Here is a 144,179-nt window from a genome sequence, read left to right as displayed (position 1 = left end):
CACACACGCACACACACACACACACACACACACACACACACACACACACACACACACACACGCAGACACACAATGCCCAAGGCAAAAAAGTTGGGGGCTGCCTAATATTTAACTTTCATGTCAAATATAGGGCCGTAAAATATCACTCATTGGCTCACAAATGGCCCACTGGCCTTGAGTTTAAGATCTTTGGTCTATACGGATGGATAATTATTTAAACTTTATAAAGTGCGAAACATATAACACTGGCACACTCGTTTAGAATATCTTTTGTGTGTTAACAGAATCAAAATTTAAATGTCATATGTAACACAACCATGAATATGGGCTGTTGCAAATGTGATTGTCCAAGGAGCACGCGCACACACACACACACACACACACACACACACACAAAATCAAACACATTCAATGTTGTGGTGATGCAAAATTGAGCATGCACGAGGGACAAGCAAAGCTAACATTTATATTCAAATCAATGAATAGAACTCCCAAGAATTCATCACACTCAAGAGCAAAGGTACTACGTACCAGGGGCGATTCTAAGATCATAGGTTTATGGCCTTGTCAAACGACACAACTTTTTGTTGTTGTTGTGCATGACGGTAACATTGTCAGACGAAAAATCATCGCTCTTTGTCTTGGACCGGGCAAAATGTCATTTTACAAGTCTATTGCCGACCAGACGTTGCCCATTTTGTTGCGTGCTTCCATCAAGATTCAGTCCATCGGCGCAGGTCCGTCGAGGAGGCGGGACAAGCAGCTGTCAAAGTCACGTCAGCAGAGCCATTGTGTGCATGTGCGTTGTTTGTATGTTCAGAAAAGGCAAAAAATAAATTTTAAAAAAGAAAAAAAAAGAGTCTGGACCCGTTCTTGGATGGTGGGGAGAGAGAGCAGTATGGACAGTTTGTTCTCCAAAAGAAACTTGAGGTAACAAATTGGTTTAATGACACAACGTTTGCTAATCAGCTCCGAGCTTTGCAATTAGCAAACGTAGTTGAAATGCTACGTATACTTTCCAGCATTTCCCCTTTTAGCTCAAGTCACATTTTAAAGACTGTACACCACATTGCGATTGTGTGCACCACGTCCAGTCTTTCGTCCTAAGAGGGCACTGTCTCCCTATTAGTCAAGGCCGAAGAACCAATCGAAGGACAACAAAGGACAAGTCACACTTGATGGCAAAACAAACAAAAAACATGACGTGAAGCATCCCAGACACCTGACAGCCAATTTCTTTTTATTTATTTATGTATGTACGTATGTATTTATTTCATTGGGACAGTGCACATTAATCAATGCAAGAATAAACAGTGTAAAAGCGCCAGGCTTAGCATAAATGCTAGTTTTCAGCCATAGTCCCAATAGTTGAGTATACTGTATGTCACACTACACGAGCTACGACGTGTCAAGACAACTCAAACTCGGCTACAAGACACTTCTGTCGGCTCAAAATTGGGCTACACTTCATGTCGTCTGACCTCGGCATTAGACGTGCTACAGAGAGGTCAGTGGGTGCTACAAAGACCTGGTGGGTGGAGGACTGTATGAGGGGGGTTTGGGTCTTTGGAGGAGTGTTGTGCATTAACCAGTGGGAGGTTGGGATGAGGTGCTTGCCACTCCCAAAAAGTGCGCAGGAAGTCTGCTAGTGAATATCTTAAGAGGGCTGCAAGGAAGCTGTGAATAAGGGGTTATTATCATCACCTGCCACCAGGAGGATCTTGGTTCAAGTCCTCCCAGCCAAACAACTGCGGCCTCCTTACGCACATCACCAATACCCCCAAACTTTGTGGGTGCCACGAGGGTGTGTTCAATGCAAAAGTAAAATTTTGTATGCATACATGACAAACACAAAATCATCATTATCATCATCATCATCATCATCATCATCAAAAGTTATTTAACCCTTTCAAGCACCCTGTAACATGCTAACATGATAAGATGTGCACTGTAGTAACCGCTGTTCATGAAAGGGTAAAATGAACCACAGCACTGGAGGAAAAAAATGTAATCATAAAATATTAACATATGGTAACATATGTGAGGCACATTGTCTTGTGGATGAAAAATGAGATGTAAATAAAGCTGCCTCGCCTTGCCCACTATCTGGGGAGGACAACTTTTGAACATACACGTTGATGGTATGCATGTTGCTGAGGTAAAGGTGAGCGCAACATTTTGTACATCTTTTTCTCGAAATGCAATTTCCTCCGTACTTCATCTCCTTCTCATCGAGTGAAATGAGTAAATCACGTTGTCCTATCATTACCTGCCTATGGAATGAATTCCATTGGTATATGATAAGCTTAGCCTATGTGGTTTTGAATGAGAGGTTAGCATACCTGTCAACTTTTCGGAGCGCCAACCTGTATAAACTACCAAAAAAATCCTTATAACATACCAAAGCATTTTATGTCAAAATAATGGCACAGAAAAAAAACCCATGAAATTTTCAATGATATTTATTGTAGATCTCCATAATACAATTTCTGGTTAATGTCTAATCATCATTCTACTTAGTGGCATTACTGTGTTCAGAGTTGCATTCCGGAAATGAAAGCATTCGAGTAGACGAGCAGCGTTCTGGGCAAAAGCAAACGGAACTACCTGTTGGGGGGTTGGGGAACACGGAAATTTTCAGAATCCATATGATTTGTGCGATACGGCCATATACGTAAGATTCACCACAGAATCCGTATGAACTATGGCTAAACCGTATGAGTTGACAGGTATGGGTTAGAGGTGACATCAAAAAAAAGAAACCGAATGCAAATGCAGTACGTAAAACCCAATCACGACTTTGTCTCTCTGTACCAACAGCCAAGGTGCAGATACTGTATGTAAGCAATGCATTTTACAGTTAACTATGATATAAACTGATAAATGACTCCAATTTACATCATTCGAGAAGGACAGACCACAGATCGAACACTCTTATCTGAACTCGGCTTTTGTTTGCTGTGGCTACTAGTCTGTAAGTACGCACACACACATTCACGTTTCACTTACCGGTAGCTAGACAGTAGCAGCTACGTAGGCTTTAATATGAACACATATACTTTGCATATGTTAGATTCTCTAATTCCAATCAAAAAAGGAGAAAGGCAGGTGTACTGTTTGACTACATATAAGGTTTCGTTGCTTGGAAAAAAAAAACCTTCTGCTCACTCCTACCAAGCAAAATGACTGAACGATAAAATGAAGCAAAGAGAAAAAAAACAACAACAGCCTGGTAATGATAATCATGTGAAGGTCACGATTGGTAGAAGATGAGGAATTGGCCACATATCCAGGTTACACTTACAAATTCACACGATGGTGGTCTCGTTCTGCACACAGTGCATATCAACTCGGCTTGCAAATGCGGGTGGGGTTTGTTTTTTGTTTGCAACGGCCTTCACCCTGGGCGGGTTGAACCGGCTTCTTCCTTGGCGCGCACGACATCCCTGATCATGGCGGCCCAAGCGCGGCGATCCTGTGCCAGGTCAACCGACAGCTTCAGCCAGTCCTGGTTCCACCGTCTCAGACCCACCAGCAAGGGGCCGGAAAGATACGCGAGGTCTTCTTTCATCGTGGTGGCCCAGGTCTTGACTTGTCCAACACGCCGCTTGCGCCAGGCTGGCAAAGGAGCAGGAAGGAGAACATCCCTGATCAACTCGCCCTCCTGGTGGCGTGCCGCATGCCCGAAACAACGGAGTCTGCGTTGCAGGATACACGCTGGTAAGGGGCTACGGTGCAGGCAGCGACGAAGGTCAGCAGTGGGGATTCGGCCCGATCGGCGGCGGCAGAGAATACGGCGGACGCAATCTTTATCAAAGACTTCCAGCTTGCGCTGGTCAGCCACTCTCATAGGCCAGGTCTCACAGCCATAAAGCAGGATGGTCCGCACGATCGCCTGGTAGACACGCCCCTTTGTCACTGCCGAGATCTCGCGCCGACCCCACAGATGGCGTTGTAGGCGCACGAAGGCGGATCTGGCGGCCCCGATGCGATGCACGACTTCTGCTTCTCCTTGCCCCGACGGAACCACAGAGCAGCCGAGAGATGTGAAGGAATCAACGTTTTCCAGGGTCACGCCCTCCAGTGACAGCGACCGTTGGTCAGCTGGGTTGGTGAGGGAGGACATGATCTTGGTCTTTGAGGCGTTGATGCGCATTCCAACGGTCAGGGCCGTTCGATGGATTTTCATCAGCGCGTTTTTAACTTCCTCGAACGTGTTTCCAAGTAGATCAATGTCATCTGCGTATGCCAGGTCCGACACTGCGACATCTCGGCCGACCCTCACACCCTCAAAGCCATGGAGAGCAGTGTTGAGGATGTTGTCGATGGCATAGTTGAATAAGGTTGGCGAGAGCGCGTAGCCTTGTCGGACACCCGACCGCACCTCAAAGGTTTCTGATTCGCTGCCGTAGGCCCGCACTCGGACTCGGGTTGACCGGTAGTACCCCTGGATGAGCCGAAGCAGTTTCACAGGGATCCTGTCAGCCTTCATGATCATCCACAACACACCCCAGTCAACTGAATCAAATGCTGCGGCAAAGTCGATGAAGCACACGACTGTTGGTTGTTGGTAGGCCCATGCGGGTGGGGTGAAGTGGATCGAGTCATTTTTTGGGGGGAGCAAAAGTATGTGGGAGGAGGGGGTCATAGATTTTTCTTTTTCATTCATTCATTCACTCATTCATTCATTCATTCATTCATTCATTTTCCAAACCGCTTGATCCTCACAAGGTTTAGAGTGTTCAATCAGCTTGCCACGCATGTTTTTGGAATGTGGGAGGAAACCGGTGCTAGATTTTTCTTCTTAAAGTATACTTTTTCAATTAACCAAAGGTATATATAGCACCAAACAAGAACCAAATGGTTCTTATAAACGAATTCTATTTTATCTAAAGAACGGTGCGATATTGTTTTTCAATTATCGTATTTTTCGCACTGGCAGGTGCACTGGATTATGAGGCTCACCTTCAATTAATGGCCTATTTGGTAATTGTTTTCATATATTGCACGCACTGGACTATAAGGTGCAATCTACAATCTATCCACTAGATGAAGCTACAAAAATTGAAAATACAGTAATGCAGAAAAACAGAAAACCACCAAATTAATTCTATAGCCCCATGACAGAATTGATTTTGGCATTTCCTTGAGCGTAGCTGCAACAGAACGATCAGTAAATTGGAGGAGACTGGACTGTCTCAGAAGTGTTTGTTATTTATTCCTTTGTTGTGTACTGTATTCACAAACGAGGAAATCACTAAATAAATTCGGGAGTGGGGCTATGGAATTTATTTTGTGATGTCCTCGCTTGATCTTGTGTTTTGATGCATTATTTTCAATTTTCGTAGTTTCATTGAAGGAATCTTCAATGCATGGAGACGGACAAAGACGTGTCGTCATACCTCGGTTTTCAAACGTCTTGGTTCTCGACCAATTCGGTTTTCGACCCAAAAAAATTATATATATTTTTTTATTCCTCGGTTGACAACCAAATTTTGGTTATCAAACAAACTGAGCGCACTTGAATGCGTCACTTGACTCCTCTCGCCTTCCTTACATGAGGAAGTGACGCTTCCGCTTGTCGCGTTCCATGATGAACAGACGTGTTCAATAAAGATTTTTTTTTAAAAGAGCGTGGTTTCGGTTTTCGAACAAATCGGTTTTCGAACAGCCATCTGGAACGGATTATGGTCGAAAACTGAGGTATGACTGGACCTGTATTTGTTGAGACTGTAAAAAACATTAGTAAAGTGTGCGTTTGAAAAAAACAACAACACCACAGCTCTTCTTTTTTGGAGCTACAACAAAAACTTATTTAATAAAGCAGCAACACAGTTCACTGAGCCATCAACAAGTTCACATTGTAAGCAAGGTTCCAGCAACCATCTTGGGGTCGACGTATTACCGTAATGACCATACACAAGGCGCACCGGATTTTAAGGTGCACCGTGAGCTTTTAATTAAATGGAAGACTTTTCGGTCCGCCTTACAGTACGGAAAATACGGGACCACTTTCAAGAACCCGTCATGACTGGTTTAGTATTGGGTTCATGAACCCTTTAAGAAAAAAAAGCACCTTAACTTTTTTAGAGTGAACCACAAGTGAGTCGAATCATCATTGAATCGTTCATTGAGAAATAGGTAAATGTGTATACTACTCAAACAAGCATACTCATTTATATGGCACGTATGTGTGCATGTGTGTGTGTGTGTGTGTGTGTGTGTGCGTGTGTGTGTGTGTGTGTGTGTGTGTGTGTGCGATTGTGCGTCCAACAATGTTGCTGAACAACACAGACTCTGTGTAACCCCACAATGTAAGGCTTGCCCAATGAAGCTGCAGCCTTTGAGCGGATTTGCTCCGGTCCCAACAAAGCTATCCCATAAACCATCTGTGCACAGGACAGCAGATGATTGTGATACTTCACTGAGGTCTATAGCAGGGTCGGGGTTTCATTAAATCCAGACAGCCTTTACTCCGCAGCTGCAGGCCTCCCTCCAGCCTGAGAACGATGACTGCAAGCTGCTTTGCCCCACACTGTGTGTGTGAGAGGGGTGGTTTGCTTTGACACATGGCACAGTAAATCTAAGAGAATGCAGCCTCTCACAACAATACACATTCATTTTGAATTAATAGGTAAGTTGATGTTATAAAGGCAAAGCGAGAAGCATAAGAGGTGCTTTGTGGGTATCCGAAGGGAGGTGAGGTCCCGGTGATATCATTTGAAGCAAGTGTGATCAGTCAAGAAAAGCATAGCATGCACACAATTATTCAAATATCATGTTGATTCTATAATCAAGACCATGCCATTGAAACAATCGAGAGAATAGTTCTATTGTGATTAAAAAAAAATTGTGCATACAATAGGAAGAAATGTGGGCGACTGAGGTCTTCTTATCAACACAATCACTCAAACTGTCTTAATCTCAAACTAGCACACTCAGCATGTCCTATAAATGAGCAGTAAAAGCCATAATGTGTACCACGTTTAGGATCAGCTGCGTGCTTCATCATCACTGGGAAAATCCAAAACGTTTCCAAATTACAATCTGAGTTCCACCACCGGTAAAAATGATATTTTAACCAAGGCCAACATGGCTAATATGTCTTTAGTTTATTCTCCCTTTCAAATCAATCTCTCACTGTGTGCCTACAGATAACCAGTGTGTGTGTGTGTCTCTGCTCCCCGAACCCCTCTACGCTTCAGCATCAATAATTCAACAAGCATATAGAGTATCCCTCTTCTTCAGACCTTTATAAAAGAGAATTATTCCCTGCATGAAGCAATTTGCTCTAAGGTCCCATCCGCCGGTCCGGACTCGGTAAAGCAAATGCTGCTGGCTGCTCTGTACACGTTACAGCTGTGATGATGGACAGAGGAAGTGGTTGTAACATCATCAAACAGAAACACTGAGCGCGTGTTCGAGCTCCCCCATGTAGCAGGACGTTAACAAATTTGTATTCATGTGGAATATGACAATTAGAATGAGCGGACAGCAGGAGATTTGTGCTTTGGTTCTGGTTTGGTTGTGACAATGACAATGATGGTATTTCACACAAGACATATTGATGCCATTTGTTTTATGTACATGAGTGCTGTTGCGAATAATAATAATGTTGAAAACAATTTGAAGAAAGACAATGCTGTTTTGAGAATGAGCTTATTCTGTGGCTTTCTCTGTCACACACATTAAAGTCATGAAAATGTTACAATGTCAACAGACAATTGCAGCGGTTATTCCCAACCAGTGTGCCGTGAGCGCTCCAAAGGTATGCTGCGGTAATTTATCAAATTTTACTTAATTGGTGAGAAAATTATGTATTAAAAACAAATAATGTATCTAAGTCCCTTATCTATGCCGGCAACCTATAGTGACAGAAAGAACAAATGAATTATCTTCTGTTCGATGGCAAAAAGTATGGGATTGACATTTCTATGCTCGTTTTATGACAATTCTGTTTGGTTCTTTGCCGTGTGATTTTTTGAACTTGAAATTTGTGCCATAGCCTAATAAATGTCAGACATCATCAAATTACAGGAAAAAAAAGAATGTTGAGTTTTTCTGACAATAATGACCCCAACATATATTATGATGTAGAATGAGTGCATGATTATAGTTCCTTGGACATGATGATTCATTCAGGCGTTAAACTCGTATTTGGGTGACCATAGTCCATTTTGAATACCACTAAAAGTTGGAAAAAAGACAGTTGATCTAAAGAAAGTGTATCGTCATTAACCCTTATGTACTATCGTGGCTAACCTATGCGGGCTCAGTTTCCACTCAGTGAGATATGAATGGTCGCTTTCGAGATGTTGCCAGACGTTGACGGGCGTCATCTGCCTTTCAACCAAACTGAAGTCTGTTGTTATTAAGCAGTACAGAAAATATCACATCATCTTTCATGTTTGAAAACTCGTTAGAAAAGCTTGAGTATTCATTCGAGAGTGTGTAAAAGATTATAAATGTAATCAATCACGCAGTGGACCCCCCCCCCCCCCTGTTGAAAACAGTGGCCCGGAGCTCCACATTGGGCTTATTTATTTATTTGTGGTCAAATGGATCATGCGCATGCATCCGAGGCGGATGGAATTCACCTCACCCAAAGTTGCTCACCTAACGAGAAGACAGTGATATTGAGAATTGATTGTTTAATAGTTGCACATTGGTATGTGGAAAACATTTACAATAATATTAGTGGTTATATTTACAATATAAAAAAAATATCTCGGTTGACTTCTAAAGCTCTGCCATGTACACCCCCCGCCCCCCTCGCCCCCCCCCCTCCTCTCGCCGTCATTGTTTTGCACACGTCCTATTTTCAAACACGGAAACTACAAGAGGAGAAGGAAGTGCAGCACGCACCAGGGGTCTGACAGGGAGGGAAAAAGCGGCGTTGGGTATGGAGGTGATGAGGGATGCAGCACTGGATGGTTGGAAGAAGCCGCCGCCGACTGTCGTAAAAAAACAGTAAGACGGCAAAGAAGAGCAAGAGAGCAGAGAGAAAGGGAATTCAATGCGGTGTGCCGCAATAAAATGATATGACGGCAATAAAAGTTTATAGCGTATAAATTTCTGAAGGTTAAGAACTAAACGGCTGTAAAGCAAACACGCCGAGAGAAAGGGGAAGGCGGCAGTATGGAGACAGACACACACTGAAAGTATTAGAGGGAACGCAGAGCCCCCTTCTTGATCAATTTTTCGATGATGAGATTGATGGCAGGAGACAACAAATTCCCGGATCATGTCACGTAACTTGCATATTCTACCTTCTATATAAACCGTCGGGATCAGTGTGTTGATTTTTTAAAATTTAAATATGAAGCGGTACGGAAGATGAATGAATGAATGAATGAATAAATATGACCTTTCCAACAATATGGCCTAATTCTGTTTTGTGCTGAACTTTGGGTTGCAGCAACGTGCGGGGGGTGGGGGGTGGGGGGTCTCCTTCCTCCTCTCGCCGTCCTTTCAAAGGGGAGTTTTATGGTTCTGCTGCCGTTTGCCTCTACGGGGATATCTTTGCAGGCCGCTTGTGTCGACGTGTTGTTGTGTTGTGTCTTCCGTCCGACCTCCCTTTGTCTTCCTCAGTTGCATCCTTACAGCGCGGGTCATAAAATACCCCCCCCCCCACACCCCCACACACACACACCAAAGAAAAGCACCCAAGACAGGACAGACTGAAACACTGGGGTCTCACCTTCCGGTCTAGAGGTTCAGGACGTGGCCCGGACTGGAGCCTGAAACGTTGGCAGGGCAGAACAAATTGTGGGTTTGCACACCGGAAGCGAACGTGCCGCATCAGAGGCCATGACGGCTTTCCAATACATGTTGGTAGTTTTGTTATTTGACATGGCGCTCTTGTGTTCTCTGATTTCACTGTGCTCGTCTGATAACGACTCAGATTTCCAAAGGCTGGAAACTCAGGAAATGTGCTGCAGGCTCTTCAGATAATGGTAACAATTGCTTTTTACAGTCTGTTAGTAGCCTATAATTTAACAGGCTGGCACACACACACGCACACAGTCAAACACACACACACACACATGTATATACACGCACACACAAACACGCACACACAAACACGCACACACACACACGCATATATACACGCACACTCAAACGCACGCACACACACACGCACACACACAAAGACACACTCACACATGCGCGCCCGTTGATGGTTTTGATTGACAAAGTAATGCGATTGTCATCCGATTTGTATTATTACTAAATATGTGCTTGAATTAATTTTTAACAATCTAGTTATGTTAATAATTGATGAAAGTGGAATCGCCGTTATGATTACTAATCCACTGAGTTTTAGCATGAGATATTTGTTATTTTAAAGGAAGATATTTTATTTGATTTTTTTTTTTATTTTATAAAGTGGTATATCAATGGATTTGTCCCTAAATGACTGATAACACGTATGAATCCGTGCGTGGAAAAAAATCTATTCCATACAATTTTGATTCAAATTGTTTTAAATAAATCTCAAATAGCCGCGTTATTGCGTTTTCAGCCTTTCAATTTAGACAGCCAATTTACGTTGTATTCGGGATCCGTTTTTCTTTTTTCTTTTGAGTGATCATTTTCACATTTCACAAAATAAATAAGTAAATAAATAAAAGAAATGAAAACGAATGATCTAGATTAGTCTGCCTTTTGTCCAAATTCAGACAGGATAGGCTTCAGCTTCTCGAGACTATGCGAACGCGATGAAGGAAAATTGATGACTACTATTATTATACTACTATTACTACTACTACTACTACCACTAAGATTAATAATATTAATCTTCTTCAAAATAAAATGAATAATAATGCCAAACATTTGACGTTGTAGTGCATATCCTTCACAGGACACTTTTAATTGAATTGATGCCATCAGCAACCATTCCTGTGAGTGGCTGATTCGTCTTTTTTTTTTCTCATAAGTCCCCAATCACAACTGCTAATCACCTCTAACTGGTGCACGCAATTCTATTTTAGAGCCGTGCGTGTGATGCGTGGAATTGAACTCTGAAGCAAGTCATGGCACGGATAGGCTCTAATTTTAAAAGGCCACTTGATGGCGCTCTTGCTCCATTATTAGGAAAAGACCAAAACGGCTCCCATTTTTACGCAGGCTCTGGTGGACGTTCAAACGCACCATACGCCATGTTACGTTCACAATGAGGGCATTGTTTTTATTATTTTTTTGGGGGGGTTGGTCTTTCTTTCTTTCTTTCTTTCTTTCTTTCTTTCTTTCTTTCTTTCTTTCTTTCTTTCTTTCTTTCTTTCTTTCTTTCTTTCTTTCTTTCTTTCTTTCTTTCTTTCTTTCTTTCTTTCTTTCTTTCTTTCTTTCTTTCTTTCTTTCTTTCACGCGTGTATAACTGACTGAATGGGATTGAACAGAAAATGATATTAAAAGGTGAAATCGTTTTTCCGTGGTGGATTGGACGTTTGTGGTGTAAGTGTGTTAATCGTATAGGAGAAACAAACGGACAAACATATTTCACGTTTTCACCGAATGCGAGCTTTCAGGTGACGGCGGATACCTCTCGTGGTCGAACCTTCCGATTTGTTTTATAGGCAAGTAAAAACAGCAATCTTTAAAAACAACTGCAGTGAACTTAACCGCGATGTTAAAAGTGGTGCGATGAACTCTGGCCAGTTCAAATAATTGATCTGACAATACCGATGTACTCCTTGAGAAATCGAGCGTATATGTAATTTACGCAGCAGCCATTTCAAATTGGCCCTTGCAACATTTTGGCATCACGTAAGCTTTGTGTGATGCTCACTATGTAGATACAACTTCCATTTGACTTAAACAATGACGAATTAAAAAAACCACACGCACGCATACCATTTACGGTCATACGGATGCCACAGAGGCCCAGATTCAGCTATTGAAAAATGATTGACGGGCTTTGTTGATGCATCTATACCACACATTAAAAATTCGGGTTCAAACAATGCACTTTGGTCAACAAGTCAGAAGATCTAGAAGGGAAGCCATCCTACAACTTAACCCTCGTTAGGACTCATCCCGTCATCCACCTCTCACACCTCGACAGGAGGGACGACATCTGCATGACGAAACGACAATTAAAACCCGCGGTATTCTTGCTCGGTTAAGGGCATTTACGGCCTCTGCTCTCGCAAAGGGCGCTCATAACCCCCCCCCCCCCCCCCCCTTTGTGCTTCTCTGCTGTGAGGACGTAAACAAGCAAACACTATACCGCGTCAGCTTTATGGGACTTTATAGTTGCTTAAACTGTTTACAGCCGTTTCTTGGGCTTATTAACCACCTAGCCCCCCTTCTCGCGTGTATATGAAGATCATATTTATAAAATGATCAGAACGCACCTTCCAGACTCTGCAGCTCGTTTATTTCCAAAGCCAAAGCCACGCTTGCATTGACACACGGGAGAGGAAAGAGGTGCTTGGCAATTAATGGGGACGTGGTGTTCTTAATGATGCAACGCATAGAAGACAAGCTCTTATCTCCCTTCAATTATAATTTTCAGTGCTGTGGCTGTGATGTGTGTACGATTGGTTAAAACTTTTATTAACACACAAGCGCGCGAGCGCAAACACGCACACACACACGCACACACTCAGGCACAAAATTCTCCGCCTCATTTTCTCTTCTTCGATCTCTCCATCCTCCCGCTCTCTTTTGCGTTCGACACTCGCCAGCCGACGCCAGCGGAAAGTGCAGCGAGCGTGCGCACGCTCGCGCGTGTTTGTTCGTGCACGGAGAAGCCAATGGGACGAAGAGCTGATAATAGATGCAAATTATCCCGAAACACACATACTACGGAGGAGAACAGGGAGAGGGGGGATGGAGAGAGAGTGAGCGCGCGTGTGTGAGAGGGGGGGGGGGGGGGGGGGAGGAGAGAGAATATGAAACAAGTCATTTGCAGAAGAGTAAATCACAGAAAAGCCGTTTGAGAGCAAGACAGGGCTCCAGCTTTCAACGCTAACACCGGAATTGTGATGCGCGCCAGTTTTTCCTCGTCCGCTTCCCATTCTCTGGTTTCTTCGTCGCTGGAGGTTTCATGGAATCGGCGTGAAAGTTGTTGTTTTTGTGGCAGCGGCATTGTCTGGTCCCGCTGCGGCTGCTTGTCGTCTTCGAGATCAGCTCGTCAGTTGTGGCCGTGAGGGGGGAACACCACAACAGACTCTCCGTTCAACTCTCTCTCCCTTCCCCTCCGTCTCTCTTCGCGTGGCGGTGCTCCTGCTCTCTTGCCTGAAAACAAAAAAACCGAAGCAGACAAACACAACAGAGCGCCGCCGCTCACTTTATACTCCGACTCTACAGACGAGGGGGAAGAAAAAAAAAACAATCAGCAAAAGATGAGTTCATATTTCGTCAACTCACTCTTCTCCAAATATAAAAGCGGCGACTCGTTACGCCCAAATTATTATGAGTGTGGCTTCGCGCAGGACCTCGCCGGAAGCCGGCCCACTGTGGTGTACGGTCCGGGCTCCGGTGCCACTTTCCAGCACGCTCCTCAGATCCAGGACTTCTATCACCATAGCGCCTCAACACTGCCCAGCAATCCGTACCAGCAGAGTCCTTGTGCGGTGACGTGCCACGGCGAGTCCGGCAACTTCTATGGATATGACGCCCTGCAAAGGCAGACGCTCTTCGGGGCTCAAGACGCAGATTTGGTCCAATACAGCGACTGTAAGCTGGGAGGCGCACCCGGACTCGGCAGCGAGGACGCGGAGGGAACCGACCAGAGCCCTTCACCGACGCAGCTCTTTCCCTGGATGAGGCCGCAAGGTAAGAACTTTTTCTCTCTGTTTGCGAAGCATCCTCATAAAAGTAGAAATAGGAGCAAATCTGCGACCCGCTACTCTTGGTGGGGAGGGCAGAATATTTGAGAGTTTGCGGAAAGCAGAGGACAAAAGTTTGGAAATGTACTATTTAATAAAGGTAAATGGGAGGGGTGGTGGTGGTGGGAGGGGGGGCTTCCGTGGTCAAAACGGAAGACAAAGACATGTTTATGGTTTTATTGCCGGGCACCAAAACTTGTGAATGACTTCGGGGTTTTAAATTGCAGCAATCGTACCGTGGTGGATGGGCGAACACAGAGAAGGGAAGCAGACTATGGAAAGAATGGTTGTGTGTGAAGGGGATGGGACGTGGGATGGGGAGGAGGGGTACGCGGGGGGGGGGGGGGCGCAGACCAGAGAAGGAAGAAGTGAACCTCATCAGAAAGCCCCCCCCCCCCCCCCCCCCGTCTGCACCAGATGGGAAATAGTTGTTGGCGGTACAACAGTATTTGCAGCTCTCAAAGACTTGCTTTAGACGTGCAGCTCCGACCTGGGTTAAACTTTTACTGCATTTTCCCTTTTACGACTTTTTTTTTGTGGTCTTCTGAATTATTTAGCTACACGGGGGCCATGCTGCCTGCATGAGGGAGATGCGGGTGGCGGGGAGCGGGGGGGGGGGGTGTAGGACGACATGGAGACAAAATAGAATTGAGTTTCCTTTTTATGTTAGTTTTGAGCAGGGATACAGTGTGTGCATTGTGTGTGTGTGTTTGAGAGAGAGAGAAACAGAAGGAGAATTTGGCGCTAACTGAAACCGAATCGTTCTTCATTTCAAATCGAAACAGTAGCACAGCACCTTTATTGCGCAGCGTGTCTTTCTTCCAACACTCTGTTTTGATTTATTTTATCGGTTTAGCTGAAGATCGCAAATAACCGCGTCATCATTTTACAGCTAGCTTGCCGGACGATCGTCAAGCAAAAAATACCAATAAAAGCTAAACACGGCATCTCTCCCTTGTTGCCCTTCGGCAATGGTGAATCGATGCTGGTAAAATACAAGTGTACAAGTTCACTTATGTTTCCGCGTGCCCGTTTCGCAAGCCTGTGTCAACCTGCGGTGCCTTCTGGCAACGTGTCAGTCCTTTGTGTATAATGCCAGAGACCTTGGTCGAGTGTTTGGTGCTTTCTAATTTGCATATGAAGCTATAGCAAAGACGAGATTTATCCAAGGGAGCCCAGTTTACACTATTAGTCCGGTAATGAATCGTTTTGGGATAAATTCTGCGTTCAGTGATGAGACTCGAAACAGGAAAAGGCGCGCCATGTTCGAAGCTCGATGTAATGCAGCTAAGGCGCGCTAAAGGAAAATGTATCTCTTGCGCGCGCGCACACACACACACACACACACACATTCACAAGTAATCTAAGAACAGGCAGGATTTCTGCGCGGTCATTTGTGTGTTCAGTCATTCAATAAACGTGTCAGCACTAAACGCAAAATTGTTCTTGTGCTGTCGTTTGGGAAATCCCCTTTTAGACCCCTTGAGAACGTTCTTTTATTTTTTTGCAACCACAAGTTGTATACTTGACTTTAGTCCGAATACCAGATCGCTCAAACCGGGAAGGAGGAGGTTTCTTTTGCATGTCTGAGGAGCGTGGGCCCTCTTTAAACACTTTGGTGACATATTCTACAACAATAGGTCCCCCAAATGAATTGTAATCATTTCTTGGAAACATGTTTTGCAAACTCATTGCTGCAACGTGAAAACAATTGGACTGACAATTCCATTCAGAGGGAAGATTTGGTCTTGATTTGAACTTAAAAAGCCGTTGTTACTGAAGTTTTGTCCACCCGTCACGATTTACCCGTTCTAATGCGTGATCGTTATGACGAGTGGCATATTTTGTCCGTGTGCCGCATATATCCCCTTTTATGGTAGGCTATCAAAACGTAGGACAAACAGTTTTATGGAAATATAATCACTCACATAAATGCCCCATGTGTGTAATCTGTCGGGAGGCATTCACTGTAAAATGTGTTAATATTCCTTTTATTTTTAAAGTCTTTCCTTTGATGTTGATGAAAATTCAGATTGCGCCGTATCAGAAATCATGTTGAGGTTTTAAATTAAAAATATACATTCCGGCTTGTTTTGTTTCACTGCACCCCGTTGAACTAATGCACATTGGATTTAAGATTAAAATGAAAGTATTTGGAGGGAAAACCTGACCTTATGTGTGAATTGTGGCATATGTGGATGAGTAATTGGAAACAATTTAGAATGGCTTCGGTTTATTAATCATTTATTAACTTAATATTGGAGTTGTGAACTGCTTTTCCACCAGTGCAACAAATCTGCAAAACCGTTCCGCTGGTGCAGAGCGAACAAGCCAAATTCCCTTACGCTTCATTTAAAGTTTTTCCATTTATTGGATCGTTTATTAGTGTTGCAGAATCATATAAACACACAGGAAATGTTTTTCTCTATAGCTCTGCTGTGCACGGGCGTACTCTTAGTTGAAAACTACTTTCTTCGATAGATTTTATTTATATGTATTTATTTATGTATTTATTTATTTTTATTTTATTTTCATTTTGGGGGGGGGGGCACTATTTGATTGGAACATCCAGTCTCGAATAATATGTCCCAATCTGCCTCATTGTTCTCACCACCTCCCCCAGTAGCTGCCGGAAGGAGGCGAGGCCGACAGACGTACAGCCGGTACCAGACTCTGGAACTGGAGAAGGAGTTCCTGTTCAACCCGTACCTGACCCGAAAGCGCCGCATCGAGGTGTCGCACGCGCTGGCGTTGACGGAGCGGCAAGTCAAGATCTGGTTCCAGAACCGCAGAATGAAATGGAAAAAGGAGAATAACAAGGACAAGTTCCCCAGCAGCAAAAGCGAACAGGAGGCGGTGGAGAGAGAGAGGAGGGAGAAGGAGCTACGGGATGGCGGAGCAGTCGCTGCGGGAGGTGGAGGAGGCGCCGAGGGCGGAGGAGGAGGCGGCGGCGGTGCTTCGGTGCCGGTAGCGGGAACAGCTGGATTACAGCCCGCTTTGGGCGATGATTGCTGTGAGAAAAATCATAAGCAAATGTAGGGGGGTAGGGGGATAGTTTGATTTGGCATAATGGGGCGAGTTGGTGGTGGTCTGAATTGCGGATTTGGCTGTCCTGCTCTCTATCCATGTTTCAATCGATGGGACCGAACTTTAGTTTCCAAAACGGCGACTGGCTATCTGATAGGACTGGAAGGGGCCCCCACGGTGCCCAGTTCTGCTGACCGTAAGGAATGAAAAAAAAGAAAAGGAAAAAAAATATGTGCAAAAGTACTTAATAAGGGCGGGATTAATCAATCCAACATAGTCTACTTTAGTGAAGAAGAAGAAGAAAAAAAGAATGATACAACAATGATAGCGTCCTTTCTTTGTTGAACACTTGTCGTGGAAACATTTCTATATTGTTCCAAGTTTGTCATTAACAATTTTATCTTTGGCAGCTGTATAGTTTTTAAGTTAAGATGATGATGATGATGGTGCACTTTTTACTGTACTTCTCACTCCTATGTTGTTGTTGTTATGGCAATTGTTATTAATGATGAAGTTGATGGCGTAGCAATTAATGAAATGTCCAACAACATGAAACTGCCTATTTATGCCGTTTTAGTAGGTCGGGTCTCTTTTTTAAAACACTTTAATTGCCGTTTATCGTTTTAGTTGTTTGTTTTTTTTTGATTGATGGTGTTTGTTTATGCTGTCTTCCTTTTTCTCTTTTGGGATTAAAAGCATGCGCACAGTGCGGTTAATAAAAAGAAAACACTGATAAATAAAAAGGATTTTAAAATGTACAGAGTTAATGATGGGTTCCACGTTTGTTTTAAAGTTTCGTTGTTATCGGTGATTTACCTACTGACGTGTTTATGGTCAACTTTGGAGGCATTAGTTAGTGAACATAAGGCTGACAAATAGTTCCTTGTCCTTTTATTTAATATAAACTCTCATTTCGAAATTGTATTTTCTGTCATAACACAGACTGTTAAACGGCAGTTCAAGTCTCTTTTTAAAGAAAAAAAACGCGCGCACACACACACCCACACACACACCCACACACACACACACACACCCACACACACACACACACACACACACACACACACACACACTTATACACACTGAACACCCTCTGCCTATTCAAACACACTTTTATTTATGGCACACTCCTCCAATTATATCGTTGCAAGTCTGCAGCCGAGTCACAGATTTACACTGCCCTCAGTCATCATCAAGCCAAACACTTTCAGGAGGGTTGTTTCCATATGGAACGATCAAACACAAGAACCAAGTATTGGTTGAAGCATAAACGCCCCCACCCGATATGGTTGAACACATGCGGTAATAAAAGCAAGAATATGTAGTCATTTCTAATTTTTCAGTGCTGCACTTATTTTACAAGTATATTCAATAGCGTGGAACATTTGTAGAAATTTGGAAAAATACGCGGCCATGAAAAGTGCTTACACCTGATTCCGGTTTTGTACGAGGCGATCGTCATTCCAATTTAGATATGTGGTGAGAAAAGCCCACTTAATTGTTTGATAGTCACAAGAGCCGCGTGTAAAGTGATGAAAACGCACGTTTGCCTCACGTGTGCCCAGCTTGCTAACTAAAATTAGATGGCACTGTCACTTTGATCCTTACTTCTGTCAAACAGCAAAAGCAATCAAGAGAATATTATGCCACTAAGTCTGATTTATAGTGTACTAAAAAAAAGGAATCAATTCAAGCATGTAACCCTTTCATGCTCAAATAATGACAACCTACTGTACATCAGGATTTTTATATGAAAACTTTAACCCTTGTTTTATTTGGACATTTGTTTTATTCAAATATACCGGTACTTGATTACCCTTGCAACTGGCTTCTTGGCAGCCAGGTTGTCCTGACCCCATGTTCTTTCCTGGGATTGTGGTTAGCACGCTCTTCCCTAAACTAGAATAAGATGAAACAAAACTAGAATGAGAAGACACAAAACAGCATAGAGAAGAGTACATGTTTTAGAAGACTATAAATAGATAAAGTATAAGTGTGTAACTTTTATTGTAAATATATGATTGAATATATGATCCGAACAGATCATTGCATTTGATAACTTTGGTTATACATCATTTTCTTCTCATTTTATTAGTCTTTAGACATGGAAAAAATAATAAGGGCAGTGGCAACACACAAAAAGGTCCATTTTAGTGGTCGATGCACAACTGTGACGGAAAATGAATTAATGTCAGAGAAAACAACATTTGAATAGCTGTCCACTCTAGTAACCACTGTCCTTGAAAGGGTTAAACCTCTAAAAGCGGTACTGTATCTGTCCACTATCAACCTCCAGCTTGTAAGGACTGCAGATGTGTTAACAGAGAACAAATGGAAATGAAAATAACGCAAGGAATATGTTTCCACGGCCATACTATCATTACTCCAAAACCTGAAAAAGGAAAAGGACATTTTTTTAATCAACGGCTTCACTTGATTAAATATCAGCAAATGCAAATATGATGACTAATGAATTGAAGTTTTTTTTAAAGATGTACCTCACACGTGTCAAAAGAAGTTAACCACTGTAAATATGAAAAACAACAAAATACTGTACGAGCTACACGCCTGTCCACTGGTGAGCACATCTGCCTCTCATTGCAGAGCTTTGGGTTTGGATTCCGGGCTCCATTCTGGGGAATTTACAGTACATGGTTTCCTTTTTTCTCTGTGTACAGTAATCCCTTGTTTATCACGTTGGTTACATTCCACAAAGAACCTGTTATCAGTGAAATCCAAGAAGTAGTCATCTTTAATTTTTGCAATCATTACACATCCAATATAATACTGTAATGAATGAAACCGACAGTTTGTCAAAACTGTACAGAACGTTTCATCGACATTGTGGGTTTGTCATGGAGAAAAATTGGCAAAATGTGCAGCAATGAGGCGCAGAGACTGTTAACATTGGGCTATAGTCCCTTCACAAATCAGGTTGCAGAACACAATGGACAGTAAAAAAAAAAATGAACCGTGTCATAGCGAGGGATTCCTGTACTCAGTTTTTTTCACACCTTCTAAAATACATGCATGGTAGGTTATATGAGCACTCTATATTGTTCCGAGATGTGATTAGGAGTGTCAATGGTTGTTCATCGATGTGTGACCTGCGATTTGCTGGCAACCAATTCAAGGTGTGCCCCCCTTCCTGCCCAAAGATGTCTGGAATGGGCTGCAGCAGGCCCGTGACACTCATGAAGATAAGCGGCCTGGATAAAGGATGGATGGAAAATAACATGCATTAACTTCTGCTTCTATAAGCCATTTCAAAATTCAAAGTCATTTGTTTGACAACGTTTTGGTGTGTTTTCAACAAAAATATAAGATAATAAACCATTACATAATTTGATTTGCCAAGTTCAAATCCGAGCTTGATACTTTTGATGCGACTTTTTATTTGTCATATCATATGTTTTGCCATGTTTGGTGCAGATACTCAGACACGTGAAATTCATATTTTTACAGAATATTGGTTAAAAAGTATTTCGACTCATAATTAGCAAATGTTTCATTTAATCTAAATAGGCCTTCTGATTAGATTTTTAAAACAATATCATGATAATGACAGAGTTGAAAATCAATTCAAATTTTTGAATTTTTGCTGAAGATAACATGCACATGTTAGCTGCTCTGCTAATTGTTCAGAGAAAAAAAATCATAGCTCTTGAATAAACAAAGGACAATTTTGGGTGCCTTGCGATTGGCCGGCACCAGTTCAAGGTGTCCCCCACACTTCCGGCCAAAAACAGCTACGATAGGATCCAGAACGCCCGTAACCCTAATGAGGAGATGCAGTTCGCAAAGTGTATTGAGGGATGTTACGAACAGTGTTGCATCGGTTTGACACTTTATTACCAATGAAAACCTTGAAAAACAATAGAATAATGTAAAAAACAAAATAGTGTACTTACCTAGCGGTGTGCATATGGTGAGAAAAGTTAGCTTGATGCTGTTTATCTGCTGAGTCATGGATGTCATTTTATTTCCTCAAGATGATTAAAATATTCTGATTTTAGAGTTGAACACAATATAAATTAAGTAAAGTTCAGCAACAATGGGTTTGATTTTATTTTTTGTGAGGAGGGAATGCATTAAATTGCAGAATGGGCTCACCATACAGAGAGTTCTATATACTGTATGAATATATAAAATTTGACTAACTTCACAAAGAAGGATTTCCACAAATTTAAATCTGTTGCATCACACAAAAACAAACCTTTGTGGGTTTTCTCCGGGTACTCCTGTTTTCTCCAACATTACAAAAATATGCACCAGAGGTTAAGGGAACATTCTAAATCTGTGGTTCTTCACCTTCTTAGAAGTACCAGTACCAGATAAGAAACCCCTTTATTAGTCTCACAATGGGGAAATTCCCAATTCACAGCAGCAAAGTTATGAAAGGAAGAAATTGAACAACAAAATATAGGAGCTGCTGGAAAGGCAGCCACTCTCGCGGCGCCATTTTGAAGTCAAAATAACAAAATAACACAAGACAACACATAGGACACAGACAGTCGTTCAATCTTCACCAATTTTCTGCATACACTTTGTTGTCTGAAGCAGTTATAGATGAAAGAGGAGAGGATCAAAGTGTCCTTTCTCCAGTGGATCAGAGACGTTGTGCTGAAAATGTGCACACGTCTGCTACAAGCTAAGTTTTGAAAGCAAACACAAAGCTGAAGTACCTAACCAGTTAATATCCATACTCACCAAACCTTTCATTATTCATTTATACATTTTCCGATCCGCTTATCCTCACATGGGTCGCGGGGGATGCTGGAGCCTATCCCAGTCGTCTTCGGGCAGTAGGCGGGGGACACCCTGAACCGCTTGCCAGCCAATCGCGGGGCACACAGAGACGAACCATCCGTGCTCATACTCACACTTAAGAACAATTTAGAGTATTCAATAAGCCTGCCATGCATGTTTTTGGAATGTGGGAGGAAACTAGGCCGTAGAAAACCCACGCAGGCACGGGGAAAACACGCAAACTCCACACAGGGACGCCGGAGCTGGAATTGAACCTCTGCACTTCAAGGTTGACACGTGATCCACTGGACCACTGGGCCGCCCAACACTTCATTCGTGAAAAGTAAATATATGTACATGTATATATATATTTTTTTTACAAATTCTAGATATTTTAAAAAACACATTTATTAAAAACAGAACAAAGCAAATACAGTTTCAAGAGATAAATATACTTTTTTTTATTGCACGGCATACTATCACGACAGTCACACTCTGACTGCTAAGCGAACTAATTTCCCACAGCACTGGTTAGCACGTCGACTTCACCATGCTGAGGGTTCAATTCCAGCTCCGGCCTCCCTGTGTGGAGTTTGCATGTTCTCCCCGGGGTTTTCTGCGTGGGTTTTCTCCGGGTCCTCCGGTTTCCTCCCACATTCCAAAAACATCCATGACAGGCTGATTGAATCCTCTAAATTGTCCCTAAGTGTGAGTGTGAGCGCGGATGGTTGTTCGTCTCTGTGTGCCCTGCGATTGGCTGGCAACCACTTCCAGGTGTACCCACTTCTCGGTTAGGCTCCAGCCCCGCCACCCTTGTGAGGATAAGCAGATCAGAAAATGGATGGATGGATCAATAGACACATTTTCAAACAGTAGACTGCCAGTATGTACGGTTTGACTCATCACATTTTTATTCAGTGTATGAGTAATGTTTCAAGTGACAATATTTTATTCTGTCACTGATTATGTCATAGTTTATCCACCAGGCATCCGAGCACGTGGGTTGGGTTAAGTTCCGATTCAGGGATGGTGTGAATGTAAATGTGAGCTGTCTGTGCACCGAAGGTCATCAGTTCAAGATTTAGTCTTTTGACTGAAGTCAACTGAGATAAGTCCAGTTGTCAGTGAAAAGAAGATATGTGGATGGATTTTCCCATTCCTAATCTGGTACAGATGAGCCGTTGACCAAGGTATGAAAAATAAAGTATTAACACTTGTCCTTTGAAGATTAAAGACAGTTAATCCTCCACCTGGCACCATTTTTGCAGGTCTTGCTAGAATTAAAAAGTTCTCTGTCTGACAAGTCGACAGAATGTAGACAGCGAAGCTTCATCTCAAAGTTGTCATTGACTCCATTACCTTGAAAAATATTTGAAGGGATGAGTCACAACTTTCATTTTACTGCAGATCGAATGGACCAGAGGTACTCAAATAGAAACCTGAAAGGTCCAAAAAGAATTTTTTCAATGAGTCAAAGACCCTTTTTTCGGTCAGTCACGGCATATGTACAGTAGTAATACGGAAACCCTTAAAAAAAATGTTATTTTCACCCCCCCACACCCCCTCAAATTACAAAAGTGGACAAAAATGGACCAATCATCACCATAATTAAATGAGTCCACATACAAAGGGCATCTATCAAGAATCTTGTTTATTTTGCAACTTTGACATCACACATCGTATTGCTTGTATCTAACTATTATTCTGAAAGCCAAAATTCACCACTTCTGGTAGCAGATTGCTGCTGACTAAGCCATCGATGCGCAGAATTTTCATCCCCAAAAAAAAACATTCTAAAAACGCATTATGGTGCAACAGGTGCAAATGCTAAAAAGGCCCTTAGAAGTGCTATAAATACATGTGAAAATGATGTATGTCGAGCATGTATAAAGGTCCGCAATGAGTTATAAATTTGTCATCATTACGGGAGTTCAGGTGTACTCAGTCAGGCCTGAACGTGACTTCAACCCTAAAAAAGGCAAAAGTAAAGTGGATCCAGGCACTCAGGCATAAGACAGGAGGATACATTCAACAGCCTTTAATACATAATTGTTTTTTGACAGGTTGCTATCAACTACTCTTCATCTGGACAAAGATGAAACGTAACAGACAAACACACTTTCAGTCAAGTCATCAATTACGAGAATTTATGTCAGGTAGGTCGCCTGGCAGAGAGAGAAAGAAAAAAAGAATGAAAAAGGAAGAAACAAAGCAAGAAATAAAATCCATTGTTATGGTTTCAACTTGGCGCCATAATTTCAGTGCATCAAGCTTGTGGATCCAAAACGTTTCCCCCTGGCGGAATTTCAAGATGCGATCTCCTGCCCCGATCAAGAGATGTTCCCCACCTAGGACACGTAAAAGACAGTTATTATTGATCAAAAAATACAAATACATTAAAATTTCTCCTGTCAATACAGGGAAATCTTGATTGTTCTGATTGCATATTTATGCACAGTCAGAAAAGTCAAAATAATAGACATCAGGACATATACAAGTGAGGTGATTGGACAATGTATGAAGTGTGTTCAAGCAAGATATTCATGAACCCTTTCATGGACCCTGTACCTGATAACATGATAAGTTGTCCACTGGAGTGGCTGCTGTCCCTGAAAAGGTTCCTCTTGTTTTGAAGTCACCAAGAGAATTTGCATTTCATTTAATTGCATGATCACAGTGTGGACAATTCATACATTTGAAAATTCCAATAAGCTTCGTTTTGTTTTCCTAGAAAGAAAAAAAAAGACAGAAACAAAAAAATATCCTTCCCCGAATACTCAATTTTTCTCTAGAATTTTTAGTAGGACACTCAAATACTGAAATATTCTCTAGCTGAAGCCCGGCATTCAACCGCCCCCATTATATTGTCATATTTCTATTGTTTAATAAAACCCTTGCCTCAAATTGCTGGGATGATTAAACGGGACAAAATAAAGAAAAACACTCCTCAAATGTAGTAATCTGCTCCTCAAATGAAGTCAATGATTAGAAAAATTGGTCATCAAAAAGAAAATAACAACCCTGTTTCAGTTTCCTGTTCATTTTAAATGCCTAGTACACAAAAAAAGTGGTTGCACAAAATTGAATCATCTGGATGCAGACACATTTTTTATATTCTAAGTACAACTTTAATTGTACAACCACTTGACAAAATAAAATTGGGTGAATTCAACAAAAACATTTCTCAGTGTCCAACTAAAGGCACATTCCTTTGGACCAATGTATGAATGACAAAAAAAACTGCTTCTAAGAGTTGAATTTCAGAGTTGCTCAAAATATTTGCAAATACTTTTCTTGATAATAACCAAAATTATTACACAAATTCTATGGCATTGTACTGCCAAAAAACAAAACAAAACTGTGCTTTAATCCTTTCAGCAACAGCAGTTACTACAGTAGACAGCTTATTATGTTATCCGGTTACAGGGTGAATGAAAGGGTTATTCCGGGCTCTATTTTCATTTCCAGGGCAAGTCGAGCGGTAAGTGCATTCTAACTGTGAGCATAGGTGGAGTTTTCTTACTTTGAATATTTGGCGAGACTTTGCGCAGGTAGAATTGGGCACAACGGGGAGTTTGTGCCCTTATGTGTGTCATTGTGGGATGAAACATACCGGTAACCTTTTCCTGGCCACTCGTGGTGGCATCCCTCCTTGTTTTCTTTTGTGGAAAAAATTCACATGAAAGAAGAACACTAAAGAGAGCCGAAAGAAGAGCACGAAAGAGAGACGGAAACCACCCAATGTCACGCATTTTGACAGCCTGTATTATGATGTTATTGTGGAAATCTAGTCTTTTTTAGGGGTGAGGGGGCAGCCCCACTGCGCGAAACAATATTTAATATTGTGTTTGTGAAATACATCATAAGCAGCAAAATCCACCCTCTTGATCCATCTCAGGCGGCGGCCATTTTCCTGTTTCCTGTTGACTGAAGATGACATCACAGTCTCTAAAGGCTCGGGAATGATCAGTCACGGCTCACCTGTGTTCTGGGTTTGGTCATGTGACCATTTGCAATCTGAGCCTTTAAAGGCACTGCAGTGAAACCCCTCTACAACGAAATCATGTTTGCAACAAGAAATTTTTCACAACAGGGGGCTTTTCACTGTAGCAAATGTTATCTCAGATGTAAACACACACACACACACACACAATGTATGTGTGTATTCTTTATTTTTATTCAATACGTAGTGCATAAATATGAGCATAAAATTATTTGACACTTCATATAGCCAGTGTAGAAAGAAAAAAACAGGAAAGAAATTGTGAAATTTACGATCAGAATTCACTTTGTTACATCAATTTCTTGCGTAATGTCTTTTACTTTGCTTCCTCCATCTTTCATTTTTATTACTTTTATCCTGTCTTCAAGTGTGAATGTTTTTCTTTTCTATACTCCTTGGTCTGCAAAGGTCCATTTTGCAGCCATTTTAGCAATGCAACTTCATGCTGCGTTTCAAACTAACAATAACAAATACTTCCTGGACTCCTGCGCATGTGTTGACCAAGGGTGGTGGTTGCTGTTTTTGTGTCCGAACGGAGCAGTAGAGGTCGCTGTGGCATGCTGAGGTTGGATTTGCGGAAGGCTTGTTTTCCTTGTAGTGAATCTCGTTGCGAGGCAAGAGCAGAGAAAGAGATTTCATATAACGGAACAGGGTTACTTTTTGTCATAGGGGCACCAGAAAAGTGGGAATGGCTTTCATGCATGAACATTTTTTCACAATAGGGGGTAATTTCGCCCATATAGGTTTCACTGCAGAGGAATTTCATTGTATGATGTCATATTCATTCTACAGCAAGTGACAAAATGGCCGCTCCCTAAGTTGGATAAAACCAGATGGATTTTGCAGCATAATGAATATTCCACAAACAAAATATTAATCAGATTGTATATGATCAGATATTTCATGTACTATTAATCCATCCTGGCATCACTTCACTGGCTCAGTACATTTTTAGAGTTCAGTTTAACATACTTCTATTTATTTTCGAATCTTTAATTGGCCCCATATTACCTCTCTTAACTCCTCCCCCTCTATGCACCTGCCTCAGGGCTGCGGAGCAGACGCTATTGGAGATGCTAAGCACTAAGCGGAACCCCTTTTCTGTTGTTGGTCCTCCCCTCTGGAATAACCTTCTGCTAAATACAAGGCAAGCCCATTCTCTGTCCATTTTTAAAACTCTTATGAAGATGCATCTTTATTCATTGGCTTTCGACCCAACATGAGACTTACACTGTTCTATTGTTTTGTGGTGTCTGCTTAATATGTGTTAGTATTATTAATTTTAATTTAATGTTGTGACAGTCTTTGTAGTTGCATTATTGTTATTTTAGGTTAAATGTGAAGTGCTTGGTTACAGCTGGAGCTTTTGTGAAATGTGCTATATAAATAAAGTTGAATTGCACGGTATTAATTATGAGTTTCTTGCTCAGTAGTTTTGTGCCATCCTTGAATGGAAATCTTTATGCAAGAGAGCTCGCTGCACTGGACAAAAAAAATACAGTTTGTGGTTACTTTGATGGTTGCTTTAACCAGTTGTTGTTGGGTTAGGATACTGGTTCTTTTCTACATACAGTAAAAAAATGAAATATATTAGGACCACATATTCTGTCCATATTTAAAGGAGCATTCTCATCATACATCTGGTGGGAGGATGCAAGGGAGGAAGGCTAGAAAGAAAGAAAGAAAGAAAGAAAGAAAGAAAGAAAGAAAGAAAGAAAGAAAGAAAGAAAGAAAGAAAGAAAGAAAGAAAGAAAGAAAGAAAGAAAGAAAGAAAGAAAGAAAGAAAGAAAGAAAGAAAGAGAGAAAGAAAGAAAGAAAGAAAGAAAGAAAGAAAGAAAGAAAGAAAGAAAGAAAGAAAGAAAGAAAGAAAGAAAGAAAGAAAGAAAGAAAGAAAGAAAGAAAGAAAGAAAGAAAGAAAGAAAGAAAGAAAGAAAGAAAGACGAATGGAAGGTACAAAGGAAAGGTTCCCAGGAGGCAAGAAAGAAAGAAAGACAAAGAAAAAAGAAACTCACTATTAATAGACGCTTTCATAATGGAAATAGTATTTTAATCATTAGTGAGTCTAACTGCCGTGTAGTTTAAAACCTTTATTAATGGTACAGACAATCTTGAACGCAACACTTTGACACGATACCTTGACGTTATATCGAAACATAAATGTTATGAAAAATATCTTAAAATGAAAAAATACTGCCTCTTATGACAAGGAAGATAGAATAACATTTGTGATTCAGATGCAGCAAACACAACTCTATTTCTACAAGAATAAAACTATTATATAAGTTAAAAAAGATGTTAAATTCTGGAGAAAAAAAATTAAAAACAAAACAGAAACAAACCACCTCGGAATTAATGTTTGCAGTGGGAGAGCAGATGGCTGTGTCAATAAGCGCAAAGGGGTGTAGAATGTTGCTATAGTTCAAGCAAATCATTTCATTAAACATTTTCCGCGAGTGTCGCCTTGGTTGCGCGGCGGTTACTGTCAGGAGCTCAAGTATGCCTGACTGTCTTTTTCTTTTTCGCACAACCTCTCCTCTCTCGTGCACCCTATGGAAAGGCTTTATAGCTTTGTGACCTCCATAAAACAACAATTTAGGACTCGGTGAATATTCATTAGTTTGTATTGTGTTGAAAATTCCGACTGGGGAGAAGCGCTTTTACTGCAACTCGAACAACTGTCTGAAAACAGAGCCATCCCCGCATCTCCCGAGTTATGTCCTCATATTCGGGGGCTTTCGTTAACTCAACTCAAAACATGTGTCAGCAAAAGTCTGGCGCCCGTCGCGACGCGTGAACGAACTCGCTGTGGACTCAATATTTTTGTACGAGTTGACTTTGTGCGGCCCCAAGTTTGACTGCTGGAAACAAAACGAATGGCGCAGCGTCTTGTCATGCAAGAAGTATCTCAAAAATGTGTGTTCCTGCATATTCAGCATGTTTTGGCTTTTAAACCCATCTCCAATGCCAAGACTGAGTGAAGTTTTGTATTATACGCACACACACTCAAGCACAAATAACATGCATGCCAACATAAACTTAATCGTGTGTGTGTGTGTGTGTGTGTGTGTGTGTGTGTGTGTGTGTGTGTGTGTGTGTGTGTGTGTGTGTGTGTGTGTGTGTGTGTGTGTGTGTGCGTGCGTGCGTGTAGGAATCACATTCGCCACAACCATTTTTGTTTTGGGCACCAGAGAGGCTTTGGCACATGAGCAACAGGACAATAAACATTTAGCAGAGACAAAGTTACTATAGGCAACCGATGTTTTTATTTGGAATTTCACATTTCTGTACTTTACAGATGACTTCGGAGCGGGGAAACTGTGCCAGATTCAGCAGCGAGACAGGGAGAGCCAACGGACGTCCGAATTAATGGCTGTCTGTCTTTTGCATGCGTTTTTCAAGGTTTGAATGTAAAGCTTCGATTCGTATTCACCTTCAACCGTCACAACGACGCCGACGATAAAACGACAAGTTGAATTATAAAGTTACAATCTCGATCTTTGACAGTGTGTTAAGCTTCGTGCCACGGTCAGATTAATTGGCTGGCAATAGGGAGAAGGCTTTTTATTTAAGCCGCGGTGATTTAGACTGTGTGGAACAAGCAGGTCTCCCTACAGTTAGATATAATGAATTTGTTCAAAGATAATGGGAGTTCCGTGATGGTGACGAATATTGACAAGTATTGATAAATATTGAAAACGATTTCAAGGAAACTGGTGCATATATATATATATATATATATATATATATAGAGAGAGAGAGAGAGAGAGAGAGAGAGAGAGAGAGAGAGAGAGAGAGAGAGAGAGAGAGAGAGAGAGAGAGAGAGAGAGACTATTTATTACGTTGTTTTTTTCTATTGTAAGAATATCAAACTATATGCATGATATAATTTTATTTGGCTGGCTGAACCATCAATGTTACGCGTTTTATGAGTTCGGTTATTTGTCGTGCGCTGCGTTTGGCACAAGTTCAACCCTATTTCTCAGTCACCGGAAAAACGTATACAGTAGTTGAAAAAATATTGGTGAATAAATCCTTTACAATGTCATCAAGAGAGTTAGATTTTAATTGGATAAGAATTTAATTTAGGTAGACTACTACGATAACAGGGTTGCAAATCAATGCGTTTTGCTCAAGCGATTGTGCTAGCTGTGGTAGCTGCTGTGCGAAACGTTCAGGACCAACCTAAGAAATATTTAGATGTTATATAATTTTCTAATAATGTGTGAAACAAAAAAAGTTGAATCGGTTGAAATGACGCATTCGATTCCGTGGAACCACTGACAAAAAGACAAGCGAAGAATCACGCAATTAGCTTGACATCATTACTAAAGAGTCAAAACTATATTTTTTTCTTCCTCTCGAAAGCCAAACTGCGTAAACGGTCTGAACGGGGGTTTGTGCATGTGTGCTGCACTCGATTTCAAAGCTTGTGATGGTTGATTCTGATGATTTCATGAATCGAGTAAAATTCATGATGGTAGCTGATACCGATCCCATAGCAATACTTTGGGAAAATAAACCCAATGTCTCTGGTAAAAATAATAATAATAATAATACATACACAAACAAACACACACGCACACACACACACACACACACATATATATATATATATATATATATATATATATATATATATATATATATATATATATATATATATATATATATATATATATATATATAAAATTTCATAAATAACATAATTTCATAAATAATAAACCAACTTTATGTTTATTTATTTATCTGGCACTCAGAAGTGAGGTCCACTATTTTTTTTATGATACTGAGTTATACTTAAATTCAAATTGGCAGTAATTAAATTGAACATTTAAAACAGCTCGGTTAATGAATGGATGGATTGATAATTTTACGAATTTGTCAGGTTTTAAATATGTAAAGCAAATTAGAATGATCGTAATTGCAGCATACGGTAGATACTGTTTAAAATCCGCGGCACGGCAGACGACTGGTTCCCACGTCCGCCACACAGTGCAAAGGTACAGGGTTTGATTGCGGGGCCCGGCAGTCCTGTGTGGAGTATGCAGGTTCTGCCCGTGCCTACGTGGGCTTTCTCCGGGTACTCCTCCCAGATTTAAAAAAAAACATGCGCGGTAGGTTGATTGAACAATAAAATCAGGGGTGCCCAAACTTGGTCCTGAATGTTTTGCCTGATTTAGGCGTCACGGTAGGCGATTGGTTAGGACGTCCGCCTCACAGTGCAGAGGCGCAGGGTTAGATTGCATGGTAGGTTGATTCAACGCTCTAAATTGTCTCTGCGTGTGTTTGTGAGCGCGAATGGTCGTTCGTCTCTGTGTGCCCTGCGATTGGCTGGCAACCATCTCTCAGTATACCCCGCCTACTGCCCGAAGACTGCTGCAAGATCCAGTACACCCGCGACCCTCGTGAGGAAAAGCAGATTGGAAAATGCACGGATGTTTAAAATCCATCTTTTTTTTTTTCTAAAAAGTTCAATCGCAATTGCTCCGTAGAATGTAAACACACCTTAAGTCTTATCATCCACTTTCATTGGTCAATTCTTTAACCATGCACCACCGACCCCCTCCACCCATTGCCTTTTGGCCGATAGAATAATATACATGCTACCCGAAACACAACCATGGAGAATTGCGATTGTATTAATGCACGAGGAACAAAGTACTGTAAATATTCTCAACTCTAATGTACACTACAAATATGACTTGTTTATGCTTGGTGCGCTCCGGAGCTCCAAGGAGGCACAGAGAAAGCTTGTAGCGCCTCAGGTAAAATCTGAACCTATAACTGTCAAGTGGGAGACAGACGAGCGAAGCACTGACCACACCCGGAAGTCTCCATGCAACAGTCATATATCCAGACAGTGCGTCGTATTTCAAATCCCAGGTTACCTGATAATTTTTTTTCAATTTTCCTAATTCCTATTTTTTTTAATTTCCTAATTCATTTTTATTTTAGAATATTTCACACAACGAAATTCTTCTTCCTCTTCAGATTATGATGATGATGATAAATATTATTAATAGTGGTAGTAGTAGTAGCATAAACTTTTTCTCGACACACTGGTACAAATGTGTATTTTGCTCAGGATGTCTAATTATATGTGAAAGGAAAAAGACATTATTCAGTCATTTACCGTTCATTCAAGTGGAATGCTGTTTCCATATTGCCCCTTACCCAATCCCGCACAAAATAGCCTCTACACCCACGTAAAATAATAGGCATTCGGTGTTTACAAAATACAAACCAAAATTGTTCAATTATTCTTTTTGTTTATGTTTAATTTTATTCATACAACACATTATTTCGGCTGCTGTTGTTTTCTTTGAAATGCAACGTCACGAGGTTGAGTCTCGCAATTACTCTGCCGTACGTGAAAAATAAACATACGAGTAAAATAAAAACGGATCCAGAATCAGATTCGTCTTCGTGAAATTTTAGTTCTTCGATGTTTTCAAAGAAATTTACCACGGTGCAGAGCCAGTTTCCTTGCCCGAAACAGACGCGTTTCCTTTTTGGTCAATAAAATCCTTATCTGGCTCCGTAAACCCTCTTCGCGTGGAGTTCCAATTTGCAAACATGGGGGCTGGTTCTTCGACAAGCGGAGAGGCTGTGGTGCGTGGGGGTTTACAACGAGTCCTGGTGACTTTATTGCACCCACCAAAGGGCCGGAAAGCCAAATAAAATCCGGAATCGCACAAAGAAACCAAACGAACAAGGTATCGAGTGGCCTGTTTGCGCCTTCTGTGTCGCGCATCGACTGGTTTAAATTTTAACCCGAGACATTTGCAAAAGGAAGTGTGGTGTCCGTTTTTATACAAAGTAGCTCGAAAGGAAAGGTCAAGCAGCGGCCTTTTTAGGAGCCACATATACGCCAAGAAATGTGTTGAACTATACAGTAGGATTATTTATTTTACGATTGGCTTTTATTATTGACTGTGTACACAAAGACGGAACTCGTCATTGGCGCACGGAACGATAAAATTTTGGACATGATTAGTTCTAATTATAGCTCTTCATTTTACCTGACTAAATTGCTTACGTGTCATTTGGTTTGTCGATTTTATTTGATCAAATATCGATTGGTTCTTCCTCCACGGGGAAGACATTTCACGACCAGGCGCAGTTTGTTAAAAAAAAATCAAACAGCAGTCGTCACATCTATAATTTGAACCGGTATATATTCTTTTTTTTTCAATAATTCTTACAGTACTTGAGAAAATATGAAAACGCCTTGAACCGCTGTATAGCTCATGTGGCGGTAGCCCAGTGGCTCGTTAAAATGGTGACGCAGTGCCGCAATGCGAAACTACGTTTATGTGTTTGCAGCTTATTCACCGGCTTAGAACTGCAAGTCGACACCATGCACGCTCAAACTCAATGCAAAACTTCAATCTTCCCTCTATGCAAGAAATACAAACAAACCAAAGGGAATCCATAAGAAGATACATACGCGATTACGTCTTCTTCAGATTGTTTTTTTATATCAAGATCATAGGAAGATAAATACGCGATTACGTCTTCTTTAGACTATTCTTTTTAAAATCAAGATCAAGTTTGAATGTATTGGTCATGTTTTCAAATGGAGCAATTGTCACACGCGTCTCCCAACCAATGCTTCCAATCCATCGGTGTGTTACGGACTAGGCGCGTGTATAGCTGAGGGCGTCGTTTAGTTGTCTGGTCGTGTTAGCATTAGCTGCAACAAGCTATATGATAACACTGCAGCATCAACATGCCTGCATGAATACCGCTGATCTGACAGGACAAAGCATATCTATTTTTAGCATGAGACGCGTTGTGCAATTTTTAAATAAATACAAGCCTCCAAAATATTTGGCGCGGAGAGAAGGGTATAAGCGTCTATTTCAAGAGCAGAAGCTGAATAAAATGGCAGAGAGATGACTGGACGAGGGGGGGGGGGAGCAAGATCCTCTCTCTCAACATTAACACCGAATTGCTATCAATTCTTTGTTGTTTTATGAAAATTTACAACTTTGTGATACAAGTTTATGAGTGCCTGCGCGCGGGGATTGGCCGGTGGACTGGTCATGTGGACGCCCTTAACGTGAACATGAACTTTTTATGATTTCCCAAGTGGCTATATTGCTGCGGCACTGCTCTCCGGCCCGAATCAGCCACCTCCGCTGAGCCGAGCTCCTTCAGGCTGCGAATTGCGCGGTACCGAACATTGAACCGAGCTGGCTTTGACTTGCACGCTAACAATAAGAACGCTCGTCGCGGTTTGTGCTTGGTTCGCCGCGAAGAGATGTTGACACCAACCCGTGCTAACCCACACACCCCTCCTCCTCCTCCCCAGCTTGCTCTTCCGGATCTTGCTCCTGCGTGCTATGGCTCCGCTTTCCGCGTGGTCCCGTGCTGCTGCCTGCTCCCGAAAACGGCGCACGGAATTTGCGGGCCAATTCGGCTGCGATGACAGCGGAGAGACTTGAAAACGCCCCCCCACGAACCTCCTTAGTTCCCGTCATTTTGAGAGTGATGCTGGTGAAGATAGTGGGGGCAGCGATGAAGCAGGCTGATTCCTTTTTTTTTTTGACAACGCAGACCCCGATATTTTCCTCCTCCTGCTCCTCACCCTCACCTCCAAATTGCATGCTTCCGGTATGCATGCACCACGACCGTCCGGTTCCCCATGGTACCGGGCGAGAACGTGCATGCCCGAGTGAGCTGCAGGTGTTTCGGACCCGTGACCGACAATCAACAAAGGTAAGAACGCTTGATGTGACCCACAGCCGTGGGTGCTGCATGCACGCTGGTGACTAAACAACCGCTGATTTGCCCTATTTTGCCTCTTCGATTATTTCCCGCTGTTTCTTCTTAGTGTTGTGATCAATTTTCAATATGAAATTATTAATAGTAGGGTTCCTGACGCACGAATCACCAAGCGAAACTGCAGTGTTTGATTTAAAAAAAGATCAAGGATCAATTTTGCCATGTGTTTTGCGTGCCATTTGTTGACTGACCGCTAGAAAGAGACTAGCTACATATGAAGTGAGTAAGGGATTATTTAATAACATTGTGCATTCAAACGTGAGACTAGTGCCCTTTTTTGGGGGTCCACGTTGTCTTTTTCGAACTGCAGTCGTCTCTTTGTCTGTCCATCGCACGCGCGCGTGCGTGAGCGCGCCCTGCCCACTTTTATGACTTTGCTTCCCTTCTCATTTCCTCCCAGCAGGTGGCTGGTATTTTTTTTCCTCACTTGATTACCCCTCCACCCATTCCCTTGCCCCCAACAAATGTACATCCAGGGGTAGGATGGCCATCGGGAATTTCGGGTAAAGATATTCATTTTCCCCGAACGCTTCATCATCATCACGAATTTTGTTCACAGCACGCCCCGGTGCACGTCGCGCTCAAACGTACACACAGAACGTCAGGCCCTTTCTTATAGTCGTTGTTATTGTGTCAAATGTCAAGCACAGGAGCGTCCAAATCCGCTCTTCATGCATGTTTTAGATGCATGTTTACAACACCTGATTCAAATGTTCAGGATCGTTACCAAGCTGCCGCAGAGCTTGCTGATGAACCGATTATTTGAATAAAGTGTTTTGAAGGAGGGACATATCTAATATTTACACGGTAGCAGCCCTCGAGGACCGGATTTGGACACCCCTGGTCAAGTATGTCATTTTGCGTGATGAATCTGGTCAAAGTTGCACATCTTACACAATTTAATATGTAAAACCAACAACCACATGTCTCTCTCTAACACACACACACACACAGACACACGAGTGTAGCTTCAGATTCGTCCCTTATTTGCACAAATTTACTTTACATGTAATCGCGTTACGACAAGCGCTCAACTCGCGTTTGCCATGACCGCAAACCATATTCTCCGATCCTCAACATCAACAACGGAGCCATTTCCGTGTTTGCTCAGCACGCCTGCCCGCTGGTTGCAATGTGATTGGCTGAGTATGCGGGACCGGAAACTCGCCTATTTTAGGCTCAGCGATATAAATGATTTTGAATCCAAGAGAGGTTCAAATTAATTAAATAACTCATATATTATACACTGAAAACAAGTACTTGAATTTTGGTTTCACATAAGTAAGATCTTTGGCATTTTAATGTTCGACCGATGTACATGTTTATCTTAAATCCATCCAGAGATGCTTTTTTTTCCATTGTAGCTAATACTGTTTTGACGTAAGTAAAAAGGTTTTTGGACCTTTTACCAGAATTAGTAGATAAATAAATACACGAACTCTCCTAGTTCGTGGTTGTATATTTCAGGGCGCGGAGGCTCCGCCTCCCAGCGCAAAGGCTTTGGACAAGGCTGAAAAATAATTAGCTTTCAGGCTTATGCACATTTACACGATGGCATTACAGAATGACCTTGGAGTGAACGAAGTTGTGTTTGCTGCAACGTCTTTTTTCGTGAATGGATCAAATGAGGAAATTACAGTCGCTCTCCAGTTATGCATCAAATGCTAAATTTGATTAGATTTTGATCCTGCAGATGACATTGGTATAACTTAGTTTATATATATATATAGGAAGAGATATAGATATAGATCACTTTGTAATTTACTAAGAATGTCAATGGCATTTAACGCATTTTTATGTTTGCATGCGGAGTATACTAAACGAGAAACGAGAGTACTCAATGGCGAGTTAGGAGATATGAAATAAAAGATCACATTTAATAGATTGGTGTATTTTCTGGAACGTCAACGTAATAAATATCTTTATAATGAAAAAAACAAAATAGTCCAAAATGGCATTGAGAGGGCTTGGGTGGATTCACATAACATGTAGCCTAAATTTTAAGGCACAAAATTAATTATTATTATTATTATTATTATTATTATTATTATTATTATAGTTGTTCATCCACATTCTGGAAATTGTCCTCATTTTTCAGCTGGAAGGGTGGAGGCTTACTTTTCACAGGAGCTGCACTCATTTATGATGCAGAGCAGTGTATAATTTTAAACTATCGAACCAAAGCCTCCAAATCTATTTTACGGTAAAGTGAATATGATCCATATCCGTTTGTTGAGATGAAAATCCTAAATGCAATGACACACGCTCATTCAATGACTTGATTTTGGAATTGTAATTTACTTTATTAGTAGGAATACATATTAATATGGCTCAAGGTTAATTGATACATTTCAAGGCCAACATGAAAATAATGGTAGGACGTGCCTATAGTTCAGAACATATAGTTATAAATGTGCCGATGCTTACCTCGTCATTGTTTTGAAGCACACAAGGGAAATCGTCTTGTATGATTTTTTTTTGCTTACTTGAGTCTCAACCATTCACACGTTGACGGTAGTAAATAATCCGCACAGTATGCTGAAACTGTCATAAACGATTGATAAATGCTTAAATATCCTGCTCATATTTGACATGTTGCTCCAAAACACAGCGACTTTAGTCAAGACCACACGTTCATTCATCTACAAATTCATTCATACACCATCAGTATATTTACATACAAAATAAATTGAGTCAGCTGTCTTCGGGCAGTAGGCGGGGGACACCCTGAATCAAGCGGCTCGGAAGATGAATGAATGAATAAATTGAGTCATTTAAAATGGTCAACTACGCCGACGTAAACGGATGCAGAAGAATACAACATCCAGTTTTTCGGACTGTGTTTATCAACACCTATATTTATATGACTATGGAGCCCACATCGCAATTTTGCACCTCCACGAGCGGTCGGTTTCACCTACAACCAAACAGCAAAAGCTTCCCAGCTGGGTAGCTCCTGAGTATCCTGCAAAACGCTTTGGTGCCATCTAGCGACCAACTGGTGTCGATGTGTAAAGCCTTGTATACATCATCCACGCGATGGTGGTGATTCAAAGGAACGCTTGCTATGCGGTAGTGCCACTGTGTTATGTTAGCGCGCGCGCACGCGCGCGTGCGTGTGTGAGTGTGTGAGTGTGTGCGTGCGTGTGTGTGTGCGTGTGTGTAAGTGTGGGGTAAGGGCCTGCATTGTCTCATCTGTTGACAACCCTATGCCTCTGTTTTTGCCCACACGGTGAAATGAAACAATCTGAAACGGGCGAGTGCGCATGCGCGCGTGCACCATAGGATCATGGCGGTAAGGTGTACCCTTCTAACCTTTTGTCTTGCTGCTAGCGGCTTTCTTTCGTTATTTGTTTGATGTGATCGCAGTTGGAGACAGATTGGTGCCTCGCCAAGGTTAGCCAGAGTCGCTGTTACACTGTGTTGAATGAGGCGTGAAGTATGCATACAACTGTGCCCCAGTGGACTGTGGGATTGGGCGCAGTGAAAAAAAAACAAGCTTTGGGTGGAAAACTTTCTGCTGGCTGGTCAGGGTCGCTGTTTTGATGAACAGACCATAGAGCCAATGCTCCCTTGCGCGTGAATTTTCGCACACGCTCACGCGTTTTTGTGAAGGGCAGCGTGGGGTGGGGCCCTTGATATGTGTATTTGAGTGCACGTGAGTATAATTCATGACTCAGAAAGAGGGGAAAAATCATCTCCTTTCTCATCAGTATCCAAGACAAATCAATATAAATCATCGCTTTCCTTTATTTATGCTTTGGTCAACAGCCAGCCCTGCCAGTGGATTTGCTCTGTAATTAGATTACAAGTAGGCCATACATCACGCTTCGCCTTTTGCGGTTTTCGTCTGAATGCTTATATTGAGACCGTGATTCTAGTAGCATAACTTCTAAAACTATTAACATCAATATCGTCAAAAACATTCGTGGAATGCAAAACTAAGAGCACAAACATTGCTTTACACCGATCTGGCAATTTTATAACAGCCTCCTTGGTTCTTCACCTTCTCCCCCCCTTCTTCACTTTCACGTCTCCTTGGCCATCGTCAAATTCACACACTCCTCACCGACATCTTACCCGTGCATTATTTATAGCGCTCTGCAAAGTGATTGCAAAGTGAAGTAATTATCTCAAACTCTTTTCTCCTGTGACAGTGTGCAATTGGCAGAATAGTGTAAATAACAGCCATAAATGTGAATGGTTTTGCAAGGAGTACGTGGATCGTTTGGAAATCGAGAGCGAAACAGCGAGTTGTGTTTACGGTTCTGCAAAAAAAAGAGTGCTCAAGGGCGCTCAAAGCGCGTGTCACGAATTTACAAACTCAGTACAAAGCGGTGTTTTGTGTTTTCAGTTTTGGAAACCCTATGAGTGGTTTTGTGATAGCTATCAAGTGTTTTGTGACAAAAATATAATTTTTACCAAAAGTTAAGCAAGAGTAATTTGCTTTTACAAGAGAACGATTATATTCATTCATTCATTCATTTTCCAAACCGCTTGATCCTCACTAGGGTCGCGGGGGTTCTGGAGCCTATCCCAGCTGTCTCCGGGCAGTAGGCGGGGGACACCCTGAATCGGTTGCCAGCCAATCACAGGGCACACAGAGACGAACAACCATCCACGCTCAAACTCACACCTAGGGAAACGATTATATTAGTTTGGTGAAAGATTTTGTCTTAAGAGATTTGCAAAAATAGGCAAAAAAAGTGCTGAATGCAATGTATTTAAAAAAATAAATAAATAAGTGAATCACACAAGCAAGTTTCGGAGAGGAATAAATATAATGTAACACTACCAGGTTGCATGCCGTGGTAATTAAATATTCATATTCATGTTGTTACTGATAATTGTGATTGTAATATAACTATTCATAATATGTGTTATGCTGTTGTTCTTTTTTTATCCCAATAACCTTCGAGTGACTGGTTGATCATCTTTAAGCCGCAAACATCGGGACGGATTCGCTCTACGAACAATCTAAAGTCCCCCCCATTTACACGCGTCTGTTCCATGTCGTCGTAATAAGAGAAAGAGTAAAAATAGCCCGCAGCCACCTTTGTGGTGACTTGAATTTCCCTTTAATCGTTAACGTGCCCCGGGGTCGGTTTGGCGAGCTGACACAACCACGCGCTCACGGCTGCGTGAAGGGCGAGCTTTCGCTCCGTAGAAACGATCCGTAAATTACAGCACCAAAATTCAAGTCGGTCGGTTTGTTATTAACTGCATGCTGCGGGTTCGGTCAAGAAAGACGCGCGCAAAATGCGCAGGCTACACGGAAGGACCGTTCGGCTACGTAGGTAAAAAGAAAAAAGTAACAATTAAAATACAGATCGATCACATTTAGTCAACGTGGCGCAGCGTATTCGTCAATTTTAGCGTAATTACATTTTTCTAAAGAGATGGCTTCCGAATTCAAATAGGAACAAGCGAGGTTCTAATTGACCGAGCTGAATGAACCAAAAATGGAATCAATACGCTACATTGAGACACATCGGTTTTCTGTTGGTCGCCTTGAAACGCACATGGGAATCCGTTTTTCGCTCGCAAAATAAAAAAATCACTAATAAATACGATGTACGAGTAAAGTAAACCATTTGGCAATAATTGTGCGTAAATAGTCTGTCGAAAAGGCGGTGTGAAAATTGCTCGGGGCCACTGTGCGCCGAAAGGAGAGGCTATGTGTGTGTGTGTGTGTGCGCTGCGATTTTTTATTGCTTTATGACTGTTATTGACTCCTTGTAAAATCCAAGGAATGGGGGACAAGTTAAAAAAACAGGCCTGTAGCAAACAGCAGATGAACAAATGTGCTGTGCAGCACAAAGGACAGCACACACACACGTGCGCGCACACACAGACACACACTCACCACTCGCGCGCGCGCACACACACGCACGCACGTAGGGACGTGGTGAAAAGAGCAATAAAGCCATAAAGAAGCCTCAAAAGTTTGGCTCCATTGGAATTTAGTTGCCATGAAAATTCTTTTAGTGTGTGTTCAGATTCCTTTAAGTTTCTCTCAGTCGGTGTTCCGCGCATCTGTTTCCAAAGTGCATCCTGCCAAAATGCGTCGAGGCTATACGTTGCAGGAAATGGCTTATTTTTTTGTGTTTTATTTTATTACTTGTACTCAGGTGATTTTGTTGGGGGATTGGGGGGGTTGTTTATAATTGTTAGAATTCCTAAATATATTTTCTTTCAGATTGTCTACTTCCTTTTATAAACAAGAAAACTCTTAACTGACAGTGAGGACTCACAACTTATTAGTAAGTAATATATATCGATATAAATGAATCAGGAAACCGAAAACACCGTGTGTATCAACTTTAACCCTTTCATGCACCCTGCAACCTGATAATATGAGAAACTGTTCAATGTGGTAACCGCTGTCCCTGAAAGGGTTCAACATTCAGATCTGATTTTATTGTTTTATTTTTCAATGCGTGTATTTATTTTTCTTCAGCATAGGAGCAGCGCGAATAGGCCGAATGCATGACCGTAGGCCTTTTCCAGGCAGGGATATCACAAAATATGTCCGTCAACTTGCCGTCGATGTCCACAGGCATATAGCCTACTATTTCATTTTTTTCCAATTAAATTAATACAATTGTATCTGTCTTTTCAAAACGGTTTAATTATTATCATTAGTTCCAAATGTTTACGCGTGGGCGTCAATTATCCTCGTTTGAGAAGATTCTATCCAAAAATTATTTCCAAAAAACAAAATTACTTAACCCCCCCCCCCCCAAAAAAAAAGACCACCAGTCTTTATGTTCTTATTTCCAAAGGAATCCCGCTTCACATAATATCTTATCTTTTTTTTTTAAGTGTCCCGATGCAGATGTGCCTGCAGATGTTTATCAGCAACGTGCCCACACATGCTGCCGGAGAAGTTACCGTTACGTTCACACTGCACCGTCAAAGCCAAAATGACTTTATGGCTGTACAGTATTGTACGCAATAGTAGCATTACTGTGGCGCGTTCCGAGCCTGTGCTGCCCCCCCCCCCCTCTCCAGCCCGCTCGTGCAGCGTTGGTAGTCATTAATGATTAAACCGCAGTCAGCTCCAACACAATACTGCGGCTTCCAGTTCCCACAAAGCAGAGAGGAAACGGAGCATCCTGCCATTGCAGGGAGATGCAGGAGAGGGAAAGATCGCGAACGGGTGTGTGTGTGTGGGGGGGGGGGCGGTGGAAAGGAAAGTTAAAGAGAGCTCCTCCATCTGTCTATACATGATCTATCGCATCAGACAGGTTTAAACTTATTATCTGACCCGTGTTACTTCGCAGAGCCGCGAGAAGGCATGAAGCATACTCAGGAATGGCGGGGGTGGGACACAGTGAAGTAAAAGTAAAAATAGAGTCTTTGTCTCTATTTGTCAGCCATACTGTCTGCAGTATGCCCATTTAGACAAACCGGGGCCTGTAAGGGAACAAAGAGAAGGAGACAAGACTGAGACTGAGACTAGCCTATTTCTTTCAGAACATGCAGCGCACATTCATTTTGCAAAACGCCGATGAAATGGAGACTGGCTCGTCTGGCTTTCTTGTGTAGGAACAATGAATCCATACCAGAGATCCGCAATGGCTGTATTGTAATCCCCTGTAAAGACTCTGTGTATTTATTTCAGAGCATAATATTACTTGATGCTCACAAGAGGGATTAGGACTGTTCCTTTAATTCTCGCCTGTGGTCTTCTTTGCATTCCATCGGTGTCACAAATCAACACAATAATTCACAGGCGACATCCATCAAATCGGGCATGCTTCTTCAGCAACACTGTCGTGATACGTTTCGCACGCGAGCCACACGCAACGACGTTTCTCCTCGTGGCAGTAAGAAACCCAAGAAGCACTTCACCCGATTCATAGAGTTCTGTTCATTCCTTGTTCACTTACGATGCAAAGTTAAAGGCACCCGTGAACATTTTTCACGTGCATGCATACTGCAAAACCTCTCACGGATTAAATCGGGAATCGCCGCATTATCATTTTGTATACCATCACCGACACGCGAGCACATCGGGTCACGCGCGAGCGGCGGCGTGACATATTTTCGCTGGAATCATTTGAATGTGCTATGTATTATTTGCAAAGCGCAAGGAATATGTTTTATTACTCCCATTTAGTACACGCCACACACGCACACACACACACCCCTCGGGGCTTCAGTTCGCTAGCGCTGCGCATAAGTGCGTTTGTTAAGGGGCCCAACAGACGGGAGACACAAGGAGAAAGAGAATCAATTTAATGCGCGAAAGACTCCGAGTCTGATTGCGCAATGTCACCGGGAACCAGATGACGACTGTAAAAGTAGATTGGAAGAGAATTAGCAAGAGAGGAAGGCAGATTGGAAAGTGGAAATGGGAAAAGAGGCGACGCACGCACGCGCGGGCGAACGAACGCGCTCATGCACTCACACGCACGCGCACACGCCGTTCTCTCCTCCGCCTGGTCGGGGCGACGCAGGCACCGAACCTTCCTATTGGTCAGGGTGTGGTCAGCTGGTGCCCGCTTGCCTCCACCTCCCGTATACCCCTCCGCTTGACGCGCCCGCGCGCACGCACGCCGATGCCCCCCTCGCCCTCTCTCCCCTTCTGCGTGTTCTCCGCACCACCCAGACTCCCCGCGTCCCCTCTAACCCTCATCAACCTCAACCCCTCCTCCCAATCTGCGATAAACTAAGTGATAGCGGCAGCCCGTCGAACTGTCGGCTATAAAACACAACAAATCATAAAGTGCAGGCTGGGGAAGCAGATGAAGGAGGACTGGAGGGAGAAGCGTTAGCCGCTAGCCGCTAGCCCCGTTTCTACTCCTCCTTCTTTTCATACCGCGTGCGCGTTGTTGTTGTTTCGCGCCCTCCCGTCCTGCCCCTGCGCTCATCGCCTCCGTTCTTATCCACTTTCCTCGCCGACTGTCCTCATGAGTTCCTATTTTGTCAACTCTTCTTTCCCCGTTGCGTTATCGGGAACGGGAGGAGGCGGGCAGACGGCCGAGTCCTTCTTAGGTCAAATCCCTCTCTATTCCTCCGGATACGCCGCTGACCACCCGCTCAGACATTACTCTGGAGCCGCGGCCGTCACGGCCGCCGCGGCGGCGGCGTACAACGCGAGCGGAGGTGGCGTGCAGGACAAGCCCTACCCGGCTTCTACCTATTACCAACAGGCGACCAACGGAGGGTACGGGGGGCATCGGACGGCGGCGGGGGTCGGTGTCGGCGCCTCGACCGGCACAAGCGCGTGTGACTATGCCTCAGCCGCGGCGGCGGCGGCCGCGGCGGCAGCGGCCGCCACAAGTTTCTACCGGGACAAGGAATTCGCTTGCAGTCTGGACGAGCATCCCCTCGCGCTTGGCCACGACGTCGTGCATCGCAAGGCGGACTGCGCGAGCTTGAGTGGCAAGGGGGTCTTCGGTGACACCGTGAATGACAAGCAAACGGGGTCAGCCCACATTTATCCGTGGATGCAGCGAATGAACGCCTGCAATGGTGAGTGTCCCCCGTCTTACTCCAACGCATCTTCCTTGCATATTTTATGATCCCCGTCATAAAACTGACGTTTGTTTCCTCTTTGAGTTTCTCCCTTTCCTCTTCCTCCTCCTCCTCCTCTTCCTTCTCCCCCCTCCTCCTCCTCCTCCTCTCCCACGAGTTGTTTTACGATCACCGTTTGTTGGCCCCGTCAGTCACTGCTCGCTATTTTACTGTCCGTCGTAAAACGGGTATGTTTGGGTTGGAACTGGAACTGCCGCTCAAAGCTGCTACCGAGCAGACGAGAAGAAAGAAATCACATGGTGAAAAGGGCCACGTCCTGCATTCATGCATGATATCTTCCCCTCTTTTTGTTTTCTTTGAGACATAATAATAATAATAATAATATGAATAGAATTATAATTAGATCCTAAAACATTATTTTTATTATAGTAATAATACTATTATTATTATCACTATTATTATTATTATTATTATTATTATCGTCAGAAAAAAATGTCTAGAATCTACTGGACCTTCGTATAGCTAGGAGTCATACTGACACTGGAGTGAGTGTGAAATGAGTGAAACCGAAGTCATCTAAATGTCACAACACAAAAGCAAGGATATATAACTTCATGTTTCCCTCTTATAAGAGGACATGTTCTACACGTGTTGACAAACATGTTTATTTAGCTTCTTGAGGTTGGGTATAATTCGGAAGATGATGCAGAGCTTATAATGCGGTCAGAGCTTTTCCAATTTATTCCATTATATGGGGACTACTAAGTACGAAAACAAAGCCTACAACGAAACCATAAAAGTCAATGCGGTGACAAACAAACCAAATTCAGAGATTCAGAAAGAACACACACTTAAAAAGTAAATGTATTTCCAAAGTTGCAGAAGCAGCCCCCCCACACACACACAAACCCTGACCCCCTCGGCAACTCGACTTCTATTCACATCTGAAATAAAACTGCTAAACTCATAACCTAGTGGATATTTTATTGTTCATTGAGCTTTCCCTTTTGTCGAAATACTATTGAGGCCAGTGGTTATTTTGGCCATGTTGTTTATTTCCTCATACTTGCCGTATTGGGCATAATTGATAATAAATGTAATATTTGTTTCTAATGAAATATATTTGACATTCAAACCCGAACATCCCAGCCCGAATTCATGATGTGTTGAATAGAGTTACTGCCGTCAACGTCCCTAACACTTTTTTTTTCAACCCTCCTTCTCTCTCAGGGGCGTTTGGCAGTCCCGGCAGGCGCGGGAGACAGACGTACACCCGCTACCAGACACTCGAATTGGAAAAGGAGTTCCACTTCAACCGCTACCTCACGCGCAGGCGGCGGATCGAGATCGCGCACGCGCTTTGCCTGACAGAGCGCCAAATTAAAATCTGGTTCCAGAACCGGAGGATGAAGTGGAAGAAGGAGAACAAACTGATCAACTCTTCATCTTCCTCTTCATCCACAGTGAACGGGGTCGATGAAGAGGAGAAACGGACGGAGTAACACAATGAAAGAACGAAGTAGACTATCGTGAATGGGGAAGAAGAAAAGACATTCTGATGAATCCATTCTCATCCTTTTTCATTCCTTCCAACGCCATCGGTCTGAATTTAAAACTCTGGGAAAGTCAACCCGCGTTTGATCGCGTTGTATTGTTTTCCTCGAGAAGAAACAAAGAGGAGCCATTCAACTCCCTTAATAGACCCCGTTTGTATCTGTGTGGTCTAAAAAGAGAAAAGGGGGGACGGGGCCTGAGATGGTAATACTTCGGATGCCGATGGGCGAAATGGTGCATTTTGCTTGGTGCGCTTAATGGTTTCAAACCAATTCGTAAATAAGAAAGCCGTTTGGGCGGAAATGTGCTGTTTAACAACACATTTCACGTTACATTCCCAATAGTGACGAGTTATCTCTTTTCCGTCTGCTAGGCACTTGAATGTAAATCATTGAATTTTGTTGACTTTTTTCCGTCTAATTTAAAAGAACGTGTGTTAAACTTTGAGTCAGACCCGTACACACAAAAAAGGAGACGCGACACCAAATCTAAATCCGTGTGTTTGTTTGACACTCATTTAATATCTACTGTAGGGTGTAAAATAAAAGCAGGGTCAAACCCCAATATAAAATGAGCATGAGCATCATTTTGTAAGAGGGGGTTACGGTAACACTTGACCGTTTTACATTCTCAAGATGCTGTGGTGGTGCGGGGTTAGGGTGGGGGTGGGGATTAACATATTGCTGTCATTCCTTAAACTACCTAAAATATTCAGGAATGTGTACATTTAGAAGTTGTATATTTTATGGGATTTTTGCATTGTTTGGTTATTATGTCCGTGTTTGTCAAGTACTTAACAATACTACCTATATGTCCAATAAAGTGAAAGGGAATGTAATTTCAGTGTGCGGAAAGGCTTTTTTTAATAATAATAAAATGACAACAACGCTGACTATATATATATATATATATATATATATATATGATTTGCAGATGACACCGGGCACAATGTTGCTGGTGGTCTGAGCTAATTGATGAGCTGGCCTGATGGGGCGAAAGTTGACCTGGCCTCGAGCCGTGCAGCCAGACACGTCAGCCATAAACACACACTTCACCCAGACAAAGTGGACAATGTCCTTCTGACCCTTTGAACCATACTTGTCCCCTGCGTGACCGGCGTATGTTCCATCCCGCAGGAGAGAAGGCTTAAGTTTAATTGGAAGTAAGGCAGCATATATATACTGTGTGTATATATATATATATATATGCATGCACCTTACTTCAGTGTGTGTGTGTGTTTATTCAATACAAGTCTCGTTCACTTCAAAGATATTTTGAATGCTTGTGAACAAAAAACATTTTGCCAGGGGAACGAAACGCCTCACGTGATTCACATCAACTTCATATCCGTGGTGGGGGGGGGGGGGGGTGATTTTCTTGCAAGAAATGCGACTCAAATCATGCAGCGCGTATTGTTGATTTCTTGGAAATTATATTCCCGGAATGGTTTGTCAGTCTGTCCGATTAAATTGTAACCACAAATCCTGCTTCAATTGATTACGAGTAAAAACCTTTTAATCAAGGCTGATGTTCCCTACAAATTAAGATTACAGGATTCTGATAAAATGTTCAGCGTTCACTAAAATTAAAATCAAAATTGAACTCGCAGCAGCCAATGCACCTCAATAATTTTGTAGCTGCAAGATATTTAAGTTTATACTTTCATTCATATTACATGCATTTTAGTTTTCCTTTTTTTTTGCTTCGTCTCGCCTGTGCAAACGTTAAAATAATAATAATAATAATGTTATAGCTGAGAGGTACATTCCACGTGATGGGTTTTCCCCCAATTTCATTCCACGAAGCCACCAGATCGGCCTTTTAACATATACAGTTCAATAACTTTTAAAACTTTTGTACGTATTTAATTTGCAGTACTTATTTTCCCCTTCAGCATTTCTCTTCTATCATATATTGTGTGGCGTTTTATTAGACATCAAATGATGTGGAAATCTTCACACGCCCTCGCGTTTGAGAATGCGCGATGCGTGAAGAGCAGAGTGGATATTGCAGATGCAACACCAGACAGTTGAAGTCTCTGTGATTGAATTTCACCATATACCTTGCAAACCAAGTAATCATAAATCAACACATTTTCATCCAATGCGGTTTCACTGATCAAGTTAAACACTTTTCCCTCTCTTGCAGATGGGAGGAAGCAGTAAGCAGTGATCCTATTTTTATTTGACTAAAACTAGACTCCATGAGAGAGTAATAATGATCTCAGAGTCAAACAAAAACAGTAAAATATGTAAACCATAAACAAATGCAGCATTCATTAAGTTACGTTTTTTTAAAAACTTGATGGTCGAATTGTATTGATAAAATGGCTCCCACGTGCATGGCCGAAGATCAGTTCTCCTGTAGTTAAAAATCTCAGTCCTTTCATTTTAATCGCTGCAATAAAATCTAACGGCAGTAGGTGACGCTCTGAGCTCAGCTGCGGGTAGTATGCGCTCGCGTGCGGGATTGACAGAGAAGGAGGGAGAGAGCGCTTGCCCCCGCCCATGCCTTTATCATTAGAAACCTCAGAACATGAATTACCTATCCAAGTCATCGGCGAGAATTTACGACGGGTCAACAAAACCACGTGACCGCTCCCTTCAGCTCTCGGCGCCCCATCCCGCCCTACCCAACCCACTCCCGTCAAACACACACTCGCCACCCCACCCCCATATTTGGACGGCGCATACAAAGCTAAAAACCAAGTACAGTGCATCGCCATAATTCACTAATACTGTACATCATAAATCGATGAAAGTGCTAGCGTTCTATCGGGACCACCGGGAATCCTGCAAATTAAGATCCCCTGACATTGATCTATAAGCGAAGTAAAACAACCTAAATGAGCTCTTACTTTGTAAACTCGTTCTCAGGGCGCTACCCAAATGGCCCCGACTATCAACTGCTAAATTATGGTCCGGGCAGCGGTACATTGGGGGTGTACAGGGATCCTTCCACGGCCGCGCATCACGCGACTGGTTCTTACGGCTATGGCTACAATGGAATGGACTTGACGGTCGCCAGCCGGGGAGGTGGCAACACCAATGCCTCAAATACCGAAGGACACTTGGGAAGAGGTTCGGTCGTCGGGGACGCTCGGAGCTTTAGCCCCCTGGACAGCGAGAAGAGTTTCAGGCAGTCGTCCAGCTGTTCCATCGCCTCACCCCCTCTCGTCAACGAATTGCGAAGACAGTAAGCAGAGTAGTCGGAGCTCGTCTCCCCTCTCGGAACAAACGGGAAGCGGGCTTCTTCGCTCCTTCAACCTGCCCTCACCAGCGTCCGGCGGCAGAGCGACGCAGCGGTTCACGGAGCTGAACGAGAGTGCGGCGGAAGCGGATGAAATGCAGCACGTCCACTCGGCCGAGGGCGATCACCAAACACAAGCGGCGGAGAAACAAGAGGGCGGCAGGGCGGCCGGCTCAAACCCGGGCAGCGCGACGGGCAGCGAGTCTCCACAGATATTCCCCTGGATGAGAAAGCTGCACATTAGCCATGGTACAAGCGTGTCTATATTTTCCCGGCATAAGTGTTGATAAGCACACATTGCGTTCGTGTCTTTATCTGGACACTTGGAAATGATTAGCCATACTGAACAGTTAATGGAGGCACATATTCAGTCGACTCGTGACCCACTTTTATTTAGAAGAAACCCGATCCTTCATTTCCAAAATATTTAATTAGCCACAGCGGAAATCTGGTTTGTTTCTTTTAGAATGTCAATTCAAAATGTGGCGTTTGTTTGTTTGTTTTTCAAATCGGTGACTCAACAGTAAATCAGCAAAGCATGCCTTTTATTAATCCCGAAGCATTCTTTTTGCGTGTTCCTTTATTCATTGTCTGTATTTAGAAGCCATCAATGCGAATCGTTGCCCCCGTCTTTCTGGTTTAGAAAATCCCACAAAAAATGTCATAAATCTGCCAAGATAGCGACAAACCCGGCAGTAAAAGCTACAGGAGAAGTGCAGACGAGACGCAGCCGCGGGTGAGAAACATGGACAAAAAAAAAAGAAAAAGATCAAGGCCAGAAAAGACTTTTGAGGTTGTTGCTTTGAAAATGTTATTTTACGTGTGGGCACTTCATTAGGGAAGTGAGGCAGAAGAAGGGGCACCCACCTACCCCCACCCCCACCATGAAACGGGAAGAGAAGAAATGGGGTGACGGTGAACCAGAATGACATTGTAAAGCGAGACCTTTTTTCCCCAGTTGTGTGAGAATGCAATGCGATTGGGAAAATGGTACCGTTTGAAATTTGTTCCCAATCTACCGAGGGTGAATGCAAATAGTTGACTGAAATTTACGCGCGTGAGCCCGTATACAGTTTGAAGTTAATTGATTGTGTCCAGTGTGTTCTATTTATTCCAAATAACTGAACGTGTTGCTGCTGCTAACAGTCCTCAACTGTTTGTCCGCTTCAAAACCCTCAGATATGACGGGCCCCGACGGGAAACGTGCACGGACGGCGTACACCCGCTACCAGACACTCGAGCTGGAGAAGGAGTTTCACTTCAACCGCTATCTGACGCGCAGGCGACGGATTGAGATCGCGCACACGCTTTGCCTCACCGAGCGGCAAATTAAAATCTGGTTCCAAAATCGAAGGATGAAATGGAAGAAGGACAACAAACTGAAAAGCATGAGTCTTGGCACTAGCGGCCCAGCCTTCCAACCTTAGGGATTAACATTATTAGGTTCTTCATTTAAATTTTAACCGCTCCGCCCATTAAGCCATTTTTTGCATCCAACCAGAGAGAAACTGAAGACAAAAACGTCAACAATATCAGATACCAAGAGTGTAAAAAAAAAGAAGAAAAAAGCAAAGTAACTAGGAACCCCAAACGAGACTCCAAATCAATACTGCACAAATATATGACACCTCATTTGTGACCCGGTATTAATACAGCACTTTCATCTTTCATTACTTCTGATGATGGAGCTACTGCATTTTAGGTTAATGTCGAACTATTCATGTGGTACTTGGTAGAGCCATCTTGTGTTGTGATTTTTGGAGAACGAATATCCGCCTTTGAGGAAAGGCACACACACACATACATAAAAAAAAGCGCAACGATATCTCGTTTCCCGTACTTATTCATGAGTCTCATAATACCTGTTGCTTGGTGGAAATTGGTTTTGCCGATAGTACATATTAAAAAAATGTTTATTGTAAGTTATTTGAGCCTCCGGAGGCTACTTCCCAATAAACATCCCCAATGTTTTAATGCCAGAAACTGCTCTGGATTTTTTAGGGCTTGCTTATCGTGTAAACTGGATTTTTTTCTAACTTCCCGTTCTGTACCATTTCAAGTGTAAGTGCATATTATTGTCATCGTGGGGTTTATGTGTGTAAAGTGTATTTTAAATGTATGGCTGTCGTGTATTAATAGCACCTGATAAACCTGATCCTTTTGAGTTCTTTTGTGGACAAAATTATTGCCATTTATTTTGGCAAAATATTATTATTGTGCTACAGTTTGCAGTAGAACTGCGCAGCATATATTGATTTGTTTCCAATATCACCCTCAACATGGAAATTATAGCACACGCATTAAACAAGGGCATCTGTTCAACAAATACTTTTCTTGCAGTATAAATCAAAACAAGGAACCTTGTAAAGGCATATTTGATACACGATTACCACCATCAATGGTGTCGGTCTTTCGACCCAGTAGAACCAAACACTTATAAACAAGAACTTGCAAACCGAACGTCCACCACGGCACCAGTAAGACAAAAAATTCTTGAAATAATTAATACCCAAAGTTGCATCGCGGTTTTGGATGAACTTTTCTCTCAAGCAGAACAGACCCCGTATTTTCTTCTTGCTGCATTTCTGCTTTTCGTCTACATGGATTGAAATGCTTCATATCGTCACATCACGCTCTCCTTTCTCTCCTCCTTCTGCAAACAACTTCGTCAGTAACGTTAGTTTGTTCAAATTGTGAACAGCTTGACTCAGAGACTGCACCTATATTTCCTCATCAGCTTCACAGCCCAAAGCACGTCCATCACCAAACAAGGTGTTCCAAGAACACACACAAACCAGGGGCAAATGTCATATCACCTCATCAGATCGGATAAAACAAGTTGTTCCGAAAGTCGCCAAAGGCTCTCGGCAACACTCGCTAGTAAATTCACCTTAGCCACTACATTCAGGCAGTAAAATGCAAAAGCTTTAAAACTCACCGACTGATGTACATAAAGTATATTCTGTCTCCTTTTGTTCCTTTTTTTCTCTATTTTTTTTCTAGGAGACTCACCCGTACACGACCGCCATTCGCTGCCTCCGTTCATGCGCTCGTGAATTGAGATATTTCCAAGCTAACTATCGTCTGCTTTTAGGTTGCCCCACGAAAAAGAACGCAGCTTTGACATTTCCATGTCAAACAGATGAGTGCTTTTTATCTTCAAGTTGCATCGTTAAGCTCAGGCCTGCATGGCCTCAGACTGATACCGCTCACTGGCTGTCCCCTGGTCACGTGAGGTCCATAAAGCTAGTTTTATGGTTTTGGGGAGTTGACATTGTACAATATATTCCAGATTCTAGAAAACAAGTGACGGTTTAACGGCTTCACGGGGATCCTAAAAAGGGTCAGTGAAGTCAAGGCAGAGCAGCAGAGGGAAGGGCGAGCGGATAGCGAGCACAGGCCACGCATGCAGGGTGGTCACTGCTCCCGCTCGGGTCCGAACACTGGCTGGGAGGATCGGTCACGGTCGCTGTGGATGCTGAGAAAAATATGAAGGAGGAAGGAAAAATTGGCACATAGTAAGTACTCTTTATGTCTGGGCCGCTTAGATAAAGCAAGAGAGCTGATGTGTTTGGTTACAGTGCCACTATTTGTTCCACGGCGCAAATTTTCCGAATGAATGCGCTGACGTTTATTGACTGCAGCATTCGTACCGTGCGCATGATGATTGGTTTTCACTGTGCAAAATAGTGAAACACACTTAAGTACAGCAAGAACGTTCAAGATTAAATATATCCAAAGTTAACTTGGGGTTCATGCGCCTGTCCGTTGAAACTTGCAGATCATGTCGTGGATAGTAAGTACATCATCGGGTTTTAAATGTCGCAAAGTTCATGTTACAACCGAAGCTGTTATTTTCTTCCGTAGTCATTTTAAGTGCCGACACGTGCGGATGTCCCGAGTATTTTACACTGCTGATAATGTAAACTAGAAACACCATTTTTGTAATATCCGATTAAATTTAACTTTAAAGCACAAATGAAACAATGTCCTTATTTATTTATTTTATGAGTCACATAAAAGTCAATGTCAAAATAATTTAAATTTCTAAATGACCCAAAAAAATGACATGAATTATCCACAAAAAAAAGCCCAAAACATAACAGAACGTTTAGCATTTAAAATAATGGTCGTAATGTGATTTCGGTTAATTTTGGTGGGGAATTACTCTATAATATTTGGGTGTGTAAAAGAGAAGATTCCATTATACAGTCTGAGCGCTGTTTGCATATATTAATTCCAGTGTTTGAACCGAAGTCTGAGTCAACCGGTCACGTGGCACTCTCATGTCGCTAGCGTCCACCTTGTCAATTATTCACCGTTGTCACGGTGACCGCTTTTATTCCTGGTCGGCACATAGCACTCAATGTCCAATTATGATTCCCTTTGTGCTTCGCGTATTCCAATTGATTTTGATTGAAAATTTAAAAATCCCAGCAAAGCAAACAAACTCAGTTGCATCACTTCATTTTCAATTCGTACAAGAGATAAAAGTCATGGAAGTGAAGTAACAGAGTCATCTTATGCAAACATTTGGATTGCTTAGGGTCAATCCGGTGCCTTTTAGTCAGGGAGTTGTTTTCTTGTTTTTCTCTCTAAAACCTATATTCCATTTGGGCTGTGTAATTTCAGTTTGGGGACAGATTTACTACCAGTCAACCACCGACAACCCTAACAACAGTTTTAAAGATATCTATCTATCTATCTATCTATCTATCTATCTATCTATCTATCTATCTATCTATCTATCTATCTATCTATCTATCTATCTATCTATCTATCTATCTATCTATCTATCTATCTATCTATCTATCTATCTATCTATCTATCTATCTATCTATCTATCTATCTATCTATCTATCTATCTATCTATCTATCTATCTATCTATCTATCTATCTATCTATCTATCTATCTATCTATCTATCTATCTATCTATCTATCTATCTATCTATCTATCTATCTATCTATCTATCTATCTATCTATCTATCTATCTATCTATCTATCTATCTGTCTGTCTGTCTGTCTATCTGTCTGTCTGTCTGTCTGTCTGTCTGTCTGTCTGTCTGTCTGTCTGTCTGTCTGTCTGTCTGTCTATCTGGCTAGCTAGGTAGCTATATAGCTAGGTAGCTATCTAGCCAGGTAGCTAGCTATCTATCCGTTCTTTCTTTTGCAAATATGTATTTGTTTGGTTTAAAATTATCAATGACAAATACACCACGAAGTTGAATTGCTGCTTGTTCAATTTTTAATTTTTACGTCACATGACGCATATGTGACTGCTAAGTTGGTTTTTACAGCATGAACTCCCCGCTTCACTCAATCAATAGAAAAGTAAATATGAAATAGAGCAATGGTTGTGTCAGGAATTGCCAGGAAGTTTCTCTTCGGTAAACAGGAAGGCAAAAACTTCCCTTTTGCTTTTTTCCCCTACTTCCTCTTTTCAGTGATGATACCGCCCCCCCCCCCCCGCCCCCCACCCGACCACAACAGGTATCCCGCCCCCCCCCCCCCCCCCCCCACACGCACACGCACAAGCTCGTATGAACCTGTGACACAAACAGGCTATTTTTGAAGGGCCATGACGAGAGAAGGCGTTGGAGCAGCGCTTGTCGGCTCTCTTTTGTCTTTAGCGCGTGTGCGTGTGTGCGTGCTCGTGTGTGTACACAAGCAGCTCCACCCTGAAGAGCTGCTTTTCCACCATTATTCACATTATGTGCATAGGCTAGCTGTCTTGCTCCTTTGAGATTGCACACTCCCACTAACCTGGCCCGCAGGTTGATGACGAGTAGGGGTGAGTCACAAATATTCCTTGGCCCCCTTTTTTTTCTTTGTATTGCGGAGGTGTGTGTTTGTATGGGAGTTGAACACTCCAGAATCTTTTGTGGAGGAGTGATCAAGGAGTGTATTGTTGCTTTTGACAGCCTCGCAACACGGATATAGGCATGACTGGGGGTCGTGTTGCAGTGTTTTTTTCCTCCTGCCTTTGTGTGAGCAAAGTTCGTGCATCTTTTACGTTAATGTTGTTGTATGCACAGTCACACACACACAAAAAGACGGTTTGTCAGAGTCCCACAGTTCACTTCAACTACTTAAAATCCAACACAGTTTCACACTCCCCACGCTGAATAATCCACTTCAGTATCATCGAATTGCTTTGCTTGTGAACCGCGACTTCTGCATACTGATGGCAGCTCATGAATAATCTGCCAACCAGGAGTCATTGCGAGGTCACCAGACAGACTGCAGCCACACAGCTCATGCGCGGGTGTGAGAGGAAAGGCCCATCAACCCCCTCCCATGTGTGTTTGTTTATGTCACTTAGACGGAGGAAAGAAAATGCCCTAACAACTCAGTGTTTTTGTTTGTGCATCGGTGTCCCAATTTCCAGGTCACAGGGAAAGGAAGTTTACCGCAAGCAAACAAATTACAGCCTCGGCCAGTTGGATAAATACATACACATCACATAGTTTTGTAAACACAGGAGCTCGGACATTGGACAACAACATTGAATGGGTCTTTTTTGCTGATGGTGGTGAAATAAGTGTGTGTGAGTGTGTGTGTGTGTGTTGTGTGTGCATGTGTTCTTTCTCTCTGTATATATATATATATATATATAATCAACTATTGCTAAAGGTAATGTTTCACATACTTTTTAATCCAGTGCTCCTCCTTAAAATTTGAAAATTTTCACGGTACACCATTGAAAAAAATAAATAAAAACAAATACAGTCGTAACTCTACTTCCGAATGTCTCTTCATACGAAATTTTCAAGTTACCAAACGCATCAACAGGAAAATATTTCCTCTCGTTACAAAAGAAATTTCAAGTTACGAAAGGTAAAAATAAAGTATGGGCTGCTAGTCACAGCTCTAAATTTCCTGAATGCAACATAATTTTAGCTGCTCTGCCATTGGCTACTAGCGAGCATCATCCTGTCATCCCATTGGCTAAAAGGGACCTCTAAGTATGTGTCTATGCTTATCAATAGATAGATAGATAGATATGTGTTTATGCAGCCTCCTCCTCATTCGCCCCTTGGGCCATGAGGCGTTTTACGTAAATGTGAATAACCCAGAAAAAGTGTTCACCAGTCGGACGATCGCTCATTGTGCTGATGTTTGCCTTGGACATTTTCGAATGGTTGTTAAAAGCTAACATCAGCTTGGATCAGTTTTTTACAAAACGCCAGCCAAAAACCACTTCTGAGAGAGAACATGAACTAAAGAGGACAAAAAATGGTGAGGACCCAGTTAAAAGTGATATGACCATAATTTTTATTCTTTGTTTTTTACATTGTGCACAACTCTCATTGATTGCACAATAATCAAATTGTATGTATTTGTATTTGTATTTGTTACATATTTTGAGGAATCATATCTGTTGGGTCAGGAAAAGATCAAAACATGTAGTACAGTGGCCATAAGGACCAGAATGGTACACCTAGGGCCTATTTTCGCTCCATTCTAGCCTAAAGTCTCACTGCAATGAGCATGGGTGGGGATTTTCTTTCTTTTTGTATTCTTGCAAGACTTCACGCTGGTAGAATTGGGTGTAACAAAGTGTTTGTGCCATTGTGCGCAATACCGGAATGGAACGTATAGGGTTTTCCCGGACAGTCCTCTCAGCATCCTTCATTTGCATCAAAATTAGAGTACGCCATGCTTATTTTGTGGAAACAACAACAAAAAAAATTAGACTCGCTGGAGTTTGTGCGTGGCATTGGCAGGAAAATTCCACTCCCTACCCCAATAGTGACGATATCCTATTAAAATATTTTAAAAGTGATAATGACTAAAATTTGTGAGTTGAATTGATTCCTACAGTGATTCAGAGGAATTGTCCACTATAGATGAAACACACCAAAATCGCGTTACACCGCCTCCACTGCAAAATAGGCCACCTTTCAGCTGTGTCCTCTCCGCTGCTTTCTGTAAACATATTTCCGGATCCGCCGGTAGCTGTGGCAGGAAGTTCCAGTGAGGCGTGGCACATCTCTCACATTTACAAACACGCTGAAATAGGTACCAGTTTTTAAACTAAACCAAGACTACTTTCTGTCACCAAATTATCAGGTGCGTCGGGGGTGAGGCTGGTTCGCCGGCACACCCAGACAGGCGCAACAGGGCCCCAAACAAGACAAGACAATTCAGGGTAACAGGTGAATACTCGAATATCCTGTATTATGTATCTTCTGTGCTGACAGAGGGGCATTTCTTTGCCCTGCCTATCAATAAATAATTATTGCCATTGATAGATGAGGAAAGATACATTTGCAATTCATAAATAATAAGAATGTATTTTTTGGACAAGTGACGTGACATTGGATAATTTCTCGCCGCCATCCCCGATGAAGTCTCACGGAACACGATCATTGCCACGACAGTTGGGGATCCAATCACAGCTTTATGCCTACAAGGAATTTATGGAATTTGTCTGTCTTTTCCTTGAGTGTGTGCTGAGGAGAATCCAAAGAATGCAGCTCTACCTCGCTGCCACCAGAGACCGCTTGAGACCGGGAGGACAAGATGATGCAGTCCATAAACCCCTTAACTTTAGAATACCTCCCATATCCGCTTTAACGTTACAACCCACTCACGTCAGAATTGCATGTGTAATTCACCGGGAGTGTGAAGACAGGTGCAATTATGGACTGCATTTATATCTTGCTTTATCGACACTATTTACACCATATGGTGCCCGAAGCGCTTCACAAAGCTTCACATTCACCTATTCACACACACATTAAGACACAAATGGAAGGGCGTTTCCACGCATGGCGCTGCCCGGCTCAGATAGAACGAATTAGGGTTCAGTCAGTGTCTTGCTCAAAGGCACATTAACATGCTTACAAGTGTTGAGAATCGAATCCAGAAGGTCCGGGCTAGGATACGACTAAACCATTCTTTCACCACATTTCCTGCCCGAGGGGAAAGAACTAGCACCAAGTATTATCAGAGCAGAATTCTCGGGTGTCAACTACCCAGCCCGCAGCAGAAGGTTCAAGAAGTTGAAGGGTCAAAAGTTTACCGTCGTGCATGGGTTCCGCCCTCGCCTTGTCTCTTCGGCTCCTCGTGCTCTCCAAACCAATTGCTGTAAGTCAAACGCAAAAATGGGAGGGCAGCACAGAGGTATGGAGGAGGTACAGATGAGAGAAATGATGGCAGGAGGCAAAGGAGAGGTGAATACATGACCTTCCTTTTCCAGAGACAAGAGCAGAGGCGCTGTGCATAGCGAGTGAGTGAGTGTGGGGTGAATGGAAAGTAAAAGAGGTAAAACTGAGGTGTTGGATGTGGACATATTGGGTGACATGGAGGTGGTTTAGTGTGAGTTGCAGGTTTGCTAACACCTGTTCACATCTGTAATGTTTTTATAGGTCATAGGCATATGCATATATTTTTCACCACTGAAAAAAAAATGGTGCGTTGAATTTGAACCCTTTCAGGCACGATGGTTACTACAGTGGACATTTTACCATGTTATCAGATTACAGGGTGCATGAAAAGGGTTAATTTTGTCAAATTGTCTGAAAATAAAATTCTCTGGACCAAAATACATTCTTAAAGTAGACCATATACGTCTACTTAAAAAGTGTCTGCATCTAGATGATTCTGTTGTCTGCAGACACTTGACAAAATTAAATTGAGCAAACAAAAAACGTTTTTTTCAGTGTCAGTATAGTTAGTACTCCCGATGTGGAGTTTGCATATTCTCCCTGTGTTTCGGGGATTTTCTTTTTTTTTTTTAACATGCAGATTAGGTGAGGGGTACGCCTATACCCTCAAAGATCGCTCGGATAGTTTGCAGCTCTCCAGCGACCCTATAAGCAGCATAAAAAATTGAATAGATGTTTTTAGAACGGTTTTGTGGATATACACCACACTACAGAGACGTGTCTTAAAGTTTGAGTCCAAGGGTATTGTCTTATTATATAGTGTAATTAGAAACTGTTGTTTAAATTGGTGGTCTTTCATATTACACGTTATTAAATTAAGAAACCGCATTCCATAATAAATGATTATCACTAAAATAAATTGGACGATATTTATATCAGTCAAGAATTTTAGCCACTTGAAGTTGTTGACCACCAGTATTTGCTAACACGCACTTTTATGAGTATTCTTCTGATTCATATTGAGAGAGTAAAAGCCCCTTTCACACTGTTTAAATATAGCCACATGCCAGCTGCATCCTGCCATTATCCAATGTTCCAATACGTCAAGGAGAGCAAAATTCGGAACTGTATTGTATTCACTTTTTGTCCTTTACCCTCCATTCAAGTCAGCTTCTTCATTAATAAAATGTCGGATGCATTGCTAAAAACTACATTAGAGGAAGCTATCTTTCCTCTTGGTTCATCCTGAGTTCACCATTGATTGGGTTTAGGTCATATCGCTCTCCTGTCTGTCTGTAAACGGAGTGATAATCAATCAATATGGCATTTTTTAATTGCTACAGCATACGTATGTCCTTTCTTCGAGCAACGTGAAGTTTTTTTCCCCCAAGACTGTATGAGGTCAAAACGAGCGCAATGCATGCGCGTGTGCGTGTGTGTAGGGAAATAATAACAAGAATAACTTTATAAAATGTGTTAAGGCCAAGATATGCACATCTAGCTACAGATTAAAATCTATTTGAATAAAGGCAAAAAAATGCCCCAAACCTCCTGAGATTTTAGATTTGCACTTGCAACTTGAATGTAACATTTTTTCAAATAATTATTTGCTCATAGTTTGACACGATAGCAGAGCCATCGTGTGTCTGGAATTGTTTCACGACAAAAGATAATGAGAAATGACATTCGAAGAGAAGAAAAATCGGTTTCAGAGAGCGATATAAAGACCTGCCCACCCCCACCGCACCCGTCGGCCATTTTTCTTCAAATTAATGACTCTCAACTCAATTTGCGATGACGGAGGGAGCGAAAATCACAATGCTGAGCGAAGGAGTAGGCGAGAGAGATGGACTAAGTGGCAGAAAGAAAGGGTGCGGAAGAGGGAATGGTGAGGTCGGGGGATGGCTGGGGAGAGGCGGGGGGGGGCGGGAGGGAGAATTGAGGGGCTTTTGCTCGGGGTGAACGGGAGGTCACTAGTCACACCATGACGTTGAAAACAGGGACGCGCCTCGCACGTTCAACAAAGCATTCCCGGCAGATTAATTGGAAAACTTGAGTCCACACACACACACACACTAACACACATACACACACACACACACACACGCTCAATGTGAATCAATGCCTTGGAGAGCACGCAGTCCTCGGCAGCCCCGAGCCCTAAACAGTTTGCGTTAATAGCGGGGAAATCCTCCAAGGGACACGCCATATACGTGTGTCGAGTCTTTAATTGCGATCGCATCACGGTTGCGCACTGCAAAGTGGTGTCGCGGTGCTCCTGGATTTCATCATCACCAGGACGACTTTCAAGGTTATTTTTAACATGGCTGCTACCGAAGAGTCTTTTCTTGTGCCGTTTGAGGGGCCGAGTGTGCGGAAAATTACAGCGAGTTCTCTTCTCTCCTTCTAGTTCGTAGACACGTTGTGGAGACGTCGCAATGAACGGAGAAGAACGCCTGCTGAGAATAGCGGGGATGCCTTTGCGGATCAACAAAACGAAAAGGATGCGTTCACAAAAAATCGGAAATGACAAGACGATGGAAATTGGCCAAAAGTGGAACTGGAGCTGGATTCGAGAACGACGCAAAAGTGAGTAGAAAGAATCGTGGTGGGAGGGTGGGGATCTCCTCTCTTGTGGTTAGCTTGCGTGCGTGCCTGCGCGTGCGTGGGTATCAGGTGGTGCAGGTGGTGAGGGGATTGGGGATACCACGTGGTGCAGAACCGGCCAGATGAACTGTCTGCTTGGTTTATGTCGTCTTTTGATTTAATTGCAATGTAACGTCAGCGAGTGAAGTTCAGCTGCGCAAACGGCATTGTGTTGTTTGAATTCAATTTCATCGTTTACTTTATTTGCAATCTCAGTCGTTTTACAGACCACGACGCTTTATTTATGACTCTTTTCTATTTTATTTTATTTTTTCCAAGATATGTTTGCAGCTATGACTTTGCGTTTAGTATGAGTATTTCCCCAACTGACCCAATTCACGTCCAGGCCTGGGAATAACGGGAACATTTGTCTTTTTCTGCCTGTCACTCTGCATAACAAAAGAACTGCGACGATCTGGCATTTATTTTTCAAATTGTCCACAAAGGAGCCATTGTCACTTCTTTGTCGTCTGACTAACAAGATATGGGCTATTCGTGCTATCTGTCGAACGTATTAATTTATATTTTCTCCTTGCACTGATCATAATGGCATTTTAGATAATAGTTCTATGTAACTTTCTAAACACACACACACACACACACACACACACACATATATATATATATATATAAAATTCGTGTGTGTGTGTGTATAATAAGATCGAATCATGATATCCTTCGAGAGAAGGCCTATTTGCAAAAAATGGGGCAGGCGCTACGATATGTATATAAAGCATTGTTTCATCATCCAGTTGAAACTGGTCAACAACACGGTGAATTTATAAACACTCGCCTAAAACCAGACAAACGAAGTTTCTCGCCAGTCAGACTCATCATCTGAATAGCAATTCTGGCCGATGTAAACCGAGTTCCAGGGGTGCATTTTTCATTGGCCCATTTGTGACATTTTTCATTAGCCCATTTGTGACAGCAAACTCCAAAACGACTGAGACATGTTTTCCCCAAACGATGTTTGTAAATGCTAGCTCCAGTTTCAATTGACCTTAAAGCAGAACAACGACTGACAACAAATCATTTTTTTTAATCTGCAGGAACAATGTTTTAAAATACATACCTTGAATTAAAGTTGTACAAAATGGTTAAGTGACAATCATCTCAGCTCAAAAAGTGCTATTCTCGTCTGGAACAGTTTTTGATAATAAAAAGGAAGGAAATTAGTATTCATTTCTTAATTGCGCTCTCTGGTGGAGAGGATGGTTGCAATGTGAAAACTTATACATATCCATGCCGGCTATTGCTCTTTGTAGGAATAAATAACAACTGACAAATATCGGCATGTAGCATGAGTATTTTGCCGATTTTTTTTTACATTATTGACTTTCTCACATCGACTACTGATTACTGATTAAAAGTAAGATAATACTATGGTATAGTAATACCACACAACATAATAGCCCCCAACACAACTGCTTCCCCACAAATAGTGGACGGGATTTAATACGGTTATTTCTTTCCATTTTTCGTTTGTCTCCGTGTCATGTTTGGATAAGAATATATATTGCTTAAAAAAACGAACAAGATGTATATTCGGTTGTGTTCACCGGCTTGTTGAGTGACTCTGGCAGCAAACTGACCTTCATGTGAACTACACTTTGTGCAGCCTAAACAAAGACTGCTGCTGACAAACTTGACATAAGGCAGGGGAAGTGTCACAGTCACACCCAACACACCTTGATCGATACCTGGGATGATGGCAGAGGGGAGGTCAAGTTGAATGCGCCCACAACCGTGAATACAATAGAATAGAATAAAATAGAACGGCAGATTTGGTTGAGTGTAAATTATGCAACGAGGTTCGTTGCAAACATTTCTTTCCTTTAAATTGGAGTGCTCGCTTCTTATTTTTCACTTCCGTTCAGATGTATGATGGACTATAAGGGGGAAAAAACACCCCCGGAGAGCAGGAATATTACCGAAAGGGACCAATAATATCCCGGGTCACAAAATCGATGTGTGAGCAGAACAGGAACGGCATTGCACCCATCCCACACAATTGTGTTGGATTAAAAAAAACGAAAAAGACACTTTCATTACTGAGGACATTTATTCATTGGCTCTAAGCTATTTTTTGATGGATCATTGTTTAAATGAAACGTTCTATTTCGAATGAATTCCTATTTCAATTTTGCATGCATTCAAAAAAATATTATGACTGTAATGCAATAAAAATGCAAGTATAATGTCTTTTTTAGGGTAATTATTTTAGAACTCTTCCACAATTACAATTATAATGGCAGAGCCTAGTTTATGTACAATATTTGCAACGCATAATTGTGACGTATTATTGCTGCGTCTCTCAGCCTGGCAAAATGCCTCATTATGCAAGTAAGCAGCCAAATTACAGATGCATATATATACTACATTTTCCACAACCCCACCCCAAGCCACCTGATGATTTATTTTGCACTGGTGACAAGGAAACGATGCATCAAGAAAGCAATCTTTCAGAGTCAACGCATGGTGAAGGTTCAAGACGGCGCACGGACACAAAAAAAGTGTACACACACACTTACTTGGAGTGTTTTAAGTTGAGAGGGATCGCGTCAGCAATCATTATCGTTTGCCGCAACGTAAACCCGAGAGACCATGTCTTCTATATCTACCCTGTAGATCCGGATTTGTGTCAAGATCTTGAAAGCAATCACAAATTCGCTTCTAGGGGAGTATATAGTAGATTTATACACGACGGCGCCGATGGACACTGTCAGCGTGTAGCTCAGCATACTTTTGGAGATAATTTACCACCAAAGGAGGCCTTGAGGTTTAGATATACTGTAGGCCTCAATTGAAATTTCGTCATGATATTTGTCCAGCGTTATCAAAAAATACAAAATTCTTCCAACGAAGGGTCGTGTTTTGTCAATTAATGGTCAGGTTTTGTTCTTGTTCCTTATTAGTCTTCAAAAAGAAAAGAAAAATCGATTGGACCCTACTTTAGCCTTCTACGGTCCGCCCCCTGTAGTAGAATTGGACTCTCTTTATTAATGATTTCTCTTCAGTTGAAAAATGGTGCGGTTGACTGTACTACTCGTCAAGGTGATTAGTTTTTGTGCTAGTGTTGGGCGTGTGTGTGTGGGGGGGGGGTCGTCGCTCTGAACTGTCAATTTTCTTGAAACAAAAGATTTCGATGTCTCCATCATGTGAAATGAAATAGCCTTTGGAGACACATTTAAATAGGATCGCCTATTATTCTACAATCATTGACATTCCATGTTGTTATAGGCCTATGCATTTATAATATGAAGTCCATAAATGTGGCAGCAGGAGCATATGATTTTTATAATCAAATCTACGTGAACATGATCATTCAGCATTAGGTCATTTATGACTATATTAATTGGTGAAAGTTTAATACTCCCATGGCACATCTTGCGGTTGAAGTTGGAGGGCTATGGGGGGGGGGGGGGGGCATGACGGCAACTCTGTAGAAAATGAACTGATGTGTGGTCAGTGATATTATCATTACTATATGGATGTGTGTGTGTGTGTGTGTGTGTGTGTGCGTGTGCGTACACGTGAGCAGCAGTAAAATTAAACAATGGCTTTATTTAAGCGTTGCAGGTTAATATGGAACGAATGTCTCCTTGTTGCGAATGAAAATTTCTGCGATTGGGGTTTTGGAATTCAGGAGTGTAACCTTTTTTCGGACGATGCATTTTTCCTTCGATCTCACACTGCAGACAGATTTGGCTTGCACAGCAACAGTCCACTGACATTGTCGCTCACCGACATCGTTGACTTAAAAAGCATGAATTGATGCAAGGCAACAATTTATAATCGATATAGAATAGTCACGTGGAGGATACATACTGAAGGAACGATTGTCACATTTCATTTGATCGTATTTTGATTTCCAAGAATTTGATGGAAAGTGGTGATTTCGCGAAATCAGAACAGTGATCGGTTATTGTTATGCTTCTCTGACTATAGTTTCGAGGCATGTCGTGTTGGTGGGAGGTCGCGGGGCAGCATGCGTCAGGCGGCGAGCTGGCGGGGGTGGGGGGCGGCGAAAGTGTTCGGAAGACTTGTTTGTGACTGAGCACAAAACGAGAGCATACAAGGGCGCGCGTGCGGGACCGTGTGTACACTCATGCCTGCATTTCCTTGTCCGCGGCGCGTCCTGCTCACGTTCTATTGGCTCGCTCCAGTCACGTGGCCGTTTAACTTTGTTCACTTGACAGAAAAAGTAGGAGGGTTCATCGGAACAGGAATGACCGCCGAGTAAAGGGATGCGATATAAATTTTAGTTATATATTAGGTTGGATTCCACATAAAGAGTGGCATTAATGGCCATGAGCTCCTATTTGATCAACTCTAACTATGTGGACCCCAAATTCCCACCGTGCGAAGAGTACTCACATAGCGACTATCTACCCAGCAACTCTCCGGACTATTACGGTTCCCAAAGACACGAGGCTACCGCCTTTCAACCGGACTCGACTCTCTACCATCACCGGCATCACCAACAGCTAGCGGAATCGCAGTACACGCAGTGTCGGCGCGAAGGGCAGCCCGCCTCGGTGGTGATGCCCCCTCGCGGCCTCGTCATCCCACAGATTGGAGTCGAACTCGACCGGGTGTCAGTGACACCCAGCCCGCCTCCGCCTCAGTCGCGCCGGCAGCCGCCTCACAGTCACAACACATCTTCCCCCGCAAACACTAAAAAGGACCCCGTGGTGTATCCGTGGATGAGGAAAGTCCACGTTAACATCGGTAAGTGTTGCACACAAACTTTCTTCTCCCTTCGCTGGCTCGACAGCGAATTCACGCCGTTGTCTTGGTGTCCGCCGTCACAATCTACGGCTTCCTCTCGGTTAGACTTCGACTAGTCCTCCGGAGATTTACGATCGTCTGTTTGCACGGCCAACATAATTACACCCTCCATAAATTTTTATTACACCTCTACGCCGAGGTGCCTTTTTGAAGTCCGATCTCAGGCTCGAGTCCTTTGCTTTATGACAACCCAGACTGAACTCATAAGTTAGGTTTTATGCTTTGGTAATTTGATTTTAAGTGGTAGGTTTGTATAAACCGTGCGCTCCACACTGTCGAACCTTCCTTCTGCTCTCCGTGTTTCGGGGAAGTTGGGGGGCGAGTGGGGGGGGGGGGGGATTTTATGGCAGCTGAAATATTCCTGTTTATGGAGACCGCCGTAAAACACTAATGCAAAGGCAAATACCACCATTTATTATAGCTTTTGAGTGTTGTCGTCGCCTGGCTGGCTGTACACGGCTCGTTCGGTCGACGATGTAAAGACAATTTGAATCAGTAACGTACACGGGGATGTTGGACACAGTGCAGATACAAGTAATAATGGGATTATAAACCATTTTGTTGATGCTATTTTAGAGGTTTATTCAATCGTGATCGCAACCCACCCCTATGCTCTGTTGATACAAGGCAGTCACTCAACACCCAAAGCTTACAGTGGGGGTGCGGCTGCGTAGACGTAGGAAAGAAGCGTTCCCTCATTTGATCGCTACCATTGTTGGTCCCATTAAAGTTTAACCTGATATATCGTGGCCAAATGGTGCAACTATCAACCACAAAATGTAGCCGACATTTGGCCTTCTTTTTCTATCAAATTACATCTTTTGTTACCGTGTCGGGGGAGGGGGCGGTCTGCTTGCAGAGCACGTGACCACATAGGCGTAATAGCGTGTTGACAAAAGACAATTTTTTTTCACAACAGAAATGAAATCGTGACCATTAACGCTACTATTATTAACATTCAGAATAATAATATTTTTATTGCCACGAATTCTGTGGCAATCTGTCTTTTGCAATTGAAATGCAGCTTACACATGCGGTTAGAATAACACCTAGAATAGTGGCAATTGCGTATAAGGCGGCTATATATATATATATATATATATATATATATATATATATATATATATATATATATATATATATATATATATATATATATATATATATATATATATATATATACACACACACACACATACATACAGAATAATAGACAAACTGTAGCACAGCAATCTAATATCTGCATCATAGAAAAAGCTAATGTGCAGCGCTCGTCCCTGAGTAGTCTTATCATTATCATTATTATTGTTGTTATGGTGGCGGTGGCAGTTGTAAATATAGTAACACGTTACTTTGTTCTCTCACAGTGAGTTCAAACTACACAGGAGGCGAGCCGAAGCGCTCTCGGACAGCTTACACCCGCCAGCAAGTCCTGGAGCTTGAGAAGGAGTTCCACTACAACAGATACTTGACGCGCAGGCGCAGGGTGGAGATAGCGCACACATTGTGTCTGTCAGAACGCCAGATCAAAATCTGGTTCCAGAACAGACGAATGAAATGGAAGAAGGATCATAAATTGCCCAACACCAAGGTCCGCTCTGGGAATAACACGAACGCCCAAGCTTTAACTGGCTCCACCTGACCACGCATAGAAATTGAGCCCATCTGTTCTTTGCTGCATTTCTGCCGTCCAAAACAACGAAGCTGTAGATAAAAACTGTGGACCTGATTAACCTTTAATTACTTGTTATCCTGTTTAGCCTGTGCATTGTCAGTGATGTTATGGCCCTGTGACACAAATGGGAGTTCACCGAACGCAAAAACACTCGACCAAGATATCTCACGTTAAACATCCGATACCCCATTAAAAAAATAATTTGTGTCAAAAGCACGTTCACCCAAGTGTGGGTTTTATTTTGTCGACAGAAACACATCATTTCCTATTTTTCCTCTTTAATACCGTCATTTTCATAACAGTTGGTCATGTTCATGGTGTGGTTATAAAACTAAATGAATGCACCCATTCAATGGAATGGATTCAAAGCGATTCTATCGTTTTGCCAGTCGTTCACCTAAACCACAACGTAAAGATCTTTACATCTCTCTCTCTCTCTCTCTCTCTCTCTCTCTCTCTCTCTCTCTCTCTCTCTCTCTCTCTCTCTCTCTCTCTCTCTCTCTATATATATATATATATATATATATATATATATATATATGTGTGTATACATACATACATACAATAAAACATGCGAATGTCTGGCTGACATTACTCCCTAAATGCTTCCACAATGAAATACTTTTATGAGCAAAGTGATCAATATGTATATGGTATTTATTGACCAAACGGACATTTTTGAATGTTTCATTTCATTTTAATACTTAGCATGAATAGCCATGGCGACTATAGGGCTACAACAGTGTTAGATGCCAGAAACTTAAAGACCGGAAAAATACTGTATATATAATCGGTTGCACATGAATGCGATGAGGTGAATTGACGTTATTCCCCCGCTCCTTTTCCTGAAAATAATAAACGGATCTATGTGAGTTTAACACATATAACCCTGAAGCACGTTTGAATTAAGTCCAAAGGATTTTTTCGTTTGTTTTTTGTGTGTATTCGTAATATATCCTAAGTATAACGTGATACAATTTTACCTCAGCTGCACTTTTAAAACGTTTTCTTAGATCAAGCATTCTTATTACAGTATTATGACGTGTTGTATCAAATAATAATTGCAATAAAATGCTCGGATCAGCTCCTTCAAAATGTTCAAAACGTATGGCCTAATAATAGCACATTGGGTCTATTCAGACACATCAACAACACCCCCCCCCCAAAAAATAAATCCTGATTTGTTGGATAAATAGCGCACACATTCTCTCCCATGCCTTTTTCCCGAAGTGTTATTTTTAATATACGTTATTCTATATTTACGTTATTTGCATTCCAAAGATCTTTTTTTAATCTTTAATAATAATAATAATAATAATAATAATAATAATAATAATAATAATAAAAAAAGAATAAGAATAATAACAGTGTTGAACGTGTTATACCTCACCAATATGTATGCTGCACATGTGTTCGTATGCTGTTTTACGAATTTGTAAATTCAAAATAAATACATGTCTGAAAATACGTTGTTTTCCAATATCAATTTTTTTTTCTCAAACGTTATGTTGTCTGCTGATATTTTTTTCCCTAATCATTTTCATATTGTTTTTTGTTTTTTTAATGGAATAAACTTCGCTTTCATCTTGACAGCTATTATTAAATGCAATGCTTGAACAATGTGTCTAAAATGCATCCTGTACAATGCATTGTTCAAATATGATTTTGGTGTTCCCCACAAACAAAAAAAGCGAGTGGTCTTGAGAAATCAGGGGCTGGCGATGATTAATTTTGCCTTGCTGCTCGTGATCTTGGTACATTACGTCCTGTAATCTCGTTTTAAATCATAACCCGTCCCACTGCCACCCGCCCCCGTTTCCCCGGTTTATTTAACGGCAGCATGCCGCACGTTGAGCGGTGAATGTGGGGCCGAGCGACTGTACTTCCATTTCGCTTTGGATAATAATTAAAATAATAATAATTTGGCTGTGATATTGGATGCGTTAATGAAGGGAATTTAGGTACTGCTGTTTATTCTTGTTCCCTGCCTCAGTGTTGTGTGAGCGCGTGTGTCGTATTTTTTTTCTCCTTTTATAATGTAAAAAAGGGAGAGGGTCGGCGCCATAGCTCAAACCCTGACAAGCAAATAGATAATCAACAAGACGAATGACTTCTTTTGTATGGCTCGGCTCCCGTATTAATTTTCATTTTCTTCAAGAGCAGGTATCGAAAAATAAAGAGCAAGAGAGGGTGCGGGGCGAGAAAATAGCACTCCTCGCGATGAACTTTAAACTAAAAAAATGTGCCCCGCAAATTGGCCCTCTCGTATTCCTCGGCCCAGAGACGATTCCCCATTACACGTTGGCTGATTTCTCCCTGGGCCCCTTGCCAAAGTGACTCCCCTTGCCCATTTATCTATTTTATTCCATTTATGAAAGCCCATTGCACCGTGAAAAAAATCCCGCCCCGTATCAAACAGCACACATGTGTTCAAAATGTCCAAGAAAACAAATTAGAATAGTGTCCCTTGTGCTTGGGTCCCACTTGCATTGTGACGCACCTGCCTGTCCCTTTACCAGTTTTTTACGCACGTGGGTCAACGGTTGAACGTGCAAACTAACGACAGCGCTTCGCTTCAAATGCTTTTCCTGCATTTTACGTGGCTGGTGTAAAACACCCTTTTACTTCTACGCGCTGAAAAAAATTGTGTTTTGAATTTTTCGGCAAGCGGCTGCGTGAAATAAAATGACTTGGATCCACATGCATGTACATTTCTAAGTTGACTATACAGTACATCGAAATCGTATTAGAATCCAGATGATTGTATTGTCACTCCCGTGACGATTTGTTTTTTCAACCAATGCATGTAAAATACACGCTACCTTATTGTCAAAATATATTTTCACACTCTCGCAACTCGATATATTCAATCTTAAAATAAATGACCATCTGTGTGGTTACCCATATAGTGCATTAAGATGCGACCAAGCCTCAGCTTTCGTTTTCAACCGTATAACATCCACGGACCTTCTGTTGCTTTCTTTTAATGGGGGGAGTATTTAGTGAGGATGCCCTTGCCCTGTGAAAAGTTTCCCACCATGAGAGAGGAAGGCTCCGACAAGAAAAATGTGAGAATTATACAAGAAATAATCATTAATCACTTGTTCTTCTTAAACCCTCTTTTTCCCCCCATTGTCATCTTGCAGCCTCCTCCAAGGCCCCTTCTGTCGGGAGGTGCGAGGGGCCAAGGAACAGAGGAGCTGAAGAAAAAAAGAAAGAAAACATCGTGGAAGACCCCCCCCCCCAGCTCCAACACACACTTAACACTCAAGAAAGAACACTTTTTTTTCCCTACCCACTCATTCACGGGCTACTTTTACGCCCTTCGAGAGTAGAAGAAAGAACAACCGTTTTCCTACTCATTGGAAAGAAGGCGCGGAGAGGCAAACTGGAAGATGGAGAAGAAGTTCATAAACGAGATGCCTTTCAAGGTAAGGCCTGGAAAAGCAATTTCACATCTCCGCTTTGTATGGTGGCTCCCTTGCTTGTACAGTGACGGCAGCGTGGCGTTTTAATGGTTTTATTGCCCTGTGCGCATTTGGTGGAATGAGAAGAATGGCCGTGGGGGCTTTGTGTTCGCGTGCACGCGTCCGCAGTAGTTTGCGTGTGAACGCGCGTCTCTGGAACAGATCACGGCCTGTGTTGTCGTTGTTGTTGTTTTCTTTTTCCTTCTGTGCTTATGTTCCATGTGTCTGCCCACCTTTGTGTCAAAACGTCACTTCTATTTGTCACACACTGGGTCTATAGGTGATTGAATATCTTTTTGAGTCCGTGTATCCCATTTATTGTTGCATGTTCATTTGAATTAAATGTATCGGTTTGGCTGTGTGTGTGTGCGTGTGTGTGTGTATATATATATATATATATATATATATATATATATATATATATATATATATATATATATATATATATATATTATGGTTTAAATAATTTGGCAGGGGCAGGGTGAAAATTATGCAGGTTAATGGTTACTTTCTGTGCTGCTGGCCAACAACAACAACAACAACAACAACAACAACAATAACAACAAAACCCCCACTTATTGCATCTTTTATTATTTTTTCAATGGCTGCAAATGATCGCGGGCCGGGCATGTTTATCTATTGAGCAGAGCTGCTGCTTGACCCCAAAAGAAATTAATCTGACCAGAATTGGAAATAAAAAGGGCCGAAGGTCTGGTCTGTCTCCAGGGGATGGAAGACACAGCTCGATTCAATGGTCGGAGAAGCGAGAGAAACAAATGGAAAAATGGGCAACTACTACTACTACTAGAACGAAAGGCAGCACAGTGTGGTGTGGATTGATGGTTGCACGGGGCCGCAGCCAGAGTGGGTTCAAACAGGGGACACGTTTTTCTGACCGATGAGGTCGAGTGACTCTGAAGCAAGAGGCTGACCTGTGGTTCTCCCCCTCCCTCTGTTACTCGCTTTAACCTCGCAAGGGCTCTGCATCCTCCGCTCATTCGGACATTCCCAGACCTCCCGAGCCCCCTGGCCTCTTAGTCATAACATGCCGAGTTTAGGGCACTGTAAACCTCGGGCAGTCAGAGACAAACTGCCATGGAAGACAATCACCACTGGAGGGGTCAGATTCAGGTCAGAGTGAAATGGCGAGATATATAAATATCCACCCACACATTTATACATAGTTCGTTATGAAAAAATAAAAAATAAAAGTAGACCTATAGTAGGCTATAGAAATAAAATACTTAACTCAATTTTATTTCGTTTAATAATTAAATCATGAAAAAAACACAGATGAAACATGTTGCTGTACATGAAAACCTATTAAACGATGTAAATAAGACAATAAAAAAGAAGACAATAAAAAAAATCACAACATAAACAATAAAGAACAATACGAAAAATAATAGGACCACGAGGGTATAGTCTTCTGCAATAGCAATAAATGTGGGCTTTAAGAGTTTTTAACACACGCATTTAGATAGATAAACGTTTTTGCAAATTTTCATGAACTTAGAATTTTACAGCTGTAACACATTCCCAAATAGCTGGGACAAGGTCATGTTTACCACTGTGTTATATACGAAACAGGTCTGGACTGCAGGCAGGCCTGTCTCATACCCGCACTCTTTTACTAAGAAGCCACGCTGTTATAACACATGCAGAATGTGGTTTGGCATTGTCGTGCTGAAATAAGCAAGGGTGTCCATTAAAAAGCCTTTGCTTGAATGATAGCATATGTTTCTGCAAAAACATGTACATAACTTTCAGCATCAATGGTGCCTTCACAGCAGGTACTCATGCCATTGAGATGAACACAGCCCCATAACGCCGCAGATGCTGGGTTTTGAAGTTTGCATCCATGGCAGTATGGGTGATTCTTTTCCTTTTCTCTCTTCCACAATTTCCCAAAACAACTTGAAATATGGACTCGTCTGAACCAACATTTCAAATTGTCACACGTAATCCACAATAACCTTCATTATTCTTGACTTCTGATTTAAAACTGGTTATTCATCAATTTGTTGTGTGCTGTTTATGTCGTGTATGGAGGGGATTAAACATTTATATGGTTTCTCAAAACTCATAACGGCCCTCGAAGGGAAACTGTAACTACAATGTGGCCCGCGACCAAAATGAGTTTGACACTTTAGAGTCTACTCCTGCCATAGCAACAGTCCATTTGAATGACTAATCATTTAAAACTCCCAATTCTTCCCCCCAACAAAAAAACCTTGATACGCATTAGATGTAACGTTTACAGCATATCCTTCTCTGACATGAATGAAAACAAAATGCATGAACATCACAAGTCATTCAGGTGTCCGAGGCTTCTGTTAAAACTATGAGGTTACGCAGCTCGGATAATTGATGGAAAGTGCTACTGTATCTTGGGACAGCACTTGTAACCAAGTCAATACGCTTACTTACCAGCCATTCCAAGTAGCAAATGCATGCTCTTGTTTGGCTTTTGTTAGAATCTGGCTGTTTTGTACAAGTCTTGGTGTTCACATAGTGCAATGACTATTCTTTGACCTATGATTGTTTGCCAATTTTTTACCAGGTGTGTAAATGTCGAAGTAAGCTAATTCTCCAAAACATTTGGATCTGGTGTTGCTGTTCAATAGTGTATGCAGTGCACTGCATCACATATAAAGAACGCCATTTTGGCAGTATATAAATGAGTCACTTCTCTGAGTACTCATCACCACCATAGCCAATGGATAGCAGTCAGTTAACGGGCAAGAATAAGACGGAGATGTGAGATCCTACTCATAGTGATGGTTCTCGCCTGTGTACCGATCACTTTGTATCAGATGTGTCAACTACTGAATAAGTTAGTGATGTAGATGGAGCTTAATTATGTAGTTATTCATTCATTCATTTATTCATCGTCCTAGCCGCTTGATCCTCACTAGGGCCGCGGGGGGTACTGGAGCCTATCCCAGCTGTCTTCGGGCAGTAGGCGGGGGACACCCTGAATCGGTTGCCAGCCAATCGCAGGGCACACAGAAACGAACAACCATTCGCAACCACACTGACACCTAGGGACAATTTAGAGCGTCCAATCAGCCTGCCACGCATGTTTTTGGAATGTGGGAGGAAACCGGAGCACCCGGAGAAAACCCACGCAGGCCCGGGGAGAACATGCAAACTCCACACAGGGAGGCCGGAGCTGGAATCGAACCCGGTACCTCTGCACTGTGAAGCCGACGTGCTAACCACTGGACTACCGGGCCGCCTATTATGTAGTTATTTATTTTTAAATTATTTTGAAAGACGTGATTGGGCTCCGGCACTTGATACACGGCGCCTGAATCAGCAGATGCTAACATGCATAATAACAATAATGCAAAGCCTGCGTGAAGCTAGCCTCTTACCACACGCGGGGGGACATAGTCTCTTTTATTTATATTTGTTTCAAAAATTTACATTGTAGTGCTACGCTTTATATTACACAGTTAATAACTTACCAACAACAGTAGCACAAAAAATACTTTTCATGGCACAAACGATTGCAGCGGCAGTCGAATCAACAGATGCTACCATACCTAATAACAGAGCAAGACCTGGGTGAAGCTGCTGGCTTATATGGCATATTGACCACACAATAAGGGCCATAACAAATCCGTCTTGTACAAATTTGTAACCTTCCAAGTTTTTGGATGATTGCAAGCACTTATCTGCATTGTGAGATGGGAAACATGAGATAATTGCAGATATATGGGTACTGCAGAAGTCACTGATGGTGTAGCAGTACACTCGCCGGACTTGCATGTGGGAAGCGTGGGATCGGTTCCCACTCAGTGATGGTGGGAACACGTGTGGGAATAGTTGTTCGTCTCCATGTGTGCTCTGGGACTGACTGGTGACCAGTTCAGGTTGTAGTCTGCCTTCCACCAAAAGTCAGCTGGGATAGACTCCAGCACCACCGCAACCCTGTACAGCAGCTGTCCCCAACCTTTTTTGCCACACGGACCGGTTTAATGTCAGACAATATTTTCAGGGATTGGCCTTTAAGGCTGGATAAATACAACAAAATAACATGATATGACCTGCATGAAAACCTGTGGTATTTTCTGAACATAATAATAAACATGAATCATGACATGAGGAATGTCCTATCTGGCCACAACACTCTGTGGTCACTACGGTAACGTTTAAACGTGCCTTAAAAATAAGATACACCGCAAATACAAAGCGCACGAAAAATACGACTCACCACGCCGCTTAATATACAGAATAGGCTCGGTGCGTGGGAGTCTCCCGATGAGATAAATGCGTATTTTAAGTAGGACTCCTGATACTGTATGTAGCCTTCTTTTTCTTGAAAGTCATAAGCTCCTCTATCTCTTGGCTGGGTCTTTTCCCCTCCCCCCAAGAAATTTTCCAAAGACGTTTGTTAATTTACTCTTTTTGCTATCTCCTGGGTTTCACTTTAGCGGTAACCTATCACGTGACCGAGAAGCGCACCTTGATGTCATGAAGTCATGAGTGACATACTGTCGACGGATGTAACAGAGAATCCAGTAATTTTTCAAAACAAAAAATCTTTCAGATTCCGAAATTAATAAAACGGAAGTCATGTACGTTATTTATTCTTTCTATGCGGCCCGATAGATCAAATGACCCACGGGTTGAGGACCACTGCTGTACAGGATCAGCCGTGTTGAAATTGGATGGATGGTAGTGCAAATCCGTCTGGAGCATTTTCCCTTTCTGCCATCGCAATAGTTGGGGGAAAAAAGCACCCTTGGTGTTTGATAAATCAGTATGTAATGTCGAACCTGCCCAGCTTGTGCATGTATCTGATTATGTCCTTGCCATCAAAGTGAGATGTAAAATTATTTGGATGCAATGTTGACGGACAAATGCTATATTTATCTCTGATCTCCATTGACAGTCCTCGTGGTGTGACCCCGACTACACTGTCAATGTAGTTATGTGAACAAATGCACTTAGCGATAGTCACATGATTTCTGAAGCTCCATTCACCATGGCATCACAGAACATCCCTGGAGTAAATAAGGTTGTGTTTGCTGTCATGTTTTATTACGCCGATCCAATCAATTATTTCACACAAATTATGACACTACAATCGATGAGCGATTTTGCATTTTTGCAGAATATTGACCGATTTTAAATGTACAGCATGCAGTGGTGCAAATGTTGTTTGAATGTGCTGCATCAAGTATTGTTCATTTGTGTTTATTTTGAACGGATATCTGTCATGGAAAACCGCTTTGTCAATTTTGTAGTTTTAAAAGAAAATGCAGTTTATATTTGAGGGTGGTATGACCAATAGATTATCATGAAAGGTAACATTTCCACATCAGTGTTATATTTTAATTGTCAATCTACTGTGAAGTTGTATTGAAGACAAAGAAAGTGTCTTATGAGATGTGTTTTATCCATGTAGCCAATTCCAGCTTTGGCCTCCCTGTGTGGAGTTTGCATGTTCTCCCTTTGCCTGCGTGGTTTTTCTTCAGGTACTGCGGTTTCCTCCCACATTCCAAAAATACGCACAGCAGGCTGATTGAACACTCAAAATTGTCCTTAGGTGTGAATGTGAGCATGGATAGTTGTTTGTCTCTGTGTGGCCTGAGATTGGCTGGCAACCGGTTCAGGGTGTCCCCCGCCTACTGCCTGAAGACGGCTGGGAAAGGCTCCAGCATCCCCGCGACCATTGTGAGGATAAGCGATTTAGAAAATGGATGGATGGATGGATGGACATGGGTGGATGGATGGATTCACACCCTTAATGGGCTACAAACCAACACGAGGAATATATTTCAGTCTTACACACCGTGTTGTTGACCCCCTCCCACATGCCCCACATCCTTCTTGCAGGTTTTTGTTTATGTGCTGTTGCTAGAGTGTTGGATTAGCACATCATGAAAGCATGAAATCACAAGGGTGAGGCATGCAGACTTGCTCTGGCTGACCTGTGGTATATGCTTAAGCTTCTTTCTTCTTATCACGCCCGCTGCTGTCATAGAGATATTTGGAAGATTCCAAACAGCTGATGGAGGAATGTTTCAGCAAGATCTTAATACAGAACCTCTTGAGGGTTTTGGGGGGTTTATAGTGTGTTGTCTTAATTTGTCATCTACATGGGATACATTTACTAACTTGACAAATATTTTTTATTTTCCCACAGGAAAAAAACGGACTTAATACAGCATAGTGATCATGAGATTAGCATGTCTGTCACAATTCTGACGTTGGTGATGTGAATCTCAGCTCCGGCCACCTTGTATGTCTACAGTATTGCGTTTCTCTACTTCGGGGTACTTTGGCTTGGTACATCTTCATTTGACAAAGACTGTTGTGCGGGAACGAATGGTCAATACTCACTCAACTATTGTCCATCATGTTCTTTGGAGTAATGTTGGACTGATTTTCGGAGCCCCCCCGCCCCCCCCATGCATCCACTAGCCCGCACATGTCATGAAACCCGCCCGCAGGGGAAGACCTCACGGGTTGCGCTCTGCAATATATTTTAAAAAGCAGTTGTAGTGACTCGAGACAGATTTACGAGCAGCAGTAAAAAAAGGGAAAAAAATAGATGTCAGAGCTCGATAAATCAATCCGCCTCTGTTAATGCTGTTTTCATTGTTGAATAATAATAATAATAATAATAATAATAATAATAATAATCAACAGAAATTCAATTAGGGTCTCAAGCAATAATTGATGAGATTTATAAATCGTTGTAACGATTTTTTTTTGTTTGCCTATGTGCTCTAAACGATTAATGGTAAACGAGAAGGAAGACTCAACCTCCCCTAATCCATCACGTATATTCCATAATACCAAACCTTGCGAATAGCATTTATACCACTGGCGCTAGGTCATGTTCAGCATTTACCATGAGTACCATTACATATATTAAGACCAAAAATAACGACTTTGTCATTGTCATCAAAGAATGACATTCTGACGGAGCTGCAGACAATATTTTTGTTATCTTGAATTCAAACTTAAGTAGCGAGTTAATTGTGTAAAATGAACGCATATAAAGAACAAGGGCCCTCTATATTACTTTTCACTTCAGTACTTGATTCTTTAAGACAAGCAACGTGATTTGGTTTAATAGATTCTTTTTTGGGGTGGGGGGCGGCAGTGGGGGATTGATGCTGTGTTGCTTCGGTTCTCCATGTGGCTATGTGGCACATTTGCAAAGCTAATACGTATTACCGTTGTCAGGCGGACCAGGTTCCTCTGCCGCATGCTTATCTTAGCTGTTGTTCACTCTCCGTAGTGCTATAATTTATGGCCATCATTACAGACGCCATCATCATCACTGCAAATGCTTGATTTCAATCTTCTTGTGGGCAGAACAGAAAAGTGCCATATTGCTCTTTGTGAGCCTTTAATTAAACGGATTTATATAAACATTCGTTCTTATTATCAGAACATGTTTGGGGTTTTTTGGTGCAATTTCTCCCCTATTCTGGAATATAAACGTGTTCGAACGAAAATGTTCACATTTTTTTTTGTTTGACTTGGTTGGCTCTTATGTTTCCCGTAGAAGCTATGCTTTGATAGACGCTCTTGTTTGACCTTGAAGAAGTTTCAAGATTAGCTTTTCTCCCATGCTCCAATGTTGCATGCATTAAAACTCTCGAACCATCAAGACACATAAGAGCAAAAAAAAAAAAAGATTCTTTTGTTGCGGCCCCGCACGGCCAAGCGGGGGGAGGTTTTTGTCTCCCTAATGTTTATTTGACATTCTCCGACGATCTTCTCTTTGTTCAACACCCAAGTATTGCTCACAATTTTTAAAATATGTATTGGAATGTTTTTTTTTTGTCTTGAGTAATACTTGCAGTCTGCTGCCTTTTTGCTTAAATGCATCCTGCAATTAAAAATGCAGGATGCATTTTTAATTTTAGTCATAGAGGAGAGAGGTCTTTTAAGGAAAAAAAACATTTATGCGGCATATTTGTAAATATTGAACAATTCAGGATGATGTGGTGTTCGTGACACTGAAGTGTTTTGTCACGATGCACCAGAATTGTTAAAAAAAGACAAAGATGAACAATAGCAACGTCACAATAACAATTATTTCTCATTCAAACGGATATTTTTTTTAATAAAAGCGAGAGCGAGTTAAGGACTTCCTCTTCCGCTCTATCATAAAACGGACGGTGGAATGATACTGAAGTCCAATAAAGCACAAAAGCGATGCGGTCTTTTTTTTTTAAAGCGTACTAAGTAAAAATTTTAATTTTCCGTTTCTTAACCTCCTACTGAAACGTAATCACAGGCGCTCCATTATCGTTTGGATTTTCCATTTTTATCTCAAGGAGCATTCACAAGCAATGCCACGCGGAACAGGCTCACACACTGCGACTCCCCTATCTGTGTCACATTTGCCGAGGTTGCAGAATCTATATTTATCTGTCAGAAATATAACACCAAGAAAAGGTGCCTCGCCTGCTGCGTGTTAGTGTCGTGGAAAATTAAACTATCCTTTCAAACAAAAAGGGGGGGGGGGTACGAGCCACCCACCCCCCAAAGCAGAGAGAGAGAGGAAGAGAGAGAGAGAGAGACAGACAGAGAGAGAGAGAGAACATGAGAGAGAGAGTGCGAGAGACAGAGAGAGACAGAAAGAAAAGGGGCTGCAATATAACAAATTTGGACGGGTGTGCGTCTTGCGGGTCGTTGTGGACACAACGTGAGTATTGCGGAAGACAGAGGACCTGCGTTGGGTGGGGGGGCTCCTTCGACGCTGCACTACCATCGCCTGCATCCATCTCACTGGCTCGTGAGCTGTTTTAAGACACCTTGGTAAATATCCCCCCCCCCCAAAAAAAACAACAATAGTGATGTTGTTCCTCATCGTGCATGTTGCTATCGTGTTGTTTACACAGCATCCTCCCCTCAACCATCATCATCATCATCACCACCACCATCATCATCATAAGCCATTCCGTACAGTCTGAAATCAATGTGAGCCGATGGCTGTTTATATCTTCAGAAGCACTTTTATATTCTTCTCCATCTTCCTCCCATCACTTCCTGTCTGCCTCTGCATTCCTCTCTCTGTCCATCCCTCCCTCTCTGCCTTTCCCCTCACATCCTCTCTCTCTCTCTCTCTCTCTCTCTCTCTCTCTCTCTCTCTCTCTCTCCCTCTGCTTTTTCTCCCTGTCAGCCAGCAGCCAGCTACTTCTCTTGATTTATAGTGAAGCTGGGTGTCAGCGTGCGGCCGCGCCCGCCATTGTATGTTTGTTAGGGGTGTGCTGTTGTTTATGGCGTTGCACGCGATAAGTCGTGAAGGGATGCTGTGGAGGAAATGACGGCCGATGGAGCGATGATACACTGGAGAGCAGCGGAGATTGGCTCCTCTCTCGGATCTCCAATTCTCTCTCCACCAGCCCCCCTCGATCCTTCTTGTATGCCTTCATTTTGTCCCATGTCTCTCCACGCGCCCCGTGCCTTTTGAAAATCTGCACTTGATTAGCTCAAAGGGCTGTTTTCCCCTTTTTCTTGGGAGCCGGAGCTCGGTGTTGAATTTCTGTGGTGAGCAATTAAGTGAAAATTAGGTTAAATTTGACGCACGGTGGAAGCCTGGTCTGCCATGTACTTCATCATAGCAATGGTTCTCCGGAGCCAGTCCAATTAAGTTACTCCTAAAGACGTACAAAGTCTTCCTATGACCAACTGGACGCGAGTTTTAATGAATGAAGATACAGAAATACATTCTGTGCATGACCGAGACCTGCATGTGTAATGTTTTGTTCGTGTGTTAAAAACGGACCGAAAACAACAACCTCGTGCTTTTTTTTTTGGTGGCGAAACGAATGTTTACTCCCAAATTTGAAACGAGGCTACACGAGGGATGAGGCTGTTGTCCATTATTCATGTCGATGCTCCTTGTCTCTGCTTTTGCTCAACCCCCTGCCCCCACCCGCAATCAAGCTATACTGAAATGCGCGAAGAAAAAGAGCAGTTCACGTTTATGTGTGGATTCATTCAATTGCATAGCAAAATGATTGCATTTTCGTATCGTCTCCTCTGCAAAGAATCAGAAACAGTCGCACGAAACGGGTAGTATCAAGTTGTTTTATTATTGGGAGTTTACAGCGATCGTAATTTCGTCATTAAACACATCAAACAGAACAAATAAAATCCAATACAATAATAATAATAATAATAATAATAATGCGGCTGGGATTGCTTTTCGCATTTTGAGAGGATTCCTCTCTATCTACGCCCGCCCCTCCCATCCCATTAGTCTAAACCTCGTTGTAACCGAATTAGAGTCGATCCACAATTTCCCGTCACATATTGATGGGAGCATGAGACACGGCTTTTGAAATTTGGAGTCCTTCTGTCTGCCACCGTGCAAAGTATATCTCACGTCATTTGCGAAGAGAGCATTCCGTTTACATGTTATCATTCAATAGCTTACTTGTTTGCTACGCGAGTGATGTTGATGAATACAATTACAGGCTATATGAAATATACAAGTGCATTTTTCATTTGTTTATATTTTAGACCCAAGTGCATGGCATATTCCACACGCACACCAGAGTCCGCGGCGCGGCAGCTCACTCGTCTTATCTTATCACTATGTGTGACTGCTTTTAAAGTGTGTTTGGTCTGGAAAGATAGTGCCAACTCCGCGTAAAATAGTTCAAATATTTGAAGAAACTTCATCCACCAAACGGCTAAGGGGGTTATCAAATCCCCCGCAAGGTCTATCACCATTCACAACTCCTTACATCCACAAATCACAAGTTCGGGAGTTTGTATAATTGCCGTGAAACACATGACGGCGATTGAAGTTAAACTAATAACCGCATTAAAAAAAACGCGCCAGGGCGAAGGTGCATCGTAGTTTGATTATTCTACGGTATGTGATGCGTAAATAATTAGAAAACACGTATATATACAGACAATTCGATCGAAGTACAGAAAGTATAGACCAAAACAAACGGGAAGGATAAAATATCATCAGACTTCGAACCAGTCAAACATAAATCAAGAGAAAACAAGGCTCCGTAAATTGCGCATGGCAAATGATTCAAGAGTTCAAAGTACCCTCAGTAAAAAAGTTTACATTTGTTAAAATCCGAATGAACCAGTCTATTTTTTTCCTTTTTAAAATATATAAGTCTGGATCTTGCTCTATTTTATGATTTCAATTATTATTATGATTATTATTATCTTTGTTGGGCTCTCGTTGTGTCTGTTTTTTTCTGTGGCGGCGAGGGGGTGGGGGGGAGTCTATACGCGTGGGAAGATAACACACAAAACGTACAAAGAAAGACACACTGACACGATCAAGCGCGTGTTTCCTTTCCTCTTTTACCCTTTGCGTTTTAGCAGCCGCTTTGATCCAATTCTTTAGCATGCAACTATATCCTTTTCAACTTAAACACTTTTTAAAAAGGTATTTGGTCAGTCGCTAAATGTGAGAGTTCATGACGAGCATAAGAGCATTTTGGTCATTCTTTTGACCCCACTCCCGCCCCCCCCCCCCTTATTTTTTTTCTTAGTCCTGGTTGTAAACTCTTCCTCTCTCTCCCTATTTTTGGTATTTAACTGCATTGGATCTTTATTCTGAAAGTGCTATTTTAAGTGCACGCTGGAGGAGCACGGCAATAATTTCGTCAAAGTGCACAGCTATGCCCCCCGCCCCCTCTCGCCACCACCTTGTTCCACAGTTGATTGCTCTCAGTTTGACGCCATGTAATATCCAACATCTGGGCCGCGTGCAGGAAGGACAGACAGGCAGGTCAAAACGAACCTCACTGACCCCCATAGCCCACCTAAACCAGACTGCCCTATTGGATAGGGACAAGAACCAGAATCCCCCTCCTTTCACCCCGACTGCTTAGGCATCTCGTGGCTCTCAGTCGGCTCCTTGGTTCAGGAACAGTTCACTCAGTCAATTCGCTACATCTCGCACATAGGCAAAGTCGGAACCGAAGGGTCCAAACCACCGCAGGAAAATGTGAAGAAAGAAAAGCAGGTTAGTAGCAATTTGCTGAACCGTAAGCCAAGAAGTGGATGATATTGTCAGAAAAAAACATTACAGAATATATAACGAGTAGGGTTTTTTTTATTTTAGCAGACCCAGTCTTAATCACGTCTCGTTGGTGCACAAATGCTTTGGGAATAAGAAGCGAGGTAATCTCCCCGCAACGCAGTGCAGGAAGAAAACGCAGAGAGAGCGCCTGCGCGTCTTTTTTTTTTTTTGACAGCAGAAAAAGGGGCCCAGATTTAGCAGACCACATCTGCCTTTGAACGATTGGGAATAATAGCCATGCCAGCCAGCAGCGTGAGCATTGAAATACGCACTGAAAATCCATCCACGCTTTCCCCAAAGAGAACACTGTGCTCTCTTTTCTGTCAAATTGTCCTCAGAGTAGACTTGATCCGAGGGAACCGTCACCTCACCGAAAGCAAATCCAGGTAAGTTGTGCTCACGCGTGTGCGTTTTGCATGCTCGGTCATTATTTCTGCCGACGTGGATTTCCCAAGCACGCCGATCCCACGCGCGATGTCACCAAATGTGCTGCATGACAGTGTTCCTCTGGACCTCACTGAGACGTCCACGCGTCGTCCCCACGTGCAAGCGCCACTAGTGGACAAAAACTTGATTCCCTCGATGAAGACAGATGCCCCACGATAGGTAACAAACAGTCAGCAGCCTCGCTATTCTCTCCCTCTCTTTCTCTCTATCTCTATCTCCCCCCCCGCCCCCCATAAAAAGAGGAAGGAGAAAGAGCGAGGGAGAAAGAAAGAAGAGGGGAGAGGAGGAAGAAAGAGAATGTGTGTGATGCATTAAATAGGACCTGGCAGCCAGGTGTAAGGGGAACAAAAAAAAAAAAGATTTCTCGGCGCACAATGATTTATGATGGTGTGAAAAGATTGTTTACTCTAACTTGCACCACACTCTTGTCTTCCGTTTGTCCCCCCCCCCCCCCACCTCTGTCCATCCTCAAATTTCAGCAATGTGCTTCCAAGTGTGAAGGGGTCACAAGTTCGACCGTTGCTAGATTTTAGGGGCTCTTATGCGTGGCATAACAATTGCAGTTTATAGCCTTATAGTTCTTGTTGGTTTTGGACACTTCTGTCGAAACATCTTGATCAGTTGCAATATATGGGTGTAATACATTTGGAAGGTAAACTATACAAAATAATGCGGCGGTGTGTGAAATAGGACAGGCACCATTGACCTCACGGAGATCTTGGAGCAGTTTTCTCCTGCTTTTACTGTGACGATATCGCTGGCCCATCTGCCAGCGGGCCTCATGACTTGATCACATTCCAATTTTATTGTTTCAATTTTAGGAAAACGCTGGTGGAAATATATTGCAGTTGTGAATATGAATTATATGACCAATACATCAGTCATATAATGTAAATGGTAATATAATTAAGTGAAAAAATCATAGCGTGACTGTAGTTTCAAACAGGTTGCATCAAGGTTTATGGACAATCTTAGCTTTTAGTTTAGTCTTCACTCGATGTGACGTTTCTTCAGAAGACAGCAGTCGCAACACACCAAACCGTCAGCTTGATGATTTACTTGAGTACAGTGTTAATGATGGGAAACCAGATGCACTTAACAGAATGTTTCGGGGCTAGCGCATTAAACTGCATGGTCTTCCCGCTCCAAAAATCACACATATAGTCCTCGCCGGAGACAGTTTTTGGCACAACCATAAAGTGCAATAAACTCACAAAAATGTTTTGATCAAATTATTGTTTTTATTACTATAAGAAATTAAACAGCATTCCTTTTCATTAAATATCCTGTTCATACGAGCAAATTGGCTCATTGCAAACTTAATGTTGGAAACTATTATATATGCTGTGCTGCTACATTCTTCACACGATCGGTGAATCGCAAACTTCACGTGTTCTGCAAGACCATGTTTAACTCCTACCCTAACTCTTCCTAAAACCCCCCAACACACTCATTCTCTTTCTATCTTTCTCCATCTCTTTCCCTCCATCTCCCCCCCCACCCCCCCATGTCAAGGCTTCTTTTGAGTTTGAGGTTAAAGATTAGCACCTCAGATAAAGATTAACTCTTCTTCAATGGAAGGTGCTGATGTGTTGAATATCCATTGTTGGCGAGTTGTGCGCTTGCCTACAGCAAAAGTAGTTTGAAATTCATGGTGGTAAAGGGATTGCTCATTATAAGGTGTAATGTAAAAATCCTTGGAGTGGAAAATGCAACTTGGGTCACCATCTGAGTTGAGGAGTTGTTGTACGTCATCTAAAACGAGTTGAAATGATTCAATATGCAAAAATGTAGTTGGTGACACATGGGGCTCTATTTTCATCGACGGTGTATGTGTAAATGCTGGCTTGCTGTGGCGCTTTGCCAATTTGGCAGAAAACTGTGCGCTATGCTGGGTGCAAAGATTTGTCTTCAAAAATTCAGACGACGGGATACGCCTACTTTGGACCAAATCTCGATTGTGGCAAAGGTAGTTTAACGAGATTTCGGTGAATTTAATAGGGGCACAGGCAGACAGATTCTAAGGTCCGTGGACATGTGGTTGTCAGGCGTATTTCATTCATGAATAGACGGGTATCAAAACCGACAAACCAATGTAAAATCAATTTACTGAGGACATTATTATTTTTCGGTACCTGCTAACGTTGTCTGCAGTGACACCGGCTAAGAGCGCTGATAATGCGCTTGCCACGCACATATCATAGCATCCTTTTCCGCACTCTGTGTGCAAGTTGTGAGTGTGCCACATTTATAGACAATGTGAGGAGCTCCTTTGATTGGTGGGAAATTGGGCCGGCTATTGTCAGGCCCACAAAAACAAAGAAGAAAAGAAAAAAAAAAAGAAGCTAATCTTGCTAACGTCATAAGAACCGTGATTGCTTCTTACCGGAACCCTGAGCATGTGTGATGTCATTATCAGTTGACAGCAAGTGGCAAAAGGCATTTTTGAAGGTGTTAAATGTACATGAAAAATAATGGAGTTATCATTTTCATTATAGACAAAATATGAACTTTTTACTGCTGAAAATGGCTCAGTAAATTTAGTATACCTTTAATTGAGCTGTTTTGTGCAAGTATGTGAAATGGCCAACACTTGGTCTAACATGCCCCAGGGCAGATTTACACTGCACCGTGCTAGATTTGCGCCTGTCACAAAAATAGCCTTCGTTTTTTGCTAAATGTGTGCGAATGCCATATTCTAGACGACTAGGAAGGAGTAAATACGTAACATGGAACTTCTGAGTAAAAACATTGCTCAAGACTTTGACAAACGTGTTTAGCATTAGCAGGGTATATTATGTGTTTGAAGATGCTGAGCATGTATCTGCTGAAAGAAAAAGGTTTTTTGTTGGTCCCTTCATTCATTTTGAGGTTTGACCAAATTATGCCATTGAGTCTGTTTTGTTTTAACAATTGAACTTCACAAGTTCCCTTGGATTACATACCAAAACTCCAAAATTATAGGAGGCTAAACATAATCTTTTAATGTGTGTTTGCATCCACAATGGGCACTGCCAATGTTGTGTAACGTGAAATTTATCTCGGAGAAGTCGGGTCTGAAAGATGACATTTTATCAAACACACTTCAATTCAAGTGCTGCTTTTTCAAGTTGCCTGTCGTGTGTTGCAGTAGAATTTGCATTTGGAATGAGTTTCCTGGTCAGTAGAATTTGTTACAGCATAATTTCACAAAGTGTGTATATATTTCGATATATAAATTTGTCAGAATGATGTGTCTCTATTAATCACAAACAGCAGGTATCAAGTAATGGAAAGATTGGAATAGCATACTAATGCAAGAGCAACAAACTATCCAGCTTTGAGTTACAACCAAAAATGTAGTGGAACAAACTGACAGAAAGAGTGATGTGAAAGCAGTGTTGAAATGTTGCGCTTTTGTGTCATCTGCCTGCAGGAGGAAGAAGGAAAGAGATAGAAATGTATCACAATGCAAGGCTTGTCGTCGCTTCCCATTTAGTGTGTCAGTGTGTCTAGTCAGAGTGGTGATGCTGCATGACTGTTCAACCTCATTAAACTTGAACAAAAATTTCAAATGGACTTGATGAGAAATGTTCCTTTGTAGGAGGAACTGTATACACTGACTTAACTTGTGGTCGCTTATTAATAAATAGTTATCGGTAGCCCAATATCATTACGTCAAGGTGGATCGATTAAGTCATTTTCAAATATAATTAAAAATATAGGAAATTAAAGGAAGGCTTATTCAATTTACTATTAGTGCTAGTAATTAATTCGTTTAATTTGGAAAACACACCAGAGCTGAAAAATACACCAATATCGTGATATATTTCCCTTTTACGACAACATTTTCAACATACGAGTAGTTTACGATGGGTCTAACTAACGCGTGCACGTGTGCAAACTTACTGCTGGACAAGAGACACAAATTTGACAACGAAGAGGACACGCACCCACAAAAAAAGCCATAATGCATGGCATTTCCAAGTGGTTGACCAGATATATGGCTTCATTCTTTCAGGATTGACGACACATGAGGCATAGCTGCTTGTGTATAATTTTGGGTTATTGGTATGTAATATCATTGTGCAGTCGAATCCGATACATCCTGCGATAGTTATCAAGTTACCTGTTTAATGAACATGGCGGGTAGTTATATTATTTTTAAATCGCTTTTAAAGTTATTTAATATCCATAAAAAATAATGAGAGTATCGAATTAATTATGCGCAAAATATTAACTTTTAACAAATACCGCAAATGGCGTACATAGGGGAAGTATCCCTTTTTCGGGAAATAATTAAATCCAAGCCAAGCTATTCGATAAAACAACAACTCCTACAATCGTTCAATATTTTCTGCTACGGGAAAAATGTGATTACACAACGTACCGGATCGGTTTTAGATAGAACGTATATAGGAAAAGCTTGCTGGGAAAAGAAAACGACGCCACATTCGCTATAAAAGTTGCTAACAGTTACTTTACGAATAAAATCTATTCAAATGTGTTTTTTTAACAGACATACAAAAGCCTCGGTGCCCTATTTTGCTTAAATGTTGGCTCATCAGCTATTCTGTGATTGCGGAGGCGGCCTCCTTGTATCCTTTGTCTCGGCCTACATGCTCGCTAGCTAAAGTAATCGGGTCTCCATCATTCTCTGGACAACGTTTGACTTCTCCACTCGCACATGCGGCTCGCTTCGTGTTTCCAAGTTTGTAGCGTACCAAAGGGGCTAAGTGTGGGGAAACACTGTGAGGAAAGCCCGGCTGATGATTCGATGGAGATGGACGACAGCCAGAGCTGTGCGTGAGTGCAAGGGCGGAAACAATAAATAACTTTTAGGTGGAGGTAGGGACTTGCAGAAGTGGTTGTAGAGTGGTGCTGGTACCACGAATGTAGAAAAAGCCTCGCTTTTGATTTATCACTTTTGGAAACGCTGTCAGGAGCCAAATTCCAGGCGGAGTGGAACCGTCATTTTATCCCATCACTTACATTTGCAATGCAAAATCGCGGCGTAGGCATTCCTGTACAATTAATACACATTCGTACAAAATTAACACCAAAATGATCGATTTTCACCGAGTTTGACCACCACGAGGCGTTACAAAAACGAGGAGAACGTAAATTTGCCCGCTCGTTTATGCCACGAGCCCCAAGAAAGGTGACGTTATTTATGGCCTCTGTGGATGCGTATCTGCTTGGAAGCAGCTGGACCACCCTGCCCGAATCTGATACCTCCACATCGAAGACGGCGGTTGGTTAGAAAGGCTGACTGGAATTGAGAAAAAATTGTAAATCACTTGTTATTATTTTATTTTTATTTATTTAATTAACCAATATAGAATCTTTTGACAAAACGAATTGGAAAAAAAATATACAACCTGCATTTTCGATTAGACATATTTAAACACGCATCACTTGTTTCATGTAATTAATACAACGTTCACAATCAATAAAGTCCACTTCAGTACTGAGTGCAGCAATATGTGCTCATGTTGCTTGGTTCCGGGATATGACAGTGGGCAATCGTTTAAGGTCAGGATATCTGTCCATTAGTACGCAAGGTTTTTGTTCTCTATTGGATTTGCAAGACCTTATGATGCCATCTTTTTCCCCCTTCCTCTATTTCTCCATTCTGTGCCTCCAACACCAGGAGATCTTAGGAGATTTGTGGAGGCTGCCCTTTTCCATCGATACACCAGGACATAGAAGAAACTCTCTCGGTGAGTTTCACGCTGTATTTTTGTCTTTTTTTCTTCAAAGTTCATCACTTGGGACTATAAATGTGTGCATGTATGTGAGCCATAAGTGATTCGGAGAGAGATTTCGATTTGACTGGGTGTTGAAAATGTAAAAAAAAAAAAAAAATGTAAATATGTCTTTTTAAATTTATATATATATATATAATATTATATATATATATACACATATATATATATATGTGTGTGTGTGTGTGTGTGTGTGTGTGTGTGTGTGTGTTAAAGCGACTTAAAACATTAATAGCTCCTGATTGCAAGATATGATTGATGTAAATATAGATACTATGAAATAATTAATATAATACAGTGTATAAAGATATCCGGAATCAATGTTTGCATTCGTACATTCAACGAGGTTAAATTTTATAATGGCTTGTGCGGATACATAAGCGTGACATAAATATAACAGGAAACAAGCGAGCTCGTGTGTTCTTCAGTTGACTAATAAAAGAGACCCTTGTAACTACTGTAAAAGCATGAATTGTATTCCAGCAGTAACCGACATTAAAATGACGTTTCAGTACTGGGATCATAACTTCGCTCAAACAGGAACTCAATAAACTATTACTGTGCTATAGCAAGCCAAATTTTAACGGGGTATTTTGGCATTTATAGCCTTTTCAATCGATGTATATTCAAAAGTTTTTTAAAATCACATCTCGATGCATCTCCTTGTGTGAGGTCTTGAGAGGAAAAAAACAATCCTTAGGCAATCTGAAATGTTGGATCCGCCACTCTAACATTGATTTATCCAAGAAAAATACAAAAATCAAGCGCCATTCTTCGCAATCAGTGGCGCGACTTCACAATGACGCGCAAGTAAATCCCCTCGGGGTGCATGTCTCTCCCCCACGCTGTTGCGCGTTGTAGAAAAAAACGCTGATTATACGTTTTGTTAATGAGTAACGCGGTCTTAGCAGATCCCTGACACAAAAGACTGCGTTGAATAAAAACGTTGCAGACTTGCACATTTTCGGCTCCCACCTTTTTCCACCTACACGGAGCTCATCCTCACTTTTTAACCGCCAACAACGACTGTGATCTGCTTTTAACTCGCTCTACATTTCCACACGCACGCGCGCGCAAGCGAGAGATCTCATAAATCTTACGTTAGTCCAAACGCCCTGCATGATAAAAAAAGAGAGAAAGGGAGCGATAGCGAGCGAGAGGGGGAGAGAAAGACAGTGAGCGAGAGAGTGAGAGCGAGTGAACGAGAGAGAGAGAGAGGGAGAGAGAGAAAGGGCGAGGGGAATTGAAAATAAACCACGCTGTGGAGTCTGAGGCTAAGCAGACTGTGAGATTCTCTTCGCAGCGAATGCTAACTGCTATATTCTGTGGCAACGTGTGGGTGCCCTTATTTTTGAACTCATTCGTTTGGGCGCTGTTATTTTTGAAATTTGATTCAAAACTTTGTCCACACTTTTACTCATTGTACTGTAGAAGAGGATATTGTGCCCACTCACTGATGGCCTGAATGTGAGTGTCAACGTTTGTTTGTCTTCTACATGTGCCCTGTGATTAACTGGCGACCAATCCCGGGTGTAGTCTTTCGCCCAATGTCAATTGGGATCGGTTCCATCTCCACACAATCCTGAACATATTAAGCATTATAGAAAATGGATAGATGGATAAAGACATAGATGGACGAACGATGGGACGGGTGGATGGACGGACAAAGGGATTATAAACATTGAATATTAGACATGCAAGTGAATGAAGTTCACACTCTCCAAAAGTGCGAGAGGAAGAGGGTAAACCCTCGAGTGCTTTTTTGTATTGCTTTCGAGTCACCAAACACGAGCAAATAAATCACCACAAACAACTTCACAATTATCACAGCTACATTCCAATGTCACGTGACTGCTCAAACCAAAACATAGATAATACCACACAACATTAAGGCCATTTGTGATTCAATACACACACTGTATCTCAAAATTCGGACTTGCAGTAGTTTCCAGTGGCATACAACAGACGATTAATTTATTTGTAACTTTGTCTGTCTGTGTGCATACAACAACCAAAAAGTCACATTCTTTGTAAACCAAAACGGACTGTCACTATCCCGATTTAAAGAGAAGTCAAGTCATGTTTTAAAATATTTTCTATGCACCCCCGAAAGTCTTAAACGCCACATCCTGATTAAACTTAATATTGCTTTTGTGGAGTGAAGAGGTCACCCCCTTTCTGAATTTGGTGACGTGGATTTTACAAGCTGAGCCATGATTGGCTGTTTCCGATGCCGTGAACTGTGATGTCATTTTCAGTCAAAAGCAAGTGTGAAAAGGGCCGCCCCCTTAGATTACTAAAACAGGTGGATTTTGCCGCTTAATTCATATTCTATAACACAATAACAATCAGAATGCCGTGTTTGGATTGGAGCTACGTAAAACATAAAGGTTTTTTGACTCGATTTCCCCTGCAAGGATGCGCTAGCCCTTAGAGCAACCATTTGTGAACAACAAATGGATATGGATGCTCAGCAACACAAGTGCAGTGTGTAAATGTTGTCATTTTCTCATCGTATGTAGATGTTGCGTTATGTCGTAAGTATGCCAATGATTCGTTATTTTGACTATTTGCTAAAAAAAGTAAAAAGAAAAAAAATTATACATCAATTCAAATGACGGTTGAAATGCGATAATATGGCAGCTGCACGACAGCTCGTGCATTTCATAAATGTATTTAATTAGATTGCGTTTTTCTGTAGTATGACTAACTGTGTAGATTTTAAAAGATGAACGCGTTCCCTGCTGCCTTTGTTGCATTTAAAGACCAGTTTTAAAAAGGCATTGCGCAAACTATCTTTACCCGCAAGCAATCTTTTTTTGTAATTAATATTCAGAGAAGTAATTATTACAGCTGAATGTTTATTCATTTGAGCCTTAAAGTTGCGTGTCCACGTGGTATTGTCACGGGATGCGAAATCTGTCGTCGTTCTTGGAACCAGATGAAATGACATTTCATTTTGCGAGGGTATGAATTCACATTTTGTGTGAGCGAAGTTGAGCTATACGGTGGAGACTTGGAGATATACCATACACACTCATAGATTGAGTTCAGAAATACGCGCTCCTAACCGAGGGTCAACAAAAATATATCGATAATTTAATGGGGTAAATAATCACTATAGCGCGATCCTGTAAGCGTCAATCTGGAGCATAGCTCCAAGATCTTCGTGTAGTGATATATTAAGGATACAGAAGAAAGGAAGCCAGACGATGACGAAAAACCATGATAGATGAATAATTAACGGTTTCGTAATTTGTGTTGCTTTGGGGTTATCTGTGTTGGGAGGTCCGATGCGCGATACATACTGAAAAAGAAAGACATTTGAAGCCATTGTTTATCAACCAGCAGCGGTACAAGCAGACAGGCAGGCAGGCAGGCTGGTAGTGGAGTGGAGGGGATCGGGGGAGGTGGAAGGGGGGGGGGGGGTCTGGAGCAGGCAGCAGGCGAGCTCCCGGTAAGATCGTTCAGCTTGTGAGCTAGCTATAGCCTGTCGGGAGGCTATCAGACCCCGTCCGCATATTCCACCTGTATACCGACCCCCTACCTTCACGGAAGTCTTGAATTTGTCCACCTCTCTCATCCGCTGACCGTTCATGTCACACGGCGTCCGCCTTGCCGCCGTCCGCGGCCGCTGGCGCCTGGAGGTGGTGGTGGTGCTGTGGCGGCGGTGGTGGTGGCTGCAAACAGACGCCCGCTAGGCGAGAAAACCTCGCGGCAGCTTGCGCAGAAAATACGTGAGGACTGGGAAACGCCAGGATTCTTCCTTCATTTCATTATTTTAAAATGATTTATGAGATGTCCCAGTGACGACTCACCTGCGATGCGATCTTGCTGGGTCCTGTCGAGATTGTACCGGGACCGCCGGTGCTAATAAAGGTAAGCATGCCCCCACCAGCGGGCAGGCCAGGCGCTAATGTACGAGCTCGAACAACAGAACAGAAATATCATGTGTTTACGCATCGTGCAGTTTTGGGGCTGGCTCGGTATTTATGACTCGCGTGACTTCCAATGCTGGTTCAACAAGAGTTCACTATGCTTTAAAGTTCACTATGCTTTAAACTGTCTAATAGAGCACCCTCCCCCTCCCCTCCGACCCCCTCCCCTCCACCTTATTCGGCAAGCCCCTTCGTTCTCTTTTTCGTATTTATCATCCATTCCCTCACTTCTTCCGACGTTATTTATTTATTGCTTTGTTTATTTAATTTTAAAGAAATAAACAAAATCGGACACTTTCGATTCAGATTACTTCTCTTCTTTTTTCAAGGTTCCTCGTGATTTATTTATCCATCTATTTATTTATTTATTGATTTATGTATGTATGTATGTATGTATGTATGTATGTTTGTATGTATGTATGTATGTATGTATGTATGTATGTATGTATGTATGTATGTATGTATGTATGTATATATTTGTGCGTGCTTGGGTGTTCCCCCCAAAATGTGTTTCTTTTAACTGTGATTAACGGCACGTCAATAGCATACGCCGCATGGCCACAACACCGATCGGCGTATTGTTTACGTACGACATAGAGTTACCCCCGTTTTTGTTCTATTTAAAAAGCATTTCCTCGTGTTAAAAAATATTTATACTGTATATATGATTCCTGTCTCCCAGCTGGCACGATGCGTCACGGCAGGCGCCATTTGTAATTTTATATCACAGGATGAAGCAGTCACTGGACACCAAAGGCCGACCTCTCCCTCCGTTTCTCTCTCTCTTGTTTTTGTTGGGGTGCCTGTGTCACTTGGAGTGCATTATTCGGAGGAGACGTCAAAGAAAGTTGTTGATTGTATGAAGCTGTAGCCCTTACAAGCCAGGGGCGAAGACATTACGTGGCCCGTTTTAATCGCGAAACAGCTATGATTTAATAACCTAGTCCTCCTACCCTCACTGCCATGGTCTCGCTCTCTTCTTTTTTTTCTCCCCCCGTTTGCTTGCGACTATTCCTCAGAGTAAATAATTAGGATTCCAGCTTGTCTAGCGGAAGATAAATGGCTGACATGTGTGACGTGCTGAGAGCTGGAGTGGAGCTGGACTGTGTCATCTCCGATAAATAAAAAAAAACAAATAATGATAATTTCAAAACACATGTGAGGTTTAAACATGTGGAAAAACCTATTCCTTAATTTAGTTTGATTATGTTCTTCATAATTTTGAATTCTAGGGAGATAAAGATTAATTCCATCTTTGTTTCTTTGTTTAAATATCGGATATTTATTTAAATCCAAATAATTTACTGTACGTTTTTTTACAGAAAATTTGTCACGTGCCAAAACGAATGGCTATTAGCAACAGTGCCATTGTTATGAAACATAACTCGAATTTGAAGCACAATAAATGCGCTTTCTCTATTATTCCGTGAGTAGAAGGACGAGCATCCTTAAAATACATCCCTCCGTTAAAATTCCAGGGGCGGAACAAAATGCCAGGTGTTCTCACATGTTATCTATCTATCTATCTATCTATCTATCTATCTATCTATCTATCTATCTATCTATCTATCTATCTATCTATCTATCTATCTATCTATCTATCTATCTATCTATCTATCTATCTATCTATCTATCTATCTATCTATCTATCTATCTATCTATCTATCTATCTATCTATCTATCTATCTATCTATCTATCTATCTATCTATCTATCTATCTATCTATCTATCTATCTATCTATCTATCTATCTATCTATCTATCTATCTATCTATCATCCATCCATCCATCCATCTACCACATTCACCTTCAGTTTTGTTTAAGTGTGACAATGACAGCCTTTAAATTAGCAACAACGAGCCAAGAGTCAAGCCTAAAATCTAATACTACACTGACAGAAATGACTACCTGCATTAGTCACCTTAAAACACAGCCTACAGAGTGACCAATTTCCCTCAGATGTTTCAAAAAAAATGTCTCGGTCATTATGACTGACAACAGAGATGCTGGGATATACCTTATCTAAAACACATGCGCACGCACGAGCGCACACACGCTTGCATGCACGCACGCACAACTGGATTTACAAACACTGAAACAATGTAAGGAAATGTGTCTATAGCAAATAATTTGTCTCATATTAAGCGATAAAAACACAGGGGTAGTTTAAGTCAAGTCAACAGTATTTATTTGAATGTCATAGCTAATTATGCAATTATTAGTTTTCATGTACTTGCTAATGTTATTACAATGTTATTTCACAAACACTGTACTCCATTTTCCTCCTTGCGCATTCATTACTGCCACCCTTTTTCGAACTTTTAGTCACAGACTACATACAGTACGTATATATGTCTTTCTTTGACGTGTGTGCGTGTTTATGTGTGTGTGTGTGTGTGTGTGTGTGCGCGCGTGTGTGTAAAGAAAGAGGTCTGCCCTCCTTATGCCCCCTCCACAAGAGCATCTGCAGTCTGTGCTCAGGCTCAGAAGGGAGGGGGGCAGGAGGTGAGGGAAGAAAAGCGCCGGTTTCTATTCATGTCATGGCGCCTTTCAGTGGCAGAAGATGGATTTATCTCTCTCATTTCTTGTTTCTGCTTTTCCTAACCTTTTAGGTCAGATTGCAGGGGGCCATTTGAGAGACACCGTCACGTGACCCCTGGTGCCAAATGGTCTTCCGGCAGTGGTTCTCAACAAGGGCCGGAGCTAAAGAAGACATTGCCGCCTTTCCCAGACATGCAGAAGACAACATACTACGACAACTCAACTCTTTTTGGTGGCTACGCATCTTATCAGGTGCAGGGGGCAGCAACTGCACCTGCCAACGGCTTTGGGGGCTATGAAGTCCCGGGGTCTCATCATCAGCCAATCTTCCCGTCGGCAACCCATCTGGATGTTGACTCTTACCACCGATCTGCCTGCTCTTTGCAGACACTGGGTGGGAGCGGTGGGCACCAGCAGCAGCAACAGCTCGCCAAAAACAAGGAGCTGAATGGCAGCTGCATGAGGCCCACCCTCCCTCCTGAGCAGCTCACTGGCTCCCAAGTCTCCCCACCTTTGGCCCCCAATCCAAGCGATGACAGTACCGTCGCTCAGCAGCTAGGGGGCAGTGCTGGTGCCTCATCAGTCCCCAAATCAGGCCCCAGCAAGTCATCAAATTCCTCCTCCTCGACGTCATCCTCCACTTCTTCCTCCTCCTCTTCGATGCCCTCCAACCCAACTTTGGCCAAGCAGATATTTCCCTGGATGAAGGAGTCCCGCCAAGCGACCAAGCAGAAAAACTGTTCACCCAGCAACAACTCGGGCAATGGTGTGTTTTACCCATCTTTTTTATTGTTTAACTCCGCCAAGTCGGCGACCAAAGAATTGGATCTCTTCTGGTCTTCCAATGCTACTTTCATCATATCTTTCCATAACGTAAAAGACCTTTTGCCCCCATTTTTTTCTTTGTTTCCCCATCACCACATTTCCTTTCAATTCTTTATTATAATGGCAATATTTATTCAAACATATCTAGAAAAAGAATACAATGATAATTTAAAAAAAAAACACTCAATTAAGTTAATTACACAACTCAACAGCAAACTTTAATCAGAGATGCCTTTATGTGTTCCTAAACATTTTTTTAATGTTGATTTAAAACACATCCTTAAGTTTGACCTATAAAGGTTTGCACAACACTGATTTTACCATATGTTGTAATTAAAAGCTTTGCGGTCTCTGAAAAAAAATCCACCTGTAGCTGAACCTAATCCTTAATTCATAAATATTTCTCAATAAAATACTATACTACATATTATATTATTACTATTATATTGTCATTATTACTATGAAAACCTGATGTTTGAGAGAAAAGGTGTCAAAATCAAGGTTCGGGGGGCAGATCTGGCCCGCCACGTCATTTTATGTGGCCCACAAAAGCAAATCAAAGATGTCAACTATCATGATGCTTCCTAAAATCGCTACCAAAATTTCAAACTTTCAGTCGAAATAAATAAGAGAGATGCTGTAAGCATTTTATTGTTATGAAACCCCTCATTGCAATATGTTAAACAATAGGGGGGAAAAAACAGTTTTTACTTCTTTATATGGTTTCAGTCATACGGTAACGGCCTTACAAACTAACAGAAATCTGGCCCGCGACAAAAATGAGTTTGACACTCATTATCTCGAGAAAAAAAATGAGGGCAGATTTGGAATTGACGTGAAAAATTAATCGAGAAAAGTTTACTTGCATCTCTGAAAAAAAAACATTGCCAAATTGCGAGACTCTAAATAGGAAAATATACACACCCTTTAACAAGCCTGCCAGCTTACTCTGTCAATCAACATGTTCCTAAACGATGTCCCTCTCTTGCATTTAGCATTATCCATTCCAGTATTGTGGTATTTAAATGAACTCAATGTGAATTGAAGGCCACTTCAGCATGATTTGTGCTCACAGTCTTTCTGCTGCTGTGATTGCTGCAGGGGCTTTTTGTCTTTGCGGCCAAGATGTAATTTAGCTGCCCACAACCAGTAGCAGGGGCTCTGTCTCTTAATAACTGCCACTGTTATCAAGTGCTGACAACTAATATCAGGGGATACTATGCTCTGCCTGCACAGTACCCCTACCTAAGAATGCAGACAGAAAAAAAATACTCAAATAAGAGGAATGTCACTTTTAAATCCGGTCATATCACACAGACACACACTTACACACACATATATATATACTGTATATATGTGTATATATAGACAGTATATACATCTGTCTCACAGTTTCAAGGTCATGGGTTCGTATCCTGCCCTTCCTGTGTTGAGCTCACATGTTCTCCCTGTGCCTGTGTGGGTTTTCTGCTACTACTCTGTTTCCCTCCCACCTTTTCAAAAACAGTCATGTTAAGTTAATTGAAAACATTTTTCTTCGGTGTGCATGAGAGTGTGAATTGTTGTTTGTCTATAGGTGCCCTGTGATTGGCTGGCAACCAGTCCAGGATGTATCACTCCTCACGCATAAAGTCACCTGGGATAGATTCCAGCATTCCCACGACTCGAATGAGGATAAAAAATAAATAAATAAAAGGACGGATAGATTGATTTTTAAATGAGCAGGATAAATACTCCAATATACTGTATAATAAGTGGTGAGTGAAGTTGTTCTTTTTTCTTGTGTGATTAGTGACATATACGGGATCTGGGTTGCACAAATGTGAGGGCAGTGAGTCAAGTTAAAAGTTGGACATGTGCATGTATCCTCAAAGACGTAGGTGTGTGGTGGGGCGTAGCATTCCAGTGACCAAAGCTGGCAGATGTCTTTGTTGACAAAATGTGGTTTGGGCTCAGTGCAAGCAGCACTTTGGCGTCCATGTTCAGTGGTTTGTCAGCTTCCTGTCAGGTCAAGTTTGTCAAAGTCCACTCACTTTCTGCTGAAATTTGTTGATTGGTTGCTTCCCTTTTCTAATATTGTGTGTGTGTGCTCGTGTGTGTCTTTGTATCTGTGTCTTAATGCTTCCCGTCTCTGTTCCTCTTTGTTGAACCAAAAAAAAAACAAAAAACAAAAACGTCCATATACCTAAAGTGAAACATCTTTATTCGTGTGAATTTTGTATACTATGTGACAGAAACTTAAAAAAAAGTTTTTCTTGATAACACACAACAATTAAGCTAGCAGCTAGAGTCCTCATAAGTCGATCAGAAAGACTTGTTTATGTTGTCATATTTGCAGTCCTAGTTATTGTCCTACATTTTTGCTTGAAGGTTGGTATGCTGATTAACTCATTCTTTACCAGCCAATTCTGGACCAAGTCTGAAAATACGTTTAAAAACGTCTTTGGGAGTGAACGAGTTAAGAATACTGTTCGAGGCTTGGAAATTAAGGGTGTGGAAAATAATCGATATTAATCGATACATCGATGCGCACGTGCGCGATCCGAGTGCATTGGCTCATTCACTGGGTACGATGCGATTGACGGGTGAAATCGCGATTCATCACGATGCATTGATGGGTATCGGTAAAATCCGATTCAAGCGCCGTTTTATTCATGTTAAACGTCACCTGTATGCCCTTTCCTAGGCGCTATGAATGCACCATCATTGCTTTGCGTTTTGTGTTGAATACGGACGGTAGCCGTGCGTCACATACAGTCCAGTACACAACTAGCGAAACATTATGGAAGTTAGCGCAAGGGGAGGCGAGGAAACTACTATATTTAATGCAGCCGTAACATTCAAATCTTATGTTTGGAAATACTACGGCTTCGAAAAGAAAGACGGAACGCTTGATAAAACCTCCGTAATTTGCACGGAATGTCGCACTAAGAAGCCATACAACGGCAGCACCACAAATATGCAGACCCACTTAAAACGATGCCATCAGATCACCGACAAGTTTCCCTCCCGCTCCCCCGCTTCCACGCCCAGTTCTTCGTCGGACACCGGAGAAACGCTTGGTAAACCAGGTCAGGATCAGAAAAAAATTGCCTCTTCTTTTGGGAGTCCCCTTGCAACTCACTGTGACCGCGCAATGGCTATAACTAAGGCCACTGCTTATTTCATATGCAAAGACCTCCAGCCTTAGCGTGGTGGACAACGAGGGTTTCAGACAGCTCGTGCACGTTTTGGAACCCAGGTATAAAATACCAGACAGGTCTGTGTTCACTTACATATTCCCGATGTGTACAACAAAGTAAGAAGTGAGATTACTGTGTCGCTGAACAGTGCACAAAGAGTTGCACTTACAGTGGATGGGTGGACATCTTGCGCTATAGATTCATATATATATATATATATATTATTATTATATTTCATATAAGACACTCAGTGAGAATAGTCTGTTTGTGTTTACACAATAGCAACAGCTGTGAGTCTCAGGTGCCAAATTGTTTACATTTTCTTTGCACAAAACCCAATTGTGAAAGGGCTTAAATAAGTTGTTTTACAAGTTCTACTGTTTATAAGGAATAAAGTGGTATCCTTTTTGTAATACCATACTGAATTCCATCTTTTTAGAAGCTTTTTTTCTTTGCTTATTTGCATCATGTTTAATTGCACAATATCGCAACAAATTGCATTGTATCGTATCGGATCTCATTGATTTGAACTTAATGTGTATCGCATCGTATCGCATCGTGACGACGGTGAAACGTATCGCATCGTATGGCCAGAAAATTCCATGTATCGTTTAAGTATCGCATCGCTGGCAGTGCATCGCGATGTGTATCGAATCGTCCTCAGTGCTGAGATTCACATCCCTATTGGAAATGTGCCATCCATCCATCCATCCATCCATTTTCCGATCAGCTTTATCCTCACAAGGGTCATGGTGAGTGCTGGAGCCTATCCCAGCCGTCTATCGGCAATAGGCGGGGGGACACCCTGAACCGGTTTCCAGCCAATCACAGGGCACACAGAGATGAACACCCCAACACCTAGCGACAATTTAGAGCGTTCAATCAGCCTGTCATGCATGTTTTTAGAATGTGGGAGGAAACTGAAGTACCCGGAGAAAACCCATGCAGGACCGGGGAGAACATGCAAACTTCACACAGGAAGGCCGGAGCTGGGACCGAACCCACGACCTCTGTGCTGTGAGGTCGACGCGCTAACCACTGGTCCACCAGGCCACCCTGGAAATGTGCCATTGAGTAAATTAAAAGGTTATAAATTAAGGTTGGGAACAAAACGATATGACCATGTAGTCGTTCATGAAGATGTCAGATACGGGACAGACTCAGCAATCTATCCGAATCACCCAGTGATAATTAGCATAATTGATTTTGGCGTTCTTGATTGGCCATCGTGAGACTTACGGCTCTCTTTTCACAGACGGTACATATAGAAATGTTGTCTTATCCTGATTTTCATACAGGTGCAAGCCTCCTTGTGCCTGTTTGGGAAATTGGTTCCTCACGCTGTGCAATGCTGGGCTCATGTGACATTTGCTGTCAGAAAGTTTTCTAAACTATATGCCAGCAGGAACCACGTTTTCTGAGCCCATAGTCTAATGTGATTTTGGTGTATTTGATCGGGGCACAGTCAGATACATTCTGAGGTCTGCTAATGTGTTGTGCATGTCATTGGATTTGACATGGACAAGAAGGATTAGGGTCTTCAAGTGCCCACTTCACACAGTGCATATCTGTGTTCTCCAATTCTAACATAACATCATCCGCCCGTGGAGGTTTGCTTGCAATTCCTTATAAACATACTTTGTGCAATTGGACCTCCTGTCGAAATGGGTCACATCACATTTAAAGCGAATGCTCGGAGCCACTCTGATTGATGGCAAGCCAAGGGTGTGTTCACATCCACAGTGGTGCAAACCGCCCTTTTCCGAACATGCGTGTGCGAAATTACTAAAACGGTCTAATCTGCCACTGTTTTCTCATGTTCGAAGTGGAATTCTTGTTGGTGGAAACATGGACCTTTTTGGGCAGACACATACAATGTATCTGTACTATGAATTGCATGTGAGGCCAGGGGTTTAGCATAAAATCTGAGTGTGAGGCACACAGCGTTGTTTCCTTTGCTGTTTCTGCCATGTCACATAAATGAGTCACTTAGAAAACTTGTTTCTGTGTTGGGCTGTGGAGACGTTGGATTGTTGAAACTGAGCAATGTGGCAGCACTTGAGGTGTGAGTTTCACTGATGAACTTACACAAAAAGATCTCACAGTAATTTTATATTCAGTAGGTACAAATATAGTGAGCAGAATGCACTCAATGGAATCAAGTAAAAATAAGTCAACGTTTCTTCTTAACAAATATACTGATGTAAACGTAAATAATATTTTCATTTAAACTACTCAGAGAAGTTATATAAAAAGTCACAGTGTAAGAGTTGCTGTAGCACATTATTAGGCGCTTTGAATCAGCTATCATTTCATCATTCATTTCCTTGTCTGCTGTCTCTTCCATGTATCTTGTTTTTTTGTTTCCATTCCACTCTGATCACCCTGTTAAGCTTCCTCTAAAGTCCTTTTCCTCTCCCAGCAGCATCAGGTGGAGGTGAGAGTGGTAGCGGCGGTGAGAAGAGTCCTACTGGCGGGTCTTCGGCCTCATCCAAGCGAGCACGTACAGCCTACACCAGCGGCCAACTCGTCGAACTGGAGAAGGAGTTTCATTTCAATCGGTACCTGTGCCGTCCACGGCGTGTGGAGATGGCCAATCTGCTCAACCTTTCTGAGCGCCAGATCAAGATTTGGTTCCAGAACCGACGCATGAAGTACAAAAAGGACCAGAAGTCCAAGGGATTAAGTTCCAGCTCAGGAGGGCCTTCACCAACGAGCTCACCGCCTCTGCCCATGCAATCCTCTGCTAGTTATCTCAACTCAATGCACCCATTAGTTGGGGGTGGTGGGGGCGGAGGGTCAGGCTACGACGCCCCATCTCCCCCATCCTTTGGGAAACCTCACCAAGGGGTTTCGTACTCCATGTCAACTGCCTATTCCAATCTCCCAATGAAGGGCTGCCCTCCACAACAGAAGTATAGTCACCAAGATCAAGACTACGGTGAGCCGCATCCTCACCATGGCCTCGTACAGGCCAACAGTACCAGCTTTGGAACTCCCGCCAACATGCAGGCCAGTCCAGTGTATGTGGGGGGTGGCAGCTATGTGGAAGCCATGCCTGGCTCTGGGCCCTCCATGTATGGCCTCAATCACCTTGGCCCCACACCATCCCATCACCAAACCATTGACTACAATGGTGCAGGCCCCATGTCAGCCACTAACCAGCATCATGTGAGCGGAGGGGTACCCCCGGGTCCCTGCGACCCGCCCACTCATGCAACGTACACCGAGCTCTCGGCGCACCACACCTCGACTCAGGGCAGAATTCAAGAAGCACCCAAGCTCACTCACCTGTAGCAACGGGAAGAAAAATGAAGGAAGACCACACAGAACAAGTAATGTTACTCAATTAACAAGCTGAACTAACACTTGGGGACTCACCTGCAGGAAAAGGAAAGGCATTAGAGACAGAAAGGAGACAGAGAGGAGCAATTCAGTGGTTTATGCTTTACAGCCCCAAACAGGAGTAATCAATGTTTTGGCCCTATATTGATGTCATTGGTGTTAGCAATATGCCATTGTATTTACCTGTAGAAAAGCACTTAATTTGGATTTGTATCTATTCATTTCAAACAGAAAACTCCTTCTGTAGCGCTCGTCTCTACAAGTATGCACTAAATAAGGAGCGGGCTGTACAAGGAAACAGTGGGCGGCACGTCTTTCTGTGATGTTTTCTTTGGGTGCTATGGCCTCCTCCCACATTCTAAAAAAAAAATTTTAAATAAAAACCCTTGAGGCCAATTGAACACTCTAAATCAGTTGTCCCCAACCATTTTTTGGCAGACCAGCAAAGCTTGAACAAAATATAATCATGCTGTGGACTGATAAAAAATGGAGCCCTCGGGAATAATGAATCTGCCTTAAAATGAAAGCATTCTCGTTTTTAAGTTATGATCCTTCATTTGGTATCAGCGACGTGGCTAGTGAGTAGCAGCGCAACTGCCAATGCGACTTGGACAGGCTGGGCAAACTCCACTTGTGTTTTCATGATTTCCACATCACCACATGGGTGGTACAAATGATTCAACATTAATTGTTGTGTTGCCTGTTTTAGATGGCACATCATGCATAACGGTTGCTTTGGAGCTACTACTACACTAGCCATGAAATTTCTCTTGTCAAATATCTTCATCTTCAGAAGATAAACCAAGTCTTGGATGTCCGTCAGATGCGCGTTTAGCTACACGCTCTGTCATTGTTTATGTCTTATTCTTACTTTCTGTTAACTTTTTCAATTGGCAAACCAAAGTAGAGAAACAAAAGGTCAACTTTGATTGGCTGCTGTCATGAACATTTCTATATATCCAATGAAAAAAAAGGGTGTGTGGAATTGTTTCTTTGTGTGGTCTGGTTCCACATACTGGTCTGCGGACCACTGATTGGGGACCACTGATCTAAATTGATTTTTCGTGTTAATTGTTTGTCTATTTGATGACTGGTGACTGGTCTAGAATGTCACTTCGCCTCTCGCCCAAACTCAGCAAGGATCAGCTCTAGTTAGCACTGATCCTGTTGGAGACAAGTGGTATAGGAAATGGATGGATGAAGTTAGTATAGTATTATCCTGCCAAACTCATGAGTGCAGTCGTGACAACCTAAAAAAGAGCCATTTATTTGTCTTTAGCGCTTTCAGGGACAGTGGTTACTACAGTGGACAGTTTACCATGCTATCAAGTTACAGGTTATTATTATTATTGGTGCATGAAAGGGTTAATTAGATTCATAGAAGGGCGACATGGCGATCGACTGGTTAGCACGTCAGCCTCACAGTGCAGAGGCGCAGGATTCAATTCCGGCTCTACCCTTCCTGTGTGGAGTTTGCATGTTCTCGCCGTGCCTGTGTGGGTTTTGTGCGGGTACGACGGTTTCCTCCCACATTCCAAAAACATGCATGGCAGTTTAATGGAACACTCTAAATTGTACCTCGGTGTGAGTTTGAGCACGAATGGTTTTTCGTCTATGTGTGACCTGCGATTGGCTGGCAACCAGTTCCGGGTGTAACCCGCTTACTGCCAGAAGAAAACTCGGATAGGCTCCAGCACGCCCGCGACCCTTCATAAGGGGAAGCGGTTTAGAAAATGGGTGCATGGATGTTTCATAGAAAGCCTTTATTAAACGTTTTCAAATTCATCTATCTCAAAATCATCGATCACTTGAGCAAATGGTATACTCATTAATATTCTATTGAATGACACTGATTGAGACTTCATTTAAATACTAGATACCTCACCAGCCCCGTATACAAAGAGGTCTTCCAGATGAAATAGTGGAGCGTTTAATGGGAAGTTACTGAGGTGGCTCGATTAATGACAGTGAGGTTTGTTCCCCTCCAGGCAACACATGGTGTAGTCATCTGAGCCGCGTGTGTCGAGCTCTTAGAGAGAGGAAAGAATAGCTCGCACTCTTCACTCTTGCCTGTCTAGTAAGTGCATCAAAACGCTGAGTCGTAATCCTCTGTCTCTTTTCACCTCCTGTGTGGATACAGATTTAATCACTAACCGAATTGTATTTGATAATGTCACAACAGCACACACCCTCTGACGAGGGGCAACAATTTTCTACAATTCTATTTATGCATCTGAACACAATTTTGACACCTTCGGTCACTTCTTCTCTCACTCCAACCGTGTTTTTGGAAAGCTCCAAGGCGATAGATCCCCGAGAATATCATGCGTACATACAAAGTCTCGCTAGGTACTTTAGCATCCCATCCTTTGTACACACAGCAATGCTAAGCTAGTTTCCTACGGTTGGTAAATGTGCAGTCAGGTAACATCCACTGCTGACGTTGTTCCAAAATTTGTTGATAACCTTATTTTCGCACATCATTGATACAGGGTATAGCGTTGAGAATGCTTTTTATTTATGCTTATGCCCATTTCTCACTCACTTTCACTGATGGAAGGGTTTACATAAATAGGTGGGCATCATTCTTTTATATTGTTTGTTGTTGTCTCCCCGCCCCCCCACATATCTTAACTTTTAAAATGGATACAGGGTATATATTTGAACAAAAATGCTAATCCCAGAAATGTGTGCACATTAAAAAAAATGGTTTATTTGTTTGAAGCGTCTGTAAGAAGAGTTTGGGACAATACACAAAACATTTTTTTAAAATAATGACCTTAGTGTTAAAATCATTAAGTGTGTTCGGCCCACTCTACACTCCTTGATGTTCTGGAAATATGCTCATGTTTTTTTAAAAAGTACAATTTACACACATGCTTTTGGCATCTGGGCATCATTGTTGCACTTAGAGTTTACATTTTTAAGTTTACAGTAAAAAAATAATAATAATATTTTCAGGGAGGCTCTCCAATCAGAGTCTTTCACAGATGTGCGTCCAAGTGATTATTCACAGAAAATATTTATTTGTTATAACCAGTTGAAAAGAATTTTCTCTCTCCATTATCATTATTTATCCATCATGTATTTATGTTGAGAAAAAAACTGTAATTTTCTAGCATTTACCTGTTATGAAAGAAAAAACAACATTGTGTTTCTTCTTTGTCGATTGTACTGAAGTTACATTTTTAGTTCTTGTATTTTGATAGCGAATAAGTACTTTTTAAGTTCCTACAGTGACCCTTGTACATACATGTCTTGCTATGTACAAGGAAACTGCAGAATGGGGTTTGGTAACCCATCCATGCGCATACTGTAGAATTTTGACAACCTATTAGCTGGGGGAAGAAGAAAAAGTCTTTTTGGAGAACAAGACTTCTTTATTTGCCCTTTAGCAACTTTATATTTAAGTGTTTATAGAGTTGTCTGTCCAACAATTCCTTAATAAAATGTTACTTTATTCAGAGTTTCATTCAATGTTTCGACATCCTCTCAGGCAGTAAACTTGAACGCAGGCTTTCAAGTGCAATAATTGACATCCCAAATTCACACAGTTCTCCAAAAATGTTTTGAATCTCGAGCTTTAGGTCAGTTTGATACTTTTTTAATCCGGTGGGACATGCGGGTATAGCAGCTGATCAGAGGCAATCATTAAAGACAAGTGTTTGTTAGGAGAAACGACAACGACAAAAACACATATAACCGCAAGAGCAATTGAATTCTAGATAAGTTTTAGGGGAGCATTCACTCTGGGTCACCTCTATTGTTGCGTTAACGCTGTTTCCCCTCCCTCTTCTGTTCCTCACAAATCGGTTGATTCTTGCATCCATAGTTTCCATAGTTTAGCATCTTAACTGTAGATGCCAACTGATAATGAGCCGATCAACATTCATGACCGAATAAGAAGTGAGCTACATTCTTTTTATTTACCGCCAGAAAATTGTCCATACATGTCGACGTATTATCTATTCGTTTTGAAGCACAAACGGTTTGTTTGTTGTTCAGAAATGCGATACATGAACTAACAAAACAGTGCAACGACAGGGAACTTATTTTTTTCCACAGTGCTCACAGTTGATTTGCGATTAAGCTTCTTTGTTGTCTACGTGCAAATTATATTATACTACTTGTAATGATTATAAACCCACGTTGGTCTTCCAAGACGGCGCTCTGTCTCTGTTTGGAAAAAAACCACTAGCTCACGCCATGACGTGATCACGTGGTTTGGAGCCTCAACCGCAGCTTCAATTCTTTACCTCTCTCGGTCTCGCCCCGCTATTCTGAGAACACGGCTTGAGACATAAATCAGCGCCCCATAAATAACGACCGTACTTCCCATTACATTTTCGTTGGACTAACAGACAATAAAAACACCAATAAGCAGAGATTGATCTAATTTATTGCCTCATAAAAACAGACAGGGAACTTGGCTTGAGCTGCGCAAGCCGCCGCTGAAAGTTGAGACGAGCTGAGCCGCAAGCGGGTTTTCACAAGGCCGTTGCGTGTCACAGGAGCTCGGAGAGCTTCAACGCTGTTTTATTAACGACCATCACGCAGGCCGACAGCTTTTAATAGAATTACAAATACCCATCCGATGTTAACTGTCAACGCTCAACCCAATGTCGTTTTTATGCATGCATCTAGAACAAGCGATCAAAATCGCAGGATTAATTTAATTCGTACCATACGTTGTGTTATGCAATAGCAGTTTAACATACTGCGAGTCCGTATCATCAGGCCATGTTCCAAATAGATCATTTTACCTGATCAGCTTACTATTACCCTCAAAACAACGAAATGTAAATCTAATATATTCTCAAATTCAATCTGCAGATAAATGTGTGCCTTCTACGGATATCCGAGTGATTGTGGATTGAGGAAATCCAGCCTCTACTTTGCACCGCTTCGCTCAGTGGCCCTCACTCCCACGCACATTTCTGCATTTTTTTCTTTCTTTTGCACCCTCGGGGATAAGGAGGCGAAGACAACTTCCATGCAAACGAAATGGGGGCTGTCGTCGGGGTCGGAATGGAATACGAGGATAAAACAGATGCATGGTACTTTCGCAGTGAATGTTCATAATATAAGAAAATGGGTAGCATGGATGGAAGGTTTGCATCAATGATTTCAGGAAAGAAGAGGCATGCGCCAGGGTCTTTGCAGTCAGAGAAAGATTGATCACCAACACCCACCCACCCGGGGCTCCTTTGGCCCTATTGAAACATCCCGTCCTATTTATGGAGTTCCCAATTTTTCCAAACTGTCATTATTTTCGCCCAATTTTCCAATGACATTATGCCCCCGGCAATCAACTCGGAAAGCTCATGTTAAAATTGTGTCTTTGTATCACGAACAGCGACTTGTGCGTACCCCCCCCCCCCCCCCCCCATCCCCGCCTTGCAGACCGACCTCGCTGTGAACTCCCTCTCCCTCCGTAAACACACCAACCATTTTTAACACACACTTCACACTGAGGAAGGGGGTAGGGTAACCTCTGTCTCTCACTATGGATTGACGAGGGACACAAGAAGATGGATTTCAAAAATCAAAACTCGGATCTTTTTACGAAAAGTAAACAGTCGATGAAGAGCAAGCACGACCCATTTGCAATTAAACATTTCCCACCTTTTCTGCATAATTAAATCTAGCCATACTGCTGTCTGTGCAAAAATGAAATGTAAAATAGTCCCCCATATATCTAAAATTCTCGGCGTCTGTCCCACAAAAAAACAAAAACAAATAATGAACCGAGTTTTGAAGTAGATAGCATTTTTGAAGGAGCCATAATGTAAACGGTGTTGGGGATATTCCAGAGTTGACCGTCATCAGCCATGGGGGAAAAACGATGCTCTATTGTTTCTGTCATACGAGTTGAAATCCACCGACAGTTCGCCTACACTGCCCACATGGCTAACGGTAGCCTTCGGGCTTCTTCCTTTCCTCGAAACACCCCCCCCTGCGTGACGAAAACAATGACATTATTTTGCGGTATAGCCCCGTTTGCCACATTTTGTACATAAATAATTATGCAGCTTCCCACAGTCTACGCCGCTGCCAGGCCTAGGCCTCTAATTGGTTCTTTCGGATCACGTGACCAGGAATTGGCTGCATTTTCACCCCATAGTTCTTCAGTTTAGCCTACCCAGGTCCCCATACGCTAGTAATATCACCAATATACACAATTATTATATTGCCACACGCATTTACGCTATCGCGGCCGGTGCTTCCGTGCTCGTGCTTTTTTAATTTGTGGTAAATTTTAAAACGTTTCAGGACTGTAGGGGTCTACATGAATGTGCGCGCGTGTGTGCGCGTGTGTGCGCGTGTTTTGCTTTTTATTTTAGGGAAGGGATTATCAGGGGGTCTCATCGTTAAACAGTGATATCCGTTTGAAGGAGCTATGAATTTTGAATTTGAACGAGAGATCGGTTTTATAAACAGCCAACCGTCGCTAGCAGAGTGCCTGACGTCCTTCCCTGCCGTCCTGGAGTCATTTCAAACTTCATCAATCAAGGAGTCGACAGTAATTCCGCCTCCCTTCGAGAACACCATCCCCAGCCTCAGCCCCTGCACAGCCAGCCAGCCAAGACCATCTTCAAGGAACCAACAGAACCGGAGAAACTCTGTTACCAATGGCCTCCAGACGAACCACCGACTCGGCCGCCAACAGCCCTGCACGCCCAGCCAGGCCCCCGCCCCGAACGCATCGTCTGCCGCAGGATCGCTGGCTCACGAATTCCCCTGGATGAAAGAGAAGAAGTCATCCAAAAAATGCCCGAAAAGTGGAGGCAGCTCGAGCAGTGGCGGATCCATCATCCCATCCGCCTCTTCGTCTCCTTCACCGACCGCCTCCGGGTACGCTTTGGCGGGCATCGAATCACCCACAGGTCGGTGTATGCTGGGGGTGTGCATGTGTTTGTATTTATGGTTGTGCAGCAGGGATGACTTGGATGTGTTTAAACTGATTGATTGCCCACTGCTAATCTCCACTCGGGCAATTGCATCAAATGTATATCAGTCGAGGATGGCATTGTCTCAGTCACTGTTGTGTCTATGTGCGTCTTGTGTATTGCGGTGATGCAGGAGCAGCAGGGAGCCATTTTTAGACCACCGCATTATGCTGTGCCCTGTCTTGCACGCTCCCATTCATTGGTCTTAAAAATGGCCACGTTAGCTATTTGAAGAGAGGGATTCCGTTTTGCATTGTGTACCCCGCAATTATATATGTACTGTATATCAATCCGGGTTATTATGACAGTCATTAAATTTGGAATGATGACGTGGTGCATAAACGCAAGGGGTATTCTCTCTACAATTTTTCACGTGCTGATTTGTAATAATTACAAACTTTACATGTTGATATTTCGAAACAGAGAGTCCTCCCGGATATAACCTATATTTTGTGCTCAACGCAGCCATATTGAATTGCGACGCATATAGTCCCTCAAAGAATCGTGGGGCGGGGTTGGATCGAGCCTACTATCAACACAAAGTAATATATGGAAATCCTTAAGTCCTTGATTTCGTTTGGCTTCCAGTTACATCGCATACGAAGTTATCCAATTAATATTTTTAGATTAACACCTAAGTCACACATAATCACACACACGCGCACACACAAACACGCGCGCGCACACGAACACGCACACACAGACACGCATACACACACTGAAACACACACATTTTTTATATCGTGTACAAATGTCCGCCTTTTCTTTTGCTGGTTTTCTTAAGGGCTTGGTGTCTGTTTTGACATATACGACAAAACGCAGATGAAATGCAGTATATATACAGTATATAATATTTGCATCAATGTTTCTCATTCTTACTCTCTATTTTGATGTGTTTAATCTAATCTCTGCATGTCAATTTCACACAGTCGCTTACTCACAGTACTCCCTGCCTATTTCAGACGAGTGTTCCTGGCATTATAGCGATACAACTCGCTTTACTTAGCTTTTTAAAGTGAGTTTATTGCTGTTTTTATTTTTTATATTTTGAGGCTAGATTATATTCATAGGGCGGGTTCTATAATTCATTAATGATATATTAGAATGTTTTAATCTTTTATATTACATAAAAGAGACCCGGGCGAGCTCCATGCCCTATGTTGAAACAGCTTACCGGTATTTTAAAGACGAAATTGTGCGCGTAATATTTTAGTGGCTTCATTGAATCACCGCGGAGGAAAAAAATATGAGAATGACGAAATCCACGTGCAGACATTTGAACGAATAATTAAAGCACGGCCTTTATTTATGTACTTTTCCGTTCAGATCCGAATCAGGCGGGTCTGGATGTCGGAGGAGCCGGGTCCCGTCGGCTCCGCACAGCCTACACGAACACGCAACTGCTCGAGCTGGAGAAGGAGTTTCATTTTAACAAGTATCTTTGCCGACCCAGAAGAGTGGAGATTGCCGCCCTTTTGGATTTGACCGAGCGGCAGGTTAAAGTTTGGTTCCAGAACCGGCGGATGAAACACAAGCGGCAGACCACACACCACCGTGACGGCGGTGGTGAAGGGGGAGGAGGAAACCAAGAATCCGGCGAACCGAGTTGTATCGAGCCCCTCGAAGGCGCGGATGCTTCATCGCCATACTCAAGCCAGCCGCTGGAAGCATCTGGCACCGGGGAGTTATCGGATGGCGAGGCGGGGAGCAGTAATCCATCTTCGGCCGCTGCACCCACCGCCCACACCTTTGACAGCGGAGACAATGCGCATCCCACGCTGGAGGAGGGAGGCCTATCGAGCCGCCCGGAGCTGCCAACCCTGTCGAATGCGGCTGACTCCTGTGACTCTGCTGCCAAATACCAGTCCCCGGAGCAGTTCACCGCAAAACATTCCAGCGAGAACACGAGCGTAAAGCATTTGAACGAGACGAGCACAGTATCAGTGTTGTCTGATGCAGCATTTTGCGAGCAGCCAGATTCGTCCATCCCCTCCTCCTCGTGCTCCTCGGAGCTCCCCGACCTGACGTTCTTTTCCGGGGACGCCTGCATGTCACCCAGCCTTCAGAGTTCATTGGACAGCCCGGTGGATTTTTCGGAAGAGGACTTCGACTTGTTCACACGCACTCTGTGCACCATGGACCTTCAGCATCTCAACTTCTGAGAGTTTTGTTTATAAATGCCGCACAGAAAACGAGGGCTCTCGACAAGAACCGCAATCCTTTGGAAAACAAACAAACACGTCTACATTCCCGAATGATTTATGAATGAAAAATTTCGACGTTGATATTTCAATATGTTTTCACCCTTTTACCACTATTTTTCACACGTAAAATGAAGAGCTACGACGAGAGATTACCAGATTTAAAAAAAAGAATATAAAATGCATCTTTTTTTCCGTGCCCTCATTCCAGGAATGTGAATTTACAATGATATTTATTAGTTAGAATATTTAGAGTGCGTGATTTTTTTTTTTTATCCAAACTTCTCAGGAACCGCTTAGTATCGCTGGACTGCTTTTTGAAAATCTCGATTGAGGAAATGAACGGGGGAAAAAAAATCTCTTGCTGTGAACCGAGAGAAAAAGGAAGCCGCGTTGGTGATGCGAGTTTTACACACCAGTTTATTTATGGAGATTCTTTAATAGTGAGATCCAAATTATTTATTGTATACATATTTTCATAGTGGAATACGATTATGCTAATAAAAATACAAATGCAATTACAAAGTGGCGTTTACAGTTTTTATTTCTAAGGTATCATTAGACGTTCAAATTAATGTTCTATCGGATATACTTGAGACTTTTTGTTGAGCGTTTACAAATTGGGCATACAGTACTACAGAAAATGAGATGCTCGATGATGATAATGGTTCTTCTTCTTCATATTATTATTATTATTGTTTTAAATGTTTATGATATTAAATGAGTTATTTAATACACCGCTTTACGTTGCACCAAATGCTTTTTTCACTGTTAAGGTTATGTTTTTCTCACCACACTCGCTCACTCATTTTTCAGAGCAGATTGAAAGAATGAAATTAACAGATTGAGGACACGGATTGTCCTGATTTTCTTTCGATCGTTTCGTCTGGGTAGAATTAGGAGATTTAGCAAATAAACACACCCAGTCGGCGAAAACACCAACGAAGGACTGCACAGGGATGTTAAATGTCGAAAATTATTTTAGCGTACGATACAAATAATGGGAACACTCGACTTGGCTGTGTTCCCTATAGGTTTATAATAGTCAGTCGAAATAATATTATATATTATGATATAGTTAGCATATTAAACAAAAGATTGAATGCGTTGATATCCACGAGCTATAGGAACATCCCGCAGCCTTTGAGAATTTAATGTTAATGTAACTTGGCTGCTTCCCCTCCTCCTGCGGAGCTAAAATGGCGCTGCAGACAAAGGAGGATGCAAACAATGAGCAATGGCAGCCATTACGGGGCAAGCTGTGTGCGCGCGTGCGACCTCGTGTGATTGCGTGTGTGTGTGTGTGTGTGTGTGTGTGCTCGTGCGTGTGGGGGAGAAAGAAAGAGAGGACGACAGAGAAAACGTCATCGTGCTCGAAATACACTTTCTATTACTACTTCTTCTACAAACGCCCCCATACACCCCCACCGCCACTACACACACACAATATATATATATATATATATATATATATATATATATATATATATATACAGAGAGAGAGAGAGAGAGAGATCATTTAAATATTAGGAATGTTTTTTTTTAATGGCAATATTCTAAATGGAGGATTAAAAATATAGGCTGCCTACTTATTCATTGCAACACCGACTTCTGTGAGTATGTTCATTTCACTGAAGTATTGATGCAAGTTGATGCAATCCATCAGGGAAACAAGAAACAAAACAATGAAGCACAGTCAGGGGCGAAATTTCGAATATTATCAACGTTGTTTGTGTGTTTCAGAACATTAGCTGTTTCTGTTTAGCAACACAGTGTTCCGTTTATTGATCTTACCCTTGAGATATAATCAGGATAATTGAGTATACATTGAAAAATAATGTTCAACAATCCTATAGCTCAACTGGGTGAAATTCTCAGAGCTGTGAGAGACTTCAATAAAACAATCTAAAGCAGATGCCAGTGCCAACACATACTCCAACTTCTGTGTGATCCTGCACAAACTATTACAAAGTACTGGATTTAATTGGCAATTTAGCAGTGAGAGAGAGAGAGAGAGAGAGAGAGAGAGAGAGAGAGAGAGAGAGAGAGAGACAGAGAGAGAGAGAGAGCGACAGAGAGAGAGAATGAGAGCGAGAGAGAGAGAAAGGGAGAGAGATAGAAAATGAGAGAAGGGGCAGAGAGGGGGAGCGAGAGAGTGAATAAAAATGAGTGACAGGGCAGAAGGAGGGGAGATGGAGAGAGAGAGAGAGAGAATACACATAAAAAATAAAAATAAAAAACAACTCAGTTCATGCAGTTTTATTTACTTCCTGTGGCGGCCTATAGCCATATGTCGAGGAGCCTCTGGCACCAAGATTGACAAATACTGTCCATACTACAGATGAAAGATCGGGAGCGGTTCCGATTTTTGTGAAGAACTGAATGGAAACAGTTGGAACAATCGAAGGACAATGTTCCTCAGCGTACAAATGCAAGAAATGTAGGGATTGCATCGTTTATGGTCCAAAATATCCCAAAATACTGAGAATCTGGAGATTGTCAGCGGAACGGCTGAAAACCAAAATGGAAAGCCTCTGAGCCTCGATCCTTCAGGCGGCACTGCATCAAAAAAGAAACAACATCAATGTGTAAAGGACATAACCACAGGGGTTCTGGAACACTTCATAAAACCAATGTCAGGAAATACACCTTGGCGCTACGTCCTTAAGCGCAACTGAACACCCTGCTATGCAAAGCAAAAGAAAGCGAGAGAGCTTGGTTGTGTGTGTTTCAATAATCTCGCTCTTCTGGCTGTCACCGTCTGTCGACTGGCTGCCACAATGTAATATGTAGTAGTTGTTTTATCTCTTGTATCACGGTCACAGTCACTGTTATGATTTCAGCCTGGGTGTATGCTATTGCATAACTCAGGTGTGACAGATCACCCACTTAACAGGGGTGGCACAAAAAGTCAACGGTGTGCTTTTATCATCCGCAGTGTCAAGTGGAAACTTTCGACACTCAGACACGAAAAGATTTTGCCGAAAGACCTAATTAAATCTGTCAATCAAAGTTCATTAACATTGGTAAGGTCTGAAAAGCAATCGTGATCGGCTGCTCATAGACTGGAAAGTGGATTGGTCAAAATAGACCAGAGAAGCACTCTGTCAATCTCTTTTTTAATAACTACATGTCTTAAAAGTATAAATCTTAAAAATTTCAGACTAATTATTTCTTCATTAGCGACTGTGGCTTTCCTGTGTGAGGCTTCCATGTTCTCCCATTTGGCTTTTCTCCGGGGACTCCGGTTTCATTCCACATTCCAAAAACCTGCATGGCAGGTTAAAGGAACATTCTAAATTGTCCCTAAGTGTAATTGTGGGCGCGAATGGTCATTTATCGATGTGTGCCCTGCGATTGGCTGGCAACCAGTTCAGGTTGTCCCTCACCCGGTAGCCGAAGACATCTGGGATAGGCTCCAGCACACCGGTGACCCTTGTGAGCATTAGCGGATTAGAAAATGGATGGAAGAATATTTCTTCATTACGGTTTCCATCTGGAGAGCCACACATTAATATGGTGGAACACTCAAAATCATTTTCAAACTCAAAATCATTTCCAAACATATTTTCCGGTTCTGAACAACATGTCATCCAGTGTTAGGCACGTTACATGTAATCATTGTTCCAAAAATGGGAGTATTAATGAGTAGTCCATGTTCAAATTAAAATGTTTTTTACTCCTTACAATTGTCACAGGAAATATGCTTGTCCATAAAAAAACCACTTATAATGACTCAGCAAAACGCTGTCCGTCAGTGATGGGCTGAGAGGTCCAACAGTACTTGACCCAGTTAGTGATGATTTCACTGAAGACAGGCATCCAGTGATGGACCTTGTGTCAGTACTGATGGAAAGCAATATATTATTCAATGTTTAGTTTAACTTTTCAACATTTTTTTCTATATATGCACAAATTGTCATTAAAAGCATCACTCATGTCACTCTCCACTTGATCACCAATTTGCTGACTAGAATACCATGACCTAAGTAAAGTTTTCAGCAAAGACTGTGCTCAGTCATTGATGCTGCAAAGTCAGGGGGAGGGGGGTGCTCTTAAAATATTTTCAAGATGATCATGATGTTAATACTACATTCAATGAATAGATTTCTTCAATGATTTAATTGGGTTGTCCCATGCTGTTGTCATGTTTAGTTTTTTTTTCCCAAGAATTTTCTACGCCTCGCTCAAATCCATCAAGATTGCATTACACAACCTGTGCCACAAAATTCTCAGGTCAGCTCTATCAGCGCCAGTTCCATCTGCTGGAACAGCCAGCAAGCTGCAATGTAGTCTGCCAAATTCCCAAATGCGGTAAACCCAAATGCCCCGATACGAAAATGAAAATGCACCTATTTTTTTCCCCTGTTGCTCTGTTTTTGTCTTAGTTTGGTCCTAAAACGCCTTTGCAGAATACATCGTGTCTGTTTTAATTATTTGCAGTTTTTCAATTGTGTTTGTGCATTTCTTTGGAGTCAGCCAGTCCTCCATTAAGCGCCTTCAGCTGGTCCAGAATCCCGCTGCTCGCCTCTTGACTGGTTCTCGTAAGAGGGAGCACATAACTCCTACTCTGGCATCCCTTCACTGGCTCCCCATTCATTTTAGAGTTATTTTCAAGATTCTCCTCTTTGTTTTCAAATCTCTGAATAATCTCGCGCCACCTTACCTCTCTGAGCTCATCTGCCCCTACATGCCTCAGGTCTGTGGACCAGACATTATTAGAAGTACCAAGAACTAAACTGAGGCTCAGAGGGGATCGAGCCTTTTCTGTTGCTGGTCCCTCTCTCTGGAATGACCTCCCACTGAACATTCAGCAAGCATCCTCGCTGCCCATCTTCAAAACCCTCCTCAAAACTCACTTGTATTCTTTGGCATTCGACTCAGCATGACTTAGATTTGTTCTTGGTTTTACTTGCTTTCTACCGCCTTTATTACCGATTTGTCTTACTGTTTATTGTACATGTTAAATTGCCATGTGCAGCACTTTGTATGCAGCGATGGCTGTTTGAAAGTGCTCTATAAATACTGTTGACTTGACTTGACTTAACTTCTACACTGGGACGTGTTGACTCTGGAAGACAAACAATAGGCCATACATCCATCACTCCATCCCCTCATTTTCTTTCTTACCTGCTTATCCTCACGACGGTCACGGGCGTGCTGGAGCCTATCCCAGCTGTCTTCGGGCAATAGACGGGCAACACCCTGAACCGGTTGCCAGCCAATTGCAGGGCACACAGAGACGAACAACCATCCGTGCTCACACTCATACCGAAAGACAATTTAGAGTGTACCAATAACCTGCCATGCGTGTCTTTGGAATGTGGGAGGAAACTGGAGTACCCGGACACAACCCACGCAGGCACCGGGAGAACATGCAAACTCCACACAGGAAGGCGTAAACGAACCTTGCACTTCTGCACTGTGAGGTGGACATGCGAACCAGTCGACCACTGTGCCACTCGATAAATAATTTTGATAATTTTAGAAAAATGACATAAAACCTCATTGCCATGTCTTTCATATTGATCACAAACAATCCAAAAGAATTGTGCAGAGCCCACTGTGTGGAAATGTTTACTCTACAACTTTCTCTTCTGCCGCAGCCCTGCAGCACTGGTGTAAATGTGGTGTGTAGATAAGACAGTAAAGTTGACAGACTCTTATCAAAGCTAGCTGATAAATGAAAGCAGTAAAAATGCTATCCAGCTCTCATTTCACTCCTCTGTTCCATGCAGTTTGCTCGGGTAGTCATTAGAATGTACAGACTTTTTTGTTTCACAGAGGCTGAAACTGATTTTGTTTTCATCATGATAGCTTTTATCTCACCACCAGTGTGTTTTGTTACATTTTCTTTGTTCCACGCAAAAAATGCTACACGCTACAACATGAAATCTTGGCTTCTACTTGGAAATGCATTGAAGCAGAAGCTCATGAGCTCAAGATTACACTGATGTGTGACAAATATTGTCCAGACCCTCATTTTACTCAGGAATTTCAAGTCACACAATTGAGTTTAAGGGGGAAACTGGATGTGTGAGGTAAAAGCAACATTTTGGACGTAATTGTTAAATTAATTGTATTCATCCTTTCATTCATTTTTCCAATTCACTTAATCATCACAAGGGTATTTCTAGTATTGATTTATTAAAATGACTTAACATGAATGTGTAGCATGTTTTCCCCGTTCTTGCGTGTTTTATTTTATTTTATTTTTTTATTCTGAAGACATGCATGTTAGGCTGGTTGGAGACTCAAAATTTTCATCGGGATTTGAATGTGTGTTTATTTCTCTTAAAATTTGAAACATTTCTCTGTAGGGTGGCTCGGTGGGCGAGTGGTTAACGTAGCAACCTCACAGTGCAGAGGTCGTAGGTTTGATCCCAGCTCCGGCCTTTCTGTGTGGAGTTCGCAAGTTCTCCCCGTGCCTGTGTGGATTTTCTCCAAGTACCCCGGTTTCCTCCCAAATTCTAAAAATATGCGTGCCAGGCTGATTGAACACTCTAAATCAGTGGTTCTGAACCTTGTGAGAGGTACTGGACCCAACCGGTTCATATGGGCATTCACCAAACCCTTCATGAGTGAAAAATAAAGAGTATGATTTTTGATGACGTTCAAGACATGAAAAAACGCATTTATTAAAAACAGAAAAATGTAAACACAATTAGTATCATTATAAAGTGTATGTTTTTTAATTGTGCACAAAATTAATCAGCCAGTGATGGCCAAGCGGGCATAACTAATTGATATGTTGAGTTGTGGGTCTCTTAACCTCCATGGCAGAGACTCTGTCAAACCCCTATGACTGATTCACCGAACCCCTAGGGTTCGATCGAACCCAGCATCAGAACCACTGCTCTAAATTGTTCCTAGGTGTGAGCGTGGATGGTTGTTCGTCTCTGTGTGCCCTGCGATTGGCTGGCAACCGGTTCAGGGTGTCCCCCGCCTACTGCTCGAAGACAGCTGGGATTGGCTCCAGCAAGTCCCACGACCCTTGTGAGGATAAAGAGGTTCAGAAAATGGATGGATGGATGTCTTTTCATTGCGCCTATCTCACTTACCATCAACGTACCAATTAGAGTGAAAGGAAGAGCGATTGAAAAGAAAAAGAGGAAAGAGCGTGAGCAAACATGCAATGTGTTTTACTTGAAAAGTGCTCATAAAACAATGTGACGAATGTTTGTTGAGGACATTCTTACAGTAACCAAGTGATGACATATTGCTAAGAAGGGGACACTTTAAGATCGGACAGCGGAGCGCGAGTATCTGTCTATCGGCATAATAGTTCTTTTCGTCTTAATGCAATAGGTCTTTCGCATGTGTTGCTAACGGTTAGCTGAAGCTAATTGCATCAGTGTTTCAGACAAAGCTGCAGTGCATGGTTAGCATCGCCAGTTGGTTAGCCACAGTTAGACACGTTCGTAGCTTGTTTGCTGGAGTCAATCTAAGCGGGAGTTACGTCAGAAGCGTGAACAAGGTCTTTGGATATACACGGAAGTTGGGTTATACTTCCGCACTGTGGGGCGTTTGTGTTGGAATATAGCTGTCTTCTTTGGAACGTTGCGTTGTTTGCTGTTAACAATTTTACCGTCTTCTGAACTGTGAATACAGCTATTCCTTCGACGAGGTTGCCACCTAGTGGACATCGTGAGAACAGGCTTGCAACATTTTCTTTTGGGTTTTCTTTGCGAAAATGCCGTTTAGATTGTAAAATATAGGTTGTGCTTTGATATAATTGCTGGAATAAAGTCGAGTTGATTTTTCAGATGTTGTTGTCTGAAAAACTGAGTCAATATCATGACTGATTCAAACCAACTTGAATGTCTCACCACTGCCCATTTTATAAGGTGACTTGATTATATTTCTTTGCTGGAGCTCGTGGATGTCTCCAGGGTCCTGGTGGCATGTTGCCACTTACCCAGGAAAGGCGCTTTCTTCCCGAAAACGGATCTGGGGCTCTCACAGTGGTGCAGATGTGCGGGGTTCGATTCCAGGGCCTGGTCTTCCAGTCTGGTGTTTGCATGTCCTCTCCGTGCCTGTGTGGGTTTTCCACGGGTACTGGGTTTTTCTTCTACACTCTATGCTGTCCCTCTGGTGTGATTGTGAATGGTTGTTTGGCCTGCGATTGGCTGGCAACCAGTTCTGGGTGTAGTCCGCCTACTGCCAGAGTTTAGCGAGGATCGGCTCCACCACGCATTTCTAAACCACCTTAAAACTTATCTCTTCACTGAATAGATGTTCTGTGGATAAAAGCCACTCCCTTTGAGACGTTTATTCTGCCTTTCTGGCATTTCCAATAATTGTGCCACACAATTATTGTAAAGAAGGTGTAGAGTGGTGACCTGTCAGTCAACTGGGGTGACACAAACAGTTGGCTGCTGGGTGTCGCCTGATATATTAGCTCCCCTTCTCATTAAAAAAAAAAAAAAATCTCAAAAACCACGGTGAGAAAAAAAGGGAAACCTCACAAAGAACCACTCTAAATGAGATCTTTATTCACAAATCCTCACAAGTGTTTCAATCAGAATTTTCATTATGGAAGAAATAAAGGTATATTTCCAGAGACAAAAAGAACAGTAAGGAACAACAAGAACTGTATTTTATCTTATCAACACTACAATTAAAATGAAGTGTGAAGATTGGATTAAGTTCTTTTAATAAATCCCTTTGGAAAATTGATTTATGATTGTGATTAATAAAATGTAATCATGATGACCTTTTCTGATTTTAAGGCATTATGTCAAATCACGCACCAGAAATTATACGAACACCAATTTGATGTATTTCACTTAGCAATCAACCAAGAACATCATAAACACACTGAAAATATAACCCCACTTAAACTTTAAAAAAAATGATGTCCAGATATCACATGTAAAATATTTGGCTTAGCAGAAATTACATTTAGTCACTTCTTCTGAACTGATTAATTAATGTTAATGTAAACAATAATGCTTCACTTGAACCAAACTTTATTTTTTTGTCTTGATCTTCATCATTCCTTTTACATTTTAGTTACTTTACCAAGGTCGAAAAAAACTAATTGAGTTACTTTCAACTGAATGAACATGTTCTCGTTGACACCAGTTAACCCTTTCAGGGACAGCGGTGACTACAGTGGACAGCTCATCATGTTGTCAGGTTACAGGGTGCATGAATGGGTTAATTTATGCTTAACTAAACTATATTTCTTGTTTAGTTTTGGTTTCATAAAAAAATGTATTTCCCATCTTATAAACTATGCAAAAAGACACTTGGCCGAATATATTTTTTTAATCTTAACACATGGGAGAGCCTGCGGTTGACTATTTAGCGCATTGGCCTCAGCGTGCAGAGGTGCAGGGTTTGATTCCGACTCTGGCCTTTCTGTGTGGAGTTTGCATGCTCTCCCCGTGGCTGTGTGAATTTTCTACAGCAACTCGTTCAGGGTATCCAACCTACTGCCTGAAGAACGCTGGCATTGGCCCCACCACGGCCCGCATTTATGGAATGTGGCAGGAAACTGAAGTTCCCAGAGAATAGCTATGCAGACACGGGGAGAACATGCAAACTTCACATAGGCCGGAGTCAGAATCGCGGATGTGCTAACCCATAGGTGTCAAACCCCGGTCCTTGAGGGCCGCTGTCCTACATGTTTTCCGCTCTCCCTATAGCAACACACCTGATTCAAAAGAACAGGTTCAATATCAGGCTTCCGCAGATCTACTGTGATTTGTAGTTTGAACAAAGTTAATCATAATCACACCTCTTGATGAAATGTGAACAGAAAGATTTCATTTCACACATTACACAATTTTACTGTGATTCTAAACATGGATTAAGTTTTTCACACTTTCATTATTGTTCTGTTCTGTTCTACAGTCATTTTTTTTTCCGGTGACCCTGAATCACTACAGGACTTTTAGAAATATAGGAAGAGACATAATTAAACCCCACCCTTTAACCTCGGTTTCTTTCCACCATGTAGTCACTTCACCACCCAGACAGTCGTGTGGGTGTCATTTAATCTTCATCTTGTACCAGTCTGTTCCTGCATTCTTCCTGCCCACTTACTCTGGTCTCCCTCCTTTCATTCAGTATGTGATCATTAACCGCCATCCTTGTTACCCGCCCACACCACTCGTCATGACTTACACATACACCACTGGTGAGACGAGTCCACTCGCCAGGGTTCGAAGACTTCCTTTTACTGACAGTTCACAGTAAAAAAGACGATACTTTCAGAGGCAAATGATTCCTGCTGCCCCAAAGACACTTACCACGGCACAGTACTTTATGATGCCTCCTTAAAGCATTGAAACTGAGAACAAAATGGAGATGTACGCAGTGATTCGGTATTGTCTCACACAAATACAAAAAAATAGAAGGACACTGAAATCAATTATTTCTTTCCTGCTGGACCAAAAAGGATTTGGTTAACCAGGAGGCCTGCTGTCCACTTTAATCTCGTTGCTATAACAGATCGGCAAAATCATTTCATTAGCAAACACATGGTCAAATATGCAGCCTTTCATTTGGAATAATGGCTCTTCCAATCCAATTGCTCAAAGATTCTAAAAGTTTTGGATCATCCTCTCTTACGATGCATGATAGAAGTCATGGACCTTTCGTTGACTTTTCTAAGAAAAGAAAAAAGGGAGAGGCAGTCGGCGAATCCTGGAGAGTTTATATTAAAACATTGCTACAAAGAACAAAAAGGAAAACATTTTGTTGGAGAGTTTTACTTTCGGTGACTTGCAGAAGCTAAAATGAAGATAGTCATAGCTAGCTAGCTAGATAGCGAGCAAGCAAGCAAGATAGATAGATAGATAGATAGATAGATAGATAGATAGATAGATAGATAGATAGATAGATAGATAGATAGACAGATAGATAGATAGATAGATAGATAGATAGATAGATAGATAGATAGATAGATAGATAGATAGATAGATAGATAGATAGATAGATAGATAGATAGATAGATAGATAGATAGATAGATAGATAGATAGATACTGTAGATAGATAGATAGATAGATAGATAGATAGATAGATAGATAGATAGATAGATAGATAGATAGATAGATAGATAGATAGATAGATAGATAGATAGATAGATAGATAGATAGATAGATAGATAGATAGATAGATAGATAGATAGATAGATAGATAGATAGATAGATAGATAATTTGATGGATGTATTGCGGCTGTGAATTTAATGACTGAGTGCCAGCTGTTCATCTCAAACTTTCACTCTTGTCTTTCAGCTGTGGCTCTAATCCACTGAATTCTGGACCACCCTTTCAAAATACAGATCTCTCTCTCTATCTCATGATATATATCATGCTGAAAGTAATAGAACATGTACTGTGGCCGACAGGGTTTGGTTTGCTCTTTTTTTAAAGAGCATTTTTGCAATGAGGAGGCAAGAGAGCAGCAGGCCGGTTCGCAGTTCCTCTTTTATTCCCTCGCCCTCTCTCTGCCCTGACAGATTCGTGCTGATATCAGATTGATGGGTCGGTTTGATTGAAGTCTCTTTGTCGTGCTCATGTCACTGCTAGTGATGGATGAGGCGCGTGCGCAAACGCACGCGCGCGCACGTTTAAGTCCTCCCCGTCCCTCAAGTCTCTGTTTGACGCTCACGCGCACGCGCGTACAGTGGATCCCTGGCCTCGTCCAGCGGCCAACAAACTTGTGAGCCTTTTGGTCACCCTAGGCGACGTGACGACTAGTCACGTGACCCGGGCAGAGGTAAGAAAAGAAGTGACACGAAAAACAGAGGGGGGAGACGCAAAAGAGGAAAGCCGCGTATAAGAAGAAAGTCAATTAAGCTTACAGGATGAAAGAAGACGGACTATAAACCCGTGTGACCACGAAGAGGTGACTTGACGCTTTTATGCCCCTTAGCTTTGTTTTATTTTTTATTTTTTAAATCATCACCGAACCTCAAAATTTCGCTCGCATAATTGATTTGGTCACATCGTCGAGGCCTTCCTTTTGCATAACCATATTGGTACACGTTCGCACGCCCGCATGCGCACACACGCTCACACAAGCGGAGACCATTACTTATGTCTGATTCAATTTGGGGGGAGCAGTCTCCGCTTTTCCCGATTTTTTTACAGCATAGTTTTTCCATGCAACTCACCTTCCTTGCAAGCAAGTCATTTTTGAACAATATATTTTTCCGAATTGTTGTATTTTCCCCAAATATTTGTCCCTAAGAGTCTGCATGGACACATCGAATATGAACTCATTTTTGCAATATTCAGTTAGTAATCGATCCTATTGTAGACCTAAATCTGGATACAATCAGCATTTGCATCACCATCCCGCGGATCAGCATCACGGTTTCCAGTTGACCAACGACAACATCCACTCGGGTCACTCCTCTCCGCAAGCTCCCATCACCGTGTCGAGAGGTTCCAGACTAAATTACAACGTAGATGAACGCGTGCACGCGACCGCTGACGGCGGAGGACCGAATGAAACGACAGGGCCGGCCCAACATCACGAACAACCACCTCATCACGAGCATCAGCAGAGGCAGAATGGCTTCTATCATCCACTTTACGACCCCCAAAGTGGATTATTGTCTTCCTATCATAACGGAACTACTGTCAATAACGGAGCCTATTCGGAGCAGGCCTGCACCACAAACGCTGACTACATGACAACTACGGGGCCTACTAACAGCATCCATCCTCAATATTTCATGGACGAGCCAGCAACATCGACATACTATCATCAATCAACATTTTCTACTTCGGCCCCCACCGTTGGTCCAAACTATGGAACCCTGACTGCAGCCTATTGTGGGCCGCAGGGCTCCCTACTCGGTTCCCAATACCCGCCTCAGGTCGACGCAGCGGGTTACTTGGGACATCCAAACGTGGGAGGATATGGAGAGGTACCTGTCTCACTGGAGCGAGAGAGGGAGGACGAGGAGAATCAGCAAGCCGGACGGGGGAAAACATTCGACTGGATGAAGGTGAAAAGGAATCCACCTAAAACAGGTGAGTGCCAGCGTGCGCGTGATGGGAACAAATGAATTGTTCCTTGTGCTATTTATGTTCATTTAAGAGCGCATCAGTTGGAGGGCACTAAAAACGATCAAATTTAACCCACCGCAAACTCAAATAGTAAAAGTTATATCTTTTAAGGAAACACAGAACATAAAAATAAATGTGATCAGAAAAGTCATGCTTGAATAATGTCTCGAGATTTTTACTGAATTTAATTTGAATCAATTTAAAAAATCCTTCTTCATCGAATGAATGATGTTTATTTAAGACTGGAATATTTACATTAGGTGACTGATTGTATAAAACATAAACGTATACTCTATAGACGAACATCTCATTTTCAATTTCTTATCAACTAAAACCGTGTGGTCATTATCGTTTCTTCACACATAATGGTTACAGCAGACGCGTTCGCTGCAAACCCCGCCCCCACACACATTAACACACACGCACGCTCAACATACACACACACACACACACACACACACACACACACACACACACACACACACACACACACACACACACACACACACACACACACACACACACTACAAATAAACAACAGTCAAATATATTGGGTTCATTTTAATGACGCGCGTTGTGTGTGTACAGTAACACGACGCTTCCAAATCGCGCATACTCATTAAAACTTTATCCAGTGGCGCACTTGTGTGCCGTCTTATGCCGTCTGTATCAAAGCGGTCAACAGTGCATAACGAATAATTTGTTTTTCATCCAGTTAAAGCGTCTGACTTCGGCTTGGCTGGTGCGAACAACATCAACACCATGCGCACCAACTTCACCACGCGGCAGCTCACAGAATTGGAGAAAGAATTCCACTTCAGCAAGTATCTGACGAGGGCACGGCGAGTGGAAATCGCTGCCACGCTCGAGCTGAATGAGACCCAGGTGAAGATTTGGTTCCAGAACAGGCGCATGAAGCAGAAAAAGCGCGAGAAGGAAGGCACGTCCACGCCGGTGCGCGCGTCCTCTTCGGGCTCGGTCAACACTGGGATGGGATTCAACAAGGTACTGGAGGAAACGGACCGCTCCTCTGCATCCACGTCACCAGATGCGTCTCCTGACTCGGAGTAGAGTCGGAGTTTGCTCAATGGGCCCCGGATAAAAGTTCAATAAAGCCATGGACATGACTTTCATTCGCGTGTGATCAATTCGCTTAGACACGTGTATCCAAATGATTCAGTATGCAACCAACATCCACATGATGTAACAGCTGATTTTAATGTAAATGGGTGATAAACATCAATGCAAAAATTGACAACTACACTATTTGATAAATTATATTTTTCGTTTATTTATTGTCTGTCAAATATCTTAAATTGCTGTTCTGTTTCACAATAAAGAATAACCTCAATGCACAATGACGAGGGTCAAAAGAAATGTTTTATTTTTGAAACGTTGGATACTTTGCTCTTAAAATGTTTGCAAGTAATAAGTCAGCGTTAGAGTTAGAAAAATAAAAAGTAGGGCTTTGCTTTGAGGAATAACTCCTGCCAATGCCAAGTATGAGTATTGCTTCATTTCAGTTAACATTGTTGACAACGATTTGCTTTGGGCATTTTTGGGCACTTACATTTATTTTAATTTACAGTACAGTGACCCAATCTTCCTATGATGCATTTATATGTTGGACAGCATATATGGTAAAAGAAGAAAATGGATGAATCCTCTTTATTGTCATGACTTTTATAATTCGTACAGATGAATGAAATTTGTGCTCTACATTGTGAAAGAATTTTTCTGTGTTTTGCTCAAGGGCTGTCTTTTGAGAATTGTAGCTTGAATCACAAAGACAATTCATCTTTTTAAAAAAGCCATAGCGGACAGCTCAGAATGGAATTCCTGATTGACATTTGTGTTTTTTTAGGTACTATGTGAAAAACAGCACTGGTCATGCTATCTGTTTCTCATTTGCCTTTCCACACATATCATGCACCATGGTAGAAAGAGAAAGATAAAATCAGAAACATTTCCTCATATTCTTTGAACTGCGACACACTGAATGATTTACATGCATGATTTATTTAACTTGTCCTAGTTCGATTCAGGGATGTAACAATGTTTGCACTGATGAAGGACAAACTGTTGAAAAAAAAAGTCTGGAGAGGTCTGTCTTTCCCAGCTGAGAATGTGAAGTCATTTCACTGCCTGTCAGTTATGCCATGAGAGTCACGTTTTGTTTGTTTGTTTGTACGCATAGAGTGAGGCCTCACTCTAAACAATGATGCTGTCTCAATTAAAAGCCACCATCAACAATAATGAGGCCATTCTCTTGAAGAACGTCACCATATACATATACACACACACACACACACACATATGTATATATACATATATATATGGAGATTTTAAATACCAGCAAGCTGACTGAGTTTTATCAGTTTTTCTGCTTTCATCTTTCCCATTTTTCATGTTTTATTATTTATAGGCTACCTCAAATAAATACATTTCAAAACTAAGTTGGTGATGTTGTTTTTCTTTGTTCTAAAAATAATGTTTTGTTTTCATGAAATCGGTTACAACGTCCTATAAGTTACACATTTTACAAGGTAAGAAACCATGGGCCCGATTGACCAATATGATCGTTTGTTAAAAAAAGTCGTTAATAAAGTTTGTATTGAAAAAAAAACTTTTTTAAGCGGGTTTCTCTCTCTCTCTCTCTCTCTCTCCATTTCTCTCTTTCCAAAATTGAAGTCACCTCAAAGCAATGGATCATCGCACATTGAAAAATAGCAAAATGACGTTCGGTTGGGCAGAGAGGCAAAAAGTGCCGAGCGCACACTTTCGTCGCTTAGAAATTCGTTATCTACTCTTGATAAGTCAAGAAATATTTGGAAATCCCATATACAGTACACCTATCATTACTCGTCCGATAATAGAGATTATACGCAGCAGAATGCTCAAGCAAGATCGCATTAAGTGACATTCATGGAGTTTTGGAAACGGTTTGACTGCGCTTTGCTACTGAAAAAAAATGATCGTACCAGACGTAAAACGCCGTGTGAGTAAAAGGCACAGTTATAAAATCATGCTGGAAGTTTAACGTAATATTAATATGAAAACATGACTGGAACGAAAAAGTTCCTCTTTTTGGGTTAACAGAACAAACAAAAAAAATGACAATAAGTCAAAAGTGTATTGCATTTCAGTAACTGGTATGGCTGTGGCCTCTTTTTGACCCCCTTGTTCACAAACGCACGCACACGCGCACACACGCAGACACACACTGAGCTCGAGTGTGGAATGTCGGCTAGCTTTCCGGGTGGTTCGCTAACCTGTCAACCTTAGGAGAGCCTCTGGGATATCTAAACATGTAAACACACTCTTGCTCACCACCTTCATCACCTTATCCTTTCTGTTCCTTTGAAATACCAGTTGTGGAGCCTGGGTGGCGATTTCAGTCATCACTTCATCACTTCATCGCGCGCATGCACACACACGCGCACACACACACGTAAGTCCACACGCATATGTGAGAATTACACCGTTTAAATAGGCATTTTGCTGCCATCCTTTAAAAAGTTCAGAGAAGCTTCTTTTTGATTTACGATATCTTTCTACTGTAAACATGTCCTAATACTTGTATTTTGTTGTTGTAGTTGTTCCTTATAACACTAGCAATCTAATGCTATTGCCATTGATGAAATGGCATCTTTTTAAAAACTCATACGCATCCATTCATCCATTGCATTTGTCAGGGATTTTATTTTACTTTCAATTAGCTCTCTCTCTCTCTCTCTCATCCTTTATATACTGTAAAGACTGTTACACCCGCGCTGCAAGAAAGAGAGATACCGTCGCTCGTTCCTACCGACTGCTGTCAGGCTGCTGAATAAAAAAATAAAAAGTGTTATCTAGATCTATATTTATCTTGCACTTAATTAAACGGTGTACATTGAAACTACAACATTTATTTTGTGAAAACAAACACTTTGTTTTTCTTATTTCTTCTTTCGACCCACAATCTTGCTGCTGTAGACTGTAAATTTCCCCAGTGTGGGACAAATAATGGTTATCTTATCTGATCTTATATATATATATATACATAAACTTTCATGCAATGTTTTTAATACGGACGGAAGAAACAAAATCACTCACTATTAGTTGCAATTCAATGATGCACGGCCATTTGACGAATTCTGAGAAGTTTTGTGACAACAACAATACAGTGACATAAAGTGTCACGACATTTGTTATTCTACGGTGCATAAAGTTCTCATCAAGCACATAGCTGTCTACGCAGGCTGGGATATAATAATGTGGCAGTGAAATTTCACTTTGTGTCACTTCTGTTGTTCCATTCTGTGAATCAATTATGGGTATCGCCAATCGCGGTTAGGCTCAAGCTTGTAGCATTCCGCTAACATCGCACTCATCTGCAAGTTTACATTCCACACGAATGAGCACTACTTTACTGGAGTTGTTTGATAAATCTGGATCACAAAATCTATTAAAGAATTTATTGAAGTGGTCTCTGTTGATCCCACCAAGCTCTTTTTCAGTCAGACAAACTTAAATAAATACAAATTCAACAACATCTAATTTGATAGCACTAATGATGGGTATTTATTGTGTGACTCAACAGGACAAGTCGGTTCGCAAACGAGACATTCAGTTAAGATTTGGATGTAAAAATGAATTAATGTTTTGATTACATGGTAAGCTTATCATTCTTCAAAGTGGTAAGTTGCCTCTGGTCAGCTGATCATAGGGGAAGGGGTTTTCCCCTTTGGTCCGGCCCTTTGTCTTCGTCTTTGTCTTTCCTCTCTGAGTGTCTCCGCCCATCCTCAGATCCAGCTGGCGCAGCTCACTTTATCGCATTTTGAGGGCTGTCGCCTTCGCAAGGGGGAGAATCGGCCCCCAAATTGGGCCATGTTGGTGATTGGGGCCACCTTGCTCTCCTGGGGGTGGGTGTGCTTGGCGGCAGATGGGGGTGGTGGTTCCCTGCCCAGACTCTACTTTGTGTGCTTTCAATTGGAAGAGGACTTTGGTTGTAACTGATAACGCTTCGTGAGACCACAAGAACGTAAGAACGGATGAGAACTTCGACCGGCAGCTCATGTTTCAGCAATCAGCCACTGTTTGGGCCTCTTCTTCTCATTCATTTTTGTGAATGCTCTCCCACTCTCATGTAAGGCTCTCCAGCACTCTTCCTCTGATTAATCTTCAATTTTCAACTCTATCTGCCTCTGACCTCCCTCTCTCCTCGTTTTTGTGGTAATCCCTTTCGCACTCTTTCTCAGATTGAGTTCTGCCTTGGCCTTTCCTGATTATGAACATTACGTGTCCGGTCCCTAGAACCCTTCCCAAGCCTACAGAGGCCCTTGGTCTGCACCTTTGATTGAACTGTGTTGCCCATTGCCTGCTTTTTCTCTGGAACTGTCACATCGGACATTAAAAGTCATTACCAACAAATACTGCGGAGTGGTGTACTGCATTTGAGTTCTATTCTTACCCATGACACCCCTGTCCTGTCCTGCTCAGTCCTAACTGTCCTGTCCTATTTGTTAGTCGTTGTATCCCTTTCTCAAATTTTGTACCTTTACTTCACACATAAGAACACAACTCCGAGCTACCATGTTCTTCAGGTATTGTTGTGTTTTTGTATGCATTTCTTCCATTTGTGTTCTCGTCTCCCTGTTCTCTGTGTCTGATCCCGAACAAATCCTGTTCCGTCTGGCTGCCTTTCCAATTAATAGCACAATACAAACAACCACAGAGGGAGTCTTTCTAACCCCGCCATTGCACAGAAAGACATATTTCAGAATAAAAAGGCATTCAGGCTGAACATTACCATATAGAGAAAAAAAAGCACATTGAATAGTAGCTCATCATCAGGGAGGTATCGGCATCATTTCTGAATTGGTGGGGATAAATGGTTCAGTAGCATGTCAACTTTTCAAATGTTGAACACACGCAAAGACTGAAAACTATTTTGTTCTGAATTGTTGAGATAAAGCGCTGAAATCGTTTTCAGCATTTCAGTGGTCCGAATATTTGGGGTGTGGCTAAAACCAATTTCAAATACATACTTGGGTTGCTGGCATGAGTGTACATATATACAGTACAAACAGCATACAACCTCTTGGAAAAGGCATGGAATCAGCAATTTCAGAGGATGCTCATTCAGTTGTTCAATTTGTAGAGAAAAAAAGCCGCTTGCAGTTATTACACAATGATAAATTCATTTCAAATGGCAACTTTCTGGCTATAGGAAACACTAAAAGAAATCAAGAAAAAAAATCAGTCAGTAACCATGAAACTTTTTTTACCAGGCAGATTGAAAAGAAGATGGAATCACTCAATTCTGAGGTGGGGAAAGATGGAATCACTCTGTAAATTTCAATGTCCAACACCTGCACCGGATTAAATCTTTTTGTGAGTCTGCAGTTAACAGGAGGGATCACACCCTGGAGAGCTGTTGCACCAAGTGGACTGACCTGAATTGTGCCTCCAACAATCTCTGTCAACTAAAACAAAGGAAAGGAAAGGAAAGGATGATCTCAAAGAAGGTAAATCATCATAGGATGGCCCTGTGGACAAGTGTTGAGCGCATCGACCACAGTGCAGATGTCATGGGTTCGATCCCAGCTCCGGCCTTCCTGTGTGGAGTTTGTCTGTTGTCCCCGTGCCTGAGTGGATTATGTCCGGGTACTGCGGTTTCCTCCCACATTTCGAAAACACGCATGGCAGGCTGATTGAACACTCTGAATTGTCCCTATTTGTGAGCGCAGATGGTTGTTCGTCTCTGGGTGCCCTGCGATTGGTTGGCAACTAGTTCAGGCCGTCTTCCGCCTACTGCCCAAAGACGGCTGGGATAGGCTGCAGCACCACCTGCGACCCTTGTGATGATAAGGTGGGTCAGAAAATTAATGCATGTATGGATAAATCATCATGCATTGCTGCAAAAGATTTTTGTTATTCACGGTCAGGTGTGTTTAAAATCTTGACCAAGTACAAACAACATGGGAAGATTGTTAAAGCCAAGAAGATCTCAGTGTCATTTAAAGTCATCGAGCAGAAAGATGGAGTGCGCTCTCCAGCATTCCTTCCAAGGAATCCAAAAAGGGTGGGTACTCTGAACTGATGTTTGGTGCATAAGCACAAACAACAGTTACGACCCATCCCCCCCAGTTCCCACCGAAGGCGGGGCGAGGCTACCCTCACATCCACCGGAGTGAACCCCAATGTACAGGCGCTAAGCCAGAGGGCAATTAGTATGCCTACACCTGCTCTCTGTCTCACACTCTGGTCAACTCCAGAATGGAAGAGAGTCCAACCCCTCTCGAGAGGACTAGTTCCAAAGCCCAAGCTGTGTGAGGAGGCGACTCAGAACTTTCTCTGCCTCGAACACCAGCTCAGGCTGCTTGGCTATCAGAGAGGTGACATTCCACGTCCATCGAGCCAGCTTCTCTAGCATGGCCAATGTCCCCACCTTTGGCCGCCACCCAGTTCACGATGCACCCGACCCCTTTGGTCCCTCTTATAGGTGGGATAAGGGGGGACCCACATTGTCTTTTTGGGCTGAGCCCAGCAACAGACACTCACCTTCGAGCCCCACCTCCAGGCCTGGCTCCACAGGAAGGCCCAGGTAACCTGCGTCCGGGTAAGGGAAAACTGGATTCATTATTCATCGTAAGGGGTCTGTCAGCCATCCTTTGTCTCGTCCCTCACCAAGGACTTGTTTACCATTGCTTACCCTGTCAGGGGGATGAAGTCCCAGACAATTTAGCTCCGAGGATCATTGGGACACTCAAACCCTTCCACCGTGATAAGGTGACTGCTTCTACAGGGTGTCCATTCGGTGCTGCGAAAAAGAAAATACAGAATGAATTAGACATAAAAGAAAAAGCACATCAATGACATTCAAATTGCAAACTTTCTTGACTCCCAAACATGGGAGCGCCCTTTTTCACAGTCACTATGTTAATATGTTGTATTACATTATGTTATATGTATGTATGAGTAAGAGAGATGTCGGACCTTCCATCCATAACACAATATCAATGAGATATGACGGATAAAAAAAAAATGTTTATTCCCAATTGGCTTCATTCTGTCTCTTCCTAAAATGCACGCACACACACACACACACACACACACACACACACACACACACACACACACACACACACACACACACACACACGCACACACACACACACACACACATATACACACACACACACACACACACACACATACACGCGCGCACACAAGTGTTGAAAGAACGTAACAACATGGCACTAAAGCTGTTTACCTCAACCCAAGACTCTAACACAGCGTGGTCACTTTGTTTGGAGGAACAGCCGAAGAGTGTTCACGCAAATGCGGGAGAGATAAATACCACACCCCTGCACACAAACTAAACAACTAGTGTCAAATTGTTATTGATGAACATATGCAGTATGTTTGCCATGCAGTTGTTAGGTGATGGGCAAATAATCCCTGTTCGTTTTTGAGCAAATGTCCACGCAGTTTTTGGGTCGAAATAACAGAATTGCCTAATTGACAACCTCTTAATCTTGTCAATGCACAGAAAGATGTGTTAAGCACTTTGTTACAGCTGCAGCTGTTGCGAAAGCGCTATATTAAATCAGGATGTATTGTATTGTATTGTAACTCTTCAGGACATTTATTAAATTATTTTTGATATATTTGCAACGGTTTTGTATATTTCTCTGATATGCAGCTATTCATCCATTTTCCGATCCGCTTTATCCTCACAAGGGTTTTTTTTGTTCATTCGTTTTTTTATGTTTTCTTTGTAAAATTACCATTTTACGAAGCGTAATTTGCCGGCGCCTATAAGTGCTGACATCTGTGCCCTTTAAAGTTTCTCTCCACAGCTGACATGGCTCCAGCCCAGAAAATATAAGTCAGGCTTGTGGTATCTTCGTGTAGTATCTCAACATTTTAGAAGTAACGGTACTATGCAGATGGACAGTATTGGCACCGCTTCACACAAAGGCAGTTAACCTGTTCCTCAGATGTTGTAGTAAGTCAAGTAAGAGATATAAATTTAGAGCATCAGGTCTACATTGGCAATGGTGAGGATGATAGAGAAGGAAGGTATAACCTTAAAAGTGCCCTGACAACTATAAAAATTGTTACAATCATTGAAAAATTAGTCCTCAAGTGTCAAGCCATAAATTGAATTTCTCCTTTGGGACAAATGTTACCTTCTTCTTCGAAATGGATTGAGTGCCTCAAAATCTACCCTACTGCTCAACCCAACAACGAATGAGGAAAGAGCTCAATCGTGTTTGTCATCTGCCATAAAATTGAGATAGTCTTGTAACCTTACAACCCTGGGTCTTATAATGGCTATGTTTTTCCACATGCTGCTCTCAATAGTGTTTGCCTGGTCAAACTGTTGCTGATAGATGGAAACTTGTGGTCATGACCTCATTGTCTGGCCCTCAAAAAGAAATTCAGGAGAGTAAAATCTTCCTCTTAACACTAACTTGATCAATCAATTTATATGTATCAACTATTCCAATGGGGATCCGTTTTTTTTTTTAGTTTTACTCTTTTTTTATCACACTATTTAGGGTGATCTACTTTTTGCTTTACAAATACGAAAAGATTCTCCACCACATTCATGTTGTCAGCTAAAATGGTGCTTGGAAAAAAACAACCTACGTAGCCGTTGAAAGGCATATGTTATAACTATGGATACCACAGACACTAAGGCAGGAGAACCTCTGTTACGTTCTGTCCGAAGCGATAATTATCGCTCCGTGCAGAACAATGAAATAAAGGTTTGGATCCCCGGAAAAACAGACAACGGAAGAATCTTGTCAAAGAAAAGAGTGTCTTTAATGACAAAAACAGAAAGAGCCCGACAGGGAAAAAACGGTAACACAAAACGCTGGTCAAATAAGGACCAGGAATAACAAAGAAGGAAACTACAACAGAAAACGCTCGCGGAAAACAAGACGACGCGAGGGGGGCCTGAATTGGCGGAAATACAATTAATACAAAATCTAGAAGCGAAACGCGAATAACAAGAGTAATCGGCCGTAAGGCAAAAAGGCAACAGGTCGAACGACAAATAGCGAAATCGAGCGCGAGAGCAATTTGGCACGGCGTGGAATTCTCCGGCAGTGAGATGACTGCCGGAGTCTCTAAATAAAGGGGGGTAATCAGCCCGAAATTACGAGCAGGTGTGCCGATGGCGGAGGAGAAAACCCGCCACCTGCTGGCGGACACGCGACGTGACAGTACCCCCCCCTCAATGGACGCCTCCCGGCGGACTACCCGGTTTGGATGGATGTGCAGTGTGGAAGTCGCGCAAAAGGGACGGATCAAGGATCCAGGAGCGAGGCACCCACTGCCGCTCCTCAGGCCCGTAGCCCTCCCAGTCGACCAGATACTGGAACCCCTTTCCCCTGCGCCGAGAGTCCAGGATGGCACGAACCGTGTACACCGGGTCACCGTCGACGACCCGCGGAGGGGGCGGCAGCGTGGGAGGAGGAGCCAAGTCACTGGAAGACACGGGTTTGAGTAGGGAGACGTGGAAGACGGGGTGAACCTTCATGGTGGGTGGCAGCCGGAGCCTGACTGCAGCTGGACTGATGACGGCCTCGACCTCGAATGGTCCAGTAAATCGGGGTCCCAGTTTCGCAGACGTGCCGGCCAGGCGAAGATCCCTCATTGCCAACCACACCTTCTGTCCCACCACGTATGAAGGAGCCGGGCGCCGGCGACGATCCGCGATCCGCTGGTTCCTGGCCGCCGTGCGGGACAACGCAGCCCGTGCCTCCTTCCACACGCGATGGGCCCGCTTGAGGTGGTGCTGCACAGAGGGGACCTCCACCTGCCCCTCCTGGGACGGGAACAGCGGCGGCTGGTACCCGTAGGCGGCCATGAAGGGTGACCTACCAGTGGCAGAAGAGACGAGGGTGTTGTGCGCGTACTCCACCCAGGGTAAGTGGTCGACCCAGGATGAGGGACGGTGAAGGCACACACAGCGGAGGGCCGCCCCCAGATCCTGGTTGGCACGCTCGGCTTGTCCATTGGACTGGGGGTGGTACCCCGAGGTCAGACTGGCCGTGGCCCCGAGGGACCGGCAGAACCGCTTCCAGACGCGGGATACGAACTGGGGGCCCCGGTCCGAGACAATGTCCAGTGGAATGCCGTGGAGACGGAAGACGTGTTCGACGAGGAGGTCGGCGGTCTCCAGCGCCGACGGCAACCTGGACAGAGGCACAAAATGAGCCGCCTTGGAGAAGCGGTCCACGATCGTGAGCACGACAGTTCGGCCCCGGGAAGGCGGGAGACCCGTGACGAAGTCCAGGGCGATGTGGGACCACGGGCGAGGAGGAATGGGCAACGGCTGGAGCAGTCCCGCCGGAGGTTGATGGGACGACTTGCCGCAGGCGCAGGAGGTGCAGGCCTTGATGAACTCCGTCACGTCGCTGCGGAGCTCCGGCCACCAGAAACGCTGGGCGACGAGTTGCACAGTCCGGTTCACCCCGGGATGACACGCCACCTTGGACCCATGTCCCCACTGCAGAACTTCAGATCGTAGGGAAGGAGGTACGAATAGCCTCCCTGCTGGGCACTCCGTCGGCACCTGAACCCCCTCCAGGGCTGCCTGGATCCGCTGCTCAACCTCCCACTGGACGGCCCATCACGATGCACCGGGTCGGGAGGATGGTCTCCGGGGATCGATCCCTCCCCGCAGGCTCGTGGAGACGGGAAAGGCCGTCGGGCTTAGTGTTCTTAGACCCGGGAGAGTAGGTGAGGATGAAGTCGAACCTGGTGAGGAAGAGGGCCCACCGGGCCTGACGGGCGTTTAGTCTTTTGGCGGAGCGGAGGTAGGCGAGGTTCTTATGATCTGTGTAGACCGTAAAAGGTTCCTTTGCCCCCTCGAGCCAGTGCCGCCACTCCTGCAAGGCGGTCACAACTGCCAACAGTTCACGGTTGCCCACGTCGTAATTGGACTCGGCGGCACTGAGTCGACGGGAGAAGAAGGCGCAGGGGTGCAACTTTTGGTCGACCGGAGAGCGCTGGGACAGCACAGCCCCCACCGCCGAATCCGAGGCGTCCACCTCCACGATAAAGGGGAGATCAGGATCAGGGTGCTGTAGTACGGGGGGACTGGTGAACGCCGCCTTCAGGTTTGCGAACGCCGCATCCGCGGTCGGATCCCACTTAAATGGGGTTTTAATGGACGTAAGGCGGGTTAAGGGGAGCGCCTTCTGACTGTAACCGCGGATGAAGCGTCGGTAGAAGTTGGCGAACCACAGAAAGCGCTGCAGTTCCTTGCGATTGGTTGGAACCGGCCAGTTAGTGACTGCACGCGTCTTAATGGGGTCCGCCCTTAACCTGCCCTGTTCAATAATGAACCCTAGGAAGGAGATGACGGGGACATGGAATTCACACTTTTCTGCCTTGACGAAGAGCCGGTTCTCCAGTAGACGTTGTAGCACCAGCCTAACGTGTTGCTGGTGCTCGTGCAATGACCGGGAAAAAATTAAAATATCGTCAAGATAAACGAAACAAAAGATGTTAATCATGTCCCTTAACACGTCATTGATTAGGTTTTGGAAAACGGCAGGAGCGTTGGTCAGCCCAAAAGGCATAACCAAGTATTCAAAATGACCCAGAGGGGTCTTAAAAGCCGTCTTCCACTCGTCACCCTCTCGGATGCGAACCAAGTGGTAAGCGCTGCGTAAGTCTAATTTGGAGAAAATGGTGGCTGACTGTAATGGGGCGAAGGCGGAGTCCAGCAAGGGTAGCGGGTATCTATTCTTAATAGTAATCTCGTTTAATCCCCGATAGTCTACGCAGGGTCGCAGGGTCTTGTCTTTCTTCCCTACGAAGAAAAAACCCGCCCCTAACGGTGAACGCGATGGTCTAATAAGACCTGCAGCGAGCGAGCTGTTGATGTACTCCGTCAATGCCTCGCGCTCGGGTTGGGACACCTGATACAGCCGCGAGGTCGGCAACGGAGCGCCCGCCTGCAGGTCTATAGCGCAATCGTAGGGGCGGTGTGGAGGCAAAGAGCGGGCACGATCCTCGCTGAACACCTCCTTAAGATCCCGATAGCAATCCGGCACTCCGTCAAGGCAGATCTCCTCGGGGGGTGTGACACGTTCATGCTTCCCGACGGCCGATTGTATACAGTGCTGGTAACAATACTGGCTCCAGCTGTCTATCGCTGGGCGCGCCCAGGAAATCACGGGATTGTGTGTCTTAAGCCAGGGTAATCCGAGAACGATCGGGGCGTTGCGAGACCGCATCAAGTAAAAACGGCGATGTTCGACATGGTTGCCGGACAGTAGAAGTTTCAACGGCTCCGTCCTATGCGTAACTACCGCCAGGAGGCGCCCATCAAGATCACAAACCCGCTTCCTATCTATCAACTTCTCCACGGAACAACCCAGCTCGAATGCGAGATCGGTGTCCATTATACAGTCATCTGCCCCCGAGTCTACCAGAGCCCGAACCCGCCACGACCGGGACCCCCCAAATATCTCCCCCTCGAGCTCAAGTCTGTTGGGGTGTCCAGGCCGCGAGTCGACTCGCCTAGACTCGAAGGGGGGCGCGCGAGGTCGTGACTCACAGTACTCCTGGTGGGCAGGGGGTGACGACCCCGGATGGCTGGTTGCGGCGTGAGGAGATGGTGGAACGCCGTCAGTCGTCGCTCGATCGCTGAAACGACGCTTTCTTTCCTCCGCACCAACGTCCTTGCCCCCCAGCTGCATCTGTTCCTCCGTGGGTGTTCGTCGGAACTGGGACCGATCACCTCCACGCTCCCGGCTTCGCTCCCTCAGGCGGTTGTCCAAGAGGAGGGAGAGGTCGATTAACTCCTCCAGGTCGGTGCTGTGGTCGCGGGTCGCCAGCTCGTCTTTGAGTTGAGGGTTTAGTCCGCGGCGAAACAGACCACACAACGCCCGATCACCATATCCACTCTGGGCGGCCAGGATCCGGAACTCGATGGAGTAGTCTGCTACCGATCGCTCTCCCTGGTGGAGGGCGAGTAACCGGCCCTCTGCCTCTCTGCCCCGCACGGGATGGTGGAACACCCGGCGGAACGCTGCCACGAAATCGGGGAACGAAGTACGGAGATTCGGCTTAGCGTCACTGGTCGCAATCGCCCACGACGCCGCCGGACCTGTCAACAGACTCATGACAAATGCCACCTTGGCGGCGTCATTAGCATAGGCAGACGGCTGTTGGTCAAATATGAGAGAGCACTGGTGGAGGAAGTGTCCACACTGCCCGTGCTCGCCCCCGTAGCGAGGGGGGTGTGGAAGCGATGGCTCCCTCGTCATAATGGGATATGAGGAGGGCGCTTCAGGAATGATAGAACGAACCCCGGGGGGAGATGGTCCCCGCTCCTCCACCCGGACCAACCGAGGTTCTAAATCATAGTACCGATGAGCCAGCATGGAGACCGTGCCGCGGAGTTCCTTAATGGCTTGGCCCTGCTGACTCATCTGTTGCTCTTGTCGGGAAAGAGCGGACAAAATTTTTTCGAAGTCTGCGGGATCCATGGTGGCCGGAGAATTCTGTTACGTTCTGTCCGAAGCGATAATTATCGCTCCGTGCAGAACAATGAAATAAAGGTTTGGATCCCCGGAAAAACAGACAACGGAAGAATCTTGTCAAAGAAAAGAGTGTCTTTAATGACAAAAACAGAAAGAGCCCGACAGGGAAAAAACGGTAACACAAAACGCTGGTCAAATAAGGACCAGGTATAACAAAGAAGGAAACTACAACAGAAAACGCTCGCGGAAAACAAGACGACGCGAGGGGGGCCTGAATTGGCGGAAATACAATTAATACAAAATCTAGAAGCGAAACGCGAATAACAAGAGTAATCGGCCGTAAGGCAAAAAGGCAACAGGTCGAACGACAAATAGCGAAATCGAGCGCGAGAGCAATTTGGCACGGCGTGGAATTCTCCGGCAGTGAGATGACTGCCGGAGTCTCTAAATAAAGGGGGGTAATCAGCCCGAAATTACGAGCAGGTGTGCCGATGGCGGAGGAGAAAACCCGCCACCTGCTGGCGGACACGCGACGTGACAACCTCAGCCAGTCAGCTAATAAAGCTTATGATAGTATATATTTTTTAAAGTTCAAATTAGATTTGCTATATTTAAAGAGGGTGTCACAGTGGTTGAATGCTTAGCAAGTCCGCCACACAGTGCAAAGATGCGGAATTAAACTCCGGCTGCGGCTTCCTCTGTGGAGTTTGCATGTTCTCTCCATGTCTGCATGGGTTTTCTCCGGACACTCCGGTTTCCTCCCACATTCCCAAAACATTCATGGCAGGCTGATTCAACACTCTAAATTGTCCTTAGGTGGGAGTGTGAGCGTGGATGGTTGTTCGTCTAACTCTGCCCTGTAATTGGCTGACAACCGGTTCAGGTTGTCCCCCGCCTACTGCCCGGAGATGGCTGTGATAGGCTCCAGCATGCCCCGCGACCCGTATGAGGATGAAATGTATCAGAAAATGGATGGATTTTAATGACCACATCATGAATGAATGGAATTACACAATTGTTAAACCGTCTTTTTTCTTTGTCGATTACCTCACATGATCACATTAAATAACGTGTTTTAATGCATGGATGTTTGCAAGTGCAAATATTATGTCATCTGAAATACACCTGCAAGAAAAACTAATTATTGTTCACTTTGATTTTCATCAGTGGAGAATTTGAAAAAGAATTGGAGAAATGAATGGCTTTTTCTCTCATGCCGAATATGCATGAACAATCCACTTTGAATTTGACATTATTCAAGTTTCGATGATAAGTGGCCACATTGTTCCATTGCCTTCAACATACTTGGATTATTTTTGGCTAATCAACATGTCTGAACATAGAAAAAAAAGCAATCATAAGAAATTAAATATGGAAAAAGAGAATATATTCACATGCATCTTTTCTGTCTTCATTAATGCTTTTTTTTTGGTTTTGTTGCAAAGGTATGACCCAAGTGTTTCCAAGCATCCTGTCCTGACAACATTACTGCTACTCTCTAACTGTGTTTGTGTGCATGTGTGAAGTAAGATTGTGCGTTTGGGGCGGGGGTTGTAGAGATAGCGTAGCTCCTGGAATCGGTTTCCTTTGACTTAGTTGACCTTTGCTCAGGTCATATTCGGGTTGGGCCAAAAGACGCTTGACAGGCCTCTTTACCACACCTGACCTAGCCTGTAACCAGAAGTGTGCATGTGTGGATGTTTGGATTGCGCGGTGTGTGTTTGTATGCGCATACAGGTCAGAGAGTTTAGGGGTTGCGGGGAGGACAGGCACAGGTGACGCCACATCTTGTCTGCAGCACGGCATGGTGGGAAATATGAGAGCAGAGGAGGAGAGCAAGAGAGGTCAACTTGTCATCACAGATGTGTGGGTTATCCGAGATGGAAGAAAGAGGGGAGTACAATACACACGGGTCTGTTAAGGAGGTGCCGAGATAGAAAAACAATACGAGTCGGGATGAGTGAGAACAGAAAGGTGGATGTGTCTGTAGTAAATAGCATACAAAGAGCACATACGGCACACGGGGGGGGGAACGACGATTCAAATAAATGTAAACTCAGACCACTAACCACAACATGTTTACCAGGTAATCTGTATTTACCAGAGGGAAAAGGCAAAAACCTTGAAAAAAATGTGTGTGCAGTACATACAGCATGTGTTAAACTGTAAATTATCTGAGTTGTTAGTAGAACCGTTACTGTAGTTAATGAATTTTTGGAATCGGTTTCTTCAAATCTTTTCAGTTGACATAACTCATCAAATTTTACAATCAGGACTCATTTTGTTATATGCTAGCAGCTATGCTATTTCTCCTCTCACTGGGCTGTCTACATGTCACCATATATGCAGCATTGTCGCTTGGTCTTGATTTCGCTCCTGGGAACTTATTTTCATGCTCAGCGCAAGTCCAGGGCAAAGTGCAGTCTGACTGTGTGCATGGGTGGAGATTTCTTTCTTTTGATATTTTCCTAAATTTTGCTCAGGTAGAAATAGGTGTAAAGAGGTGTTTATGCCTTTGTGGGAGGACACGTAACCGAGTCCCAGACAAATCGTAGCTGATGACTCGTTTGTGTTAAAATCAGGGTGGTCTAAAAGCACGCATTGACTTTGAGGAAGCAGAAATAGACTTGCTGGGGTCTGTGCATTGGCAGCGGCCAGCGCAAAGTGTGCTTATGCAGGTTAACTGCAAAATCTTCCCTTGCGGATTATATGGTCGGCCACATGTGATGTGGGCAATTGAAGACCACCTTGCACCCACCACCGCGCCACATGCTCCAACGGTTATGCCGCGTGGTCGGGGGGGGGGTGCTATGATATTATCTTTAACACAATAACGATTATAATTTGGTGAATGAATTGATTGGATTCAGAGGGATTTCCCTCGCTGTTGTCATACAGGTATTTATTGGATTGGATTTGGATTGGATAAACTTTATTGTAAAATGTATTGTATGTGTAACATACAGCACAGATGAAATTTCTTTCCTCTCAAAATAAAACAAAACATAAAACATAAACAATATTTATGCCTGAAATATGATGACATCCGCCACACACATTCGCCAAATCTGTCTGCCTGCACCTCGATCAAATTAACCAAAATCGTGTTGTACCACCCACGCTACTATTTAGACCTGCTTTTAGGTAGTCTAAAATTAAGTCTACTTTTTCCTCATTAAATTGGGAGGTGCTTGTAAAAGAAAATGCCCTCAGTCAGACAGGTAACACGTTCTATCAAATTCACAAACACACTAAACTAGACTTGCTCGGTCATGAAAATTGAGATGTGCCACTTTTTACGACAAGATCAGTCCGTGACCAAAATAACAAGTGTGTTGAGGGCGCAGCAGCGCTGTCTCCCAGAACGCCAAAAAAAACAACAACAAAAACAAAACGCATGCTTGAAATAGTTTGAGGCCTAAATATTACTCAAAAGATGGTTGACTAAGTTTACTTCAGTTGTCCTTTATGCATTCAAGCTCCCACCTTGTTAAAATGAATCCATAAAGAGAAGTGCTGTATGAACTCCCGGACTACATTACTAAATCTTCTGCGGAAGTAGTGTTGATCACGATATTCCTTACCTTCCTGTCCCAATATTTTCTGGATTTTTTTGGCCAGTCTTCCTGAGGTTCGGTGACAAACTCTGGCCCCTGCAACAAATTATGGTACTGGATACATTCAAGACTGTTTCGAATGGGCATGTTTGGTCTCTTTCGCTTCTTTGTTTTTCTTTTTAACCTGTCCCGGTTTAGCTGCCTGGTGGTCATGCAGAATAGTGTATGCGTGTGCCTTTTTATGCTGGATCATTATTTCTGCACAACAGGGGAGGTTGAAATACAGTAAATATATTGAACTCTGGTTGTCCGTATTGTATTGGACAGAACAAGGTTTGTGAGGGGAGAGACAGAGAGAAGAGAATAGCCCAAAAATAGCAAAAAAAACCAACAACAAAAAACAGAACAAAACCAGAAGATCGCAGTCAATGAAAACATGACATATTTTCCTTGGCATCCATGCATTATCATACTTAATGGAAGGTGCACATTTTATTCATTAAAAAGAAAAGAAAAAAAGAAAAAAAAGACAATCAATTAGGATTAAGATATCCTTTGTTTGTCCCGCAATGGGGAAATTACAATCAGACTTCAGAAAGGAAAACGCTGGGTAGGGAGAGGGGGAAAAAATGATATGATAAAATCATTTATCATACTGAACAGTAGGTATACATTGTATTATTTCTTTTTAAATTTAACAATCACACTGGAGATTCTTACATTGACAGATAACCTGAGCCAAGCTGTCGCAAGTTACAGTATTTTGTCATTAGTTATCTTTCTTTTATTAAAGCTTTCATAGGAGTCAATGAAGTTAATACATCAGCATTAGTTTGGAGTCTGAAATGATTTACAATCAACAGTGTTGCAGTACTAGAATTAAAAGTGGTAGAGCTGCGGATCAGGACTTAAGGTAAAACATTATGCGTAAGACAAAAACTTGATCGATACCAATTTTGGCACTCGTACGAATTTGCAAAAGAAACGCTTAATTTCTCGAAAGCTACAGCATCTTTCCTCCTTGTTAAAGCAGCCTTGGCAGCAGGACCAAATGCACCCGGAGGCAGGTGAACCCCATGGTGGAGCTCATCCTCAGGGCTATGTGGCCTTGGCTTCATTCATCACTTGGCTGACACATTCCTGCTGACTGCCCGAGGCTCAAATTCACACAGCAGGCTGTTGTGCTCCGACAAAGTGCCATGTGGTCACACTGTCAACCTTGCTCACCCCGCTCTCATATATTCCATCCTATTATCTCTTAGCTGGAAGTAAAGAACACATTGAACACATTTTGGCTGTTTCCAAAAAGGCATGTTTGGGTTTTTTGTGTTTTTTTTCCAAACATTAAGAAAGTTTCACAAACAGTGCTGCGCAAACGTTTAAGGCAGGTTTGATGTTTTAGCCATTCTATGATCATAGTGTATGTCGGGCATCTAGAATTTTCTAGACAAAATCGGACCCTACAAACGTAGACTCGGGA

General features: G+C 42.7%; 7 protein-coding genes and 1 long non-coding RNA gene across 17 annotated transcripts; 7 read left to right on the top strand and 1 right to left on the bottom strand.

Moving 5' to 3' along the window:
* The first annotated feature begins 13,233 nt into the window (after positions 1-13,233).
* On the top strand, positions 13,234-17,620 carry LOC127590259 (homeobox protein Hox-B8a). 2 transcript variants are annotated; one of them, XM_052049787.1, is made up of 2 exons: positions 13,234-13,782; positions 16,462-17,620. In XM_052049787.1, exons 1-2 carry the CDS (start codon positions 13,350-13,352, stop codon positions 16,872-16,874), a joined length of 846 nt encoding a protein of 281 aa, XP_051905747.1. In that variant the 5' UTR covers positions 13,234-13,349; the 3' UTR covers positions 16,875-17,620. The 2 variants fall into 2 exon arrangements, with proteins under 2 accessions (XP_051905747.1, XP_051905746.1); XM_052049786.1 differs by having other exon boundaries at positions 16,459-17,620.
* A 16,154-nt stretch (positions 17,621-33,774) lies between these two features.
* Positions 33,775-105,918, top strand: hoxb3a (homeobox B3a). 9 transcript variants are annotated; one of them, XM_052049695.1, is made up of 6 exons: positions 33,775-34,338; positions 60,219-60,397; positions 70,070-70,354; positions 88,513-88,582; positions 95,177-95,871; positions 101,535-105,918. In XM_052049695.1, the coding sequence occupies exons 5-6, from the start codon at positions 95,298-95,300 to the stop codon at positions 102,407-102,409; spliced, it is 1,449 nt and encodes a 482-aa protein (XP_051905655.1). In that variant the 5' UTR covers positions 33,775-34,338; positions 60,219-60,397; positions 70,070-70,354; positions 88,513-88,582; positions 95,177-95,297; the 3' UTR covers positions 102,410-105,918. The 9 variants fall into 9 exon arrangements, with proteins under 9 accessions (XP_051905655.1, XP_051905664.1, XP_051905654.1 ...); XM_052049704.1 differs by lacking the exon at positions 33,775-34,338 and adding an exon at positions 51,262-52,211 and having other exon boundaries at positions 101,538-105,918; XM_052049694.1 differs by lacking the exon at positions 33,775-34,338 and adding an exon at positions 51,263-52,211.
* Positions 42,963-46,282, top strand: LOC127590261 (homeobox protein Hox-B6a-like). Its single transcript, XM_052049789.1, has 2 exons — positions 42,963-43,887; positions 45,121-46,282. The coding sequence occupies exons 1-2, from the start codon at positions 43,323-43,325 to the stop codon at positions 45,390-45,392; spliced, it is 837 nt and encodes a 278-aa protein (XP_051905749.1). The 5' UTR covers positions 42,963-43,322; the 3' UTR covers positions 45,393-46,282.
* On the top strand, positions 47,990-50,857 carry LOC127590254 (homeobox protein Hox-B5a-like). The gene is given in 3 exon segments (XM_052049765.1): positions 47,990-48,612; positions 48,614-48,942; positions 49,873-50,857. Coding segments are annotated over 3 exon segments (900 nt in total). The 5' UTR covers positions 47,990-48,289; the 3' UTR covers positions 50,121-50,857.
* hoxb4a (homeobox B4a) lies at positions 64,495-67,346 on the top strand. Its single transcript, XM_052049794.1, has 2 exons — positions 64,495-65,188; positions 66,616-67,346. The coding sequence occupies exons 1-2, from the start codon at positions 64,762-64,764 to the stop codon at positions 66,888-66,890; spliced, it is 702 nt and encodes a 233-aa protein (XP_051905754.1). The 5' UTR covers positions 64,495-64,761; the 3' UTR covers positions 66,891-67,346.
* A 105-nt stretch (positions 105,919-106,023) lies between the features above and the next one.
* On the top strand, positions 106,024-111,646 carry hoxb2a (homeobox B2a). Its single transcript, XM_052049719.1, has 2 exons — positions 106,024-109,344; positions 110,734-111,646. The coding sequence occupies exons 1-2, from the start codon at positions 108,858-108,860 to the stop codon at positions 111,567-111,569; spliced, it is 1,323 nt and encodes a 440-aa protein (XP_051905679.1). The 5' UTR covers positions 106,024-108,857; the 3' UTR covers positions 111,570-111,646.
* An 11,389-nt stretch (positions 111,647-123,035) lies between these two features.
* LOC127590236 (homeobox protein Hox-B1a-like) lies at positions 123,036-126,933 on the top strand. Its single transcript, XM_052049746.1, has 2 exons — positions 123,036-124,605; positions 125,357-126,933. Exons 1-2 carry the CDS (start codon positions 123,822-123,824, stop codon positions 125,710-125,712), a joined length of 1,140 nt encoding a protein of 379 aa, XP_051905706.1. The 5' UTR covers positions 123,036-123,821; the 3' UTR covers positions 125,713-126,933.
* A 3,521-nt stretch (positions 126,934-130,454) lies between these two features.
* Positions 130,455-132,615, bottom strand: LOC127590303 (uncharacterized). The gene is made up of 2 exons (XR_007959587.1): positions 132,313-132,615; positions 130,455-132,234 (listed from the first exon to the last, which is right to left on the bottom strand). It is a non-coding gene; the product is annotated as an uncharacterized LOC127590303 (long non-coding RNA).
* Between the last annotated feature and the right edge of the window lie 11,564 nt (positions 132,616-144,179).

Source organism: Hippocampus zosterae, chromosome 17 (assembly GCF_025434085.1).
Source record: "Hippocampus zosterae strain Florida chromosome 17, ASM2543408v3, whole genome shotgun sequence".
NCBI classification, from domain to species: domain Eukaryota; kingdom Metazoa; phylum Chordata; class Actinopteri; order Syngnathiformes; family Syngnathidae; genus Hippocampus; species Hippocampus zosterae.
Note: the sequence above shows the minus strand (reverse complement) of the source record. Positions and strands in the feature narration are given on the sequence as shown.

What these genes read in the sequence shown, in the direction of transcription:
- LOC127590259 (XM_052049786.1), top strand. Translation starts at nt 13,350, where the DNA reads ATGAGTTCATATTTCGTCAACTCACTCTTCTCCAAATATAAAAGCGGC. An exon ending in TCCCTGGATGAGGCCGCAAG is followed by an intron (nt 13,783 to 16,458) that starts GTAAGAACTTTT and finishes CACCTCCCCCAG; the next exon opens with TAGCTGCCGGAAGGAGGCGA.
- LOC127590261 (XM_052049789.1), top strand. Translation starts at nt 43,323, where the DNA reads ATGAGTTCCTATTTTGTCAACTCTTCTTTCCCCGTTGCGTTATCGGGA. An exon ending in GCGAATGAACGCCTGCAATG is followed by an intron (nt 43,888 to 45,120) that starts GTGAGTGTCCCC and finishes CTTCTCTCTCAG; the next exon opens with GGGCGTTTGGCAGTCCCGGC.
- hoxb4a (XM_052049794.1), top strand. Translation starts at nt 64,762, where the DNA reads ATGGCCATGAGCTCCTATTTGATCAACTCTAACTATGTGGACCCCAAA. An exon ending in GAAAGTCCACGTTAACATCG is followed by an intron (nt 65,189 to 66,615) that starts GTAAGTGTTGCA and finishes GTTCTCTCACAG; the next exon opens with TGAGTTCAAACTACACAGGA.
- hoxb3a (XM_052049695.1), top strand. Translation starts at nt 95,298, where the DNA reads ATGCAGAAGACAACATACTACGACAACTCAACTCTTTTTGGTGGCTAC. An exon ending in CAGCAACAACTCGGGCAATG is followed by an intron (nt 95,872 to 101,534) that starts GTGTGTTTTACC and finishes TTCCTCTCCCAG; the next exon opens with CAGCATCAGGTGGAGGTGAG.
- hoxb2a (XM_052049719.1), top strand. Translation starts at nt 108,858, where the DNA reads ATGAATTTTGAATTTGAACGAGAGATCGGTTTTATAAACAGCCAACCG. An exon ending in GGGCATCGAATCACCCACAG is followed by an intron (nt 109,345 to 110,733) that starts GTCGGTGTATGC and finishes TTTTCCGTTCAG; the next exon opens with ATCCGAATCAGGCGGGTCTG.
- LOC127590236 (XM_052049746.1), top strand. Translation starts at nt 123,822, where the DNA reads ATGGACACATCGAATATGAACTCATTTTTGCAATATTCAGTTAGTAAT. An exon ending in AAGGAATCCACCTAAAACAG is followed by an intron (nt 124,606 to 125,356) that starts GTGAGTGCCAGC and finishes TTTTTCATCCAG; the next exon opens with TTAAAGCGTCTGACTTCGGC.